The sequence below is a fragment of the Pelophylax lessonae genome, assembly GCF_965119305.1.
Source record: "Pelophylax lessonae genome assembly, chromosome: 4".
Lineage (NCBI taxonomy): Eukaryota > Metazoa > Chordata > Amphibia > Anura > Ranidae > Pelophylax > Pelophylax lessonae.
In genome coordinates, this window is record NC_138771.1 from 1 (window position 1) to 123,271 (window position 123,271).

At 47.1% G+C, this 123,271-nt stretch overlaps 1 protein-coding gene across 1 annotated transcript; it reads left to right on the plus strand.

Moving 5' to 3' along the window:
• Positions 1–5,690: 5,690 nt before the first annotated feature.
• DUSP11 (dual specificity phosphatase 11) lies at positions 5,691–88,311 on the plus strand (the record flags this gene model as incomplete). Its single annotated transcript, XM_082253450.1, has 9 exons — positions 5,691–5,824; positions 8,133–8,208; positions 8,327–8,458; positions 13,374–13,497; positions 21,537–21,597; positions 33,489–33,535; positions 33,640–33,715; positions 78,609–79,163; positions 88,191–88,311. Exons 1-9 carry the CDS (start codon positions 5,715–5,717, stop codon positions 88,309–88,311), a joined length of 1,302 nt encoding a protein of 433 aa, XP_082109576.1. The 5' UTR covers positions 5,691–5,714.
• Positions 88,312–123,271: the final 34,960 nt, after the last annotated feature.

Here is a 123,271-nt window from a genome sequence, read left to right on the forward strand (position 1 = left end):
TATATAGGAGGGTGTATATAGGAGTGTATATGGGAGTGTGTATATAGGAGTGTGTATATAGGAGGGTGTATATAGGAGGGTGTATATAGGAGGTGTATATGGAAGTGTGTATATAGGAGGGTGTATATAGCAGTGTGTATATAGGAGGGTGTATATAGGAGGGTGTATATAGGAGTGTATATGGAAGTGTGTATATAGGAGGGTGTATATAGCAGTGTGTATATAGGAGTGTGTATATAGGAGTGTGTATATGGGAGTGTGTATATAGGAGTGTGTATATAGGAGGGTGTATATAGGAGGGTGTATATAGCAGTGTGTATATAGGAGTGTGTATATAGGAGGGTGTATATAGGAGGGTGTATATAGGAGGTGTATATAGGAGTGTGTATATAGGAGGGTGTATATAGGAGTGTGTATATAGGAGTGTGTATATAGGAGGGTGTATATAGGAGTGTGTATATAGGAGTGTGTATATAGAGTTGTGTATATAGGAAGTGTGTATATAGGAGGGTGTATATAGGAGGGTGTATATAGGAGTGTGTATATAGGAGGGTGTATATAGAAGTGTATATGGGAGTGTGTATATAGGAGGGTGTATATAGGAGGGTGTATATAGGAGTGTTATATGGGAGTGTGTATATAGGAGTGTGTATATAGGAGTGTGTATATAGGAGGGTGTATATAGGAGTGTGTATATAGGAGTGTGTATATAGGAGGGTGTATATAGGAGTGTGTATATAGGAGTGTGTATATAGGAGGGTGTATATAGGAGTGTGTATATAGGAGGGTGTATATAGGAGTGTATACAGGAGGGTGTATATAGGAGTGTATATATAGGAGTGTGTATATAGGAGGGTGTATATAGGAGGGTGTATATAGGAGTGTGTATATAGGAGGGTGTATATAGGAGGGTGTATATAGCAGTGTGTATATAGAAGTGTGTATATAGAAGTTTGTATATAGGAGTGTGTATATAGGAGGGTGTATATAGGAGGGTGTATATAGGAGGGTGTATATAGGAGTGTGTATATAGGAGTGTGTATATGGGAGTGTGTATATGGGAGTGTGTATATAGGAGTGTGTATATAGGAGGGTGTATATAGGAGGGTGTATATAGGAGGGTGTATATAGGAGTGTGTATATAGCAGTGTGTATATGGGAGTGTGTATATGGGAGTGTGTATATAGGAGGGTGTATATAGGAGGGTGTATATAGGAGTGTGTATATAGGAGGGTGTATATAGCAGTGTATATATAGGAGTGTGTATATGGGAGTGTGTATATGGGAGGATGTATATAGGAGTGTGTATATAGGAGTGTGTATATAGGAGGGTGTATATAGGAGTGTGTATATAGGAGGGTGTATATAGCAGTGTGTATATAGGAGTGTGTATATAGGAGGGTGTATATAGGAGTGTGTATATAGGAGTGTGTATATAGGAGTGTGTATATAGGAGGGTGTATATAGAAGTGTGTATATAGGAGTGTGTATATAGGAGGGTGTATATAGAAGTGTGTATATAGGAGTGTGTATATAGGAGTGTGTATATAGAAGTGTGTATATAGAAGTGTGTATATAGGAGGGTGTATATAGGAGTGTGTATATAGGAGGGTGTATATTGGAGGGTGTATATAGGAGTGTGTATATAGGAGGGTGTATATAGGAGGGTGTATATAGCAGTGTGTATATAGGAGTGTGTATATAGGAGGGTGTATATAGGAGTGTGTATATAGGAGTGTGTATATAGGAGGGTGTATATAGGAGGGTGTATATAGCAGTGTGTATATAGGAGTGTGTATATAGGAGTGTGTATATAGGAGTGTGTATATGGGAGTGTGTATATAGCAGTGTGTATATAGGAGTGTGTATATAGGAGTGTGTATATGGAAGTGTGTATATAGGAGTGTGTATATAGGAGTGGGTATATAGGAGTGTGTATATAGGAGGGTGTATATAGGAGTGTGTATATAGGAGTGGGTATATAGGAGTGTGTATATAGGAGGGTGTATATAGGAGTGTGTATATAGGAGGGTGTATATAGGAGTGTGTATATAGGAGTGTATATGGGAGTGTGTATATAGGAGGGTGTATAAAGGAGTGTGTATATAGCAGTGTGTATATAGGAGTGTGTATATAGGAGTGTGTATATGGGAGTGTGTATATAGGAGTGTGTATATAGGAGGGTGTATATAGCAGTGTGTATATAGGAGTGTGTATATAGGAGGGTGTATATAGGAGGGTGTATATAGGAGTGTATATGGAAGTGTGTATATAGGAGGGTGTATATAGCAGTGTGTATATAGGAGGGTGTATATAGGAGGGTGTATATAGGAGTGTATATGGAAGTGTGTATATAGGAGGGTGTATATAGCAGTGTGTATATAGGAGTGTATATGGGAGTGTGTATATAGGAGTGTGTATATAGGAGGGTGTATATAGGAGGGTGTATATAGGAGTGTATATGGAAGTGTGTATATAGGAGGGTGTATATAGCAGTGTGTATATAGGAGGGTGTATATAGGAGGGTGTATATAGGAGTGTATATGGAAGTGTGTATATAGGAGGGTGTATATAGCAGTGTGTATATAGGAGTGTGTATATAGGAGTGTGTATATGGGAGTGTGTATATAGGAGTGTGTATATAGGAGGGTGTATATAGGAGGGTGTATATAGCAGTGTGTATATAGGAGTGTGTATATAGGAGGGTGTATATAGGAGGGTGTATATAGGAGTGTATATGGGAGTGTGTATATAGGAGGGTGTATATAGGAGTGTGTATATAGGAGTGTGTATATAGGAGGGTGTATATAGGAGTGTGTATATAGGAGTGTGTATATAGAAGTGTGTATATGGAAGTGTGTATATAGGAGGGTGTATATAGGAGGGTGTATATAGGAGTGTGTATATAGGAGGGTGTATATAGAAGTGTATATGGGAGTGTGTATATAGGAGGGTGTATATAGGAGGGTGTATATAGGAGTGTATATGGGAGTGTGTATATAGGAGTGTGTATATAGGAGGGTGTATATAGGAGGGTGTATATAGGAGTGTATATGGAAGTGTGTATATAGGAGGGTGTATATAGCAGTGTGTATATAGGAGTGTGTATATAGGAGTGTGTATATGGGAGTGTGTATATAGGAGTGTGTATATAGGAGGGTGTATATAGCAGTGTGTATATAGGAGTGTGTATATAGGAGGGTGTATATAGGAGGGTGTATATAGGAGTGTATATGGGAGTGTGTATATAGGAGGGTGTATATAGGAGTGTGTATATAGGAGGGTGTATATAGGAGTGTGTATATAGGAGTGTGTATATAGAAGTGTGTATATGGAAGTGTGTATATAGGAGGGTGTATATAGGAGGGTGTATATAGGAGTGTGTATATAGGAGGGTGTATATAGAAGTGTATATGGGAGTGTGTATATAGGAGGGTGTATATAGGAGGGTGTATATAGGAGTGTATATGGGAGTGTGTATATAGGAGTGTGTATATAGGAGTGTGTATATAGGAGTGTGTATATAGGAGGGTGTATATAGGAGTGTGTATATAGGAGGGTGTATATAGGAGTGTGTATATAGGAGTGTGTATATAGGAGGGTGTATATAGGAGTGTATACAGGAGGGTGTATATAGGAGTGTATATAGGAGTGTGTATATAGGAGTGTGTATATAGGAGGGTGTATATAGCAGTGTGTATATAGGAGCGTGTATATAGGAGGGTGTATATAGGAGTGTGTATATAGGAGTGTGTATATAGGAGGGTGTATATAGGAGTGTATACAGGAGGGTGTATATAGGAGTGTATATGGGAGTGTGTATATAGGAGTGTGTATATAGGAGTGTGTATATAGGAGGGTGTATATAGGAGTGTGTATATAGGAGGGTGTATATAGGAGTGTGTATATAGGAGTGTGTATATAGGAGTGTGTATATAGGAGGGTGTATATAGGAGTGTGTATATAGGAGTGTGTATATAGGAGTGTGTATATAGGAGGGTGTATATAGGAGTGTATACAGGAGGGTGTATATAGGAGTGTATATGGGAGTGTGTATATAGGAGTGTGTATATAGGAGTGTGTATATAGGAGGGTGTATATAGGAGTGTGTATATAGGAGGGTGTATATAGGAGTGTGTATATAGGAGTGTGTATATAGGAGGGTGTATATAGGAGTGTATATAGGAGGGTGTATATAGGAGGGTGTATATAGGAGGGTGTATATAGGAGTGTATATAGGAGGGTGTATATAGAAGTGTGTATATGGGATTTTATTCTCGGGTTTTCTTTCCTGGTTTTATTGATTTTTATTGGTTGCGATGGATTTGTGTCTTTTTTTAACCTGACGAACAACCAAATTTATAGAAATTAATAATTCGATTAATGAATAAAAAATAAATCTTTTCGTCATGCAGCGGTGTAGATACCACAGGCTCCGCCCACCGTCTTCATTGATTAGAATTATTGGTAATGATTGGAAGGCGGTTCTTTGTTTCCCGCTAATCCTTACATAAAATTTTACACAAACAATATACAAGCGGAATCAATGGACGGACGCAATAAAGGTGATTGGTGGGAGGAGCCTGTGGTATCCAGCGCAATTTATTCCAAAATTGTGTGTTTTCATGAAGCCATGAGTAAGGCCTTGTAGGCTGAAACGCGTCAGCTGACCTTATCTGCGGTTCTAGAATAGATCAGACGTTCAGGGCCGGATTAAGAGCATCATGGGCTTGGTGCTGAGGATTTTGAAGGGCCTTAAGGGCCGTGCCTTGCCATGCACCCAGAGGAGGAAGGGTGCAGCCATGCATGCCTAATTCAACATGGGATGCTGTCTCTGAAGCCCATAAACACATCCATGCATCGCCAACTGTCCCTCCTTGTCCGGCCTTCGCGCTGTGTGGGGAGGTTCTGAGGGTGCTGCCTGGGGAAGCGAGCATAGAAGCCAGACTTCTGTGTTTACAAGTGACAGAAGAGCGGTAACAGTGAATATGGCCAACCCGGGGCCTATATAAAGGTAGGGGCCTGGAGCTGCAGCTCCAATAGCCCCTACGTTAACCACTTGCCGACTGCCTAACGCCGATCTACGTCGGCGGTCAGCTCCTCACAGGCAAAGTAACGTAGGGCTACGTCACTAGCTTGTGAGGCTCTGGGGAGCGAGACCGCGCAATTGTCCGTTAAAGTCACGCAGTGCCGAATCGCAAAATACCCCCTGGTCGGAATGGGGGTAAAATCTTCCGGGGCTTAAGTGGTTAATCTGACCCTGCAGACGTTTGGAGCGATTATCTTCATGGAAGAGTTTGGTCTCCATATCAGAACATTATATGGAAGTATACGATCCGTATACCATACACCGCGGGGAAGACGTCTATCTCCGTTCATGAAATCACCTCACACCTCCATCATTACTGTGACCGATTCTGTGACATTCTTGACGCGTTTCAGGATGAGTTTCCATGGTGAATCTCTATGGACAGATCTGATTGGAGGGATTGAGGTTCTGTGATTACAGTACAGGACTCCATTGGAGAGATAACAAATCTGTCCTCACATCACAATATGGATTCCTCTACAATCTTCTCTCAGCGCCTCAGCCACAATACTTCATTTTCCCTCTCTTGCCCATAACCAATATGGCGCCCGTAGCGCCCGTCCCGTGACGTCATGGCTGTGCGCCCCGGAAGTGACGTGTCACGCTCAGGAATGGTACTCGTGTGATGTTGGGTGTGTTTGCCGGCTTCTGGCTTCGCTTCTCCCGGATTTCTCTCACCGCCCGCCGCCCTCTCCACCCGACCCCCGCCACCATGAAGAACCATCTACCGGACCGGTGAGGGCAGCCACACGGGGAGGGTATGGGCTTTATCCCGAGGACTTGTGTGGTGGGGGGGAGGGAGCTCATATGACGTCAAACAGGGGGTGCCCTACATGAGTATTTAGAGGAGGTATTACCCCCCCCCCCTTGTTGGCGTCTGTGGGGGGGTGGCGCCCCCCTTGTTGGCGTCTGTGGGGGAATGGCGCCCCCCTTGTTGGCGTCTGTGAGGGGGGAATGGCGCCCCCCTTGTTGGCGTCTGTGGGGGGGAATGGCGCCCCCCTTGTTGGCGTCTGTGAGGGGGGAATGGCGCCCCCCTTGTTGGCGTCTGTGGGGGGGAATGGCGCCCCCTTGTTGGCGTCTGTGGGGGGGAATGGCGCCCCCTTGTTGGCGTCTGTGGGGGGGAATGGCGCCCCCTTGTTGGCGTCTGTGGGGGGGAATGGCGCCCCCTTGTTGGTGTCTGTGGGGGGGAATGGCGCCCCCTTGTTGGCGTCTGTGGGGGGGTGGCGCCCCCTTGTTGGCGTCTGTGGGGGGGAATGGCGCCCCCTTGTTGGCGTCTGTGGGGGGGGAATGGCGCCCCCTTGTTGGCGTCTGTGGGGGGGGAATGGCGCCCCCCTTGTTGGCGTCTGTGAGGGGGGAATGGCGCCCCCCTTGTTGGCGTCTGTGGGGGGGAATGGCGCCCCCTTGTTGGCGTCTGTGGGGGGGAATGGCGCCCCCTTGTTGGCGTCTGTGGGGGGGTGGCGCCCCCTTGTTGGCGTCTGTGGGGGGGAATGGCGCCCCCTTGTTGGCGTCTGTGGGGGGGAATGGCGCCCCCTTGTTGGTGTCTGTGGGGGGGAATGGCGCCCCCTTGTTGGCGTCTGTGGGGGGGTGGCGCCCCCTTGTTGGCGTCTGTGGGGGGGGAATGGCGCCCCCTTGTTGGCGTCTGTGGGGGGGGAATGGCGCCCCCCTTGTTGGCGTCTGTGAGGGGGGAATGGCGCCCCCCTTGTTGGCGTCTGTGGGGGGGAATGGCGCCCCCTTGTTGGCGTCTGTGGGGGGGAATGGCGCCCCCTTGTTGGCGTCTGTGGGGGGGTGGCGCCCCCTTGTTGGCGTCTGTGGGGGGGAATGGCGCCCCCTTGTTGGCGTCTGTGGGGGGGAATGGCGCCCCCTTGTTGGCGTCTGTGGGGGGGTGGCGCCCCCTTGTTGGCGTCTGTGGGGGGGAATGGCGCCCCCTTGTTGGCGTCTGTGGGGGGGGAATGGCGCCCCCCTTGTTGGCGTCTGTGGGGGGGGAATGGCGCCCCCCTTGTTGGCGTCTGTGGGGGGGGAATGGCGCCCCCCTTGTTGGCGTCTGTGGGGGGGAATGGCGCCCCCCTTGTTGGCGTCTGTGGGGGGGAATGGCGCCCCCCTTGTTGGCGTCTGTGGGGGAGAATGGCGCCCCCCTTGTTGGCGTCTGTGGGGGGGGGGGGAATGGCGCCCCCTTGTTGGCGTCTGTGGGGGGGAATGGCGCCCCCTTGTTGGCGTCTGTGGGGGGGAATGGCGCCCCCCCTTGTTGGCGTCTGTGGGGGGGGTGGCGCCCCCTTGTTGGCGTCTGTGGGGGGGGAATGGCGCCCCCTTGTTGGCGTCTGTGGGGGGGAATGGCGCCCCCTTGTTGGCGTCTGTGGGGGGGAATGGCGCCCCCCTTGTTGGCGTCTGTGGGGGGAATGGCGCCCCCTTGTTGGCGTCTGTGAGGGGGGAATGGCACCCCCTTGTTGGCGTCTGTGGGGGGGGGAATGGCGCCCCCCTTGTTGGCGTCTGTGGGGGGGGGAATGGCGCCCCCCTTGTTGGCGTCTGTGGGGGGGGGAATGGCGCCCCCCTTGTTGGCGTCTGTGGGGGGGGGAATGGCGCCCCCCTTGTTGGCGTCTGTGGGGGGGGGAATGGCGCCCCCCTTGTTGGCGTCTGTGGGGGGGAATGGCGCCCCCCTTGTTGGCGTCTGTGGGGGGGTGGCGCCCCCTTGTTGGCGTCTGTGGGGGGGAATGGCGCCCCCCTTGTTGGCGTCTGTGGGGGGGTGGCGCCCCCCTTGTTGGCGTCTGTGGGGGGGTGGCGCCCCCCTTGTTGGCGTCTGTGGGGGGGTGGCGCCCCCCTTGTTGGCGTCTGTGGGGGGAATGGCGCCCCCCTGTTGGCGTCTGTGGGGGGGGAATGGCGCCCCCCTTGTTGGCAGAGTAGTGTCTTGTATCAGTGGGAGGAGTTAGGGGCGGTGAAAAGAAGAAATGGGCCGCAATTTGGAGACTCCTCCCACTATAATCTCTTCATTGTGACTTGGTAAGAAATTTCAGCCCCTCCCCCTGAATGTATTTCCCTCCTCCCCCTATAGGTGGACGGAGTACAGTGCGGTGGGCCGGCGAATTCCCGGAACTCGCTTCATTACCTTCAAAGTTCCCTTACAAAAGGTAAGACTGGAAGGCCGCCTTCCACCTGGACCTGACCCTGACTTCTCCATGACACTCTACCTGGAAGGCCGCCTTCCACCTGGACTTGTAATGTTTGATTCTTCCTTCCTCCTTCCAGGTATTTGATTCCAGGCTGGCGCCTTCCCAGAGATTCTCCCCCTCCACCCTCATCAGTGAGATAGAGAAACAGAATGAGGAGCTGGGATTGGTTGTGGATCTGACGTGTACAGAGCGCTACTACACCCCCCAGGTACTACTACTACACCCCCCAGGTACTACTACTACACCCCCCAGGTACTACTACTACACCCCCCCAGGTACTACTACTACACCCCCCCAGGTACTCCTACTACACCCCACAGCTACTACTACTACTACACCCCCCAGGTACTACTACTACACCCCACAGGTACTACTACTACACCCCCCAGGTACTACTACTACACCCCCCAGGTACTACTACTACACCCCCCAGGTACTACTACTACACCCCCCAGGTACTACTACTACACCCCCCAGGTACTACTACTACACCCCCCAGGTACTACTACTACTACACCCCACAGGTACTACTACTACTACACCCCACAGGTACTACTACTACTACACCCCACAGGTACTACTACTACTACACCCCACAGGTACTACTACTACACCCCACAGGTACTACTACTACACCCCACAGGTACTACTACTACACCCCCCAGGTACTACTACTACTACACCCCCCAGGTACTACTACTACACCCCCCAGGTACTACTACTACACCCCCCAGGTACTACTACTACTACACCCCACAGGTACTACTACTACACCCCCCAGGTACTACTACTACACCCCCCAGGTACTACTACTACTACACCCCAGGTACTACTACTACTACACCCCAGGTACTACTACTACACCCCACAGGTACTACTACTACACCCCACAGGTACTACTACTACACCCCACAGGTACTACTACTACACCCCACAGGTACTACTACTACTACACCCCCCAGGTACTACTACTACTACACCCCCCAGGTACTACTACTACACCCCCCAGGTACTACTACTACTACACCCCCCAGGTACTACTACTACACCCCCCAGGTACTACTACTACTACACCCCACAGGTACTACTACTACTACACCCCACAGGTACTACTACTACTACACCCCACAGGTACTACTACTACTACACCCCACAGGTACTACTACTACACCCCACAGGTACTACTACTACACCCCACAGGTACTACTACTACTACACCCCACAGGTACTACTACTACTACACCCCCCAGGTACTACTACTACTACACCCCCCAGGTACTACTACTACACCCCCCAGGTACTACTACTACACCCCACAGGTACTACTACTACTACACCCCACAGGTACTACTACTACACCCCCCAGGTACTACTACTACACCCCCCAGGTACTACTACTACTACACCCCAGGTACTACTACTACTACACCCCAGGTACTACTACTACACCCCACAGGTACTACTACACCCTAGGGCTGGGTGATTTTGCCTAAAAAAAAAAAAATCTTCGATTTTTAAAGAAAAATTTGAGTTTGGATTTTCCCAATGACTGCAGACATCGGAGGGTCAAAAGTGGGCGTCCCGTGGCGGACGGGTGGGCGTCCCGTGGCGGACGGGTGGGCGTCCCGTGGCGGACGGGTGGGCGTCCCGTGGCGGACGGGTGGGCGTCCCGTGGCGGACGGGTGGGCGTCCCGTGGCGGACGGGTGGGCGTCCCGTGGCGGACGGGTGGGCGTCCCGTGGCGGACGGGTGGGCGTCCCGTGGCGGACGGGTGGGCGTCCCGTGGCGGACGGGTGGGCGTCCCGTGGCAGACATGTAGCCTGTGGCGGACGGGCGTCCCGTGGCGGACGGGTGGGCGTCCTGTGGCAGACATGTTGCCTGTGGCGGACGGGCGTCCCGTGGCGGACGGGTGGGCGTCCCGTGGCAGACATGTTGCCTGTGGCAGACGGGCGTCCCGTGGCGGACGGGTGGGCGTCCCGTGGCGGACGGGTGGGCGTCCCGTGGCGGACGGGTGGGCGTCCCGTGGCGGACATGTAGCCTGTGGCGGACGGGCGTCCCGTGGCGGACGGGTGGGCGTCCTGTGGCAGACATGTTGCCTGTGGCGGACGGGCAGCCTGTGGCAGACGGGCGGCCTGCTGAAAGAGTGAAGAAATGTAAACTTTTATCTATAACAATAAAACACGCGCTTCTTACATCTCTGAAACATTCTGCATGCTCATTCTAAACATTCTTTGCAAGAAAGATGAGCCTGTCCACAACTATCCCCCCACCCACACTAAATACCCTCTCTGAGGGGCACTGAGGGGCAGTAGTGGCTGGAATAGAAAGAGATTTTTTAGCCTTGGAAAGTTGCGCTGATGCAGCTTCCACCATTCTAGAGGATCTGTGTCTGGAATAAGGAAGTCTCCGTTTTCTCAGATTGTGGGTGTGGCTTGGTCTGTGGGGCCACCCAGAGTCATTTTCTTTTTTGGTGTTCTTCTCTTGGACAGCGTCCTCTGTGGTAAAGTTGCAGAGATCTCAGACACCGCTCTTTTTTTGACAACTTCCAGTTTTCTAGCATCAATGTAGGTTGTACGGAACCTCGGGTCTAAAAGTGTGGCCATGTCCAAAAATTCCTCTTTCTCCAAATCAGAGTATTTACTTTGGAGGTAACGCATGATGTCAGCTCCAAATCTTCCTCCTCTGGCAGGAGGAGACTTGTTTTAACCAAATGCAGCCCTGGTTTGATGCATGACACACTGACATAGGATTCCCCTGACATCAGTGAAGTCCTGGAGAGGTTTCACTGCTTTGTTGGTGTCTTCCAATACTTCCAATCTTGCCACGTGGGAACAAGATGACGCGTTTTCTTGTCCCAGGACACGAGTTATTGCCTTCTTTTGCTCAATCATCCTTTGACGAGACCCCAAACGTGTTGGGGATTCTGAGATGAAAAGATGCTGGGGAAGTCCAAGCTCAGCCTGCAACTCCGTCACGTCTCTCCTTTTTTTCCAGCTGTAGGAAAAGGCTGATGCAGCTTTTTTGCAGACCCCTATGGCCCGATCGATCCTTGGATCCTTTACACCATTCTCTGTAATAAATGTGAAAAGATATTTAGTATAAATTATGAGCAAACAGTACTTTACAATGTGCAAGTATTGTGCACCTATTTATTCTTACACCAACTCTTACCTATAGCATTGTGGAGTCTGTGGCCAAAACACTGCAAGCTGGGCCAGTTGTTGTCTTTAAGGGCTTTTATGATGTTGGTGCCACTATCAGTTGTCATGCAGACGAGTCCCCAGGAGCTGAGAGCCATGGGCAATTATGTCACCAGTGTGGTTGTCGGGGAAATACGCTGTCTGAAGGCAGATGCTGCGCAGAGTCCAACTAGTGAAGATTTGGCTGCATCGTCCGGCTGGACCACAGGAAAACTGCATCTCCTCCATCTCACTGCGGATCTTTTCCCGAGTTGTATTGTACAGGTGAGGCAGCGCTACTTCGGTGAAATACTTGCGACTGGGGACAACGTACCTCGCATCTAATACTTTCATCATGTGATTAAAGCCTCGCTTTTCAACAGAATAAATTGGCAGCATGTCTGTGGCAATATAAAACGTGATCGCCTCTGTAATCGCTTTCCATCGCGCTCCGTTCTTCTCATAAGGCACACAGTTTGTAAAGGTGTCAGGAAGTGTAGTTTGCTTTTTAGGAGCAATAGTAGCCTTAGTAGGTGTGCTAGAGGAGCTATTTTCACTACAGAGCCGGCTGCACTTCTCCCATTCTTCGATGTTTATTCCTCAGGTGCTGGAAAAGATTTGTTGTACTGCTGCTTCCAGTAGCAACAGCCTTGAAACCTATTTTGCAGCAAGGCTTCGTCTGTGTATTGTCCGCTGCATCAAAACCAAACCAGTTCCAAATGACAGAATTTCCTGTGCCTTTCTTTGCTGGTGCTAGTAGTACTACACGCTGCCATGTTGTTAATTTTTTGACTGTGTTGTTCTTTTAATAGACTACTAGACATTAGAGAGTAAAAGAAGACGCGGGGAGGGAGGAGAGCTCACTGTGTTGAGGAAGGAGAAGCGCTGTAGATGTGTCTGACGGACCACCGCCGCGCCTGGATGTTGTGACGTCAGCTGGGGGCGGTGCGTCTATACAGGGGCTGCGCTGTGATAGGTACAGTCCAGAGAACGAGTCCACAGTAACCGGCCACCTTTTTTAGTTTGACTTTGAAACTATTTTTATTTTTTTCAAAAATTTGAGTTTTTTTCTACAATAGTTTTTTCTGCCTTGTGCAGCCAGCCCCCGCTTAACTACACACACCCCCGGGCCTGGGCTCCAGCCATCCGCACAGGAACTGAACTCCCCAGTAACGTTTCGTTTCGTTTGAAACGTTTTTTTGTTTTTTTTTATACTCGAGTTTTTTTGTACAATACTTTTTTCTCCCTTGTGCAGCCACCGAACTCCCCACCGCCGCGCCTGGATGTGACGTCAGCTGCGGGGCGGGCGGTGCGTCTGTACAGGCCAGGGCTGCGGCGCGCTGTGATAGGTACAGTCTCCCCGGCCTGGATGTGACGTCAGCTGCCGAGAGAGGAAGCGGGCGGTGCGCCTGTACAGACGCACCGCCTGCCCCGCAGCTGACATCACATCCAGGCGCGGCGGTGGGGAGTTCGGTGGCTGCACAAGGGAGAAAAAAGTATTGTACAAAAAACTCGAGTTTACAAAAAAAAACGTTTCAAACTAAAAAATCGATTAAATCGATTTATCGCCCAGCCCTACTACACCCCACACGTACTACTACACCCCACACGTACTACTACACCCCACACGTACTACTACACCCCACAGGTACTACTACATCTCACAGGTAGGTGTACTCAGAGAACCCCTGGACTGAGAGGACAGGTAAGTGTATCCAGAGAACATAATCTATATATAGATATTATACACGTGTGACATTATATAGAGATAGATATATAGATTATATATTTGTGGTCTCCCCTCCAGTGACCCCAGAATAGGAAATTTTCAGTGTAGAGAACAACAAGCTTAGAGGTTCTGTCCTCCTCCCCCTCCCCCTTATATATATATTCTATCTCTCTGCATATTGGGTTTCTTACAATGGATGTGGATTTCTCTTTCTAGGAGTTTCCTGCTTCAGTAAATTATGCAAAAATCTTCACAGCGGGGAAGAAAGTTCCTTCTGATGGCGTCATCAGCCAGTTTAATAGCATTGTAAAGCAGTTCCTGAGTGAGAACTCCGACAACGGTAAGTTCTTTTCCTTCATGTATCCAGCCATGCAGTGTGACCCCTCCCCCCCCCCCCCCCCCCAGTTCAACATCCCACAGCATGATGCTGCCACCACCATGTTTCACAGTGGGGATGGTGTTCTCTGGGTGATGTTGGGTTTGCGTCAGACATAGCGTTTTCTTTGATGGCCGAAAAGTTACATTTTAGTCTCATCAGACCAGAGCACCTTCCTCCATACGTTTCGGGAGTCTCCCACCTTCCGCCATACGTTTCGGAAGTCTCCCACCTTCCTCCATACGTTTCGGGAGTCTCCCACCTTCCTCCATACGTTTCGGGAGTCTCCCACCTTCCTCCATACGTTTCGGGAGTCTCCCACCTTCCTCCATACGTTTCGGGAGTCTCCCACCTTCCTCCAGGGTTACCTCAGGTCTCTGTGCCGCCTCTGATGCCCTCCTTGCCCCCTCCGTGTGTTTTGGTGAGCGGCTGTCTCTTGGCAGGTTTGCAGTTGTGCCATGTTCTTTCCATTTGGTTATGATAGATTTGATGGTTCTCCTGGGGATCATTAGAGACCGAACCCCGACTTCTACTTCTCACCAACATTGTCCCTTACTTGTATGAAGAGTTCCTTGGTCTTCATGGCGGCGTATGGTTAGTGGTGCCTCATGGCGGCGTATGGTTAGTGGTGCCTCATGGCGGCGTATGGTTAGTGGTGCCTCATGGCGGCGTATGGTTAGTGGTGCCTCATGGCGGCGTATGGTTAGTGGTGCCTCATGGCGGCGTATGGTTAGTGGTGCCTCATGGCGGCGTATGGTTAGCGGTGCCTCATGGCGGCGTATGGTTAGCGGTGCCTCATGGCGGCGTATGGTTAGCGGTGCCTCATGGCGGCGTATGGTTAGCGGTGCCTCATGGCGGCGTATGGTTAGCGGTGCCTCATGGCGGCGTATGGTTAGCGGTGCCTCATGGCGGCGTATGGTTAGCGGTGCCTCATGGCGGCGTATGGTTAGCGGTGCCTCATGGCGGCGTATGGTTAGCGGTGCCTCATGGCGGCGTATGGTTAGCGGTGCCTCTTGCTTAGGTGTTGCAGCCTCTGGGGCCTGTCAGAAAAGCTGTGTCTATGTAATGACCGATCATGTGACACTTAGATTGCACACAGGGACATCATTTCATTATGGGAATCCTGAAGGTAATTGGTTACACCTGAGCTTTTTATTGGCTTCATAACAAAGGGGGTGAAAACATACGCACATGCCAATTTCCTCTTTTATATGTCTAATAGTTTTATATATATTTTTTTTTTTCTCATTTCACTTCACCAACTTAGATAATTGTCTTCTGATCATCACATAAAATTCAGATTACCAAAACATTCAACTTAAGGCTTTAATGTAACAAAATTGGTAAAAAGTCAAGGGGGGTGAATACTTTTGCAAAGGACAGACCCTTTTATGGTGGTCAGCAGTCACTATATAACCGTAACGACAACCACTGGGGGGGGGGATGTGCGGACCAATCAGGAATAAATCATTGTCCACTCCTACAACCCTGAGAGGGGGTATAAGAGGGGTGTGAGAGGGGGTATAAGAGGGGTGTGAGAGGGGGTGTGAGAGGGGTATAAGAGGGGTGTGAGAGGGGGTATAAGAGGGGTGTGAGAGGGGGTATAAGAGGGGTGTAAGAGGGGTATATACAAATGCCAGGAGCCTAGCTAATAAAATGGATGAGTTGGAAATGTTAGTACATGAGGAAGACATAGACCTTGTGGAAATAACAGAGACTTGGTTCGACCCCTCACATGACTGGCTAGCCAATATCCAAGGGTATTCGGTGTACCGGAAGGAAAGAGGGGGAGGGGCATGTCTCTATGTCATGGATAATGTAAGGGTGATAGAGAGGAGTGACATTACGGATGGGATGAGTATGGAGTTAGAATCTGTGTGGGTTGAACTCCATAGGGAAGGAGAAAAGGGAAAAGTAGTTGTGGGGGTTTGCTATAGGCCACCTAACCAAGGGGAGGAGGTAGAGCTGGAATTTATATCACTGTTGGGTAAAGTGGCAAAATTGGGATCAGTCATCGTATTGGGGGACTTCAATTATCCCGACATTGACTGGGATGAGGGGACTACACACTCGCATAAGGCCCGGCTATTCACAGAAACCTTACAGGATAATTACATGTCACAGTTGGTGGATTCCCCTACCAGAGAAAACGCAGTCCTGGATCTATTGATCACTAATGACCCAGACCTAATCTCGGAGGTAGGAGTCCAGGACAATCTGGGCTCTAGCGATCACAGGATGATCACATTTAGTATAAATAACAATATAACAAGGCAAGTGGGGAACATAAGAACCCTAAACTTCAGAAGGGCAAACTTTCCAAAATTGTACTCATTGATGGAAAGGGTAAACTGGGACCAAACCCTGGGATCCCTGACCACAGAGGAAAAATGGGAATGCTTTAGGAACATATTAGGCAAAGGCATCTTGCAGTGCATTCCTATGGGAAATAAATTTAGAAGAGACGAAGCCAAACCTGGCTGGCTAAACCGTAATATAAAAAAACATGATAGAAAAAAAAAATGGCTTTTAAGAAATATAAATCAGAGGACACAGTATCGGCTTTCCACCAATACAAGAAATCTAATAAGAAATGTAAAAACTAAATCAAGAAGGCTAAAATCAACTTTGAGAGACAAATAGCAGAGGAAAGTAAAAAAAAAAACCTAAGAAATTCTTTAAATCTATCAACAACAAAAAACTAGGGCAGAGCATATTGCACACACTGACCATGACTGTATGGGGTACACTGACCATGACTGTATGGGGTACACTGACCATGACTGTATGGGGGTACACTGACCATGACTGTATGGGGTACACTGACCATGACTGTATGGGGTACACTGACCATGACTGTATGGGGTACACTGACCATGACTGTATGGAGTACACTGACCATGACTGTATGGGGTACACTGACCATGACTGTATGGGGGTACACTGACCATGACTGTATGGGGGTACACTGACCATGACTGTATGGGGTACACTGACCATGACTGTATGGGGGTACACTGACCATGACTGTATGGGGTACACTGACCATGACTGTATGGGGGTACACTGACCATGACTGTATGGGGGTACACTGACCATGACTGTATGGGGGTACACTGACCATGACTGTATGGGGTACACTGACCATGACTGTATGGGGTACACTGACCATGACTGTATGGAGTACACTGACCATGACTGTATGGAGTACACTGACCATGACTGTATGGGGTACACTGACCATGACTGTATGGGGGTACACTGACCATGACTGTATGGGGTACACTGACCATGACTGTATGGGGTACACTGACCATGACTGTATGGGGTACACTGACCATGACTGTATGGGGTACACTGACCATGACTGTATGGGGTACACTGACCATGACTGTATGGGGTACACTGACCATGACTGTATGGGGTACACTGACCATGACTGTATGGGGGTACACTGACCATGACTGTATGGGGTACACTGACCATGACTGTATGGGGTACACTGACCATGACTGTATGGGGGTACACTGACCATGACTGTATGGGGGTACACTGACCATGACTGTATGGGGGTACACTGACCATGACTGTATGGGGTACACTGACCATGACTGTATGGGGTACACTGACCATGACTGTATGGGGTACACTGACCATGACTGTATGGGGTACACTGACCATGACTGTATGGGGGTACACTGACCATGACTGTATGGGGTACACTGACCATGACTGTATGGGGTACACTGACCATGACTGTATGGGGTACACTGACCATGACTGTATGGGGTACACTGACTATGACTGTATGGGGTACACTGACTATGACTGTATAAAATTACCGTGTAATATAGGCCCTTACCCCTGTGAGGGATTTACAAAAACAAAATGACAGAAAAAGATGGGGCTTTGCGGGCCAGTGGGAGTAGAAGGATCAGACAGAGAACCGTTTATAAAACCAAAATTACATTTTATTTGTATAAAGAACAATAAAACTAAGCATGGACTACCATGCATATGTGATAACAGAGGACTGACATAACATACAATGATAAAATCAAACAATTAACGTCACTACTTATAGAGAAACATATCCCCAAAAGGGGTTGTAACCAAAATCTGTATGAGGTGGAAATTGGGTCTCAAGCTGGATTCGGTCACGGTAGGTCCCCAGCAAGCCGACGCGTTTCGCTCAAGGCTTCCTCAGGGCCTGAGAGACCATAACAGACCGATGTTTTCCTTCTTGATAGTGACTTGTGCTAGGCGACAAAGCTGTAGCGATACTAATGCTGCTTGGAGCTATATTGCTTCGGTATTTATCATAACAGACATCAAAAATGTATTTCTTGCATAGGATCCAATGTATTACGTCCCAGATTGTTTTGCCAGGGGCAAGGCTTTTTTGGCTATCCCCCCTATATGAACTTTTTGGGGTGGGTCCCAACTTCCAAGGTGAAGGTCCTCTCCTTGATATATTCGCCCTTATATATATATTCACTCCTAGATATAATAGATCTAGTATTGTGTTATATGGCTTGAATAGGATAGGCAGCACCTTTCTTTCTGTAGTTCAAAGATATAGTGTATATTTCCCCAGTTTCAGGGTCCTTGATGGCAACACAACTGACCTTTCCTCAGTCTAAGGTAGACTCCAGGCAGGAAAGGGAGACATGCATACAATTTCAGCTATATGGACAATATGGTCCTGGGCTGTATAAGCCCTCTATGTCTGGTTCACTTAGCAGCCTGCCTGTATGGGGTACACTGACCATGGCTGTATGGGGTACACTGACCATGGCTGTATGGGGTACACTGACCATGACTGTATGGGGTACACTGACCATGACTGTATGGGGTACACTGACCATGACTGTATGGGGGTACACTGACCATGGCTGTATGGGGGTACACTGACCATGGCTGTATGGGGGTACACTGACCATGGCTGTATGGGGGTACACTGACCATGACTGTATGGGGGTACACTGACCATGACTGTATGGCGTACACTGACCATGGCTGTATGGTTAGTAGTAATACACAGGACTTGCCGCTATGGCTAACAGAGGGTGAAATCAGGGAAAGGCTGGATAAACTTAACACAAACAAATCACCAGGCCCGGATGGCGTACATCCGAGAGTACTCAAAGAACTCAGTAAGGTTTTACAGTCAGGTCTATAAATTTTGGGACATTGACACAATTCTAATCTTTTTGGCTCTATACACCACCACAATGGATTTGAAATGAAACAAACAAGATGTGCTTTACCTGCAGACTTTCAGCTTTAATTTGAGGGAATTTACATCCAAATCAGGTGAAAGGTGTAGGAATTTAAACAGTTTGTATTTGTGCCTCACACTTTTTAAGGGACCAAAAGTAATGGGACAATTGGCTGCTCAGCTGTTCCATGGCCAGGTGTGTGTTATTCCTTCATTATCCCATTTACAAGGAGCAGATAAAAGGTCCAAAGCTCATTTCAAGTGTGCTATTTGCATTTGGAATCTGTTGCTGTCAACTCTCAATATGAGATCCAAAAAGCTGTCACTATCAGTGAAACAAGCCATCATTAGGCTGAAAAAAACAAACCAACCCATCAGAGAGATGGCAACAACATTAGGTGTGGCCAAATCAACTGTTTGGAACATCCTTAAAAAGAAAGAACGCACCGGTGAGCTCAGCAACACCAAAAGACCCGGAAGACCATGGAAAACAACTGTGGTTGATGACTGAGGAATTCTTTCCCTGGTGAAGAAAACACCCTTCACAACAGTTGACCAGATCAAGAACACTCTCCAGGAGGTAGGTGTATGTGTGCCAGATCAGGAACACTCTCCAGGAGGTAGGTGTATGTGTGTCAGGTCAGGAACACTCTCCAGGAGGTAGGTGTGTGTGTGTCAGGTCAGGAACACTCTCCAGGAGGTAGGTGTATGTGTGTCAGGTCAGGAACACTCTCCAGGAGGTAGGTGTATGTGTGTCAGATCAAGAACACTCTCCAGGAGGGAGGTGTATGTGTGTCAGGTCAGGAACACTCTCCAGGAGGTAGGTGTATGTGTGGCAGGTCAGGAACACTCTCCAGGAGGTAGGTGTATATGTGTCAGGTCAGGAACACTCTCCAGGAGGTAGGTGTATGTGTGTCAGATCAGGAACACTCTCCAGGAGGTAGGTGTATGTGTGGCAGGTCAGGAACACTCTCCAGGAGGTAGGTGTGTATGTGTTTTAAAGTCAACAATCAAGAGAAGACTTCACCAGAGTGATTACAGAGGGTTCACCACAAGATGTAAACCATTGGTGAGCCTCAAAAACAGGAAGGTCAGATTAGTTTGCCAAACATCATCTAAAAAAGCCTTCACAGTTCTGGAACATCCTATGGACAGATGAGACCAAGATCAACTTATAGCAGAGTGATGGGAAGAGAAGAGTATGGAGAAGGAAAGGAACTGCTCATGATCCAAAGCATACCACCTCATCAGTGAAGCATGGTGGTGGTAGTGTCATGGCGTGGGCATGTATGGCTGCCAATGGAACTGGTTCTCTTGTATTTATTGATGATGTGACTGCTGACAGAAGCAGCAGGATGAATTCTGAAGTGTTTCGGGGAATATTATCTTCTCATATTCAGCCAAATGCTTCAGAACTCATTGGACGGCGCTTCACAGTGCAGATGGACAATGACCCGAAGCATACTGCGAAAGCAACCAAAGCGTTTTCTAAGGGAAAGAAGTGGAATGTTATGCAATGGCCAAGTCAATCACCTGACCTGAATCCGATTGAGCATGCATTTCACTTGCCGAAGACAAAACTGAAGGGAAAATGCCCCAAGAACAAGCAGGAACTGAAGACAGTTGCAGTAGAGGCCTGGCAGAGCATCACCAGGGATGAAACCCAGCGTCTGGTGATGTCTATGCGTTCCAGACTTCAGGCTGTAATTGACTGCAAAGGATTTGCAACCAAGTATTAAAAAGTGAAAGTTTGATTTATGATTGTTAATCTGTCCCATTACTTTTGGTCCCTTAAAAAGTGGGAGGCACAAATACAAACTGTTGTAATTCCTACACCGTTCACCTGATTTGGATGTAAATTCCCTCAAATTAAAGCTGAAAGTCTGCAGGTAAAGCACATCTTGTTTGTTACATTTCAAATCCATTGTGGTGGTGTATAGAGCCAAAAAGATTAGAATTGTGTCCATGTCCCAATATTTATGGACCTGACTGTATCTAAACCACTGTTCCTGATCTTTGCAGATAGTATTTTGACAGGAACTGTACCAGGTGACTGGAGGAAAGCTAATGTAACACCAATATTCAAAAAAGGGCAGAGATCTCTCCCGGGCAATTATAAGCCTGTCAGCCTGACATCAATAGTATGTAAACTTCTGGAAGGGATGATAAGGGGAACTATATTCAACAATTTGCTAAAGTCAACAGTATCATAAGCAGTGATCAGCACGGGTTTACAAAAGGACTTTCTTGTCAAACCAATCTGTTAACATTCTACGAGGAGGTGAGCTAAAAAGAGGGGGAGACCAGTGGATGTGGTGTATCTGGATTTTGCCAAGGCATTGGATACAGTCCCCCACAAACTCTTAATTTACAAACTAAGGTCTGCAGGCATAGATCACAAGACTGGTCTGGGGTGTAAGTGGGGTCCTCCAAGGCTTAGTCCTGGGACCAATTTATTCATAAATAGCATTGAGGACGGGGTCAGTAGCTCAATCTCAGTTTTTGCAGATGACACAAAATTAAAGCGGTAGTATACTCTGATGAATAAAAAAAAAAAAAACCCTGCAAGACAAAGGCATAATGAGCTAGTATGCATCGCTCTTTGTGTAGTTGGGGGGTAAATCGCCCGGTAATGGTGGGTGACTATTCTGCCATTGGAGGCTGGATTTGGGGTGTCCTCCATGCAGGACCCGTTATTGGTTGGATAATTTCTGTATGGTGGGGGTAGCGGAATGATAAAATGATTGCTTTCAGTCATAGATTTCCCATTCTTTCCCTGCAGATAAACTCGTCGGGGTGCATTGTACACACGGACTGAACAGGACCGGATATTTGGTTTGCAGGTAAGTGGGCTGTTTATGGTTCTAACCGGAACACAGATTGGACCATGTGGGTTGGGGGATTGGACTAGGATTGGACCATGATGGGGGATTGGACCATGATGGGGGATTGGACCATGATGGGGGATTGGACCATGGGGGGGGGGGAGAAATTGGACCATGATGGGGGAGATTGAAACATGTGGGGGGGGGGGTGGAAGATTGGACCATGTGGGGGAGATTGGACCATATTGGGGGGGGAAGGATTGGACTATGATGGGGGAGATTGAACCATGTTGGGGGTGGAAGGGATTGGACCATGTGTGGGGGATTGGACCATATTGGGGGGGGGAGGATTGGACCACGATGGGGGATTGGACCATGTAGGTGGGGGGAGATAGGACCATGATGGGGGATTGGACCATGGGGGGTTGAAGATTGGACCATGTGGGGGAGATTGGACCATATTGGGGGGGGGGGGGGGAGGATTGGACCATGATGGGGGAGATTGGACCACGTTGGGGGTGGAAGGGATTGGACCATGTGGGGGGGGTTAAACCATGCAGGGGAGGGGAGATTGGACCATGTGGGGGAGATTGGACCATATTGGGGGGGGGGGGAAGGATTGAACCATGATGGGGGAGATTGGACCATGTGGGGGGATTAAACCATGCGGGGGAGGGGAGATTGGACCATGTGGGGAAACATTGATATTAAGCAGTGACGAAGGGAATTAAGTGATGGGCGAGTCTCTCTCTTCCGGGGCTCATGGATGTTTTGTAGGTTCCGTGATGTTTTCTGGCCTTTCAGGCCAAGGCTGTGAGAGCAATGGCAGAGGTAGCTGGGAATGTTTCAAGGGGGAGGGGCAGGAGGTTTGGGAGAAGGTTCAGCACAGTGGTTTAGTGGTTAGCACTGATGCTTTGCAGCACTGGGGTCAGTGATTTACATCCTGGTCAGGAAACTCTGCATTGAGGGAGAAATGGTTTTCCTGGAATCCCAACAATAGGACCATACAGAACTTTGTTGTAAAAAAACTTTTATGGGACTTTTAGAAGGCAACTAAATATAGCAGAAAACTAATCTAAAATGTAAATGTTTATTACTCACTTCTGGATCGGAAGATTTACCCCCTTAATGACCAGGCCATTTTTTGCGATCCGGCACTGCGTTATTTTAACGGACAATTGCGCGACGCTGTACCCAAATAAAATTTGACGTCCTTTTTCCCCCACAAACAGAGCTTTCTTTTGCTGGTATTTGATCACCTGTGTGATTTTTTTTTTTTTTTTTTAAAAACAGCAACAATTCTGAAAAAAATATATATTCTTTACTTTCTGCTATAAAACATTCCTAATAAAAAAAAAAAATGTAAAAATCAAATTATTTTTAATCTTTTAGGCCAATTTGTATTCTGCTACATATTTTTGGTAAAAAAAATTCCAATATGTGTATATTGATTGGTTTGTGCAAAAGTTATTGCGTCTAAAAACTAGGGGAAAGATTTGTCATTTTTATTGACTAGTAACTGCGGCGATCTGCGATTTTTAGCAGGACTGCGACGGACAGATCGGACATTTTTGGGGAGACCAGTGACGTCTAATCTCGGCGGTAGGAGTCCAGGACAACCTGGGCTCTAGCGATCACAGGATGATCACATTTAGTGTAAATAACAATATAACAAGGCAAGTGGGGAACATAAGAACCCTAAACTTCAGAAGGGCAAACTTTCCAAAATTGTACTCAATGATGGAAAGGGTAAACTGGGACCAAACCCTGGGATCCCTGACCACAGAGGAAAAATGGGAATGCTTTAGGAACATATTAAACAAAGGCATCTTGCAGTGCATTCCTATGGGAAATACATTTAGAAGAGCCAAAGCCAAACCAAAATGCAAAAAAAACTTAGAAGGAAAAAAAATGGCCTTCAAGAAATATAAATCAGAGGGCACAGTATTGGCTTTCCACCAATACAAGGAATCTAATAAGAAATGTAAATGCAAAATCAAGAAGGCTAAAATCAACTTCGAGAGACAAATAGCGGAGGATAGTAAAAAAAAAAAACAAAGAAATTCTTTAAATATATCAACAGCAAAAAACTAGGGCAGAGCATATTGCACACATAATTAACAATGATGGGAGGATGGTTACAGAGGACACTGAAAAAGCAACCGTGCTGAATGCTTTTTTCTCATCAGTCTTTACACAGGAAAAGGAGGGGTACACTGACCATGACTGTATGGGGTACACTGACCATGACTGTATGGGGTACACTGACCATGACTGTATGGGGTACACTGACCATGACTGTATGGGGTACACTGACCATGACTGTATGGGGTACACTGACCATGACTGTATGGGGTACACTGACCATGACTGTATGGGGTACACTGACCATGACTGTATGGGGTACACTGACCATGACTGTATGGGGTACACTGACCATGACTGTATGGGGTACACTGACCATGACTGTATGGGGTACACTGACCATGACTGTACGGGGTACACTGACCATGACTGTATGGGGTACACTGACCATGACTGTATGGTTAGTAGTAATACACAGGACTTGCCACTATGGCTAACAGAGGGTGAAATCAGGGAAAGGCTGGATAAACTGAACACAAACAAATCACCAGGCCCGGATGGCGTACATCCGAGAGTACTCAAGGAACTCAGTAAGATTATATCTGAACCACTGTTCCTGATCTTTGCTGACAGTATTAGGACAGGAGATGTACCAGGGGATTGGAGGAAAGCAAACGTGATTCCGATATTCAAAAAAGGGCAGAAGCATATGCCGGGAAATTATAGGCCGGTCAGTCTGACATCGATAGTATGTAAACTTCTGGAGGGGATGATAAGGGACTATATCGTAGAGTTTGCTAAAGACTACAACATCATCAGCAGTAATCAGCACGGGTTTACAAATGGGCGTTCTTGTCAAACCAATCTCTTAGCATTCTACGAGGAGGTGAGCTGTGAGCTAGATAGGGGCATGTGGTGTACCTAGATAGGGGAGACCAGTGGATGTGGTGTACCTGGATTTTGCAAAGGCGTTTGATACAGTTGCCCACAAGCGCTTAAATCACAAATTAAGGTCTGCAGACATTGACCGCAAGTTTTGCTCTTGGATAGAAAACTGGTTAAAGGGGCGTGTCCAAAGGGTGGTAATAGCGCATACCCAGACTGGTCTGAGGTGGTAAGTGGGGTCCCCCAAGGCTCAGCCCCGGTTCACATTTGTGCTAGTGCCTTGTTCGCATGTCATGTCAGAGCGCACTGCTCCGACATGACATGCGATCAGCTGTGCGGTGCGAGTTTAGCCATACAGTTTGTATGGCTAAATTCGCATCGCACCCGGAGCAAACACGCACAGGAGGCATTTTTGCAGCCGCATCAGGATCGGATCGCACAGCGGTTCACACTTGTGCGATCCGATCCTGTGCGAACTGCACGATCGCACTGCGATATGCGATCAAACTGGGTGTGTCGTTAAGATTACATTGACACCCCCAGCGTATTGCATATGGCAGTGTGAACTGCCGGGGGTGCGTGTGCGATGCGGGAACAGGCTGCGAATTCGCAGCCTTCCCGCATCTCATAAATGTGAACCGAGCCTCAGTCCTGAGACCAATTTTGTTTATTCATAAACAGCATTGAGGTCGGGATCAGGAGTTCGATATCAGTTTTTGCAGATGACACAAAATTGGGCAGGGCAATAACTGCACAGCATGAAGCAGATATCCTACAGAATGACCTGGACAAAATAACGGAGTGGGCAACGACATGGCAAATGAGGTTTAATGTGGAGAAGTGTAAGGTTTTGCACTTGGGGACTAAAAACATAAAAGCACAATACACGTTAGGAGGGGAACCCTTGGGGGAATCAAAAATGGAGAAAGATCTGGGAGTCTTGGTTGATGATAGACTAGGAAACAGCATGCAATGTCAAGCGGCAGCTGCCAAAGCCAGCAGAATATTAGCATGCATAAAGAAAGGGATGCATTCCAGAGATAAGACTATAATCCTTCCACTTTATAAAACTCTGGTCCGACCGCATCTGGAGTATTCCGTCCAGTTCTGGGCACCAATCTGCAGAAAGGAGGTGTTGGAGAGAGTCCAAAGAAGGGCAACTAAACTGATTAGGGAATTGGAGGACCTTAACTATGAAGAGCGTCTGCAATCGCTCGATTTATTCTCCCTGGAGAAGAGACGCCTGAGAGGGGACATGATAGCAATTTATAAATACCTCAACGGTGATCTCAGCATAGAAAAAAACTATTCAGTCGCAAGGAATGCAAGAAGACACGAGGGCATACAATGCGATTAGAAGAGAGTTAACCTCAGACTATGCAGGGCAAGAAGATTGTGGAATTCTCTTCCACAATTGGTGGTAACTGTGGGGAGTATGGCTACATTTAAAAGACTCTTAGACATATATCTCCAAGATCAGAACATTCAGGGGTATGAGAGATGATTACAGCCACACACACCTACACAGGGGGAACTCCGCCCACACACACCTACACAGGGGGAACTCCGCCCACACACACCTACACAGGGGAACTGGATGGACTATTGTCTTTATTCAACCTCACCTACTATGTACTACAGTAATCGGTGCTAAAAATATGCACTGTCGCTGTACTAATGACACTGGCGGGGAAGGGGTTAACACCAGGGGCAATCAAGGGGTTAAATAAGTCCCTATGGGGTGTTTTCTAACTGTGTGGGGAATGGGCGTCCGCAAAGAGACGTACAGGTACATAGTTTTGCGGAACAGAGCCAACCTGCCGCAGCAAATATATGTAATATACAAATAAGTGAAATAATCCGATGATTGCAATCAGTGGCAGCAAACGCAAGTCCAAATATCCTAAAAGAAAGGAGTAATCTTACTAATCCAGTGACATGAGGTGGCACTGATAAGCTTCACTGATGGGCACTAATACACTGCACTGATGAGGCTGCGCTGCAGTGTTAATTTTGGCAGCAAATTTCAATTTAGTTTTAGCCTTAGTCTTGGGACTAAAATGTCATTTTAGTTTTAGTCCCATTTTAGTCTTCTGCAAGTGTTTTAGTTTTAGTCGTATTTTAGTCTACTAAAATTGTGTTAATTTAGTCGACGAAAACATTTTGTTCGTTTTTAGTCGACGGCCACTGATTAGGCGACACTGCGCTGATGGCCACTGATTAGGCGACACTGAAAATCTGCACTGGTGGGGCTGCACTGATAGGCTGCACTAATTGGCACTGATGGCCGCTGATGAGATGGCACCGATAAGCTTCACTGATGGGGCTACACTAATAAGGCAGCACTGGTGTATGCTGCACTGATGGGCACTAATATGCTGCTCTGATTTCCACTGATGAGGTGGCAATGGTGGGTACTGATAAACTGCACTCATGGGCACTAATGAGGCTGCACTGATGGGCATGAGGCAGCACTGATGAGCTTCACTAATGGGGCTACACTAATATACTGCCCTGATATGTTGCACTGATGGGCACTAATATGCTGCACTGATTAGGCTGCACTGATGGCCACTAATTAGGCTGCACTGATAGGCTGCACTAATGGGCACTGATGAGACTGCACTGATAGGCTGCACTAATGGGCACTGATAGACTGCACTAATGGGCACTGATGAGGCTGCACTGATGAGCACAGATAAACTGTGGTTGTGGTCTTTGGTTTACAGATGACGGGTTTTTTACGACCAGTTCTAAAATGTAAGTTGTGAAGGCAACCCAAATCCAACACTGATGAAAATCAATGGTTAAACAATAAGACAGTATTGGCCTTGGAGTACCCCAGGGACGAGAGAGCACACATGAGAACCGGGAATCTTGGCATGTCTGCACCAGCGTAACATATTTTCATTGAATGTGTCTTAGAAATTTTATAGATAGGCAACTCATCGCTGGGTACGGGACGGGGACGGGGCTGTGTAAGGGATAACTCTGTGTAGGGGACAGGGCTGTGTAAGGGATAACTCTGTGTAGGGGACGGGGCTGTGTAAGGGATAACTCTGTGTAGGGGACGGGGCTGTGTAAGGGATAACTCTGTGTAGGGGACAGGGCTGTGTAAGGGATAACTCTGTGTAGGGGACGGGGCTGTGTAAGGGATAACTCTGTGTAGGGGAACGGGGCTGTGTAAGGGATAACTTTGTGTAGGGGACAGGGCTGTGTAAGGGATAACTGTGTAGGGGACAGGGCTGTGTAGGGGATAACTGTATAGGGGACGGGGCTGTGTAAGGGATAGGGCTGTGTAAGGGATAACTCTGTGTAGGGGACAGGGCTGTGTAAGGGATAACTCTGTGTAAGGGATAACTCTGTGTAGGGGACAGGGCTGTGTAAGGGATAACTCTGTGTAGGGGAACGGGGCTGTGTAAGGGATAACTCTGTGTAGGGGACAGGGCTGTGTAAGGGATAACTGTGTAGGGGACGGGGCTGTGTAAGGGATAACTCTGTGTAAGGGACAGGGCTGTGTAAGGGATAACTCTGTGTAGGGGACGGGGCTGTGTAAGGGATAACTCTGTGTAGGGGAACAGGGCTGTGTAAGGGATAACTCTGTGTAGGGGACGGGGCTGTGTAAGGGATAACTCTGTGTAGGGGACGGGGCTGTGTAAGTGATAACTCTGTGTAAGGGACAGGGCTGTGTAAGGGATAACTCTGTGTAGGGGATGGGGCTGTGTAAGGGATAACTCTGTGTAGGGGACAAGGCTGTGTAAGGGATAACTCTGTGTAGGGGACGGGGCTGTGTAAGGGATAACTCTGTGTAAGGGACGGGGCTGTGTAAGGGATAACTCTGTGTAAGGGACAGGGCTGTGTAAGGGATAACTCTGTGTAGGGGACGGGGCTGTGTAAGGGATAACTCTGTGTAGGGGAACGGGGCTGTGTAAGGGATAACTCTGTGTAAGGGACGGGGCTGTGTAAGGGATAACTCTGTGTAGGGGAACGGGGCTGTGTAAGGGATAACTTTGTGTAGGGGACAGGGCTGTGTAAGGGATAACTGTGTAGGGGACAGGGCTGTGTAGGGGATAACTGTATAGGGGACGGGGCTGTGTAAGGGATAACTCTGTGTAGGGGACAGGGCTGTGTAAGGGATAACTGTGTAGGGGAACAGGGCTGTGTAAGGGATAACTCTGTGTAGGGGACGGGGCTGTGTAAGGGATAACTCTGTGTAGGGGACGGGGCTGTGTAAGGGATAACTCTGTGTAGGGGACGGGGCTGTGTAAGGGATAACTCTGTGTAAGGGATAACTCTGTGTAGGGGACAGGGCTGTGTAAGGGATAACTCTGTGTAGGGGAACGGGGCTGTGTAAGGGATAACTCTGTGTAGGGGACAGGGCTGTGTAAGGGATAACTCTGTGTAGGGGACGGGGCTGTGTAAGGGATAACTCTGTGTAAGGGACAGGGCTGTGTAAGGGATAACTCTGTGTAGGGGACGGGGCTGTGTAAGGGATAACTCTGTGTAGGGGAACAGGGCTGTGTAAGGGATAACTCTGTGTAGGGGACGGGGCTGTGTAAGGGATAACTCTGTGTAGGGGACGGGGCTGTGTAAGGGATAACTCTGTGTAAGGGACGGGGCTGTGTAAGGGATAACTCTGTGTAGGGGATGGGGCTGTGTAAGGGATAACTCTGTGTAGGGGATGGGGCTGTGTAAGGGATAACTCTGTGTAGGGGAACGGGGCTGTGTAAGGGATAACTCTGTGTAGGGGACAGGGCTGTGTAGGGGATAACTCTGTGTAGGGGACAGGGCTGTGTAAGGGATAACTCTGTGTAGGGGACGGGGCTGTGTAAGGGATAACTCTGTGTAGGGGACGGGGCTGTTTAAGGGATAACTCTGTGTAGGGGACGGGGCTGTGTAAGGGATAACTCTGTGTAAGGGACAGGGCTGTGTAAGGGATAACTCTGTGTAAGGGATAACTCTGTGTAAGGGATGGGGCTGTGTAAGGGATAACTCTGTGTAAGGGATAACTCTGTGTAGGGGATGGGGCTGTGTAAGGGATAACTCTGTGTAGGGGACAGGGCTGTGTAGGGGACGGGGCTGTGTAAGGGATAACTTTGTGTAGGGGACGGGGCTGTGTAAGGGATAACTCTGTGTAGGGGACGGGGCTGTGTAAGGGATAACTCTGTGTAGGGGACGGGGCTGTGTAAGGGATAACTCTGTGTAGGGGACAGGGCTGTGTAAGGGATAACTCTGTGTAGGGGACGGGGCTGTGTAAGGGATAACTCTGTGTAAGGGATAACTCTGTGTAGGGGACGGGGCTGTGTAAGGGATAACTCTGTGTAGGGGAACTGGGCTGTGTAAGGGATAACTCTGTGTACGGGGACAGGGCTGTGTAAGGGATAACTCTGTGTAAGGGACAAGGATGTGTAAGGGATAACTCTGTGTAGGGGACGGGGCTGTGTAAGGGATAACTCTGTGTAGGGGACAAGGCTGTGTAAGGGATAACTCTGTGTAGGGGACGGGGCTGTGTAAGGGATAACTTTGTGTAGGGGACGGGGCTGTGTAAGGGATAACTCTGTGTAGGGGACGGGGCTATGTAAGGGATAACTCTGTGTAGGGGACGGGGCTGTGTAAGGGATAACTTTGTGTAGGGGACGGGGCTATGTAAGGGATAACTCTGTGTAGGGGACGGGGCTGTGTAAGGGATAACTCTGTGTAGGGGACGGGGCTGTGTAAGGGATAACTCTGTGTAGGGGACGGGGCTGTGTAAGGGATAACTCTGTGTAGGGGACGGGGCTGTGTAAGGGATAACTCTGTGTAGGGGACGGGGCTGTGTAAGGCATAACTCTGTGTAGGGGACGGGGCTGTGTAAGGGATAACTCTGTGTAGGGTACTGGGCTGTGTAAGGGATAACTCTGTGTAGGGGACGGGGCTGTGTAAGGGATAACTCTGTGTAGGGGACGGGGCTGTGTAAGGAATAACTCTGTGTAGGGGACGGGGCTGTGTAAGGGATAACTCTGTGTAGGGGACGGGGCTGTGTAAGGGATAACTCTGTGTAGGGGACGGGGCTGTGTAAGGAATAACTCTGTGTAGGGGACAGGGCTGTGTAGGGGACGGGGCTGTGTAAGGGATAACTCTGTGTAGGGGACGGCGCTATGTAAGGGATAACTTTGTGTAGGGGATGGGGCTATGTAAGGGATAACTCTGTGTAGGGGACGGGGCTGTGTAAGGGATAACTCTGTGTAGGGGACGGGGCTGTGTAAGGGATAACTCTGTGTAGGGGACGGGGCTGTGTAAGGGATAACTCTGTGTAGGGGACGGGGCTGTGTAAGGGATAACTCTGTGTAGGGGATGGGGCTGTGTAAGGGATAACTCTGTGTAGGGGACGGGGCTGTGTAAGGGATAACTCTGTGTAGGGGACGGGGCTGTGTAAGGGATAACTCTGTGTAGGGGACGGGGCTGTGTAAGTGATGACTCTGTAGGGGACGGGGCTGTGTAAGTGATAACTCTGTAGGGGACAGGGCTGTGTAAGGGATAACTCTGTGTAGGGGACAGGACTGGGTACAGGGTAGGGCTGTGTAGGGGACAGGGCTTTGTAAGGGATAACTCTGTGTAAGGGATAACTCTGTGTAGGGGACGGGGCTGTGTAAGGGATAACTCTGTGTAGGGGATAACTCTGTGTAGGGGACGGGGCTGTGTAATGGTTAACTCTGTGTAGCGGATGGGGCTGTGTAAGGGACGGGGCTGTGTAGGGGATAACTCTGTATAGGGGACGGGGCTGTGGACGGGGACGGGGCTGTGTTGGGGATAACTCTGTGTAAGGGATAACTCTGTGTAAGGGATAACTCTGTGTAAGGGATAACTCTGTGTAAGGGATAACTCTGTGTAAGGGATAACTCTGTGTAAGGGATAACTCTGTGTAAGGGATAACTCTGTGTAGGGGATGGGGCTGTGTAAGGGATAACTCTGTGTAGGGGAACGGGGCTGTGTAGGGGATAACTCTGTGTAGGGGACGGGGCTGTTTAAGGGATAACTCTGTGTAGGGGACGGGGCTGTGTAAGGGATAACTCTGTGTAAGGGACAGGGCTGTGTAAGGGATAACTCTGTGTAAGGGATAACTCTGTGTAAGGGATGGGGCTGTGTAAGGGATAACTCTGTGTAAGGGATAACTCTGTGTAGGGGACGGGGCTGTGTAAGTGATAACTTTGTGTAGGGGACGGGGCTGTGTAAGGGATAACTTTGTGTAGGGGATGGGGCTATGTAAGGGATAACTCTGTGTAGGGGACGGGCCTGTGTAAGGGATAACTCTGTGTAGGGGACGGGGCTGTGTAAGGGATAACTCTGTGTAGGGGATGGGGCTATGTAAGGGATAACTTTGTGTAGGGGATGGGGCTATGTAAGGGATAACTCTGTGTAGGGGACGGGGCTGTGTAAGGGATAACTCTGTGTAGGGGACGGGGCTGTGTAAGGGATAACTCTGTGTAGGGGACGGGGCTGTGTAAGGGATAACTCTGTGTAGGGGACGGGGCTGTGTAAGGGATAACTCTGTGTAGGGGACGGGGCTGTGTAAGGGATAACTCTGTGTAGGGGACGGGGCTGTGTAAGGGATAACTCTGTGTAGGGGACGGGGCTGTGTAAGTGATAACTCTGTAGGGGACAGGGCTGTGTAAGGGATAACTCTGTGTAGGGGACAGGACTGGGTACAGGGTAGGGCTGTGTAGGGGACAGGGCTTTGTAAGGGATAACTCTGTGTAAGGGATAACTCTGTGTAGGGGACGGGGCTGTGTAAGGGATAACTCTGTGTAGGGGATAACTCTGTGTAGGGGACGGGGCTGTGTAATGGTTAACTCTGTGTAGCGGATGGGGCTGTGTAAGGGACGGGGCTGTGTAGGGGATAACTCTGTATAGGGGACGGGGCTGTGGACGGGGACGGGGCTGTGTTGGGGATAACTCTGTGTAAGGGATAACTCTGTGTAAGGGATAACTCTGTGTAAGGGATGGGGCTGTGTAAGGGATAGGGCTGTGTAAGGGATGGGGCTGTGTAAGGGATGGGGCTGTGTAAGGGATGGGGCTGTGTAAGGGATGGGGCTGTGTAGGGGATAACTCTGTATAGGGGACGGGGCTGTGGACGGGGACGGGGCTGTGTTGGGGATAACTCTGTTTAAGGGATAACTCTGTGTAAGGGATGGGGCTGTGTAAGGGATGGGGCTGTGTAAGGGATGGGGCTGTGTAGGGGATAACTCTGTATAGGGGACGGGGCTGTGGACGGGGCTGTGGACGGGGACGGGGCTGTGGACGGGGACGGGGCTGTGGACGGGGACGGGGCTGTGTAAGGGATAACTCTGTGTAAGGGATAACTCTGTGTAAGGGATGGGGCTGTGTAAGGGATGGGGCCGTGTAAGGGATGGGGCCGTGTAAGGGATGGGGCCGTGTAAGGGATGGGGCCGTGTAAGGGATGGGGCCGTGTAAGGGATGGGGCCGTGTAAGGGATGGGGCCGTGTAAGGGATGGGGCCGTGTAAGGGATGGGGCTGGGGCTGCACTATTAGCACGCTCAGCAACATGTCAAGCAAACCCCTCGCCCCTAAAATGGACCCCCCTCTGAGGGAGTTCTTCTCCGCAGCAACTGTCAGAATTGGAATTGGCTGGAAGGTGTGTGAATGAACAATAGAAGACGTCACTGCAGCAAATGAGACTTGTAGTTCTGAGCGGAACACAGGACTGCGGATTACGGCACTTGTAGTCCATTGACCCTTCCTCCAGTTCTGGAAGGGAAAGTTTGTATCTCTGTATGAGATGTATGAGGAGTCCGGCATTCACCGGTCACTGTTGTAATGTCTTGCAGGCTGATTTATAAATAAATGGTTCTATATATATTTATGTGTATTTATTATTCTGTGTGGAAAGGATGGACTTTAATTTCAGAGGGAGTTTTATGAAATGTCGTCTCTCTTTGTAGGTATATGATTGATGTTCTCGGTGTGCAGCCATCTGAAGCTATAGAAAGTGAGTATCTTAGAGAGTATTCTATTCTCTACCAACCTTTGTTTATATCTGATAATTGACGGCAGAATTTTGTGTATTCATTTATTAATTTTGATACTTTTTAGGATTCAACAAAAGCCGTGGGCACTGCATAGAGCGGGAGAACTATCTCCATGACCTCTTACAGGGCAAACCTCGGAGGTAAGCCGCCATTTTATATTCTATAATGGAAGACTTGTAATGTGGAGTCAGCAGTGCCGGCAGAATCTGAGGCGTTTTTGGATTTTTTTTTTGGGGGGGGGGGGGGGTCAGTATCCTCGCAGCACGTCTTGCAGACACCCCACCCCCACTGTGGTGTGTTGTGTTTCTCTTTCCTCACCTGCAATGCTTTGTGACTTCCCTATCATGATAGATGGACGTCCCGTGTTCTGTGATCCCAGCTCTCCTCCTATGTCCATGGCTCGCTACAAAACAGAGGCTCTGCCTAGCTGGGATTGTAACCTAGGGCTCCAGCAGGCTAACGGGGCAATGGTGGGGGAGGGGGGGGTGCTATCAAGGCAACAGATGGCCTCAACCCTTCTTCCTAGGTTGTCAGCATTGTATAATTCACAGAGTCCTCACAGAGATCTGGCAGTGTATGTAGAGATTTCCTGTGGTATGAAGAGATGGGGGGGGGGGGGGGGGGGGGGGACCGCTCACTCTATAACATTGATAAACCTGGATTTTAATATAAAGCTGACATTTTATTTTTTTAACCCTCCTCTTATGTTGGGGTCAGAACCGACCCATTTTCAGGTTTTGAATGTCTAGAAGTATCACATAAATTTGTTTATTGCATCAAGATTTTTTTACTTTGTCAGGAACCTCTATTTAAACAATGTAAAAGAAAAATAATCCTTTTCAGTAAATGATAAAATACTGTGGTGAAAATGAAGACGTTTATGGTGTTCGGGTTATAATATAGGATTATAGGACACTATCATCCTAAACACTCTCTCTGCTTAGTAACACTGACAGCCAATCACCTCTCAGCCCTGTGAGCTGTAGTTAGGGAGGGGCCTATCTCTTTGTCTGCTTCTCTAAATAAAGTGAAGAAACATAGGAAGAATACATTTCAGAGTTGCTGACTTTATTTTACCAGTTTTTAAATTTGACAATGAGAGTTATGCTATCAAAAGAAAGGTCTAAGGGGTCACAGCAAAAATATTAAAACCAATCTTTTCAAGGATAAAGAAGCCTAACAAGGTAACCAAGAGGTAAGAAACCAATTGGATGATAAATAATTATTCAGAGGGTATTTATGGCTGATTTAAGACACGGGTCAAAACCGACCCTAAACATCATGGATAGTAACAGAAATCTAACATAAGAGGAGGGTTAAATCTGCAGCATTGACAGTAATTTTCTGTCTTCCGTTCCCCAGATACCCCCCCCCCCCCCACAGCTGTGATCTGCCACAGGGGTTGGTCCTAACGCCTCGCCCTTTACTTCCCCCCCCCCCCCCCCCACAGCTGTGATCTGCCACGGGGGTTGGTCCTAACGCTTCGCCCTTTACTCCCCCCCCCCCCCCCCCCCCCCCCACAGCTGTGACCTGCCACGGGGGTTGGTCCTAACGCCTCGCCCTTTACTCCCCCCCCCCCCCACAGCTGTGATCTGCCACGGGGGTTGGTCCTAACGCCTCGCCCTTTACTTCCCCCCCCCCCCCCCCACAGCTGTGATCTGCCACGGGGGTTGGTCCTAACGCCTCGCCCTTTACTCCCCCCCCCCCCCCCCCCACAGCTGTGATCTGCCACGGGGGTTGGTCCTAACGCCTCGCCCTTTACTCCCCCCCCCCCCCCCCCCACAGCTGTGATCTGCCACAGGGGTTGGTCCTAACGCCTCGCCCTTTACTTCCCCCCCCCCCCCCACAGCTGTGATCTGCCACGGGGGTTGGTCCTAATGCCTCGCCCTTTACTCCCCCCCCACCCCCCTCCCACAGCTGTGATCTGCCACGGGGGTTGGTCCTAACGCCTCGCCCTTTACTCCCCCCCCCCCCCCCCCCACAGCTGTGATCTGCCACAGGGGTTGGTCCTAACGCCTCGCCCTTTACTTCCCCCCCCCCCCCCACAGCTGTGATCTGCCACAGGGGTTGGTCCTAACGCCTCGCCCTTTACTCCCCCCCCCCCCCCCCTCCACAGCTGTGATCTGCCACAGGGGTTGGTCCTAACGCCTCGCCCTTTACCCCCCCCACAGCTGTTGATCTGCCACGGGGGTTGGTCCTAACGCCTCGCCCTTTACTTCCCCCCCCCCCCCCCCCCCACAGCTGTGATCTGCCACGGGGGTTGGTCCTAACGCCTCGCCCTTTACTCCCCCCCCCCCCAAAGCTGTGATCTGCCACAGGGGTTGGTCCTAACGCCTCGCCCTTTACTTCCCCCCCCCCCACAGCTGTGATCTGCCACGGGGGTTGGTCCTAACGCCTCGCCCTTTACTTCCCCCCCCCCCCCCACAGCTGTGATCTGCCACGGGGGTTGGTCCTAACGCCTCGCCCTTTACTCCCCCCCCCCCCCACAGCTGTGATCTGCCACAGGGGTTGGTCCTAACGCCTCGCCCTTTAACTTCCCCCCCCCCACAGCTGTGATCTGCCACAGGGGTTGGTCCTAACGCCTCGCCCTTTACTCCCCCCCACAGCTGTGATCTGCCACGGGGTTGGTCCTAACGCCTCGCCCTTTACTCCCCCCCCCCCCCCCCACAGCTGTGATCTGCCACAGGGGTTGGTCCTAACGCCTCGCCCTTTACTTCCCCCCCCCCCCCACAGCTGTGATCTGCCACGGGGGTTGGTCCTAACGCCTCGCCCTTTACTCCCCCCCCCCCCCCCCTCCACAGCTGTGATCTGCCACAGGGGTTGGTCCTAACGCCTCGCCCTTTACTCCCCCCCCCCCCCCCCACAGCTGTGATCTGCCACGGGGGTTGGTCCTAACGCCTCGCCCTTTACCCCCCCCCCTAATTAATAGAAGTCATATTATCACTTCCCGCAATGAAAACCGCTTTATGAATGGAGGAAAGTTCACCTCGACCATTCATAGGTTGCTTTTTATTGTGGAAAGTGTTAGTACGGCTTCTGTGAATGGATCAGGAGGTTGGAAAGGGGGAGTACCTGTGATAGGCGGAGCCACTTGTATAAACCCCTCCCTCTGCACCAGAAGATCACAGCTGTGAAGGTATCTGGGAGGACAGCAGCTACCGGCATACGGGATTCTTGTCATTCATGTACAGTCCCGTCCCTGGTGTAGATTTACAGCTCTATCAGTCTTTGCAGGCAATGAGAACGGAGCCGTACTTTGCCAGGGTGGCTTTTGTTGCTCTCATTGTCTTTTTTCTCTCTAGGATCAGAAAGTGAGTTCCCTATTAGCATACATGTAGTACAACCTTCTTCTGATAAAATATGGTGGGGATTACCATGAGAAAGTATAAAAACTACTGATAAAAGACAAAATTAATCGGACTATAAAAAATCGAGTAAATTCCGAATCCTAAAGACTGAGTATCCAGATCCTAAAACAAACGGTGTATTTATCTTCAATATAAATAGATCAATAGGGCCGTAGAAGATCTGAATCCTAAAAAATATGTATCCAACTCCTACAACAGAGATATTTCTAATATAAAAATGTCAATCAGAGTATCCAAATCCTAAAAACAAATGGTGTGTCCGTCTTCAATAAATAGATCGATAATAGTAAAATCCGAATCATACAACATATATATATAAATATCCTAGAACATGAACCTATCCAAATACTGTGCGGGTCTTCAGTGAGGAGAATCTGCAGCACCTCTCGCTCTGTTCTAGGAGTTGGATTCATATTTTTTAGAATTCAGATTTTTATTTGAGCTCTTCTGAGATTCTTACCCACCAGCGCCGACTCACTTTTGCGATTTGATATTGATTGGTATTTAGTGAATTTACCAATGCTGGCTGCAGGTGGGATAGGATTTTATCCTAATCTCATTATCATCATCAGCTGCAATACATTCTAGGAATTCCTCCTATGTGAATACCCAAGTGAGCGCACATATCACCCTCCAATGTGACTACCCAAGTGACAGCGCACATATCACCCTCCTATGTGAATACCCAAGTGAGCGCACATATCACCCTCCTATGTGACTACCCAAGTGACAGCGCACATATCGCCCTCCTATGTGAATACCCAAGTGAGCGCACATATCACCCTCCTATGGGAATACCCAAGTGACAGCGCACATATCACCCTCCAATGTGACTACCCAAGTGACAGCGCACATATCACCCTCCTATGTGAATACCCAAGTGAGCGCACATATCACCCTCCAATGTGACTACCCAAGTGACAGCGCACATATCACCCTCCTATGTGAATACCCAAGTGAGCGCACATATCACCCTCCTATGTGACTACCCAAGTGACAGCGCACATATCGCCCTCCTATGTGACTACCCAAGTGACAGCGCACATATCACCCTCCTATGGGAATACCCAAGTGACAGCGCACATATCGCCCTCCTATGTGACTACCCAAGTGACAGCGCACATATCACCCTCCTATGTGAATACCCAAGTGACAGCGCACATATCACCCCCCTATGGGAATACCCAAGTGACAGCGCACATATCACCCTCCTATGTGAATACCCAAGTGACAGCGCACATATCACCCTCCTATGTGACTACCCAAGTGACAGCGCACATATCGCCCTCCTATGTGACTACCCAAGTGACAGCACACATATCACCCTCCTATGTGACTACCCAAGTGACAGCGCACATATCACCCTCCTATGTGAATACCCAAGTGACAGCGCACATATCACCCTCCTATGTGACTACCCAAGTGACAGCGCACATATCGCCCTCCTATGTGAATACCCAAGTGACAGCGCACATATCACCCTCCTATGTGAATACCCAAGTGACAGCACACATATCACCCTCCTATGTGAATACCCAAGTGACAGCGCACATATCACCCCCCTATGGGAATACCCAAGTGACAGCGCACATATCACCCTCCTATGTGAATACCCAAGTGACAGCGCACATATCACCCCCCTATGGGAATACCCAAGTGACAGCGCACATATCACCCTCCTATGTGAATACCCAAGTGACAGCGCACATATCACCCTCCTATGTGACTACCCAAGTGACAGCGCACATATCACCCTCCTATGTGACTACCCAAGTGACAGCGCACATATCACCCTCCTATGTGACTACCCAAGTGACAGCGCACATATCACCCTCCTATGTGACTACCCAAGTGACAGCGCACATATCACCCCCCTATGTGAATACCCAAGTGACAGCGCACATATCACCCTCCTATTTTTAATCCAGGATCAGACCGCTCTGTGCCGCCAAAAGCCAGACACCAGCGACACATCCCGAGTGTGAATGTCAGACCCCCTCGTAATTTCTGAGTCCAGTATATACTGTATACCATAATAACGCACAGGTTTCTGAGTCCAGTATATACTGTATACCATAACACACTGGCTTTGGCTATGGGCACTGATTTATATAACAGAGCACATACAATGAACTGCACTGCATGTAGGGGACACGCTATAGACTGAACGTAGGCTTAGCAGACTGAAGAGGTTTTCCTATAACTTCTATTCAGAAATAAAAATCCAAGAGACTGAAGAACCGATTTTGCCCAAGAAATTAAAAAAAAAAAAAAAAATATATATATATATATATATATATATATATATATATATATATATATATATATATAGCAATTTTTAAATATCTCAATGGGGATCTCAGCTTAGAAAAACAGCTATTCAGTCGAAGGGATTGCATGAGGACTCGAGGACATACAATGCGATTAGAGGAGAAGCGTTTTAACCTCAGGCAATGTGGGGGATTCTTTACTGTTAGGGCTACAAGATTGTGGAATTCTCTACCACAAGAGGTGGTTTCTGCGGGTAGTATGGTGGCTTTCAAAAGACTCTTAGACTTACATCTCAAGGATCAGAACATTCAGGGGTATGAGAGATGATTACAGCCACACACACCTACACAGGGGGAACTCCGCCCACACACACCTACACAGGGGGAACTCCGCCCACACACACCTACACAGGGGGAACTCCGCCCACACACACCTACACAGGGGGAACTCCGCCCACACACACCTACACAGGGGGAACTCCGCCCACACACACCTACACAGGGGGAACTCCGCCCACACACACCTACACAGGGGGAACTCCGCCCACACACACCTACACAGGGGGAACTCCGCCCACACACCTACACAGGGGGAACTCCGCCCACACACACCTACACAGGGGGGAACTCCGCCCACACACACCTACACAGGGGGGAACTCCGCCCACACACACCTACACAGGGGGGAACTCCGCCCACACACACCTACACAGGGGGGAACTCCGCCCACACACACCTACACAGGGGGAACTGGATGGACTATTGTCTTTATTCAACCTCACCTACTATGTAACTATGTAACCCTAACCCCTTACCCTCACCTACTATGTAACTATATATATATTTAAGTTTTACTGTACAGTCCTGTGAAGAAGTTTTAGGCAGGTGTAAAATAAATATAACCCTATATATATAATTCCATTTTTATTTTTGTCAATTTACAAAATGCAAAGGGAGCAAACCGAGGAAGAATCTGAATCAATATTTGGTGTGACTCCCCTTTAGCATTAATTCTTAGGACCGGTTCTCACCTATGCCATTTGCTTTTGATCCGTTTCTGCTCTGCTTTTTGCGATTAGTTTTGCTTTCTTGCACACACATTTTTTGTGTGCTTTTGATGTGTTTTGCATTTTTATGCTTTTTTTTTTTTGGCCATTTTGTTGGGCAGATTGGGCACCATTTTGTGTTTAAAAAAAGTCCTTGACCTTTTCCAAAAACACAGCTGCTAGAAAAAGCATCAGTGTGAACGTGTCCTTTAGGAAACCACGTTCAATGGACTGCAGTGCGTTTCTGCAAAAAGCACTAAAAAAACGCATTGGTGTGAACCAGGCACAAGGTCAGATTTTGTGGGATTAGTCAGGTGTATTATTAACCAGTTATACCAAGCAGATGCCAATGATCATCAATTTCATATGTAGGTTGAAACTATCATAAAAAGAAACAGCTGTGTATGAGGCTTGAAACTGGGTGAGGAACAGCCAAACTCTGCTACTAAGGTGAGGTTGTGGAAGACGGTTTCATGTCAGAGGTCATACACCACAGCAGGACTGAGCACAGCAACAAGAAACAAGGGACTTATACCGCATCTGCAAGGTCTCTCCCAGGCAAAGATTTCAAAGCAGACTGAGGGTTCGAGATGTGCTGTTTAAGTTCTATGGAAGAAGCAAAAAGGAATGGGCAGCGTTGAGGAGTGTAGACGCAGTGGACGGCCAAGGAAACTTAATGCAGTAGATGGACACATCCTACTTCCTTCCCTTCCACATCGAGAGATGTCCAGTAGTGCCATCAGCACAGAATTGGTGGAATTCAGTGGGACCCAGGTTCACCCGTCTACTACGCCCGTCTACTACGCCCATCTGTTCATAGAAGTCTGGCCAGAAATGGTCTTCATGGAAGAATTGTGGCCAAAAAGCCTCTGACATGGAAACATGGCTAAGCGTCTCAACTATTCAGGAAAACCTAGGAACTGGGGTGCAGAAAAATGGCGGCTGGATTTTTGAGTGAAAATGTGAAATATTCTGGGGCTGCATTTCTGCGAATGGAGTTTGGTCCGGATCAATGGTGTCCTCCATTCTGAGAATACTTCTCCATCATGCCATACCATCAGGGAGGCCTGTGATTGGCCCCACAATTATTCTGCAGCAGGGCAATCAGCCCAAACATCCAGCCAATGTCATTGTGGACGATCTTCACTGTGAAGTTGATGAGGAGAGAGTTGTGTTTGTGAAATGGAGTGTGAAAAATGATCCCGATGACACCATAGAGGTTAGTAGAAGGCAGGTGAAAATTGTTTGAGACTTGGAGAATACCTATATGATCACTTGGTTTATCAAGGGATAGTGATAAAAAGTGTTTGCTATAAGTAAGAAAACCAAAGTAAACACAAAATCAAAATGGCTAAAATCAACTTTGAGAGACAAATAGCGGAGGATAGTAAAAAAAACCCAAAGAAATTCTTTAAATATATCAACAGCAAAAAAAACTAGGGCAGAGCAAATTGCACACATAATTAACGATGATGGGGGGATGGTTACAGAGGACACTGAAAAAGCAACCGTGCTGAATGCTTTTTTCTCCCCAGTATTTACACAGGAAATGGAGGGGTACACTGACCATGACTGTATGGAGTACACTGACCATGACTGTATGGGGTACACTGACCATGACTGTATGGGGTACACTGACCATGACTGTATGGAGTACACTGACCATGACTGTATGGAGTACACTGACCATGACTGTATGGAGTACACTGACCATGACTGTATGGGGTACACTGACCATGACTGTATGGGGGTACACTGACCATGACTGTATGGAGTACACTGACCATGACTGTATGGAGTACACTGACCATGACTGTATGGAGTACACTGACCATGACTGTATGGGGTACACTGACCATGACTGTATGGGGTACACTGACCATGACTGTATGGAGTACACTGACCATGACTGTATGGGGTACACTGACCATGACTGTATGGGGTACACTGACCATGACTGTATGGGGTACACTGACCATGACTGTATGGAGTACACTTACCATGACTGTATGGGGTACACTGACCATGACTGTTTGGTTAGTAGTAATACACAGGACTTGCCACTATGGTTAACAGAGGGTGAAATCAGGGAAAGGCTGGATAAACTTAACACAAACAAATCACCAGGCCCGGATGGCGTACATCCGAGAGTACTCAAAGAACTCAGTAAGATTATATCTAGACCACTGTTCCTGATCTTTGCTGACAGTATTAGGACAGGAGATGTACCGGGGGATTGGAGGAAGGCTAACATGATTCCGATATTTAAAAAGGCGCAGAGGCATATCCCGGGAAATTATAGGCCTGTCAGTCTGACATCAGTAGTATGTAAACTTCTGGAGGGGATGATAAGGGACTATATCGTAGAGTTTGCTAAAGACAACAACATCATCAGCAGTAATTAGCACGGGTTTACAAATGGGCGTTCTTGTCAAACCAATCTCCTAACATTCTACGAGGAGGTGAGCTGTGAGCTAGATAGGGGCAGACCAGTGGATGTGGTGTACTTGGATTTCGCCAAGGCGTTTGATACAGTTCCCTATAAGCGCTTAATTTATAAAATAAGGTCTGCAGGTATCGACAGCAGGGTTTGCTCTTGGATACGGAACTGGCTAAAAGGGCGTGTCCAAAGGGTGGTAATAAACAGCGCATACTCAGACTGGTCTGGGGTAGTAAGCGGGGTGCCCCAGGGCTCAGTCCTGGGACCAACCTTGTTCAATTTATTCATAAACAGCATTGAGGTCGGGATCATTAGTTCGATATCAGTTTTTGCAGATGACACAAAATTGGCCAGGGCAATAACTGCACAGCATGAAGCAGATATCCTACAGAATGACCTGGACAAAATAACGGAGGGGGCAACGACATGCCAAATGAGGTTTAATGTGGAGAAGTGTAAGGTTTTGCACTTGGGGACTAAAAACATAAAAGCACAATACACGTTAGGAGGGGAACCCTTGGGGGAATCAAAAATGGAGAAAGATCTGGGAGTCTTGGTTGATGATAGATTAGGCAATAGCATGCAATGTCAAGCGGCAGCTTCCAAAGCCAGCAGAATATTAGCATGCATAAAGAAAGGGATGTATTCCAGAGATAAGACTATAATCCTTCCACTTTATAAAACTCTGGTCCGACTGCATCTGGAGTATTCCGTCCAGTTCTGGTCACCAGTCCTCAGGAGGGATGTGTTGGAGCTGGAGAGAGTCCAAAGAAGGGCAACTAAACTGATTAGGGGATTGGAGGACCTTAATTATGAAGAGCGTCTACAATCACTCGATTTATTCTCCCTGGAGAAGAGACGCCTGAGGGGGGACATGATAGCAATTTATAAATATCTCCATGGTGATCTCAGCTTAGAAAAAAAGCTGTTCAGTCGGAAGGATTGCATGAGGACTCGAGGACATACAATGCGATTAGAGGAGAAGCGTTTTAACCTCAGGCAACGTGGGGGGTTCTTTACTGTTAGGGCTACAAGATTGTGGAATTCTCTACCACAAGAGGTGGTTTCTGCGGGAAGTATGGTGGCTTTCAGAAGACTCTTAGACTTACATCTCAAGGATCAGAACATTCAGGGGTATGAGAGATGATTACAGCCACACACACCTACACAGGGGGAACTCCGCCCACACACACCTACACAGGGGGAACTCCGCCCACACACACCTACACAGGGGGAACTCCGCCCACACACACCTACACAGGGGGAACTCCGCCCACACACACCTACACAGGGGGAACTGGATGGACTATTGTCTTTATTCGACCTCACCTACTATGTAACTCGCCCAGCGCCCAAATGTCACAATAAAAGATAAATAAAATTATAAATTAATTATAAAGCAGCTGCTGTTATTCTACAGAAGATATTTACAAAATGTAATTTACCGCCAAAAGCTAATAGCCATTTGGGTATTGGAGGTGAATTACATTTAGTGAAATATTTTCTGTAAAATTATCAAGGGATAGAATCAGAAATTATATAAAAAAAAAAAAACTAACTTTGAATTCATACAATGTTAAAAATTACATCTAGTGCGGTTTACCAAATACATTATAACAGTAGGTGCATTAAATATATATGTATATAAATCTTCTATTTATTTAATACGCCTACTGTTGTAATGTATTTGATAAACCGCACTAGATGTAATTTTTAACCGCTTGCCGACTGCTCACAGTATATTTACTGCGGCAGTCAGCCCCTCACAGACAGTGACGTAGGTCTACGTCGCTCGCCTGTGAGGCTCTGGGGAGCGAGCGCGCGCCCGCGGAGTCGCGCTCCCGCGCGGTCACGGACCCCCCCCCCCCCGCGCGTGTGACCAGCGGACCCGATGTCCGCCGGTCACTCGGCGATCGGCGGGGGAGAGGGAGAATGTCAGGCAGCTTGTGTAAACAAGCCACCTGTCATTCTCCTCGCTGTAAAGACACTGATCACATGGATCTACTATGTAGATCTGTTGATCAGTGTCCTTACAGCTCAAGCCACAGCCAATCACAGTAGAAAGCACGCCCCTAGGGACACACACAGCCCCTCCCTCCCAAATAAAGTTAACCCCTTCACTACCAGTGTATTTTTACAGTAACAGTGCATATGTATAGCACTGATTACTGTAGAAATGTCACTGGTAACCCCAAAAGTGTCAAAAATGTCAGTCAAGGGTCCGATCTGTCCGCCGCAATGTCGCAGTACCGCAAAAAAAATCGCAGATCGCCGCCATTACACGTTAAAAAAAAAACAACAAAAATGACAAAAATCTTTCCCTTTGTTAGTAAACGCGATAACTTTTGCGCAAACCAATCAAAATACGCTTTTTGCGATTTTTTTTTTTTTACCAAACATGGGTAGCATAAAACAAATTGGCCGAAAATGTTACAAAAATTTTGATTTTTACATTTTTTTTGGGGGGAATTTCATATAAAATGTGAAAAATATTGCTATTTTTGCAAAATGGTCGCTCTTTTTTTGTTTATAGCGCAAAAAGTAAAAATCGCACGGGTGATCAAATACCACCAAAAGAAAGCTCTGTTTGTGGGAAAAAAAGGACGCCAAATTCGTTTAGATACAGCGTCGCACGACCGCGCAATTGTCTGTTAAAGTCACGCAGTGCCGAATCGCAAAATACCCCCTGGTCGTTTAGCAGGAAAATCCTCCGGGGCTTAAGTGGTTAACATTGTATGAATTCAAAGTTAGTTTTTTTTTTAATATAATTTCTGATTCTATCCTTTGATTTTAAATAAAATGTACCTGCGCCCTTAAGAGCAGCGAACTCCTAAACTCCTGGAAAGTGAAGGTAAAATAACAAAAAAGGAGTTGCGCTTAAAATGTGTGGAGTGGGAAACAATAAAGATCGGGACAAGCCCATAGTGTGATTCCGCCAAAAATCAAGTTTATTGCCAACTTTGGTTATATCATCAGTTGAATATATACCTTGGGAGTGGACTGCATTTTCTTTTGATAGAGTTTAATTCTGGACACTTTATATGTTTAACCATTACAGCATTTGCTCAGTTAACCCTCACATATTTTAAGCGCGACTCCCTTTTTTGTTATTTTATCCTTTGATTAATCAAGTGATCATAGAGGTATACTCAAAGTCCAAACACAGTTTTCACCTGCCTCCTACTCTCTCCATTGTAAGTAAGGAGTCCTGGAAGTGATGGTTTGGCCCCCACAAAGTCCTGATCTCACCATCATGGATCTATCTGGGATAAAGGATTGGAGGCCGCCGACATCCTAAGATCTGTGTTTCGTCCTCTAAGATGTACATAGAACAACCTACCTGCCATAGAACAACCCACCTGCCATAGAACAACCCACCTGCCATAGAACAACCCACCTGCCATAGAACAACCCACCTGCCATAGAACAACCCACCTGCCATAGAACAACCCACCTGCCATAGAACAACCCACCTGCCATAGAACAACCCACCTGCCATAGAACAACCTACCTGCCATAGAACAACCCACCTGCCATAGAACAACCCACCTGCCGAGTTCCTTCACCCACTGTGTGCAAGCCTACCTAGAAGAAGGCAAAAAACCCCAAATATTGATTGGATTTCTCTTTATTAGTCATTTTGTTGATGAAAAAAATAAACTATTAACACTTCGATGTCTGGAAGCATTCTTCATTTTTGACATCACCTGCCTAAAAATTTTGCACAGTACTGCAGCTCTGTCTAAAATAAAACCCCAATTCCAAAACAGGGTGCTGTGTAAAATCTACATAAAAACAGAATGCAAATCTCATAAACCCAAATTTTATTCACAATAGAAAACATATCGAATGATTAAACTGAGAAAACAGGTTTTAGGGGGAAAAAAGGGCTTTTTAAATTGATGGCGGCAACACGACTCAAAGTTGGGTTAGGGCAACAAAAATCTGGCAAAGTGGTCCTAACCAGGGAGACCTGGAAGAAGGTTTTGAAACAAATTGAAACAAACACGATTGGGTATAAAAAAAAACATCTGGAAGAGTCAGAAGGGCAGTTGCTGGAGTTTTGGGGGAGAGGTTTGGTCCCTTTCTTCCCTGATATTGGATTCTAACTGCTCAGCAGTCCTGGGAAAGGTCTAGACTGCAGGCAGGCCGGTGAAGCCCCCCGGCCCTTCTTTTAGGAAGCCATGCTGGTGTCATAGACCCAGTATGCAGTTTATTAGTATTGTCCTGCTGAAATCGGCAAGGCCTTCCCTTCAAAAGACCTCTTCTGATTAGAAACCAACCCCCATAACCCCATATATACAACTTACTTTGCCAGCTTTTTGTTGGCTTGTCCCAACTTTTTTGAGACGTGTTGCTGCTCTCAATTTTGAAAGGATCTTAACCCTAGGGTAGCACTTCCCTCCCTTTATACAGGAATTTGCCATGTCCCATCATCTCAGCAATTTTACAGTGAAACTAAAGTCAGATCTTCCTCTTCTCAGATCCCCCGCTGGCTCTTCTAGCCCCTTCCTCCCACCAAGTGCCCTCACAGCAAGCAGCTTGTTATGGAGGCACCCGAGCCAAGCCGCCGCTCTGTGTGTCCATTCAGAAACAGAGCGGATTGACAGCAGCAGGAGCCAGTGGCACCCCCTGTGTGTCTCAGCCAATCAGGAGGGAGAGTCCAGGACAGCAGAGTCTTTCTTGCAACATCGCTGCATAGAGTGGGCTCAGGTAAGTATTGGGGGGGGAGGGGCAGAGGTTAAGTATTTGGGGGGTGAGGGTCACACAGAAGGTTTTTTTATCCTAATTCATAGAATGCACCTTTTGCCTTTACAATCACTTTAACACTTTAACTGCTTGCTGACCATATACTGTGTGTGTGTGTGTGTGTATATATATATATATATACACATGGCGGCTCTTCTGGTCTTGCTTTCCTAGCGACCCACTCCCGCTGTGATTGGACAAAGTGGGAGCCAATCAGCAGGTCCGGTGGATGTGAAGTCCAGTGGGACCCACTGATCATTCTGGACACGGGCAGTTCGCCGTTCTCTGAAAAGGGAAGGTAGCACCTCCCCCACACTTGGCAAGCACTTCCTTTGAACACATTTAACCCTTTGAGCGCCCCTAATGTTAACCCTTTCCCTGCCAGTGTCGTACAGTGACAGTGGATATTTTTAGCACTGATCACTGTATTTGTGTCACTGGTCCCCAAAAAAGTGTTAGTGTGACCAATTTGTCCACCACAATTTCGCAGTCCCGTTTTAAGTCGCCGCTATTACTAAATAAAAAGTAAAAAAATTCCATAAATCTATCCTATAGTTTGTAGACGCGATAAAGTTTGCACAGACCAATCAATACACACTTATTAGGATTTTTTAATACATATTGGTCTAGATTGATGAAGAAATTCGATTTTTTTTTTTCTATTTTATTTTATTGGATATATTTGAAAGCAGAAAGTAAGAAATATATAAAAAAAAATTTTCCCGCTCTTTTTTTCTTGTTTATAGAGCAAAAAATAAAAACCGCAGCGGTGATCAAATACCACCAAAAGAAATCTCTATTTGTAGGGAAAAAACTACATACATTTTATTTGGGTACAACATCGCAGGGCCGCACAATTGTCAGTTAAAATTACACAGTGCTGTATCGCAAAAAATGGCCTGGTCTTTAAGGGGGGTAAATCTTCTGGAGGTCAAGTGGTTAAAGTCAAGGCTCACGAGTCTATGGCACTTAAAGTGGTTGTAAAGCCATTTGGTAATTTTCCATGATGCTATGTGTTCTGTGTCTGTGCTTTATGTTCTATACCTTATTTCCTAGCGGCGCTCACGTGACCGCCTGCCCTTACCCCTCTGGATCTGACAGCCACAGTGGGAGGGACTGAGAATTCCCTGCCCCAGTTAGGAGGAGAGCGGCCGGTGATCACGTGAGCGGCGATCTGAAAAATAGTATAGAACGGCATTTTTATTTTTAATAAAGCACAGAGACATCCAGAGGGCGCATAGCAGTATGGAAGATGGGATTGCCTGATGATGTATTTTTGCAGGAGGTGATGGGAGGGACGGGCACTGGCATGAGCTGACAGGCAGGGAGGTGGAGGGGAGAGGAGAACAGGTGAGCTGCGGATGACAGAGGCACGTAAACTGACCACAGTGTTGGCTCAGCAGCTATGATAAATGTGGTCAGTTTACGGGGGGGGGCAGGATTAGCCAGGTATTTCATGTTACAAATGTGATGACATTCATACTTTAAGCACTTGCCAACCGCCGCACGACTATTTACGGCGGCGGTCAGCCCCTCACAGGCAAAGCGACATAGGACTACATCGCTAGCCTGTGAGGCTCTAGGGAGCGAGCGCTCCCGCACAGTCTCTGACCCCCCCCCGCGTGTGCCCGGCGTACCCGATGTCCGCCGCTCATTTGCGATTGTCCGTTACAGCGGGAGAAAGGCAGGCGGCTAATGTAAACAAGCCGCCTGTCATTCTCCCCTGTGTAAGAATTGACATCACACGGTTCTACTATGTAGGACCGTTGATCTCTGTTCTTACACCAGTAGCCACAGCCAATCACAGTTAGAATCACGCCCCTAGGGACACACTTAACCCCTCCCTCTCAAAAAAATTAACCCCTTCCCTGCCAGTGTCATTAGTACAGTGACAGTGCATATGTATAGCATAGCACTGATTACTGTAGTGATGTCACTGGTAACCCCAAAAGTGTCAAAAATGTCAGTCAGAGGTCCAATCTGTCCACCGCAATGTCGCAGTCCCACAAAAAAAATAGCAGATCGCCGCCATTATGCGTTAAAAAAAAAAAACAACAAAAATGACAAAAATCTTTCCCTTAGTTAACGCAATAACTTTTGCGCAAACCAATCAAAATACGCTTTTTGCTTTTTTTTTTTTTACCAAACTTATGTAGCAGAAAACAAATTGACCTAAAATGTTAAAAAATTTAGATTTTTATATATTTTTTTTTTGGGAATTTCATATAAAAAATGTGAAAAATATTATTTTTGCAAAATTGACGCTCTTTTTTTGTTTATAGCGCATGATCAAAAAATCGCACAGGAGATCAATTTGTTTAGGTACAGCGTTGCACGACCGCGCAATTGTCCGTTAAAGTCACGCAGTGCCGAATCGCAAAATACCCCCTGGTCAGGAAGGGGGTAAAATCTTCCGGGGCTTAAGTGGTTAAAGGAACCGGATCCATTTTTTTTTTTTGGGTAACAAATGCTTTTTACATTCTCTTATCTCAAGATGAGGTCTAGTCATTGCTCTTTCTGGGCTGCAAAGTCCATCCGCTTCCTTGGAGTTCAAATCCCAACAAATATACAGGATTTGAGCTCCATTTCCTTCCTCATTTGGGAACCTCCGTAGCCAGGCTCAAGGGAAGGTCCAAACTCCGGCATGTGTGGTTTGGCCAGGAAGCTTTATTCAAAATGGATCCGCTACCTTGCTTTCTCTACTGATTCCAAACTATCCCAATCTCTATCCCTCCCTCCTCCTTCCTTTGCCCCTATGAGATCTGCTCTTCTCCCATAGGTCTCTCTTGGGTGGACCCGATACAAGATGTTGTCACTCAGCCCTACACCGTTATAGACTTCAACCACTTACTATACTGACAATGAACCTACCTGACGCCCCCGGAGAGTGGTGGGAATACTTCCAGCTATGATTTTGTCACTTCTCTGCCCGAACAGCCACTCCAGACAGGGATTGGACCCTCCATACCGCTCTGATAATCATTCTCATTCAAGGCCCCCATACTACATTCAGGAATGGGAAAAGGAGGTAAAGAATTCTCAGGTGCCGACCTTGTCGAGATCTAGATGCAGCGGTGCGAGAAAAACCTATGAAATACATGGTGGAACCTTTTCCCCAACGATGCTCCACAAAAAAATGTAAAAAACTTTCATTGAATTGTTGGAGATGTGGTCATCCATGGGCAACCATGCTCCAAATCTGGTAGAGGGGGAGCCCATACATAGTTTTTGTCCCATATTTACGATGCTGTTGCAGATTCCCATATCCCTTTGTCCCCCTCAATTGCCTTCCTCTCTGTACTGCCGTTCTCCATATCTTCAGCTTCCTAACTGCAGGCAGGAATGTGATTTGCTAGGCAATGGAAATTGGTGGATGCCCCCCCATGATTGCTAAATGGATTGCCCAGCTCACTTGTATACAACATTGAGGAACTGGTAGCACAAAATCACCACAAATTCTCTGCTTTTATGGCCTTGTGATCCATCTAGATCCGGGATCTCCAAACTGCGGCCCTCCAGCTGTTGTGGAACTACATCTCCCATGTAAAATTCTGACATTCACAGACATGACGAGGCATGATGGGAATTGTAGATCCTGAACAGCTGGAGGGCCATAGTTTGGAGAGCCCTGAGTCTTTTCGGACTTTCCACACTTCCAAACTGTCTTCTCTTCATCGAGGATCCTTGAGATGTTGGGTTCGGAGGATACACCCCCCTACCTACACCTCTACTACACTTCCCCCTATTATCTTTCACTCTCCCCTCCCCTCTCTCGCCTCATAAGAATAGATAAAAATCCTGAAATCTGCCAATTCTCCTCTGGCCTGTTAGTCATCCATGGATCCTTCCACCTGAAGGAGATCACTCACTCCTGCTAATTGTGAGGCATTAGGGTGACATGATGCCAAACATACAAAAAATACCTAGATTTAGGGTTTACGTGTCGTTTAAAGGATAAGTGTCACCTTTGAGAGGCGGTTACACATCACGTCTGTATGTATGGTGTAATGTTTACCTTGTTTCTACAGTTCCAGCATACCCCCTCCAGGTCCTCTCCCTGTGACAGTGGGCAGGGGTTCCCCTCCTTGCATCCTCTGTCACAATTTCAACGTAGGGGGGCTCTGCCCACACAGCAATCTGTGAATGAATGGACTACAAGTACCATCTTCACCCCAGCTTGTAGTTCCCAATAAACTCCCAGGGCACTGGTGGGCGCTCTCATAGTTCATTGATCTTCCTGCTCTTCAGTAATTGCCCATACAGGAGGTACGGGCAGCAGCCTGACAATGTGACCTTCTGATCAACCATTTCCAGACTTCTGTTGGAAAAAAAATGCCTATTTTTTTTTCTGCAGAAATTTGTGCATTTAATATTTTTTCCCAGAAGCAGAACTTTAAATTTCAGTCTGGCTCAGCCGGTTTAATTCTAACACTCTGGTATATAGAAGGACTGTTGGCATTTTCTGTACAATATACGGCTGGATTGCTCTGTATGTAGACTGGAAGTGGCTTTATCCATCGATCGGTCAGCTGTGCTCTGCAGGGGAGGTCCACCTAGAACTCAATGAGAACACCTTTATTATAGGCAGGCTGAGTGTGTCATGCGGGTTCAGCACAGATGCCACCCTATTGCTTAGTGGATGTAATCCTCCGTACTGTATATACTCAGTGAAGTGACAACCTCCGATGATACACAGAGAGGAGACCAATCTCCCCACATACATTTTACTTCAGCTTTCTATACTCTTTTATTCCTGTTTCAGCAGTGGGTGTGAAGTCTGGGCATACACCGTGTGTGAGCTGATTGGAGGAAAGGTGCACACCCCCACTCCACATAGAGGAAAGAAGGAACACGCAGAGCTGTGCTGTGAATAGACCAGCTCTCTGCTTATCTATCTCACCCACCCTGACACACAAATTTTTCCAGCTGCTTTTATCTCCCATCTCAGAAAACTTGTCAGAAGTTATGCTGGTTATGGGAACAGAGCAGCAGAAAGACACGGCACTTAGGCTTTGGAGAGAGAGATGAGTAAACATTACAGATATATGGTCAGGTCAGATTTCATGAATCGGATTTATGTTCACTTTAATATGATTTAGGGCCCATTCACAGCAGAACTTGGATTTCTACACCGTGTTCAGAACACATTTCCCTTGCGATCTGCAGCAGATATTATTGTTAAGTTAATGACCCCCCAAACGCGGTTCACAGCGTGTCAGCCTGGACCGGATCACAGCGTGTCAGCCTGGACCGGATCACAGCGTGTCAGCCTGGACCGGATCACAGCGTGTCAGCCTGGACCGGATCACACGCTTCAGAAGGATGACATCTGCTTGCTGTGCGTTTTTTATAGCACTGCTTTTGCTGCAGTCCAGTGTGATTCAACTCATAAAATGAATGGGCACTGATCGGCACCGCACTGATCGGCACCGCACTGATCGCCCCGCACTGATCGCCCCGCACTGATCGGCCCCGCACTGATCGGCCCCGCACTGATCGGCCCCGCACTGATCGGCCCCGCACTGATCGCCCCGCACTGATCGGCACCGCACTGATCGCCCCGCTCTGATCGCCCCCGCTCTGATCGCCCCGCTCTGATCGCCCCGCACTGATCGGCACCGCTCTGATCACCCCGCACTGATCGCCCCGCACTGATCGCCCCGCTCTGATCGCCCCGCACTGATCGCACCGCACTGATCCGGCCCGCACTGATCGCACAGCATGTGAATCGCACCGCATGTGAATCGCACAGGAAGACTCAGTGCGAAGCGGCCCTGAAATCGGAGACCGATGACCCGTGATTTGTAATTGTAGAAATAAAAGCTATTTTTAGGGTCAGAGACGATCTTTACAATATCCTAGGAAGAGTCTCAGTCTGTAATTTCATCGATTGAAGTCAAAGTTCTGTTCTAGGGATTCTCTTCCAGCGTTCGTTCCTCACCGTTACATGTCTGTCCTCCATACACGGCTTCTTCACCGTTACATGTCTGTCCTCCATACACGGCTTCTTTACCATTACATGTCTGTCCTCCATACACGGCTTCTTCACCATTACATGTCTGTCCTCCATACACGGCTTCTTCACCGTTACATGTCTGTCCTCCATACACGGCTTCTTCACCATTACATGTCTGTCCTCCATACACGGCTTCTTCACCGTTACATGTCTGTCCTCCATACACGGCTTCTTCACCATTACATGTCTGTCCTCCATACACGGCTTCTTCACCATTACATGTCTGTCCTCCATACACGGCTTCTTCACCGTTACATGTCTGTCCTCCATACACGGCTTCTTCACCATTACATGTCTGTCCTCCATACACGGCTTCTTTACCATTACATGTCTGTCCTCCATACACGGCTTCTTCACCGTTACATGTCTGTCCTCCATACACGGCTTCTTCACCATTACATGTCTGTCCTCCATACACGGCTTCTTCACCGTTACATGTCTGTCCTCCATACACGGCTTCTTCACCGTTACATGTCTGTCCTCCATACACGGCTTCTTCACCATTACATGTCTGTCCTCCATACACGGCTTCTTTACCGTTACATGTCTGTCCTCCATACACGGCTTCTTCACCATTACATGTCTGTCCTCCATACACGGCTTCTTCACCGTTACATGTCTGTCCTCCATACACGGCTTCTTCACCGTTACATGTCTGTCCTCCATACACGGCTTCTTCACCGTTACATGTCTGTCCTCCATACACGGCTTCTTCACCGTTACATGTCTGTCCTCCATACACGGCTTCTTCACCGTTACATGTCTGTCCTCCATACACGGCTTCTTTACCATTACATGTCTGTCCTCCATACACGGCTTCTTCACCGTTACATGTCTGTCCTCCATACACGGCTTCTTCACCGTTACATGTCTGTCCTCCATACACGGCTTCTTCACCATTACATGTCTGTCCTCCATACACGGCTTCTTCACCGTTACATGTCTGTCCTCCATACACGGCTTCTTCACCGTTACATGTCTGTCCTCCATACACGGCTTCTTTACCATTACATGTCTGTCCTCCATACACGGCTTCTTCACCGTTACATGTCTGTCCTCCATACACGGCTTCTTCACCGTTACATGTCTGTCCTCCATACACGGCTTCTTCACCATTACATGTCTGTCCTCCATACACGGCTTCTTTACCGTTACATGTCTGTCCTCCATACACGGCTTCTTCACCGTTACATGTCTGTCCTCCATACACGGCTTCTTCACCATTACATGTCTGTCCTCCATACACGGCTTCTTCACCATTACATGTCTGTCCTCCATACACGGCTTCTTCACCGTTACATGTCTGTCCTCCATACACGGCTTCTTCACCATTACATGTCTGTCCTCCATACACGGCTTCTTCACCATTACATGTCTGTCCTCCATACACGGCTTCTTTACCATTACATGTCTGTCCTCCATACACGGCTTCTTCACCGTTACATGTCTGTCCTCCATACACGGCTTCTTCACCGTTACATGTCTGTCCTCCATACACGGCTTCTTCACCGTTACATGTCTGTCCTCCATACACGGCTTCTTCACCGTTACATGTCTGTCCTCCATACACGCCTTCTTCACCGTTACATGTCTGTCCTCCATACACGGCTTCTTCACCGTTACATGTCTGTCCTCCATACACGGCTTCTTCACCGTTACATGTCTGTCCTCCATACACGGCTTCTTCACCGTTACATGTCTGTCCTCCATACACGGCTTCTTTACCGTTACATGTCTGTCCTCCATACACGGCTTCTTCACCGTTACATGTCTGTCCTCCATACACGGCTTCTTCACCGTTACATGTTTGTCCTCCATACACGGCTTCTTCACCGTTACATGTCTGTCCTCCATACACGGCTTCTTTACCGTTACATGTCTGTCCTCCATACACGGCTTCTTCACCATTACATGTCTGTCCTCCATACACGGCTTCTTTACCGTTACATGTCTGTCCTCCATACACGGCTTCTTCACCGTTACATGTCTGTCCTCCATACACGGCTTCTTCACCATTACATGTCTGTCCTCCATACACGGCTTCTTCACCATTACATGTCTGTCCTCCATACACGGCTTCTTTACCGTTACATGTCTGTCCTCCATACACGGCTTCTTCACCGTTACATGTCTGTCCTCCATACACGGCTTCTTCACCGTTACATGTCTGTCCTCCATACACGGCTTCTTCACCGTTACATGTCTGTCCTCCATACACGGCTTCTTTACCGTTACATGTCTGTCCTCCATACACGGCTTCTTCACCGTTACATGTCTGTCCTCCATACACGGCTTCTTCACCGTTACATGTCTGTCCTCCATACACGGCTTCTTTACCGTTACATGTCTGTCCTCCATACACGGCTTCTTCACCGTTACATGTCTGTCCTCCATACACGGCTTCTTCACCGTTACATGTCTGTCCTCCATACACGGCTTCTTCACCGTTACATGTCTGTCCTCCATACACGGCTTCTTCACCGTTACATGTCTGTCCTCCATACACGGCTTCTTCACCGTTACATGTCTGTCCTCCATACACGGCTTCTTCACCATTACATGTCTGTCCTCCATACACGGCTTCTTCACCATTACATGTCTGTCCTCCATACACGGCTTCTTCACCATTACATGTCTGTCCTCCATACACGGCTTCTTCACATTTCTGGGTTTTCAGAATAATAAATCCTTTCTTCTATCAGAAGATTGAATGTCTTCCATTGGTTCGGTGTTGCGTGTTGCTGGTTTGGTATTTGCGCCCATTTTTAGGACTTTAGAACACTTTGTAGCGGGATTTTTGCTCCTCTATTTTGTGGATGTTTTTTTGTTGTACAATTTGTTTCCTAACGGCTCATTTCTTTATTTTCCCACCTTAAAGCCAACAAAGTGCTGATCCAAGCCGGGCACCCAGATTACCTGAACCCCTATATTCCCAGCCCCCCGGGCGGTATATGGCTGAGCCTGCATACAGCTTCCAGCAGACGGGAGGAAGACCCCCTGGGTGAGTGGCGCCACCTTTATTGCAGAACCTCTGAAACTCGGCTGATGCTCTTCAGTCTCTTCCTATCCGGCCAATCCGGACTCTTCCCTTTCCACTTTAGAACCCCCAAACATGATCTATTTTTTAGTAGAGGCCCTATAGAATAAAATGGTGGGTGTTGTCATTTTTTGTCACACTGTATTCGCACAGCAGTTTTTCAAATGCAATTTTTTTTTGGGCAAAAAAAAAAAAACACTTTCACCGCCTAAGGACCGCCCCACGTACATTTACTGCGGCAGGGCGGCCCTTAAGCGCAAAATCACATACCTGTATGTGATTTTGTAGATGGACTCTAGGGGGCGTGTGCGCGCCGCCGGAGCCACGCTCCTGTTGTGATTGGACACAGCAGGAGCCAATCGGGGGGTCCAGCAGCCACCATGGCTCCCCGCGATCGTTCAGGAGAAGGACAGAACGGTGGTCTGCCTATATAAAGAAGGTAGACGGCCGTTCTTTCAGACAGAGAGAGATTTATCAGGAACACCGATCTCTCTCTACCTGCAGTCAGTCCACTCCCCCACAGTTAGAAAGCACTCCCTAGGAACACACTTAACCCTTTGATTGCCCATGATGTTAACCCCTGTTATACAAATTGGCGTAAACTGATAAATGTGATTTTTTAAAAACAATTTTATTGGATGTTTTATAGCAGAAAATAAAAACGTTTTTTTTTTTTCAAAATTGTTGCTTTTTTTTTTTTTTTTTTGAAGTGCGAACCTCCCTCCCCCCCCCCCCCCCCCCACACAGGTGATCATATACTACCAAAAGAAAATCTATTTTTGGGGGAAAAAAAAGACATAAAATGTATTTGTGTACAGTGTCGCACGACTGCACAATTGTCAGTTAAAGCAACGCAGTGCCGTATCGCTAAAAATGGCCTGGTCATGAAAGGGGTAAAACCTTCCGGGGCTGAAGTGGTTAATGAATTTAAAAAAAAAAAAAGCACTAAAACTACCCCATTTTTTTTTATAATATATGAAAGCTGATGTTCTGCCGAGTAAATGGATACCCAACATGTTACACTGCGTCTGTCCCTGGAATTCTCCATAGGCGGCACTTTACCTTTACAGGTTACCAGTCTAGAGTGGCGCTAAAATTATCGCTTTCTTACATAGTTACATATAGTTACATAGTTACATATAGTTTCATAGTTTCATAGTTACATAGTTACACATAGTTACATAGTTACATATAGTTACATAGTTTCATAGTTACATATAGTTACATAGTTACATATAGTTTCATAGTTTCATAGTTACATAGTTACACATAGTTACATATAGTTACATAGTTTCATAGTTACATATAGTTACATAGTTACATATAGTTACATATAGTTACATAGTTACACATAGTTACATAGTTACACATAGTTACATAGTTACATATAGTTACATATAGTTACATAGTTACACATAGTTACATATAGTTACATAGTTACACATAGTTACATATAGTTACATAGTTACACATAGTTACATATAGTTACATAGTTACATATAGTTACATAGTTACATATAGTTACATAGTTACACATAGTTACATATAGTTACATAGTTACATATAGTTACATAGTTACACATAGTTACATATAGTTACATAGTTACACATAGTTACATATAGTTACATAGTTACACATAGTTACATATAGTTACATAGTTACATATAGTTACATAGTTACACATAGTTACATATAGTTACATAGTTACACATAGTTACACATAGTTACACATAGTTACATATAGTTACACATAGTTACATATAGTTACACATAGTTACATATAGTTACATAGTTACACATAGTTACATATAGTTACATAGTTACACATAGTTACATATAGTTACATATAGTTACATAGTTACACATAGTTACATATAGTTACATAGTTACACATAGTTACATATAGTTACATAGTTACATATAGTTACATAGTTACATATAGTTACATAGTTACACATAGTTACATATAGTTACATATAGTTACATAGTTACACATAGTTACATATAGTTACATATAGTTACATAGTTACACATAGTTACACATAGTTACATATAGTTACACATAGTTACATATAGTTACATAGTTACACATAGTTACATATAGTTACATAGTTACACATAGTTACATATAGTTACACATAGTTACATATAGTTACATAGTTACACATAGTTACATATAGTTACATAGTTACACATAGTTACATATAGTTACACATAGTTACATATAGTTACATAGTTACACATAGTTACATATAGTTACATAGTTACACATAGTTACATATAGTTACATAGTTACACATAGTTACATATAGTTACACATAGTTACATATAGTTACACATAGTTACATATAGTTACACATAGTTACACATAGTTACACATAGTTACATATAGTTACATATAGTTACATATAGTTACATATAGTTACATAGTTTCATAGTTACATAGTTACATATAGTTACATATCCAGGGTTCATATGGTCCTGGAAATCCTGGAAAAGTTTTGGAATTTTTAGATGACATTTTCCAGGCCTGGAAAGGTCATGGAAAATTAGGAAACGCACTAAGTTTTGGAAAAGTCATGGAATTAAATTACTGTGGAGGAGCGGCGGGGAGCGGATGCTTAATTATTTTATGATAATTATATTGCCACTTACTGTATTTACATTTCTCTGTATTAGCGTCCTTCCGGGTCCGCGGTATGCGCGTGCTGTCATTGGCCAGCAGCAGCCAAAGAGATGACCCAATCGGGCAGTGGGGAGGGCCGGCCGTGGTTTGCCTGGAGACACTGTGACTAGCAACAGCAGTAACAGCCAGGAGATTATCAACCAATGAGGCAGCGGAAGCGTTACTGGAGGGCGGGCCGGCCGCATGAACGTGATGATGACGCGGAAGGGGGCGGTAACCGTTTCGGTTACCGCACCCCCGCGTCATCACGTTACAGTAAGGGCAAACTGCGGACCCGGAAGGACACCTACCTGTACCAGTGCTATACGCTGAATGTAAAAATGCCCCCCCCCAGTGTTCTTTAGCCCCCCCCGTGTTCTTTAGCCCCCCCCCCCAGTGTTCTTTAGCCCCCCCCCCAGTGTTCTTTAGCCCCCCCAGTGTTCTTTAGCCCCCCCCAGTGTTCTTTAGCCCCCCCCAGTGTTCTTTAGCCCCCCCCAGTGTTCTTTAGCCCCCCCAGTGTTCTTAATCCCCTCAGTGCTCTTAGTCCCCCCAGTGCCCTTAAGCCCCCCCCTGGTGCTCTTCAGCTCCCCACAGTGCTTTTCATCTCTCCCCCCCCCCCATGCTTTCTGGCTCCCCCAGTGCTCTCCAGCTCCCTGGCTCCCCCCTCAGTGCTCTCCAGTCCCCCCCCTCTCCCCCTGTGCTCTCCATCCCCTTGGTTTTCCATGTGCCCCCCCCCCCCCACGCGTGCCTTCCAACCCCCCTGCAATGCTTTGCAAATCCCCCCTTAATTCTCTCCAGTCCCCCCCCTCTCCCCCTGTGCTCTCCATCCCCCTGGTTTTCCATGCCCCCCCCCCCCCGCGCGCCTTCCAACCCCCCTGCAATGCTTTGCAAATCCCCCCTTAATTCTCTCCAGTGTCCCCCCCCCCTGCCCTACAGCTCCTCCAGTGCTCTCTGCTACCCCTGTGCTCTTCTATCATGTCTGCAGTCTCTGACCTTCTCTTGTATTATGTCCGCAGCCTCTGACCACCTCCTGTATCATGTCCGCAGCCTCTGACCACCTCCTGTATCATGTCCGCAGCCTCTGACCACCTCCTGTATCATGTCCGCAGCCTCTGACCACCTCCTGTATCATGTCCGCAGCCTCTGACCACCTCCTGTATCATGTCCGCAGCCTCTGACCACCTCCTGTATCATGTCCGCAGCCTCTGACCACCTCCTGTATCATGTCCGCAGCCTCTGACCACCTCCTGTATCATGTCCGCAGCCTCTTACCACCTCCTGTATCATGTCCGCAGCCTCTGACCACCTCCTGTATCATGTCCGCAGCCTCTGACCACCTCCTGTATCATGTCCGCAGCCTCTGACCACCTCCTGTATCATGTCCGCAGCCTCTGACCACCTCCTGTATCATGTCCGCAGCCTCTGACCACCTCCTGTATCATGTCCGCAGCCTCTGACCACCTCCTGTATCATGTCTGCAGCCTCTGACCACCTCCTGTATCATGTCTGCAGCCTCTGACCACCTCCTGTATCATGTCCGCAGCCTCTGACCTTCTCCTGTATCATGTCCGCAGCCTCTGACCACCTCCCGTATCATGTCTGCTAAATGTACAGTGTGTCGTAAAACGTTTGACATTTCGAACATGGGAGAGGCAGCGCTGTCTAGCCACGCTAAAGGTGAAAAGCACCAGTCTGCAGCTGCGTGCTTGACAGCTTCCAATCCGATCGCTGGCTTTTTCACCCGTGCGCCTGAAGTGACACCGGCTCCCAGCTGCGGCAGCGGTGCTTCCATCTCATCCACTGTAAAACAAGGGACCATTTTGAGTCACGGTGTATCCAGAAACGAAACCCTAACTGCAGAGGTACTGTACACTACAAAGATTGTCATTTATTTTAGTAAAAATATGCTGGGTGTGACATGGATTTTCTTCTTATTTAACACGTATACATAGACATTTCATGAAACTTGTGGTCATGAATATTTACGTGAAGTCATGGAAAAGTCATGGAATTTTATTGGTGAAAATGTGTATGAACCCGGTTTATCCATCCATCCATCCATCCATCCATCCATCCATCCTTCCATTCCCCTATTCATCTATCCATGTCTCCATTCATCATTCCACTCCCGCATCCATCCATGTCTCGGTCCATTCATCTATCCATGTCTCCATTCATCCTTCTACACTCCCATTCATCCATATATGCATGTCTTCCGTCCATCCATCCTTCCACTCCCCTATTCATCTTTCCATGTCTCCATTCATCATTCTACTCCCGCATCCATCCATCCATGTCTACGTCCGTCCATTCATCTATCCATGTCTCCATTCATCTATGTCTACATTCGTCCTTCCTCTCTCCCATTCATCCTTCCACTCCCTCATTCATCCTTCCACTCCCTCATTCATCCTTCCACTCCCTCATTCATCCTTCCACTCCCTCATTCATCCTTCCACTCCCTCATTCATCCTTCCACTCCCTCATTCATCCTTCCACTCCCTCATTCATCCTTCCACTCCCCCATTCATCCTTCCACTCCCCCATTCATCCTTCCACTCCCCCATTCATCCTTTCACTCCCCCATTCATCCTTCCACTCCCCCATTCATCCTTCCACTCCCCCATTCATCCTTCCACTCCCCCATTCATCCTTCCACTCCCCCATTCATCCTTCCACTCCCCCATTCATTCTCTCACTCCCCCATTCATTCTCTCACTCCCCCATTCATTCCTCCACTCCCCCATTCATCCTTACACTCCCCCATTCATCCTTACACTCCCCCATTCATCCTTACACTCCCCCATTCATCCTTACACTTCCCCATTCATCCTTACACTTCCCCATTCATCCTTCCACTCCCCCATTCATCCTTCCACTCCCCCATTCATCCTTCCACTCCCCCATTCATCCTTCCACTCCCCCATTCATCCTTCCACTCCCCCATTCATCCTTCCACTTCCCCCATTCATCCTTACACTTCCCCCATTCATCCTTACACTTCCCCCATTCATCCTTCCACTCCCCATTCATCCTTCCACTCCCCATTCATCTTTCAATCCATTCACTCGCTCCCCTAATCAGTCATCCATTCATGTTCTATCCATGTCTCTGTCCATCCATTCATATATTCGTTTATCCATCCATGCCTCCATGCTTTATTTTGCAGAGAAATCATTTTAAAAATCACCCCCTTGCATTTCTAGCTATGGCAGTCTTGAGTAAGGGCAGATGTTTCATGTAGCATTTTCTTTCTGGAATCCATCTGCCCTTGGCTCAGGCATGCAGGCAGACGGGTGTGCTTAGCTGGGAGTGCCCCTCCTTCCCTCCATGGAGACTCCATTACATCATTGGCCTAGGCCAGAAACCAAAATAAGTATAAAACCCGCAAATCTCCTCTCCCTTCCTCTCTATGTACTAATGATGGCACCGACTTCCTGGTGATTGGAGGAGGAAAGTTCTACTTAACCAGCTGCTGACCTCGCTATAGTGGATGGATAGTTCTGGGAAGTTGTCCTATAACTGGCCGCGTAGGGGGATCAGTGCTGATCACAGATTGATGTAAAGAGCCAATCAGCAGCTCTTTACCACGTGATCAGCAATGTCCAATCACAGCTGATCACGGATGTAAATAGAAGCCGGTTATCGGCATTCCTTTCCTCACACTGACAGCAGGAGGAGAGGAGAGCCGATAACCCGCTTCACTGAAAGGGACATCTACACTGATAATCCGTGCAGTCCCAACAGTGCCCACCAGTGCTGCCAATCTGTGCCCACCAGTGCTGCCAATCTGTGCCCACCAGTGCTGCCAATCTGTGCCCACCAGTGCTACCCACCAGTGTTGCCAGCTGGTGCCCACCAGTGTTGCCAGCCGGTGCCCACCAGTGTTGCCAGCCGGTGCCCACCAGTGTTGCCAGCCGGTGCCCACCAGTGTTGCCAGCCGGTGCCCACCAGTGTTGCCAGCCGGTGCCCACCAGTGTTGCCAGCCGGTGCCCACCAGTGTTGCCAGCCGGTGCCCACCAGTGTTGCCAGCCGGTGCCCACCAGTGTTGCCAGCCGGTGCCCACCAGTGTTGCCAGCCGGCGCCCACCAGTGTTGCCAGCCGGCGCCCACCAGTGTTGCCAGTCGGCGCCCACCAGTGCTCCCAATCAGCGCTGCCAATCGGTGCCCACCAGTGCTGCCAATCGGTGCCCACCAATAAAGGAGAAAAATTACCAGTTTCCAAAATGTTTTAACAAAATTATGGAAGGTTTTTTTTTTTTTTCAACTTTTTTGGTCTTTAATAATTTATTTAGCAAAAAATATAAACCGGATCGGTGATGAAATACCAACAAAAGAAAGTTCTGTCTGTGGGAGAAATGATAAAACTTGCTTGCGCAATTGTCATTCAAAGTACTGAAAGCTGAACATTGGCCTGGGCAGGAAGGGGGTGAACGTGCCCAGTGTTGAAGGGGTTAAATACTTGTTTTCCATCCTATTTAAATCTTTTGTTCCATCTCAGTTCTGCTGATCTCATGCAGCCTTTTTGCAGGCACTTCTGCGATGGCTGCATGACATTTCTCAGGGCAGTCTGTAGCCCAGGAGATATCTGGAGAAAACCACAGAAAGAGCTCTGAGCCCCCCATAGCCCCAATGAGGGTCCTTAGCCCCCCCATAGCCGTAATGAGGGTCCTTAGCCCCAATGAGGGTCCTTAGCCCCCCCATAGCCCCAATGAGGGTCCTTAGCCCCCCATAGCCCCAATGAGGGTCCCGAGCCCCCCACCATAGCCCCAATGAGGGTCCCGAGTCCCCCCATAGCCCCAATGAGTGTCGTGAGCCCCCCCCCCCCATAGCCCCAATGAGGGTCCTAAACCCCCTCTCCCATAGCCCCAATGAGGGTCGTGAGCCCCCCCCCCATAGCCCCAATGGGGGTCCTGTGCCACCTCCCCCATGGCTCCAATGAGGGTCCTGGGCCACCCCCCCCCCCCCCCCCGATGGCCCCAATGACGGTTATGATTTTAGTATTTGTTCATGAAACTGATGATTTGTTCAATTCTGATGGGTTTTTCTGTTGGATATTGCGTGGAATATCATCAGAATATTATTGTGTTTTTTATATCATTTACAATAAAACGAAATAAAACAAAGAAAAACAGAATTGTGGAGAAAGTCATGAATGAAAAATAAGATCTTTGTGTGGTAATACCAAAGAAGTCCACAAGAGGGAGTGTTTTCCTCATTTTGAGAAATAGTATTTTCTCCCCCTGGTGGTTGGAATGTGTAGGACCATTGGTAATGATGTTTTTGAATGTTGGATGTGTATCCGCAGTGATGTAATTATAGCTGCATGATGATGTCATCATACAAATGACGCACGCACAAACCTGCATAATGACATTAAGGTTGCCGGCTTATTAATACACCTCCCCCACATGGTGGCTGCTGTTTTGCACATGTAGCCTATAAAGCACACACTTTGCACGATGTGACTCTTATACCCCCCGATGAAGCCTTTTAGGTGAAATATGTTGGGTTTTGTTTTTTCTTCTTTTGGCCGCAAGTATTTTCTTTAATATTTGGTTTATTTATCATCAAGTGCAATCTACTATAATTACATTGTTATACAGTTACATGGGAAAGATACCAGTCCACCCAGTTCAACCAATACAGAAAAAAATAAATACACGCTCCTATATACACGCTCCTATATACACGCTCCTATATACACGCTCCTATATACGCACTCCCATATACGCACTCCCATATACACACACTCCTATATACACACACTCCTATATACACACACTCCTATATACACACACTCCTATATACACACAATCCTATATACACAATCCTATATACACAATCCTATATACACAATCCTATATACGCACTCCCCTATATACCAGTCCACCCAGTTCAACCAATACAGAAAAAAATAAATACACGCTCCTATATACACACTCCTATATACACACTCCTATATACACACTCCTATATACACCCTCCTATATACACCCTCCTATATACACCCTCCTATATACACCCTCCTATATACACACTCCTATATACACAATCCTATATACACGCTCCTATATACACACTTCTATATACACACGCTCCTATATACACAATCCTATATACACAATCCTATATACGCACTCCCCTATATACCAGTCCACCCAGTTCAACCAATACAGAAAAAAATAAATACACGCTCCTATATACACGCTCCTATATACACGCTCCTATATACACGCTCCTATATACACGCTCCTATATACACGCTCCTATATACACGCTCCTATATACACGCTCCTATATACACGCTCCTATATACACCCTCCTATATACACCCTCCTATATACACCCTCCTATATACACCCTCCTATATACACCCTCCTATATACACGCTCCTATATACACGCTCCTATATACACGCTCCTATATACACGCTCCTATATACACGCTCCTATATACACAATCCTATATACACAATCCTATATAAGCACTCCCCTATATACCAGTCCACCCAGTTCAACCAATACAGAAAAAAAATAAATACACGCTCCTATATACACGCTCCTATATACACGCTCCTATATACACACTCCTATATACACGCTCCTATATACACCCTCCTATATACACACTCCTATATACACGCTCCTATATACACGCTCCTATATACACGCTCCTATATACACGCTCCTATATACGCGCTCCTATATACGCGCTCCTATATACGCGCTCCTATATACGCGCTCCTATATACACGCTCCTATATACGCGCTCCTATATACACAATCCTATATACACGCTCCTATATACACGCTCCTATATACACAATCCTATATACACGCTCCTATATAAGCACTCCCCTATATACCAGTCCACCCAGTTCAACCAATACAGAAAAAAAATAAATACACGCTCCTATATACACGCTCCTATATACACGCTCCTATATACACGCTCCTATATACACGCTCCTATATACACGCTCCTATATACACGCTCCTATATACACACTTCTATATACACACACTCCCATATACACACTCCTATACACACACTCCTATATACACACACTCCTATATATACACACTCCTATATACACACTCCTATATATACACTCCCATATACACACTCCCATATACACGCTCCCATATACACGCTCCCATATACACGCTCCCATATACACGCTCCTATATACACGCTCCTATATACACGCTCCCATATACACGCTCCCATATACACAATCCTATATACACAATCCTATATACGCACTCCCCTATATACCAGTCCACCCAGTTCAACCAATACAGAAAAAAATAAATACACGCTCCTATATACACACTCCCATATACACACTCCTATACACACACTCCTATATACACACACTCCTATATACACACACTCCTATATACACGCTCCTATATACACGCTCCTATATACACGCTCCTATATACACGCTCCCATATACGCACTCCTATATACACACTCCTATATACACGCTCCTATATACACGCTCCCATATACGCACTCCCGTATACGCACTCCTATATACACACACTCCTATATACGCACTCCCATACACGCACTCCCGTATACGCACTCCCCTATACGCACTCCTATATACACACACTCCTATATACGCACTCCCATACACGCACTCCCCGTATACACACTCCCGTACGCACACTCCTATATACACACTCCCCATTCGCACACTCCCCATTCGCACACTCCCCATTCGCACACAGTTCTTATTTTTCAGTGCTTAGTAGCACAGGCTAGTTATTCATTGCGGTGCATTGTTGTGGGAACTGCAGTTATCACCGATTTAAAGGGCCAGCGCCACTTAATCTCTAAGAATTTAGCGTCCAAACTGGATCTGTTGATATCTGAGCGGGCTTCTAAGAAAAGGCCCAGGCTTTCTCAGTCTTCTGATTTAGAGCCAGATATGGTTGCCACGGACAGTGTACCCCCTGAAGGGTCTCAGTCGGATGGGGAGGAGGTGGAGGATTCCCCCTCCGGGTCAGCCAGAGAACACGCTGCGATGTCTGCGCTCATTAGCTCTGTTAAAGACACGCTACATTTAGAAGATGAGCCCCACCTGCCGGGTAAGCAGTTTTCCTTTGGGACCCGCAAAGCCCAGAAGTCGGTTCAGGTATTTCCCTGTCCCGCCGAGTTTCACGAAACAGTGAATAAACAATGGCGCAATTTAAAGCGCAATTTTGTGGTTCCTAAGCGGTTTCAGTACCGTTATCCCTTTGCGTCTCCGCTGGATTCGCGTTGGACTGTGGTCCCTAAGGTGGTCCACTCTGTGTCCAGGTTAAATAAAGCCACTTTGATGCCTGCGGAGGATTCTCCGGTGTTTAGAGATCCGGCTGATAGGCGGGTGGAGTCTCTTACCCGCCACTCCTATCTGGTGGCAGGTTCCTTGATGAAACCCGTGTTCGCCTCAGTAATGGTCTCTCAGGCTGTGGAGTGGACTAAGGTGCTCAGACGCACCCTTGTGGCTGATTCCGCCCCTCCTGCTACTCTGGAGATGGTGGACCAAATTATTGAGGCTGTTTTATACCTGTGTGACGCGGCCTTGGATAATGCCCCTTTAGTGTCACGCTTATCTGCAGTCGCAGTAACGATCCGTCGCATCGTGTGGTTGAAAAGCTCGTCGGCCGACCAGTCTTCCAAGAAGATGGTGTCTGACATCCCTTATGCAGGGAATCGCCTTTTTGGGGACTCCCTGGACGAATTGGTGAAGGGCGTCACTGGTGGTAAAAGCACGCTGCTGCCCCAGGTGTCCGGGGGCAAGTCTTTCCGCGGTAAGCGTGGCCCTTCCTTTAAACCTAACCAGGGTCCTTTCGTGCCTTCAAGGCACAAGACAAGGGCAAATCCTTCAAGACCTCTGGTGGCCAGAAGAAGCCTTGGACGGGAAAATCAAAAGCCGCCCACTCTGGCACGGCGGCCCAGCCCGCCTCGACCTGAAGGCGCGTCCTCACCCGTCTCAGGGGTGGGGGGACGTCTGTGCTGTTTTCCCGAGCCCTGGCTGGCCAAGGTTCAGGACAGATGGGTTCAGGAACTCATTCGGTCAGGGTACAAGATGGTATTTTGATCACGCCCAACAGACAGATTCTTTCCCTCAAATCTTCATTTGACCCCAGATCGTTTCCAAGATCTCCAACGGGCGGTTCAGGATCTCCTCGCCACATCGGGACAAGTTTCGGGGTTTTCACTTGAATCTGTTCACGGTGCCCAGAAAGGAGGGCAAGGTGCGTCCAATTCTGGACTTGAAGTTTCTGAACCGCTTCTTGCGGGTTCAAAAATTCCGCATGGAGTCCCTCCGATCGGTGGTGGCCTCCCTGAGTGCGGGAGATTTCCTGGCTTCCATCGACCTCAAGGATGCGTATTTACACATCCCCATTTACGAAGGTCATCAGAGGTACCTCCGATTCGCACTCGCGGAGGAGCACTATCAGTTCGTGGCGTTGCCTTTCGGTCTCGCTTCGGCTCCAAGGGTGTTTACCAAAGTGTTGGTTTCTGTCCTGGCCCTGTTGCGGACGCAGGGGATTGCAATCCTTTGGTATCTGGACAATCTCCTATTAAGGTCGAGTTCCAGTGCCACTCTGTTGCGCGATCTGTCAACCACGGTTCGGATGCTTCAGGAGTTCGGGTGGACCATCAATGTTCGCCTCCCTTACTTGGGGATGGTTCTGAACTCCGCCCAGGCAAAAGTCTTCCTGCCGGAGGACAAACTCCGGACTCTGCAGAAGGAGGTCAGGTCCCTCAGGGACAACGAGTCCTCATCGCTCAGGACCTGCATGCAGTCCCTGGGATTGATGGTGTCAGCTTTGGAGGCGATACCATTTGCACAGTTCCACACACAATCTCTGCAAGCGGAGATTCTGGCCAGGTGGGACAGACGTCCTCATTCCTTGGAAAGGAGGATCTCTTTGAGCCACCAAGTCAGAGCGGATCTTCTGTGGTGGCTCCAGTCTCCAGCTCTGACGGAAGGGAAATCCTTCCGGCCATTGTCGTGGACAGTGGTCACAACGGACGCCAGCCTGTCGGGCTGGGGTGGCGTTCCAGGGCAGTTAGTCAGAGGTGGAATCCTCCCTGTCAATCAATATCTTGGAACTGCGAGCGATCAGACTATGTTTGCTCCGTTGGTCGGATCATCTTCGGGGCAGCCCTGTGCGTGTGCAGACGGACAACGCAACTGCGGTGGCTTCTGGCTTACATAAATCACCAAGGGCGCACCAGGGGTGGCCAAGGAAGTGGCCGAGATTCTGTCTTGGGCCGAGACGCAGGCCCCGGCGATTTCGGCAGTTCACATTCCAGGTGTGGAGAACTGGCAGGCAGACTATCTGAGCCGTCAGACCCTGGACCAGGGGGAATGGTCCCTACACCCGGAGGTGTTTCAGATGCTGTGTGCGCGGTGGGGATCCCCGGATGTGGATCTGTTTGCATCACGGCTAAACAACAAGGTGGGAAGGTTCGTGGGAAGAACGCGCGACCCTCTGGCAGACGCCTCTGACGCGTTGGTAGTGCCTTGGAATCGGTATCGCCTGATTTATGCCTTCCCCCCCCCCCGATTCAATTGCTGTCCAGGTTCCTTCGCAGGTTGGCCTCGGAACCGAGGGTGGTGATTCTAGTGGCCCCAGACTGGCCGCGCTGGTCTTGGTACGTGGACATCGTACAACTGTTCGTTGAGCCTGCCTGGTGGCTCCCATTTCGAGACGATCTGCTGTCTCAGGGGCCGATCTTCCATCCTGCTTTGCAGTCGCTGGCTTTAACGGCATGGCTGTTGAAAGCCAGGTCTTGAGAGATCGGGGTCTCTCGGCGGTCATTCCTACCTTACTCAAGGCTAGGAAGGCCTCGTCCGGTAAGATTTATTATCGTACCTGGAAGGCTTATTTCGCCTGGTGTGAGTCGCAGGGTTTCCATCCTCGCTCCTTTTTGGTGGCGAGGGTGTTCGCCTTCCTGCAATCTGGTGTGGACCAGCGTCTTGTGCTGACCACGATTAAGGGTCAGTTATCTGCGCTGGCCATTCTCTTCCAGCGCCCCTTGGCGTCTAATTTCTTGATTCGCACCTTTATTCAAGGGGTGCGTCATCTGGCTTCCCCTAGGAGGGCACCCTTGCCTCCTTGGGACTTGAATTTTGGTTCTGTCCTTTTTGCAACGTCCTCCCTTTGAGAACATCCGGGAGATTCCTCTGCCTGCGCTGTCACGGAAAGTCGCCTTTCTGGTGGCGATCACATCTGCTTGCAGAGTGTCGGAGTTGGCGGCCCTGTCTTGCCGCTCCCCCTATCTGGTTGTTCACAGGGATAAGGTGGTCTTGCGACCTCATCAATCTTTCCTTCCAAAGGTGGTGTCCGATTTTCATTTCAACGAGGACATTGTCTTGCCTTCACTGTGTGCGAAACCAAAGCATCCTAAGGAGTTTGCCTTGCATTCCTTGGATGTAGTTCGGGCGATCAGGGTTTACCTGTCGTCTACTGAATCCTTCAGGAAGTTGGATTCTCTTTTTGTCCTTCCTGAGGGACCTCGGAAGGGTATGACTGCGTCTGCAGCAACCATTTCTAAATGGATCAGACAGACGATTGTGCAGGCTTATTCGCTTAGGGAACAGGTTCCACCTTTCCCTGTCATGGCGCTCTCTACCAGAGCGGTGAGTGCGTCTTAGGCCTTCCGCCATCAGGCGTTGGTGTCCCAGGTGTGCAAAGCTGGCGACCTCGTCGTCCGTGCACACTTTTACAAAATTTTACAGACTTGATGTTTTGGCATCAGCAGATGCCTCCTTTGGCCGCAAAGTTCTGAGTGCGGCAGTGCCTTAGGGGAGACATGGCGTTTTTTTTAGCCTGTCCCCTCCTGTTGGGGTTTTTTCCCCTTGGTTATTTTGCTTTCCTGGGTTTGTTCGCTCCTCTTGAGCTTTCCTGTTACCCAGTGTTTTACCTTTCTGGTTCAAGATAAAGTTCTGTTCTCTGAACTTGGTGCTGCGTTGCCTTTTTAGATGGTTACGTTTCCCACCCCTCACATCTACACTGCTTTGGGACATCCCAGTAGTGAAGACTGTATGAGTGGGCGGCAACTGTCAGGACGTAAGAGAAAATAGAATTTTTGTAAGAACTTACCGTAAAATTCTTTTCTCTCCTCTCACAGTTGCTGTACCCCCCCCCCCCTCTTTTGGGGTTCATGGACCTATATACTGCTTCCTACCAAACTGAATTGGGAATGCTGCTAGCAGGGGGGTATTGGACCAGAGGGACAGCCCCCTGTAGGTGTGTCTATACAAGGTTTTGTGAATATTTTCTAACAAAATCTTCATCGTAGAAGGTTAATAGATTGGTTTGGCAAGAACGATTTTTCATGAATCCATGCTGATTACTACTAATACAGTTTTTGGTACTAAAGTCTTGTATATAGTCTCTTAACATCCCGTCCAAAATCTTGCAGACTACAGATGTTAGGCTGACCGGCCTATAGTTACCCGGGATATATCTCGGCCCTTTTTTAAATATTGGTACCACGTTGGCTTTTTTCCAATCAGCTGGCACCATACCCGTTCGTAAACTATCCTTAAAGATCAAGAATAATAATCTGGCAATCACCTGGCTGAGCTCTTTAAGAACCCTTCGGTGCAAGACATCCGGTCCCGATGATTTATTTATCTACAATCAACTGCCGCACTGTGCGATGGGCTGAATAATCTAGATACAGTGGTCACCCCAGTCTGGCTTGCGAGCACACGCAGGCCTCAGCTCCACACTAGGTCGGCGGCGACATAGCCCCACTGGACGGGGGCTGGCCTGCAAGTTAAATGCCTCGAGAGGTTGCATATGACTGAGTTGCAGCGTTCCTCCTGGCCAACAGCCCACTATTTCGATGGAGAGGGGTTTTGTCTGGAGCGGTGCCCACCCGGTGCCTGGTATGGTGAGTAGCTGTCCCCCCCTCTCCTCCTGGAGGGATTTAGGGTGGACGTGGGCCCCTCCTTAGAACATCTGGACCCCCAGAGTCCCCTCCTTCCTATCAGGCACACCCCCTTTCATCTGTCCCCCATGCGACAACCGCCCCCCCTTCCACCTATGCTGGGGCTGTTTGGGTGGTCTGGTCCATCTCCTGGGAATGCGAGCAGGGTGCTATATTGGCGATGGGGGCTGGGAGGGTGCACTGCTGGCGAATGGACGATCAACTGTGCGGGGAGGATTGTCCTTTCCTGGTGGGGGTTCCTGCCAGGGCCCCCTGTACTTACCTGGGTCTGTCCAAGGCCTAGGGATCCCTCCTGGATCCCTTGAAGCCTCGTACTGCCGCTTGCGGCCACCATTTTGTCGTAGCCTGTGTGTTTCTATGCACAGCGGCCATGTTTGTGGAACCCGGCAGCCGTTTTGCAGTGATTTGCCATTGAAGATAGCGGTGGCCATGACAGTGAAGCCCTGTGGGCAGCGATTTCGGTGGTGGGAACCCCTGCTCATCCCCTGGTGCTGACTCCAGGATCCTTTTACATCCTGATCGCTGCACGTGCAGTGCAGATTATCCTGGTGGTTGCAGGTGCCTTTTTCTGATGGGTGGTGTCTGGTGGGGTCCTCTTCCTCTCTGCTGAGGATCACTTGGTTCTTGTCCCTGGCGACTGGGTGGTGCTGCCAGCGCGGTGTGGGTGTCCCTTGCAGTGTTTTACACCTGTTTTGTGTGGTTCCCCTGGTGACTCATGGAGCACAACCCCCACCTGATCCCCTCTCTGAGGCTGCAGGGCCCTCCGGGTCTCAACCATCCATCGATGCACTGATGGCAGTCCTGGAGTCCTTTGGGTCCCAGGTGTAGGTGGCTTTTAGGCAACAGGCTAGCAAAAAGCTTCCTCCGCCTTCCCCTGCCTTATCTGTCTTATCAGATCCTAAATCTAACTCGGCCGCTCCGGACATGGGTCACCCTGCTGTGTCTGCAACCACGGGCCCGGAATTCTCTGATAGTGAGGATGATTCCGCCATGTCTGCACTGATTGTATCTGTGTGTGAGACCTTGAAGATGGAGGATGCAGCTGCGACTGAGATGCAGGTTCCCTTTGGCACTCACAAGCCATCCAGAGCGGCAAGTGTTTCCTTTCCCTGCCTATTTTCACAAGATTGTCACTAAAGAGTGGAGGTGACCAAAGCATCCCCTTGGGGATCCTTAATCGTTTTACCCCTATGAGGAGTCTCTTCTTAAGAAGTGGACTGTTCCAGAGTGCTCCTTTCTCTGGACAAACTCCAGAAATTGCAGGCTGCAATTCGTCTCCTGCTGTTCAGCAGATGGTCATCCCTCTCTGGACAATCAGATCCGGCTGGTTTGGGGAATGAAGGAGTCCCTGATATGGTGCCTTCGTTCTCTGGCACTTTGGCTGGGAAAATCCTTCTCCCCTTGTATTGGACAGTGGTCACCACGGATGCCAGCCTGTCAGGCTAAGGAGGTGTCCTCTGCAAGCATTCTGCTCAGGGGATCTGGACACTGGAAGATTCCGGACTACCGATCAATGTCATGGAACTCCGAGTGATCAGACTGTGCCTGGGCCATTAGATGGATCGTCTTCAGGGATGTCCAGTGCGCATTCAATCAGACAATGCCACGACTGTGGCTTATGTCACTCACTAAGGGGGCACGGCACAAGAAGTGTCTTGATGGCTCTGGAGGTAGCCGGCATTCTAAGTTGGGCAGAAATTTAGTTCCAGCCCTCTCTGCCATACACATTCCTGGGGTGGGAACCTGGCAGGCGGATTACCTCAGTCAGCAGGCGTTGGACCAAGGGGAGTGGTCCCTTCATCCGGAGGTGTTTCATCAGTTGTGTCTCTGGTGGGGCATCCCCGAGGTGGATGTGTTGGCATTTCGGCTCAACAGAAAGGTACAGAGGTTTGTGGCTCGGTCACGGGATCCTTGATGGTACTCAAAGCCAATTTCTGTTCAACCCCTCGAAGGTCAAGATCTGAGCCACCGAGAAGGAGCAAGAATGAACCCCAAGAGACTCAAACCTTGCAATGTACAGTATCTCACAAAAGTGAGTACACCCCTCACATTTTTGTAAATATTTTAGTCTATCTTTTCATGTAACACTGAAGAAATGAGACTTTGCTACAATGTAAAGTAGTGAGTGTACAGCTTGTATAACAGTGTAAATGTGCTGTACCCTCAAAATAACTCAACACACAGCCATTAATGTGTAAACCGCTGACGACAAAAGTGAGTACACCCCTAAGTGAAAATGTCCAAATTGGGCCCAAAGTGTCAATATTTTGTGTGCCCAACATTATTTTCCAGCACTGCCTTAACCCTCTTGGGTATGGAGTTCACTAGAGATTCACAGGTTCCCGCTGGAGTCCTCTTCCGCTCCTCCATGACGACATCACGGAGCTGGTGGATGTTAGAGATCTTACGCTCCTCCACCTTCCATTTGAGTATGCCCCACAGATGCTCAATAGGGTTTAGGTCTGGAGACATGCTTGGCCAGTCCTTCACCTTTACCCTCAGCTTCTTTAGCAAGGCATTGGTCATCTTGGAGGTGTGTTTTGGGGTCATTATGTTGGAATTTTGCCTTGCGGCCCAGTCTCTGAAGGGAGGGGATCATGCTCTGCTTCAGTATGTCACAGTACATGTTAGCATTCATGGTTCCCTCAATGAACTGTAGCTCCCCAGTGCCTGAAGCACTCCCACCACCATGCTTGACTGTAGGCAAGACGCATTTGTCTTTGTACTCCTCATCTGGTTGCCCCCACACAACCTTGACACCATCTGAACCAAATAAGTTTATCTTGGTCTCATCAGACCACAGGACACGGTTTCAGTAATCCATGTCCTTAGTCTGCTTGTCTTCAGCAAACTGTTTGCAGGCTTTCTTGTGCATCATCTTTAGAAGAGGCTTCCTTTTGGGACAACAGTCATGCAGACCAATTTGATGCAGTGTGCGGCATATGGTCTGAGCACTGACAGGCTGACCCCCCACCTCCCCCACCCCTTCAACGTCTGCAGCAATGCTGGCAGCACTCATACGTCTATTTCCCAAAGACAACCTCTGGATATGACTCTGAGCACATGCACTCAACTTCTTTGGTCAACTAGGGTGAGGCCTGTTCTGAGTGGAACCTGTCCTGTTAAACCACTATATGGTCTTAGCCTCTGTGCTGCAGCTCAGTTTCAGGGTCTTGGCAATCTTCTTATAGCCTAAAGGCCCGTACACACAATAAGAAAATTTGTAGGGAAAATTCGTCCGACGACCGATCTGTCGATTTTCGGATTGTTAGTATGGTGCTTTCGACAGACGACTCCGACATTTCGGCTGACAAAATCCTGATGTGCAGGCTATATAATTTGTCGTCCGTCAAAACAACGTCCGTTTTTCGTCTCATTAGTACAGGTTTCGACTGAAAAAAATCTTAAGAGCAAGACTAGGCATGCTCAGAGACGAAAGAACACATACAAAACAATCCAGCACATGACATCATTTCTGAAGTAGAATTCCGTCATACGGGAAAATTTGTATGAAAATAACCTCTTCACTTTCCACATCAGACTAGCATGCCACAAAAAACGGACGACAGATCGTTTGATAATCTGTGTGTACGGGGCTTAAGCCATCTTTATGTAGAGCAACAATTCTTTTTTTCAGATCCTCATAGATTTCTTTGCCATGAGGCGCCATGTTGAACTTCCAGTGAACAGTATGAGAGAGTGAGAGCGATGACACCAAATTTACCACACCTGCTCCCCATTCACACCTGAGACCTTGTAACACTAACGAGTCACATGACACCGGGGAGGAAAAATGGCTAATTGAGCCCATTTTGGACATTGTCACTTAGAGGTGTACTCACTTTTGTTGCCAGCGGTTTAGACATTAATGGCTGTGTGTTGAGTTATTTTGAGGGGACAGTAAATTTACACTGTTATACAAGCTGTACACTCACTACTTTACATTGTAGCAAAGTCTCATTTCTTCAGTGTTGTCACATGAAAAGATAGAATAAAATATTTACAAAAATGTGAGGGGTGTACTCACTATGTGAGATACTCTACTTATTAAAATGACTTCTCTTTGTCCCGTCACCCACTTCACATTATTTTGTAAAAGGCCTACATGCTCACACCTCACCTTTTTACTGTTATTATATTTGGAGAATTTTTGGGGTTTGTCAGTCTCTTTTGATATCTGGCATTCATTTAGAATTTTTGTGTCCTTGATTTTTTTGCATATTCTGTTATATCCTTTATAACATTTATACGATGATAGTGTTCCTTCATTTTTATATTTTTTTTAAAAGCTCTTATATTATTTATATTTTCTAACTTTGGCTATGATCCACATAGGTTTTAGTTTTTAGCCTTTTAAGCTTATTGCCTATAGGAATATACTTTGCAGTGAGCTCCCATACAGTTTTTAAGAAGAATTCCTATTTCTGTTCTGTGTTCATCGATGCCAATATTCCCTCCCAGTCTAAATCTTGGAGAGCAGCCCTCATCTTTGGAAAATGTGCTCTCTTAAAGTGAAGTGTTTTTATATTTCCTGTATGTGTTTGTAGCTTAGAGCTCTCAATAAATGAAATCTTGTTCTGGTCACTGCTACCCAGATCTTTTATCTGAATAATAAGCTCTGCGTGGTTTGAGATTACCATGTCCAGCAGAGCATCATTCCTAGTCGGGGCCTCAACAAACTGTACCATAAAATTTTCTTGTAATAGGTTTATACATTTATGCTCTTTAACTGTTCCAGCAGTGCTATTACTCCGGTCAATTTCGGGGTAGTTCGCACCCCCCAATATTATCACTGTCCCAGCCCTTGCAGCCCTTTCCATCTGTGCCAGGCGCTGAGTCTCCACCTCCTCATTTAACACCGGGTGGGGCCTATAACAAACTCCAATGATAACCTTTGTAGTGCGTACACCCATAATACTTCAGACTCGGCACACTCTCCATCAACTAGGTCCTCTTTCACACTCGCTCCGAGATCACTTCTCACATAGGGACAGACACCACCACCTTTACCTTTCACCCCATCTCTCCGAAAGAGAGCATAGCCGGGAATATTCGTATACAGAGCATAGCCGGGAATATTCGTATACAGAGCATAGCTGGAAATATTCGTATACAGAGCATAGCCGGGAATATTCGTATACAGAGCATAGCCGGGAATATTCATATATAGAGAGCATAGCCGGGAATATTCGTATACAGAGCATAGCCGGGAATATTCGTATACAGAGAGCATAGCCGGGAATATTCGTATACAGAGCATAGCCGGGAATATTCGTATACAGAGCATAGCCGGGAATATTCATATATAGAGAGCATAGCCGGGAATATTCGTATACAGAGCATAGCCGGGAATATTCGTATACAGAGAGCATAGCCGGGAATATTCGTATACAGAGCATAGCCGGGAATATTCGTATACAGAGCATAGCCGGGAATATTCATATATAGAGAGCATAGCCGGGAATATTCATGTACACAGAGCATAGCCGGGAATATTCGTATACAGAGCATAGCTGGGAATATTCGTATACAGAGCATAGCCGGGAATATTCATATATAGAGAGCATAGCCGGGAATATTCATGTACACAGAGCATAGCCGGGAATATTCATGTACACAGAGCATAGCCGGGAATATTCATATACAGAGAGCATAGCCGGGAATATTCATATACAGAGAGCATAGCCGGGAATATTTGTACACGGAGCATAGCCGGGAATATTAGAGGTTGTAAACCCATTAAAAAAGAAAACAGGAAAGCCCTATCATAGGATCACCTACAGGTACCAGTTTACTTCCTCTTCAATAGTCATATGAAGAATGGCAGACATCTGGCATTGGTGAACAAACACACTATGTCATTGTCCCATTTTGCACACTTATTTTGCATATTTTTTATTTTAGTACGAATCGTACAATTTCCAATGGTTGTTTGTAACATGGGAAAAGCCTTATCTTCTGCCATTGCTCTCCCCCATCTTTCCACATTCCACCCACCAATAGGGGCTGACCATAGTGAGAGGAGAAGAATCACCTTAGACTGAAACCATCACAAAGCTGTAGGTGGTCATCCTTTGTACTCATCTGATATGTTAGTCGTCTGCGGGGGAACAGTGCTCTAGTATACAGGGATCCAATGGGATAGATGCACCCTTACAGAGTACGTCACCCACCCAAGTCATTCCCTGATGGTGAGGGGGGTCGGGGGCCATTGTAGTCTCTTTTGGAATCTCAGGTGGGAGAGAAGCAGAGCTTTGTGACCCCAGAACACCTGAACAAGGACTTTCTTATGCTGGATCTCCAGTGATAAACATGGCAGATTTACAAAAACAATTTGAAATGCCAGGAACACAGAAGAGCTTATGTGAGATTTTAGTGGTTGAGTCCAGCAATATTCCTGACGTTTTACACTGAGTGAGTCCCAACTTCATCATTTAATGTGAATAATTACTTTGTTCTGTCTGCAGGTTTCCCCTCAACAATCACACTCCCTGGATTCCTCCATCGAGCTTTCCACATCCTCCTATCCCCGGACCAGGACATCCCCGCATCTCCCATTCTCCTGTCCCCGGACCAGAGCATCTCCACATCTCCCATCCTCCTGTTCCTGGACCAAGACATCCCCACATCTCCCATCCTCCTGTTCCCGAACCAGGACATCCCCGCATCTCCCATCCTCCTGTTCCCGGACCAGGACATCCCCACATCTCCTATCCTCCTGCCCCCGGACCAGGATATCTCCACATCTCCCATCCTCCTGTCCCCGGACCAGGACATCCCCGCATCTCCCATCCTCCTGTCCCCAGACGAGGACATCCCCGCATCTCCCATCCTCCTGTCCCCGGACCAGGACATCCCCGCATCTCCCATCCTTCTGTCCCCAGACAAGGACATCCCCACATCTCCCATCCTCCTGTCTCCGGCCCAGGACATCCCCGCATCTCCCATCCTCCTGTCTTCGGACTAGGACATCCCCGCATCTCACAGACAGAGGAAGAGGAAGAGATGCAGCAACATTTCAGGTATTGTGTTACTTGACGTAAAGGTAAAGCTGTTTTTAGTGTTGGATGGAGTAGAGAGGAATTAGACTCCCATCAGGTTTCTATTGCTGTCTGCAAGACAAAACCAGAAAAATTCCCAGCTCAACTCCCCAACCAGTTAGCACACATTTGCAAACGAATACGTAAGCACCCCGTATTACCTTCATGCCCTTCCATGTGTGCCTTGCTGTGAAGGCCAGTTATTGGTGGGGGCAGGGGCCATTTTATTTTATTGCGGTCTCCATGTTAGGCAGAGTCTCCCCCTCTCAAGTGAAATAAAATCCCAAATTTCAGGTTGTCATCAGAGCAGGAGGAGGGGAAATCTTCCAATGGGGACACAGAAGACAAAAAACTATCGGGTTATACCCTCCCTTACTCTATTCAAAATTGTAACAAAAGCTTTGCCTATAGGTCTACTTTATTATTACATTCCGTCCCCTCCACTAAACCCCTTAGAGTGAATCTGTCAATTTAAGAGAAAAATATTGTGTTTGTGTATATATGTATACATATATACACAAATCTACTGTATGGATAGAATAGAAACATATACAAAGCCTTGAAAAAGTATTCACACCCCTTGAAATTTCCCACATTTTCTCATGTTACAACCAAAAACGTAAATGTATTTTATGTGATAGACCAACACAAAGTGTCCCATAATTGTGAAGTGGAAGGAAAATGATAAATGATACAAATAAATCTGTGAAAAGTGTGGCTGCATTTGTATTCACCCCCCGGAGTCAATACTTTGTAGAACCGCCTTTCCCTCCAATTACAGCTGCAAGTCTTTTTGGGGATGTCTCTACCAGCTTTGCCCATCTAGAGAGGACATTTCTGCCCATTCTTCGTTGCAGAATATCTCAAGCTCTGTCAGATTGGATGGAGAGCGTCTGTGAACAGCAATTTTTAAGTCTTGCCACAGATTCTCAATGTGATTTAAGTCTGAACAATAAGTAACATATGCTAAAAAATTATTGCGCTAACTAAAACATATGTAAAGCAGCTGACACTAATCACCGAACAACAAAGTGATAAATACAAAAAAGAAAAAACAAATGTGCAGCGCTAATAATAATTAGAGTCCAAAAAAACTATGAAAAGTCCATATGTGAAAATTTCATATATATAAGAAATCCAAGTGGAAATAATCAGATCTAATAGTGCAGCAAATCCTGACACCAGTGAAGGTAAATAAGAATTGCTCTCACCAGATGGATGGGACCCCAATACCATATAGTAAGGGGGTCAAACAAGCTTGAAAGAGTATTAAGGATGTCCCGGCAGGATTCACCGACCTCGATGGATGGCATGTAGATCCTTGACAGGTATACACAATCAGAATCTCCACTCCCAAACGATAGAAGATGTATCAAAAAGAAGGGGGACATACATAGCGTAATATTGCTAAAACCAATTTATTTAAAAAAATAGCTGGTACACTTACAAACATCCGTGATAAACAGGCGTATCAAGTATATACAGCTGAGCTGACTGAGGTCCTCTTAACATGTTTCGGCAGAACTGCCTTTTTCAAAAGATCGTGGTCAGCGTTTGTACATCCTCTATATATGACATATGGAGTGGTTTGCTTCACCTGGGATTGAATTAACTGTGGACCGCAAGCAAGTGCTATGGAAGCGCACTGGCGTGCGCTCCAAGACTCATTTTGGAAGACCGCCAATAAGATGGCATCACTTCTGGGATTGACAGGGAAATGACGATGTTGAAGCGCAGAAGACCGGGACTATCAGGAAGTCCGCGGTCGCGCCCTCATGCGCCTCAAGCCTCCTAATAGGAGGATCGCGTAAACACCTAAGTCACATCTCGGACTCGACGGAAGTGACGTTAGGTGAAGCGCAACGTATCTCAAGTTTGCGGTTCAAGACACCATCTCCCTGTATATCGCTATCCCCGGCTCAAAAAGTAAGGTCATAGATCGGGACGAAGCATAACATTCGTACACAAACAGACCACTTCTCTGAAATCGGGGAAAGGAACATCAATCTGCAATGTCCAAACAAATTCTCTTCCAAGGGGAAACAAATACAGATATCCACATCCATATTGAATTATGTTATAACATGCATATAAGAATTGGTTAAAAATCATATACACATATATATAAAATAAATCATGATGTGAATAAATAAATATATCACAAAAAGATAAATATATATAAAAACAAAATGTTAAAATCTAAAAAAATTTGGAGGCAGGGAATTGAGTGGCTAAGGAAAGGAAAAATTGATAGAATAACAGATAAATTCATTAAGCTGTATTTATAAAGGCGTTAATATCCCACTCAATGTTGAGACCGTGGGGATAATAAGATTTTAGGGTGTAGATCCAGTAGGTCTCTCTCCTGGAGACGCCTCTAATTTTTGAACCACCCCTCCAGGGAGGCGTGTACTGGTCTATAACCTGAAACAAAGTACCTGTAGGATCTTTATGATTGACTGAGAAATAATGTTTAGAAACATTATGTTTATCCTTGCCAGTAATAATGCTAGTGATGTGTTCATTGACCCGTACATTAAATGATCTGATGGTACGCCCTACGTACTGTTTTTTGCATGGGCACGTCATCAGATAGACTACATGAGTAGTCACACACGTGGCAAAGAATTTGATCTGATAAAGAGTATTTGTGACAGTAGATTGAAAAGATATAAATTTTCTTCTCTTGTCACAATTATAATCACATACCCTACATCTCCGACAAGGGTAAAAACCGACAAGGTCTGCAAAAAACTTTTTTGGCTTAATGGGTTCATCTGGTATATTAGGGGCTAATTGTCCCCTCAATGCAGGGGTTCCCCTGAAGGTAACAGATGGTCGCACTGGTAAAACTGTATTTAAAACAGGATCATTTTTAAGCACTTCCCAGTGTTTTGAAATTATTTTCTTAATTGATCCATATTGTACAGAAAAATTAGTAAAAAAGGACCATTTGGCAAAATTAGACTGATCTTTATTCTTATTTTTTGACCCAGATAATAACTGTACTCTGTCAATCTGTGCTACCTCAGAAATAGTAGATTTGAGAACATCAGGGTTATAACCCTTGGTCAAGAATCTGCTTTTTAATAGCTGGGCTTGTTGGAGGAATTCAGATTCATGAGTACAATTCCGCCTAAGTCTGATGAATTGACTCTTAGGAATACCACCCAGCCATGCTCTGTGGTGACAGCTGTCGATTGGTAGATAAGAGTTACGGTCAGTCTCTTTGAAAAAAGTACTGGTAACAAATTGATTGCCAACCAGTGAAATATTTAAGTCCAAAAAATGAATAGTAGTAGGACTAAACTCATAAGATAACTGAATACCCCTAGTGTTGTTGTTGAGAAAGGCCATAAATAACTCGAGGGATGGTGAATCTCCCTTCCATAGGAGTAGGACGTCGTCTATGTAACGCATCCACAGCACCAGCTCAGGTGCGTCACAAGGGTAGACGACATCCTCCTCCCATTTGGCCATAAAGAGGTTGGCCAAACTGGGGGCGAATTTCGCCCCCATGGCCACCCCTCTTTGCTGTAAATAAAATTGGTGGTTGAACCAAAAATAATTACGTCCTGTTGCGAACATCAGTAAATCCAAAATGAAATCACGGTGGGAGGAAGAAATGGAATCATCTCTTTTTAAGTAATGGTCAACTGCCTCCAAACCCAAGTCATGTGGGATACAGGTATAGAGGGAGGCGACATCTGCGACATCACCAAAAGATGTTCACCTTCCAACCTAATATCCCTGAGTTTGTTAATGACATCCCCTGTATCTTTAATATAAGACGGGGTTTGAATAACTAAGGGCTGCAAATAAAAGTCAATATATTTGCCGATCCGAGATGTGATGGAATTGATGCCGCTAACAATAGGACGGCCAGGGGGACAAACAGAATTTTTATGTACTTTGGGTAAATAGTACATTATAGGGATACGAGGAGCTGTAGGAATCAAAAATGATTTTTCTTTCTTATTGAGAATGTTCCTCTCGTAACCCTTATCTACCAATTTTACCAATTCCCGCTTGAAAGAGGAAGTGGGATTGCTTTGTATTTTAATATAGGTATCTTGATCACTCAAAATCCTATTCATCTCATCATAATAATCCTGCTTATCAAGGACAACGATACCGCCGCCCTTGTCGGCAGGACGTATTATGAGTTCCTTCTGCTCACACAGAGATTTTAGTCCTTTTCTTAACTGTGGTTGTATATACGTTTTTTTTATTGGTAAATTTGCCAAATCTTTAAATACAAGATCTCTAAATACCGCCACTGATGGGGCAACCGGACCAGGAGGGTTAAACAGAGATGGATTAGATAATCCCGAATGTTTAATAGAAGAAATGTATTCACGGGGTGTATCGACTCTAGGTTTAGAGAGGATATACCTCTGTACATTTATTTTGCGCACAAATTTATGGACATCAATAAATGTGTTAAATTTATTGATGGGTTTAGGTGGGGCGAATTTCAATCCTCTATCCAAGGTGAACAGCTCGTCTGAGTTCAGTTCAACCTTGCTGAGGTTGAAAATGCCGGATCCAATTAAGTTTTTATTCTTTTTTCTTTGGATCCGCCACCCCCCTCTGGTACCTCGCTTGGCTCTGGGCCCCTTTTGCCTTTGCTGTACTGCCGGGGAAAATCCCAATTATGACTGGGTACCGGACGTGGTTGATTATAATTAAAGGGTGAACTATTTTGATGATCATATTCACCCTCATATGTTCGAGGATGGTCATCTCTACGAGGTTGCTGTCTCAGGGGGGAAAACCTATTATGCGTATTCACATTATAATGGTTAGAATAATGTGGAGGAGTACAAGTCTGATGGTGATAAGGTCTATAAGGGGGGGGGGGGGGGAGAAAAATTTCTCTGATTATCACTATTATACCAATATTCTCTTGGTGAACCAATTGGATGTGGTGGATGACCATTATCCCTCCCAGGACCTTTTCTATGTGGTGTATGGGGATGATGATTCCCTTTCCCATTTTGGGGTTTACCCTTTTTTGGGGGGGACCTTTATTCTTTGGTTTCCCTTGTATATTGGGTGGAAGGGAAGCCTGAATAGAGGTAACCGTGGTGGTGTTATCCCCATTTTCATTAATATGATCCATTTGGTTGCCACAATTGGTATCATTATTTAGTAGATTCTTTTGCCACTGAAAGACGGTATGATTATTATAATCGGACATGTCGCTCATATATTTTTTTTTGTTTTTTGATTTTTTGTTCCCTTTCCTCCTTTTCTAAATATTTTAGTAAGTTCTCCGATAAAGTTTTATATTCTGCTGAAGTGTTAAAAGGAGATACTTTTTCTTTCAACTCTTTGATCTCTTTGTCAAGAGAGATCAGTTTAGTACATTTAATATCAACTAGATGTTGTATTAATTTTAAACCAGCACTATTAAAATAATCAAACCAAGCCTCTATGGCGGTGTCACCTGATTGAGGAGAGACCTCCCATCTGAGGCTCCTTGGAACCATAGACTTTGAAATGCAATGTTCCAAAAAAGCAATATCCCATTCAGAATGTAATTCTGAAACCATCAGATTTTTTAATCTTAAAAATATGCCACCAACTTCAGTGTCGGATTTAGTGGAAATAAATACTCCATCTGAAGTCAGAGTTCTATTAGCTCTGTACTCAAAAATATCCATTACTGGTAACTTTTGAATAAGGAGCACCAATTCAAAAAAATGTTAAGTGAATGAACACATAGAAGAAAGGAGCAATAAAACAAGTCAAATCTAAACAATAAGTAACATATGCGAAAAAATGATTGCGCTAACTAAAACATATGTAAAGCAGCTGACACTAATCGCCGAACAACAAAGTGATAAATACAAAAAAGAAAAAACAAATGTGCAGCGCTAATAATAATTAGAGTCCAAAAAAACTATGAAAAGTCCATATGTGAAAATTTCATATATATAAGAAAGAGATACGTTGTGCTTCACCTAACGTCACTTCCGCCGAGTCCCGAATGTGACTTGGGTGTTAACGCGATCCTCCTATTAGGAGGCTTGAGGCACATGAGGGCGCGACCGCGGACTTCCTTATAGTCCCGGTCTTCTGCGCTTCAACATCGTCATTTCCCTGTCAATCCCGGAAGTGATGCCACCTTATTGGCGGTCTTCCAAAATGAGTCTTGGAGCGCACGCCAGTGCACTTCCATAGCACTTCCATGCGGTCCACAGTTAATTCAATCCCAGGTGAAGCAAACCACTCCATATGTCATATATAGAGGATGTACAAACGCTGACCACGATCTTTTGAAAAAGGCAGTTCTGCCGAAACATGTTAAGAGGACCTCAGTCAGCTCAGCTGTATATACTTGATACGCCTGTTTATCACGGATGTTTGTAAGTGTACCAGCTATTTTTTTAAATAAATTGGTTTTAGCAATATTACGCTATGTATGTCCCCCTTCTTTTTGATACATCTTCTATCGTTTGGGAGTGGAGATTCTGATTGAGTATACCTGTCAAGGATCTACATGCCATCCATCGAGGTCGGTGAATCCTGCCGGGACATCCTTAATACTCTTTCAAGCTTGTTTGACCCCCTTACTATATGGTATTGGGGTCCCATCCATCTGGTGAGCGCAATTCATATTTACCTTCACTGGTGTCGGGATTTGCTGCACTATTAGATCTGATTATTTCCACTTGGATTTCTTATATATATGAAATTTTCACATATGGACTTTTCATAGTTTTTTTGGACTCTAATTATTATTAGCGCTGCACATTTGGTTTTTCTTTTTCGATTTAAGTCTGGACTGTGACTGGGCCATTCTAACACATGAAACCATTCCATTGTAGCTCTGGCTGGATGTTTCGGGTCGTTGTCCTGCTGGAAGGTGAACCTCCGCCCCAGTCTCAAGTCTTTTCTTCTAAGATTGTCCTGTATTTGGCTCCATTCATCTTCCCATCAACTCTGACCAGCTTCCCTGTCCCTGCTGAAGAAAAGCATCCCCACACCATGATGCTGCCACCACCATGTTTCACAGTGGGGATGGTGTGTTCAGGGTGATGTGCGGTGTTCGTTTTCCCCCACACATAGTGTTTTGGGCCAAAAAGTTGAATTTTGGTCTCCTCTGAGCAGAGCTCCTTCTTCCACATGTTTGCTGTGTCCCCCACATGGCTTCTCCCAAACTGCAAACAGGACTTCTTATGGGTTTCTTCCACCAATGGCTTTCTTCTTCTCACTCTTCCATAAAGGGCAGATTTGTGGAGCGCACGACTAATAGTTGTCCTGTGGACAGATTCTCCCACCTGAGCTGTGGATCTGTGCAGCTCCTCCAGAGTTCCCATGAGCCTCTTAGCTGCTTCTCTGATTAATGCTCTCCTTGCCCTGCCGGACAGTTTAGGTGGATGGCCATGTCTTGGTAGGGGCCCGGTTGGTCAGTTTAGGTGGACGGCCATGTCTTGGTAGGGGCCCAGCCGGTCAGTTTAGGTGGACGGCCATGTCTTGGTAGGGTTGCAGTTGTGCCATACTCTTTCCATTTTCCCATGATGGATTGAACAGCGCTCTGTGAGATGGTCAAAGCTTGGGAGATTTTTTTATAGCCTAACCCTGCTTTACCCTTCTCCACAACTTTATTCCTGACCTGTCTGCTGTGTTCCTTGGCCTTCATGATGCTGTTTGTTCACTAAGGTTCTCTAACAAACCTCTGAGGACTTCACAGAACAGCTGTATTTATACTGAGATTAAATGACACACAGGTGGACTCTAATTACCAATTAGGTGACTTCTGAAGGAAATTGGTTCCACTAGATTTTAGTTTGGGGTATCAGAGTAAAGGGGGGTGAATACAAATGCAGCCACACTTTTCACAGATTTATTTGTATCATTTATCATTTTCCTTCTACTTCACAATTCTGTGCCACTTTGTGTCGGTCTATCACATAAAATCCCAATAAAATACATTTACGTGAATGCTTTGAAAGCAACTCTAAACTGGTCATTTCATCTAGGGATAAGTTGCTCCAAACTAAATTTCTTTATAGGGTAGACTGGTAGACTATACGCCTCAAAGATTACACCAAATCTACCCATCTAGATCTCCAGATTGTACCCGTTGTCTTTCTCCCACATGTTCTGGACTTGTCCAAGGGTGGCCCGGTTCTGGACGGATGTATTTGATCCCATCAGTGTCCGTCTACAGCTGTCCCTCCCGATGACTCCTGAACTGGCCTTACTAGGTATTAAATGAGGATGAGCAGCGGCCTAGATATACGAAACTCTTAATCTTATACCTATTGTTTTATGCTAAAAAAAAAAGAAATCCTTTGTAATTGGATTTGCCCCTCTCCCCCCCCCCCCTCCCTTGCCCCATGGGAATCTGCACTGGATAAGGCATTACCCATCTACAAATTACCCTTCCTGAGTAGGAATTGTCTGGGGATATTTGATAAGATATGGCAGCCGTGGTTGGCCCTATGATCATTACTGCAATATCCTGGATCCTTCCTACAATGATTGTACAATATATGGAATAATTCTCCCTTATGGCCAGTGATGGAACCATGGATGTACGGCGATTTACCTTCCCTTTGGTAAACACTGTACTGCATTTTATCTTTTCAATAAAAGCAAAAAAAAAAAAAAATACATTTCCGTTTTTGGCTGTAACACGAGAAAATGTGGAAAATTTCACAGGGTATGAATACTTTTTCCAGGGACTGTATATACTGTATAGATATATATTGGAGTGTGTTAAAAATGTGATTCTAATTTGAGACAAAAAGGGGACTTTTATTTCTAGGTTTTCATTGTAGGAAGATAAAATCGGTTTCCGGTGAATTTAGACAAATAGAAGAGATTTTTATCTCCCGAATTCAGGGATTTCCATTCAGAAGTTTGTTCTGTTACACATAAAAATGATTTTGTGGTAAATTGTTTATGGAAAGTAGAATTAATCATGGAAGATGAATTTTGGTAGCTGGGCCAGCATCTTCCTTTTTATAGTTTTGCACCAATAAATGTCTTTAGATTCTGGATCTCGTCTGTCGTTAACTCTTTGCCTTTCTGTGATTTTGTAGAGGAGGACCACAAAGACACCGACACCATCCCAAGAGATACTTCGCCCAGCAGCCGGATGACCGACCTGTAAATGGAGCTCCTGAGTGGCATCCGGCCCCACACGTACCACAAAAATATGGCAGCAGTGATGTGAATGGTACGGATAGTCGGGGTTCGGGCCCTCAGAGGCGTAATGGGCCCTACAGCAGATGGGCAGGGCAAGGCCACCAAGGAAGCCCTGGAGAACAGTGACAATGACAGCTTATTAGGAGATTGCTGGGGATGCGGCTTTTACTCTTTTACTGTATTGATTTTATTATTTTACTTACATTGTATTTTTAAATGAATTTGACGATTGGAGATGACAATAAATGGAGAGAAAGGTCAGATGGTTTAATGGTGGTAAAGTGGTAATCTGCAATAATTCTGTTCCCTCCAACCTATGTCGCACCACACAATGGTTTTATGGTGCAGATGACTCGTTGGCTACAATTGGTGACCGCCATCTTTGCTACACACCGATACATACACCTAATTCTACATCTGACGAGACAATGAGGAGAGTTCTATACCTGTGAGCAGATGCAGCCCATGTAGAGGAATCGGAGGTATGGGGGGGCCCTTTGTGTATCCATGTGGTCTGTTCGTGGTTTTATTTGATTGGTTGGCCTTTTCTAATGCAATATCCTTCTAGACGTTTTCTGTTGGGGCAAAATGCAATAACTCAGAGCAACAAATGAGATTCATTCTTTATCTGCTCTGACTACAATGTATCAATTCATCAAAAATGAATGTGAGATTGCTCGGTTCCTGCTCTATGAGCATTTTCTCTTATTGCCTTAATTAATGACGCCGTGCCGCTCCTTCACTTCATCCATTTGTGAGGCTTTGCAGTAGTCAGGATGGGCTGGATATGTAACTGACTGGGAAAGGGGCTCAGATCTGCCTGGAAGAAGAAATCGCTCTGACATCGCATGCCGCCATCACAGGAAGAGCGATCTTTTACGCTTGGATAGTATTCCCATCATTTTTGTTAAGCTGGTTAGTGTGCCAAAGCTGAGCCTCCCCTTTACAGTTGGTGTCCCTGAACAGCCGGCCTATCCGTTTAGGGTTTGGTGATGTCATCATTCCAAGATATTTTATTTGAATATTTAGTTCAGCTCCTAGTATAGCCGCATGCATTGTGGGGGAGGGGTAAATGTTGGCCATTCTTCATTCCAGATACTTGGACCAGCCAAAGATTCTGAGATTTGATAGAGAACGTTCTGCCACGGTAATGCGCTCTCATTGCGTGGAATCTGTGCCTTCTATCGGAGTTCTGTAGCCGTGTGAATGAAGACCGCAGCCCTGAAAATGGTTTCAGTGACTTTTATATCTCGTTTGACTTACTGACAATGAGAAAAGATCTGCCGCAGATCAGACAATGAAATGATGGCTGTGATTGGTGAAGACGTTTCACTTCCTCCAATGTTAATCCTGGGGATATTGTACGGAGATCTTCCCTGTCTGCTGCACACGATGGGAGTTATTGTCTGAGCCAAGATCACACCATTCACTACCTCAGATCTCCGCCTGATCAACCATTTTTATCCTGGAAGTAGTAAAACATGTCAAACTTTTCTGTCTGATTCCCTTGGGGAGATTTCCCCTCACGACCTGTCCCATTGATCACTACGAGAGGAAATCCCCCCAATAGAAAATGAGGTTCTCCCCTTTTAAGCTGAAAAATCATTGCTTGTACTTGGGGGTGAGGGGTAAGACGGCGAGGATGAAATCCCTTTTCCAATGGGACTTGTCCATCAGCAGGCTTCCGAACACTGCCAGTCAGTAGATACCTCTCCATGCCCATGGATATCCGAAGTGTGGCCTCTTGTCTGATGCAATGCAGCTCCATTCCTGGAATCCCATTGAATTCAGCGCATTGAGGAGGATGACGTTACATTGGGAAATTCTCAGCCACTTCTGTACTCTGGCATTATGTAGCAGCAGAACTGAGGGGTCTATGAGGTAATTGGGGGTCTATGTGGTGACGGGTCTATGGGGTGATTGGAGTCTGAGGTGATTGGGGTCTATGGGGTGAGCCTTGGGGTGATTGGGGTCTATGGGGTAACTGGGGGTCTATGGAGTGATTGGGGTCTATGGGGTGAGCCTTGGGGTGACTGGGGTCTATTGGGGGAGCTTTGGGGTGACTAGGGCCTATGGGGTGAGCTTTGGGGTGACTGGGGTCTATGGGGTGAGCCTTGGGGTGACTAAGATCTATGGGGTGACTGGGGTCTATGGGGTGAGCCTTGGGGTGACTGGGGTCTATGGGGTGAGCTTTGGGGTGACTGGGGTCTATGGTGTGAGCGGGGTCTATGGCGTGAGTGGGGTCTATGGGGTGACTGGGATCTCTGGGGTGAGCCTTGGGTTGATTGGAGTCTATGGGGTGAGCCTTGGGGTGACTAGGGTCTATGGGGGGAGCTTTGGGGTTACTAGGGTCTATGGGGTGACGGGTCTATGGCATGAGCGGGGTCTATGGGGTGAGCCTTGGGGTGACTAGGATCTAAGGGGTGACTGGGCTCGATGGTGGGAGCTTTGGAGTGACTAGGGTCTATGGGGTGAGCCTTGGGGTGACTGGGGTCTATGGCGTGAGCGGGGTCTAATGGGCGACTGGGATCTGTGGGGTAATTGGGGTCTATGGGGTGAGCCTTGGGGTGACTAGGGTCTATGGGGTGACTGGGATCTCTGGGGTGAGCCTTGGGGTGACTGGGATCTCTGGGGTGAGCCTTGGGTTGACTAGTATCTATGGGGTGAGCCTTGGGGTGACTGGGTGTCTATGGGGTGAGCCTTGGGGTGACTGGGGTCTATGGGGGGAGCTTTGGGGTGACTAGGGTCTATGGGGTGACTGGGGTCTATGGCGTGAGCGGGGTCTATGGGGTGACCCTTGGGGTGACTAGGATCTATGGGGTGACTGGGGTCTATGGGGTGAGCCTTGGGTCGATGGTGGGAGCTTTGGGGTGACTAGGATCTATGGGGTGACTAGGGTCTATGGGGTGAGCCTTGGGGTGACTGGGGTCTATGGTGGGAGTGGGGTCTTTGGGGTGACTGGGATCTCTGGGGTGAGCCTTGGGGTCGATGGCGGGAGCTTTGGGGTGACTAGGGTCTATGGGGTGAGCCTTGGGGTGACTAGGGTCTATGGGGTGAGCCTTGGGTCGATGGTGGGAGCTTTGGGGTGACTAGGATCTATGGGGTGACTAGGGTCTATGGGGTGAGCCTTGAGGTGACTGGGGTCTATGGTGGGAGTGGGGTCTATGGGGTGACTGGGATCTCTGGGGTGAGCCTTGGGGTCGATGGCGGGAGCTTTGGGGTGACTAGGGTCTATGGGGTGAGCCTTGGGGTGACTAGGATCTATGGAGTGACTGGGGTCTATGGGGTGAGCCTTGGGTCGATGGTGGGAGCTTTGGGGTGACTAGGATCTATGGGGTGAGCCTTGGGGTGACTGGGGTCTATGGTGGAAGCTTTGGGGTGACTAGGGTCTATGGGGTGAGCTTTGGGGTGACTGGGGTCTATGTCGTGAGTGGGGTCTATGGGGTGACTGGGATCTCTGGGGTGAGCCTTGGGGTCGATGGCGGGAGCTTTGGGGTGACTAGGGTCTATGGGGTGAGCCTTGGGGTGACTAGGATCTATGGGGTGACTGGGATCTCTGGGGTGAGCCTTGGGGTCGATGGTGGGAGCTTTGGGGTGACTGGGGTCTATGGTGGGAGCTTTGGGGTGACTGGGGTCTATGGCGTGAGTGGGGTCTATGGGGTGACTGGGATCTCTGGGGTGAGCCTTGGGGTGATTGGGGTCTATGGGGTGAGCCTTGGGGTGACTAGGGTCTATGGGGTGACTGGGATCTCTGGGGTGAGCCTTGGGGTGACTGGGGTCTATGGTGGAAGCTTTGGGGTGACTAGGGTCTATGGGGTGAGCTTTGGGGTGACTGGGGTCTATGTCGTGAGTGGGGTCTATGGGGTGAGCCTTGGGGTCGATGGCGGGAGCTTTGGGGTGACTAGGGTCTATGGGGTGAGCCTTGGGGTGACTAGGATCTATGGGGTGACTGGGATCTCTGGGGTGAGCCTTGGGGTCGATGGTGGGAGCTTTGGGGTGACTGGGGTCTATGGGGTGACTGGGGTCTATGGTGGGAGCTTTGGGGTGACTGGGGTCTATGGCGTGAGTGGGGTCTATGGGGTGACTGGGATCTCTGGGGTGAGCCTTGGGGTGATTGGGGTCTATGGGGTGAGCCTTGGGGTGACTAGGGTCTATGGGGTGACTGGGATCTCTGGGGTGAGCCTTGGGGTCGATGGTGGGAGCTTTGGGGTGACTGGGGTCTATGGGGTGACTGGGGTCTATGGTGGGAGCTTTGGGGTGACTGGGGTCTATGGCGTGAGTGGGGTCTATGGGGTGACTGGGATCTCGGGGGTGAGCCTTGGGGTGATTGGGGTCTATGGGGTGAGCCTTGGGGTGACTAGGGTCTATGGGGTGACTGGGATCTCTGGGGTGAGCCTTGGGGTGACTGGGGTCTATGGGGTGAGCCTTGCTGCCATTAGTCACGAAGTTATCGTGGATTTTCCACCCCACAACTTTTCAATGAATCTTTTTAATGCTCCTTTAAAGCCGATCCCCAGAAATACCGGTTTGTGATTTTATTTCTAGGAGTTCTTCCTGGAGGTGAATGCTGCGCCGGCTCCCTGCAATGTTCTTATAAATCGCGTTTTACCAGATAGTGAGGGTTCCGCACACAGGAGCGCCTCTTCCAGTCATCATCCACAGAACACATTGGGGGGAATTCTTGTTTCTGTATTCATTAAACATTTGCAACATTTTTGTTTCTGACTGCGCCACTTTTATATTGTGACCGATGAATGCGCCAAATTCAGATAATGACACTTTGTATCTGATGAAAGTGGGGCCAATTAAGACCAACTCTCTTTTGGGGTACAGAGAGAAAGTGTCATATTTTGGGGTACAGAGTCAGATTTTGGGGTGGGTTCTAGAAGTGTCAGATTTTGGGGTACAAAGTGTCAGATTTTGGGGTACAAAGTGTCAGATTTTGTGGTGGGTTCTAGAAGTGTCAGATTTTGGGGTACAAAGTGTCAGATTTTGGGGTACAAAGTGTCAGATTTTGGGGTGGTTTCTAGAAGTGTCAGATTTTGGGGTACAGAGTCAGATTTTGGGGTGGGTTCTAGAAGTGTCAGATATTGGGGTACAGAGTCAGATTTTGGGGTGGGTTCTAGAAGTGTCAGATTTTGGGGTACAGAGTCAGATTTTGGGGTGGGTTCTAGAAGTGTCAGATTTTGGGGTACAAAGTGTCAGATTTTGGGGTACAAAGTGTCAGATTTTGTGGTGGGTTCTAGAAGTGTCAGATTTTGGGGTACAAAGTGTCAGATTTTGGGGTACAAAGTGTCAGATTTTGGGGTGGGTTCTAGAAGTGTCAGATTTTGGGGTACAGAGTCAGATTTTGGGGTGGGTTCTAGAGGTGTCGCAGTGTGAGTCACACATGTATGAAACTGACGCATTTCGCACCACTTGTAGGTTGTATGAGACACATTGTTGCATAATCTGTGTGCGGCCGTCTCTCAGAATTGCAGGGATTGGTTACAGACTACGAAGCCCTCAGTGATTGGCCAATGGGAGAGGAGCTCGGATAAACAATACCGGCACTTCTGTGTATGGGAGGGGCAGCGGGACCGGAATCCGGCCGCAGCAAACCCCTCAGGAGAGGAAACATTTGTATACATCTAAGACATGAACAAAAAACTTTCCTAATGTTCTGTTTAAAGAGTAACTCCACTTTTGTTGAGAAGAGAACCTTCCCCTCCCCCTCTGGGTGATCTCTGCACATTGCAGGGAATGTAACAAACTTTGTTGCAGATTCCTTCCTTTTGTTATTCTGAAGAAATCATTGTTTGTTTCTCTGTGTCCATGTGCAGAGTGAATGGGAGTGACTTTATAATTGTCAATCAGCTGCTGCACCTGCAGGGCTCTGATGCAGAAAGTGGCCGGGCCTTCATCCCTATAGATGGGATTTCCTATTGGGAGGATCACCCCACAAATTGCATTTCTCTTACGTCCTCCCGACAGTCGCCGCCCATTCACACAGTCTTCACTTATGGGTATTGACTTCATCTCCACAGGAGTTTCTAGGCATAAGACTTGTAAAAGAACAATAAATCTACATAGTCACACCCATGGGGGCTGTCCTAGTCCAATACCCCCCTGCAATAGCCAACCCAATTCAGTTTGTCTTCGGAGTGGATAGGCTTCCCTGTGCTGGGGCTACTGTCTCAGCCTTCCTCTTTTTTTCATTATGATTTATTTTCTGGAAATGTCTTTTTCTTTACATTACTAGCTGTTTCTTTTGTCAGCGCTAGTTTAGTTGGATCTTCGGTTGAAGACGGCGTTGCGGAGCTGGGAATCGGACTGACCATCCTGGTTCTCCAGGACAGAGGGTCAGATGGAATCCCAGCCCGCCATCGAGCGTTTCACAGGCTATGTGTTCGCCCTGGCCTCATAAACGACCCATCCCTGTCTCTCAGGGATGCAGCCATGTGAGGTGGCTACCTCACTGGACACGGCATAGGTTTGTCCGTGCATTCCTAGTGTCCTGCGTTTTTGGCTGGCGGTACTCCCCTGCCATCTGAGGGTGGGTGGTTTCCCGCTTGATCTGAGGCACCCCACGCCATCGGTACAGGTAAGTACACTCTATGTGGGGCCTCAGTTTGGCGTCGGCAATCCATGTGTTTCTGTGGTGTCCCCTATGTCTGTGCGTTTTTGGGCTCCCTGTTCCGGTCCTTGCGGGGGCACTTTTCTCTCACGGCTGCGCTGTGTGGGGTGTTTGGGGGGTCCCTATCCTACATGTCACTTAGGGTGCTTGTGGATGCAGACATTTGCAGCGACCGCTGCGTGATAACACACCGTGGGTCCGCCATTTTTAATGTGGGCAGCATGTCTGGCTTCGCTGTGGGCACTCTGGCAGCATGCTATGTAGTGTATTTTCGCGCCATCCAGCGCCATCTTGTGTGTGGCGATGCGATCGTCCCGAGCACATGTCGGCGGCCATCTTGCCGAAGCCTCCCATTAGTTTACATTGGCATCCATTTTCCCTTGGCCTGCAGCCTGGCTCAGCCTCCAGCGGTGACATCACTTCCTCCTTTTTCACAGGAGAGTCCGAAGGCGCTGGTAACACTTTGTGGGGTTCTGTCCTGCTGTTCCTTTTCCTGCCTTGCCTTGTGTGTCTTTCCTGGTCAGTTTTGTCCCTGTGGGGGTTCTGTATATTAGTCTTATAGGGGTGTGCTGGGGAGGGCTCCGCAGTGCACTTAAAGGGCCAGGTTCTAAAAAAAAAAAAATTATTTTCTGCTATGGAATCCCAGGACAGCAAATTCCCGCCAGCCTTGGTGGGGGATTCAGAGTCATCTGCATCCTCTAACCAGACTGATTTGACTGCTATTGTGGCAACTTTGGTGTCCAAAATGGATGTGCTGATGTCTGAACGTGCTGCTAGGAAAAGGCCCAGGATTTCCTTTTCTTCTGATTCTGAGTGTGACATGGCTGCTGTAGGTAGCGTGGCTCTTTCAGGGTCTCGCTCTTCTCAGGACCCGCAAGAGTTTGAGGGGGAGGCGGAGGTCGCAGGGGTGGATGACTCCCCCCCCCTCACCCAAGGAACGCGCAGCTATGGATGAGTTGATCCTAGCATTGAAGGAAACACTACATTTGGAGGATGAGCCCACTCCTCCGGGCGTTGTGTCCTCTTTTGGAACACACAGGACCCACTAGACAGCGCAGGTTTTTCCTTGCCCTGCAGAATTTCACCATAAGGTGACTGAGCTATGGCGTAATTTGAAGCACACCTTCGTGGTGCCTAAGAAGTTTCAGCTTCTCTACCCTTTTGCGGCTACTACGGCTGCGCTTGGGTATGTCTTCTCAAGTGGACCACACGGTGGCCAGGTTGAACAAGTCTACCCTGTTGCCCGCTGAGGACTCCCCGGTGTTTCGGGATCCTACTGATAGGAGACTGGAGTCTCTTGCCCGTCATGCCTATACGGTGGCGGGTTCCATGCTCAAGCCGATTTTTGCCTCTGTGATGGTGGGTCAGGCGGTGGCGGATTGGACCACGGTGCTCAAACGCACTCTCGTGGCCGACTCTACCCCTGCCACTACTGTGGCCATGGTGGAGCAGATTCATCGTGGGGTCATGTATTTGTGCAATTCGGCTCTGAATGAGGCCCCATTGGCAATACGCCTGTCTATTGTCGCTGTGGTTAACCGTCGATTGATCTGGTTGAAGTGCTGGTCGGCTGACTAGAAGTCCAGGAAGACGGTGGCTGACATCCCCTATGCGGGATCTCGCCTTTTTGGGGAATCCTTGGACGAATTGGTTAAGGGTGTCACGGGGGGTAAGAGCACTCTGCTCCCCCAGACTCCCAAGGGCAAGTCTTTCCGCGGTAAGCGGGGCCCATCCTTTAAACCTACTGAGGGGTCCTTTCGTGCTTTCAGGGCGCAGGACAAGGGGAAACCCTTCAAGGGCCAAGGTAATCCGAAAAAGCCCTGGTTTGGAAAACAAAAATCCGGCCAGGCCGGTGCGGCAGCTCAGTCCGCCTCTGCCTGAAGGGGCGCCCTCACCCGTTACAGGGGTGGGGGGACGTTTGCGTGGTTTCCTACAACCTTGGCTGCTCCAAATCCCGGACAGGTGGGTTCAGGAAATCATTCGGTCAGGGTACAAGATCGAATTTCTTTCGAGACCGGCAAACAGATTATTTCCCTCAAATCTTCATTTGACATCAGGCGGTGCAGGATCTTCTCGCTCAGGGGGTGATTGTCCCAGTTCCTCATCGGGACAGGTTTCGGGGTTTCTATTCAAATCTGTTCACTGTGCCCTGAAAGGAGGGCAAAATGCGTCTTATTCTGGACTTAAAAGCACTCATCCGCTTTGTGCGTGTTCAAATATTTTGCATGGAGTCACTCCGTTCAGTGGTGGCCTCCCTGAATCCGGAAGAGTTCCTGACTTCCATAGACCTGAAGGAAGCGTATCTGCACATCCCCATTTTCAAGGGTCATCAGAGGTACCTCCGTTTTGCGATCGCGGAGGATCATTACCAGTTTGTGGCGTTGCCTTTCTGTCTCGCTTCGGCTCCAAGGGTCTTTACCAGGTTCTGGGCCTTTTGCGGGCACAGGGCATCGCAGTCTTGGGATACCTGGACGATCTTCTGTTAAGATCGAGTGCCAGTCAGGACCTGCTGCGCGATCTGTCCACTACGGTCCAGACGCTTCAGGAGTTGGGTTGGACGATCAACGTTCAGAAGTCGACCTTGTCGCCTTCGGTTCGTCTCCAGTATCTGGGGATGGTTCTGGACCCTGCTCAAGCAAAGGTGTTCTTGCCGGAGGACAAGCTCCGGACTCTGCAGAACGAGGTCAGGTCCCTCAGGGACAACTAATCCTCGTCACTCAGGACCTGTATGCGGTCCCTGGGGTTGATGGTCTCAGCCTTCGAGGCGATACCATTTGCCCAGTTTCACACGAGATCTCTCCAGGCGGAGATCCTCGCCAGGTGGGACAGACTGCCTCAGTCCTTGGACCTGAGGGTGTCTCTGAGTCCCCAGACCAGAATGGATCTCTTGTGGTGGCTTCAGTCCCCGGCAGTGTCGGACGGAAAATCCTTCCGGCCAATTCTGTGGACGGTAGTGACCACGGATGCCAGCCTGTTGGGCTGGGGTGGCGTCTTGGGCAACCTGTCTGCCCAGGGCACCTGGTCGAAGGAGGAATCCTCCCTTCCGATAAACATTTTGGAATTGAGGGCAGTCAGGCTGTGCCTGCTCCACTGGTCGAAAAGTCTCGAGGGCCGTCCTCTGCGGGTGCAGACGGACAATGCCACTGCGGTGGCTTACATCAACCACCAAGGGGGCACCAGGAGTGCCCGGGCGGCCCAGGAGGTAACCGGTATTCTGTCTTGGGCTGAGACTCATGTCCCGGCGTTGTCGGCAGTTCACATTCCGGGTGTGGAGAACTGGCAGGCCGACTATCTGAGCCGCCAGACCTTGGACCAGGGGGAATGGTCCCTACACCCCGAGGTGTTTCAAATGCTGTGTGCGAAGTGGGGATCCCCGTATGTGGATCTGTTTGCGTCTCGGCTGAACCACAAGGTGGAAAGATTTGTGGCAAGAACGCGCAATCCTCTGGCAGACGCCTCGGATGCGCTGGTGGTGACCTGGCGTCAGTATCGTCTGATATATGCCTTTCCTCCGCTTCAGCTGTTGTCCAGGTTCCTTCGCAGGTTGGCGACGGACCCATCACTGGTGATTCTGGTGGCACCAGACTGGCCTCGCCGGTCTTGGTACGCGGACATCGTTCACCTGGCCGTAGAGCCTCCATGGCGGCTGCCAATGCGAGAAGATCTGCTGTCTCAGGGACCGATCTTCCATCCTGCTTTACAGTCGCTGGCTTTAACGGCCTGGCTGTTGAAAGCCAGGTCCTGAGAGACAGGGGTCTCTCCTCAGAGGTTATTCCTACTTTGATCAAGGCTAGAAAAGCCTCCTCTGGTAAGATTTATTACCGTACTTGGAAAGCTTATTTTGCCTGGTGTGAGTCAAGGGGTTTCTCTCCTCGTTCTTACTCGAGAGTGTTAGGTTTCCTCCAAACTGGGGTGGACCAGCGCCTTGCGCTGGCCACGATTAAAGGTCAGGTCTCTGCCCTGGCTGTTCTTTTCCAACGCCCTGTGGCATCTCATTCCTTAATTCGCACCTTTATTCAAGGTGTGCGGCACTTGGCCCCTCCTAGGAAGGAGCCTTTGCCTCCATGGGACTTGAACTTGGTTCTGTCCGTGTTACAGAGTTCCCCCGTTTGAAAACATCAGGAAAATCTCGTTGCCTAGGTTATCAAAAAAGGTGGCTTTTTTGGTGGCGATCACCTCTGCGCGCAGGGTGTCAGAGTTGGTGGCCTTGTCTTGCCGCTCACCTTACCTGGTGGTTTATAGGGATAAGGTGGTCTTGCGACCTAATCAGTCCTTCCTGCCGAAGGTGGTTTCGGAATTTCACCTAAATGAGGACATTGTTTTGCCTTTGCTTTGCGCGAATCCCAAGCATCCAAAGGAGGTTGCTTTACATGCCTTGGATGTTGTCCGGGCGATCAGGGTCTACCTGTCGTCGACTGAATCCTTTCAGAAATCGGATTCTTTGTTTGTCCTTCCTGAGGGACCTCGGAAGGGTATGGCTGCGTCTGCAGCAACCATTGCCAAATGGATCAGACAGACCATTGTACAGGCCTATTCGTTGCGGGATCGGGTTCCTCCCTTCCCTGTCAAGGCGCACTCTACAAGGTCGATGAGTACGTCCTGGACCTATCGGCATCAGCCCTCGGTGGCCCAAGTGTGCAAGGCTGCGCCTTGGTCGTCGGCGCACACTTTCTCAAAATTCTACAAAATTGATGTTCTGCCATCAGCTGATGCCTCTTTTGGCCGCAAAGTGCTCTGTGCGGCTGTTCCTTCGGAAACCCTGGTTTTATCCGGGTTCCTGGCTATTGGGGTATTTTCCTCTTTGGTTATTTGTTTTCCTGGGTTGTTGCTCATGTTGAGCCTTTGTTTTTTGTTACCCAGAAGGTTACCTTCTTGTACATGTAAGGTTCCTTTCTCTGACGTGGGTACTAAGTTGCCTTTCTGGCGGTTGTGTTCCCCACCCCTCATGTCTACACTGCTTTGGGACATCCCCATAAGTGAAGACTGTGAATGGGCGGCGACTGTCGGAGGACGTAAGAGAAAACTGAATTTTTTAAAAATCTTACCTGTAAAATTCCTTTCTCTGAGTCCTCCGACAGTCGCCGCCCCCGCCCCTCTTTTTGGGGTCTTTTTTTATACACTTTCACTGCTTGCGACCAAACTGAATTGGGTTGGCTATTGCAGGGGGGTATTGGACTAGTAGGACAGCCCCCATGGGTGTGACTATGTAGATTTATTGTTCTTTTACAAGTCTTATACCTAGAAACTCCTGTGGAGATGAAGTCAATACACATAAGTGAAGACTGTGTGAATGGGCGGCGACTGTCGGAGGACTCAGAGAAAGGAATTTTACGGTAAGATTTTACAAAAATTCAGTTTTTTGTTGCAGGGGATGCTGGAAATCTGACTTGTATCTCAGTGCAGACTTCTGGGAAAATCCGTGAGCCAATCACACAAGCAGGAAATTACATTTCTGGGGGGCGGGGCTCTGTATACATCCTCCTGGCAGCCATATTGCATTTTACAGGAAATTACAGCAGCTGCAGATTGATAAGGAAAGGGAATTTTTAATAACATTCAATTGCGAATCGGACTTGTGTAGCAATTGTACACACTATAATATTACTATTATTTTCCCATAAGAGTGGAGTTACCCTTTAACTTATTCTGAAAATAACCCTAAATTCTCAGGTATTGCTGTTTTTTTTTTTTTTTTCAATATTTGTATTTTATGTAAATGTCAATCCATTGGCCCGGGGGGCGGGGGGGTGTATAGATAATTTGTGGTCCCGCCTCCTCTGTATACAATGTCTGTCATTGTCACTGTAATAAAGTTACGGAAGTTTGACATCGCAGTTCAAAGTGCCTGCAAATCCCCTTTGCTGGGGCCCCTGCGTGTGGCGTCTCTCCATTGGTCGCCATGTTTGATGTCCTCCCCCTCCCCCCTCCATCCGCAATGTGATGAGAAGACACCTGGGCAGGTGGGGTTTGCTGTGTGCTGCAGGTGTTTTCCCCCCTGTGTGGTCTTTTGCTTTTACAGCCGTTCACTTACTACCGAATCTTTATTATGGTGACGGTTCCCCAATTTATAGTGTTAGATCTGAAACAAATACTTTCTGTGCTTCCCGAGGGAAATCTGTGAAAAGTGGCATGTTTAATAAAAGGAATTTACAAGTTCAGCCGTGTTTTTCCTTTTATATTTTACTCAACTAGCATTCCATCCTAAAGATCGAATAATCCGGAGTCTGAATGATAACAGTCCGAGCCTTACAGACCTTCTGCACATCAGCTCTCCCCTCCCCTGACTGTTAAAACATAACCGATCTGTGTGGGACCGAACAACAGTTCACAAATATCAGCACCGCACTTCTCATCCAACCAGTGTTGGAAAACCGAGACAAAGTCATCGTATTCCAACTTCTTACAGCCCTCATCGGATTCCCTGGAAAAGTAATTTCTGAACGTCTATAAATTAAATGCCCCCGGAAATGTTGTGGCCGCATTACACGAGCGTTTATAGAACGTTCGGAGTGTGAGATCAATGTTCCTGCTAAGTCTGAAATCTGATGGGAATGTGTTACTGAAATTTTCATCTGCGTAATGAACACTGGGACTGGAGACTAAAAATACGACTAAAACTAAAATGGTATTTTAGTCCAAAGGCTACGACTAAAACGAAATCCAAATTTGACATCAAAATGAACACGGCTCTGCCGGCCTTCTCCAAGGCTGGGACGTGGCTCACAAGCAGGGGTCCGGCGCGTCCCTGTACTCCGTTTCAGGGATGAATCAGGCCTGAATTTTTGCCTGAAATGGAGCCAAAGACACACAGGACCGCTGTGCAATCTGCTCCGCAGTCGCCCAGCAGATGTGTGAACCATTGGGGGCCCGGCACACTCACCTGTTATGTGAATTGAATGTGGGGAAACCCTCGTCCAATCCACACCAGTGTGAACCCGGCCTAAATCAGCAACGCCATTCTATCCCCCGCCTATAATAACATATCAGCGTTTAAACATTTATTGCACTTCCACGTAGGGGGCGTCTACTAAGCTGCCACAGGTTTGTTTTATATTTTAAAGTTGTTCTTCTGTTTGTCAAAAAACATTTTTGTTTACGAATTTTATTTAAAAAGACGTTCGATATCACAACGGCTAAATCTGTGTGTGGTGCGAGTTCAACCCTTCATACCAGAAATAATCTTGTTACGTTGTTACTCCCGGAGGATGGAATGAGATCGGAAATTCTGGAGAAATTCTTTAACCTCCCTGGTGGTCTGATTATGTCCGGATTTCTGTGCTAAAAGCGGTACATTGTTTTGTATAGAAATCTGTTGTTTTATATTTTAAAACTCACCTTCCCCTCCGATCCCCCGCTGTCCTCCCTCCGCCATCCTCCCGCTGTGTGCTCGGAAGATGCCGGCACCTGTCTTCCGGTTCCCTTCCCCTGCGATCCCCCGCTGTCCTCCCCCCCCCCGCCGTCCTCCCACTGTGTGCTCGGCATATGCCGGCACCTGTCTTCCGGTTCCCTTCCCCTGCGATCCCCCGCCGTCCTCCCGCTGTCCTCCCCCACCATCCACTCTCCGTCCTCCCGCCATCCTCCCCCACCATCCTCTCGCTGTGTACTCGGCTGATTGCCGGCACCTGCCTTCTGGTTCCCTCCTGCGAGCGTTGCGACGCAGGGGGGTGGAACCGGCGGCAATTTCAAAAATGTAAATCCACCAAATGAGATGATAGAAAGCTGTGATTGGATTACACTGTATCATCCCATTTCACCACAGGATTTCACCTGGTGACTTTTCCAGTGCCCTGCCTATGCTTTTCCAGTTCTTTGTGCCTGGATAATAGAGAACGACCATGGCATCCAAAAAGCGTTCTTTTTGTGCAAAAAAAAAAGCGCTTTTAGACGAACTGGAAAACAGCGACAGTGAAACAGAGTTACTTGAAGAACTGAGCAATAGCGATTGGTGGGAAAATTGGTCATCAGGTACGGAAAGTGAGGACAGCGACGATTCTGATGTCTCTTTCTGGCACATAGATGTGGAATTTGGGAAGTTTATCAAACGATTCTTCAGAATTTCCAACAGAGCGATGTGCCAGAAAGAGACATCAGAATCATCGCTGCCCTCACTTTCCGTACCCGATGACCAATTTTCCCACCAATCACTCAGTTCTTCAAGTAACTCCGTTTCTCTGTCGCTGTTTTCCAGTTCGTCTAAAAGCGATTTTGCGCAAAAAGAACGCTTTTTGGACGCCATGGTCGTTCTCTATTTTCCAGGCACAAAGAACTGGAAAAGCACAGGCAGGGCACTGGAAAATTCACCAGGTGAAATCCTGTGGTGAAATGGGATGATACAGTGTAATCCAATCACAGCTTTCTATCATCTCATTTGGTGGATTTACATTTTTGAAATTGCCGCCGGTTCCACCCCCCTGCGTCTCAACGCTCGCAGGAGGGAACCGGAAGGCAGGTGCCGGCATCGGCCGAGTACACAGCGGGACAGAGTGTGAGGATGGTAGGAGGGGACTGCAGGGAATTACACAGAAAGGTGAGTGGAATTCTGGGGTAATCCTGAGTGTGGCTCGGGGGTTACCACTTTTGGCACCACCAGGGAGGTTAATACTGCATTACAATGTAACTAAACCTGATAGGTTTTAGTAGACTAAAATACGACTAAAACCATTTAGATTACTAAAATACAACACAAACTAAAATGGCATTTTTGTTAAGACTAAATCCAAATTTGACATTGAAATTGTCACGGCTCTGCACAATCCCTGTCACACTCATTGGATAGAGTTCTCCTCTCCAGTACATGAACATTGGAGGATCTCTGCTTCCTATGAGAAATGATTGAGCAGGCGAAGGGTTTTTTTTTTTTTTGGCCGTGCATTATGGGGTAGTCAGATGATTTTTTTTTTTTTCAATATCTGTCAAGAACCTATTCCTCCATCCAGACAGGTGACTCCGCTGCTGTCAGAATACACTGATCAGTGCTGCAGCCACCGATCGAATGAACTCTCCAACATTCCCGTTCAACAGAAGTCTAACCGCTACAGATAGAGATCAAAGTTTGTCTTGTCCCTGCTAAACTGACCAAATTTCAATCTATTTTTATTTTGCTTCTCGGACCTTGAAGGGGGGGGGGGGGTACATCCCAAAAGCTTGTCCTGAAAATGTGGATGTTAGTGCAAATTAAAAAAAAGTATCAGGGACAGAACTCCATTGGTTTTGGTCCTTCTAAGGCCAACTTAAGAGTTCTTGCCTTGCAGGGAACTCGGGGGAGGTTTTTAGATACTGGCCGGGTCTCTGTAAACTCCGAGGTGTTTTACTTACTGATGTTGTGTTACTTTATCAAGTTCTATTTTCAATATAATTTCCAATGTTCCCATCAACTCTTCAGCCCCGTTCCCATATTGCGCATACGCTAACACATTGCAGCATAAAGCATGTTAAGGCGTCTCATGCATTTTGAGTTTGACACAATACACAGCATGAATACTCAGTGAAAGAAACTGCTATAAATATTCTGTACCACCCAATCCACAATGAATTGAAAATAGTGATCAAACACTCACTGGATATCTAAAATGTGAATACTTTATTGAAAAATGATCACACAAAAACCATATCAAAAGATCCATGCACGATGACGTGAAACTAAAATGGTACCAAGGACAAGAACAAACATTCAACCAGCCCCTCACCTTCCACTAAACAGTACAAATAAGACCCATAATGTCATTAATTGCTAGTATATATATATATATATTAGTATTAGATGCGAACAGATGCATAGACTAAAATGGTCATGGGACCAAGTGCTGATATTGGTGACTTTTGTTGGTGATGAAATCCTGTATAGGAATAATGACTGTTGGATCAATCTCTCAAGGACTAGTTCATAAACTGAAACTCCTTGTCTTTAGAAAAGGGGCTGGTATTTCCTCCTGATATTGTACTGGTATACCCCCCCCCCCCCTCCTTTACTGTGGCAAATTTTTGACGCCCTTTACATTTATTAATTATATATTTAATGAGGGAAATGTCTTGGAGTGCCTATTATTAGTTTATCTCACAATACACAGCATGCTGTGTAAATTGGATGCTACTGTTCCCTGTATTAGGGTGCTGTGGGCAAGGAATACCACCCCACCATGGCACACATATTGACTCTGATCGGGTTCATTATTGGGTGAAATGCGTTGGTAGTTCAGGTCCATCTGACTTTGCACCATATGGATGAACACAAATTTAGTGCGGCTCCATTTCATCTTCTGATTTGATGCCTGTGAAGCAGATTGCGGGGTGCTGATAGGTCAGTACCCAAGGTTGGAGGTGCAGGAACGTAGTAACTGTATAGAAGCGGTGGACTGTGACGGCACATGAATAGCCACATGTGGGAGGTAAGGTTAAGTTATGGGGCTTTGTTAGAGGGACCTGTTCTGCGCCATATTATTTTCAGCCTTTCTTAGCTCTAGGCCCCAGGATAGAAGAAACTCAGTGCAGTGTAAGCAGCAGGGACATTTGTTAAAGGCCAGTAGGGTCATTTTATGTTTATTGTATAGTTTTGTTTACTGTGCAGTAATTGCCAAAATGCCATCAGAGCTTCACAGCTGATGCCACCAACCTTGCCAAATCTTAGACTAGCTATACATGAGCAGATGTATTTGAGAAATGAAAGTAAAGCAGATCCATGTCTACAACCTGAGATGCACTATGATGGCATTGACATGTTTTCTGTACTTCTGCACTTTATTGTTCTTCAGAGAGCAAAAAGTCTGAAAATCTCCCAGTTCTGTACCTGGTATGGCGTCTGGCAGTATAGAAGCACCTCGATAATCAATCCTCGGTTTTGTTAAACAATCCATGGCCATGCTACACTCTCCAGCCATGTAAAAAGACATAGAACCGTCTAAAGCCCCGTACACACGCACCGATTGTTGGCCGTGAATTTTCGGCAAACGTCCGATCGGCCGATTGTCGGCTTGTTAGTATGATGCTTCCGACAACCGACTGCGACTTTTCGGCCGAACAAAATCTGGTGTGCATGCTATAAAATTTTTGTTCGCCGTCAACAGAACGGCCGATTGTTCATCAGTCAGTACAGATTTCGGCAGACAAAAATGTGATGAGCAAGACTGGGCATGCTCAGAGAAGAAAAAACACGGAAAGTAAACCATCACATGACATCACTTCTGAAGTTGGTTTCTGTCAGCCAACAAAAGTCCAGTGCAAGTCTAGAGCACATTTCAACCAACACTACAATACTGGACAAAAGACGGCCGATCGGTCGGCCAACAATCGGTGCGTGTGTACAAGGCTTAAATGTTTCCTCCTAGTCTTGGAGAGAAGACGACAGGTCCTCCATGTGTTTGATCTCATTTATCATAGAAAACCATAAGCTGAGAGTTGGGGTGGTTCTTGTCTCTAGGGGGTGGGGATGCATCTAGAGAGGGTGAAGAGATGGAGAATGAAGGCCACTGGTTCTTCACCAATCTCAGCATCTGTAAGTTTACAGATGAGGTTTTCGGACCATTTGTCAAAACTCTCTAAACTTTGCAAAAGATGCAACAAGGTCCCTTCGGCATCTCCACATCTTCAACAGGAACTAGAAGCATGTGGGCAGATTTTATAAAGCACTGTGGGGGTTCTTTACAACCTCATTAGGATTTTGCTGAAATCTGGTGATGGGCGATTGAGGAAATAAAGTCATCTCTTTGTTCTAGAGAGAGGGAGACGTTAAGGTCTCTCTGATTTCGAGAGAAATGTTGGTGTAGAGTAGTCTGGAGGTGCAATTAGAGATTAGTATGCAAGAGAGATGGAGAGTTGTCCTGTACTGTAAGAGTAAACTCTTTCAAACATTGTATGGGGGGGGAGAACTGAAGACAGAAGGTGTGGCAGTTGAACAAGTCTCCACACATCTAGCGGAGGATCTAATGTTCTCTTCTCTGAATTTGTTTGACATTTGCATTGATTAAAAAGTCCTTAAGGCTGAGTTTGTTAGCTACATGCATGTTGGCAGGTGGAGTTAGCTTGCTTGCCACTAGATGGCTCTGTTCCTATTGTGGCATGGTAAAGAGAAAGTTATGTTCGCTCCCATTTTAGGGACATCCTTCCACTAGTGCAGTAATTGGTGGAGTCAGTGCACATATAAATGCCTGGGCTGGTAGATGGGACATTGGCGTGAGGAACTACAGAGCTGCTAAGATGTAGTCCCCTGCAGTATTGATCTAAAGGGCCCTTTTGCAGTCCCAGGCGCGGTGGTACAGAAGATAGTTGGAATAGCAGTAGTCACCCTGTCTCCCCAGGTCCTGCAACTGGGTGCATAAGGCCTTGGACAGAGTCATCTGTCTAATATGAGTAAGTGTGGAAGCCTGGAAATGATTGTGCCATCTCTGAGTGTGCCCCGCTGGGCAGAGCTATGGAAAGGACATTGTTGGCTAGAGACCGGTATACTAATGAGAGCACCTTGACCCCCCAGACTCTCAGCCGCGGGTCCTGTGATGTGATGGAAGATAAATGTTGTAAGCTTAGTATGATAGGGAAATGGTCCCAACTTTGGTGCTCCTCAGGAGAGGAGATGTAGAGGGGAGATGGCTTCAAAGGGGTGTATTTGAGCTCTGCGCTGAAATTAGTGCTATAGAATATCCAATCTCACATGTGGCGTTCTGCGCCAAGGACTCTGCTAGTATGTGTGATATGTCAAGGAAGATTTATTATTATTATTATTATACAGGATTTATATAGCGCCAACAGTTTGCTCAGCGCTTTACAATGTGAGGGAAGACAATACAGTTACAGTACAATTCAAAACAGGAGGAACTAGAGGGCCCTGCTCATTGGAGCTTACAATCTAGAAGGGAGGGTCAAGTGAAACAAAAGGCAATAACCGTGGGGGATGGGTTGATGGAGAAAATGGAGGTATATTAGTTAGGTGTGGGTAGGATAGGCTTCTCTGAAGAGGAGGGTTTTCAGAGATCGCCTAAAAGCTAATAGAGTGGGAGATAATCGGACAGATAAGGGTAAGGAGTTCCATAGGATTGGAGAGGCTCTGGAAAAGTCCTGGAGGCGAGCATGGGAGGAGGTGACGAGGGGGCTAGAGAGCAGGAGGTATTGAGAGGAACGAAGAGAGCGATTAGGTTGGTATTTTGAGACGAGGCTAGTGATGTAGTTGGGGGCTAAGCTGTGGATGGCTTTGTAAGATGTTGTAAGTATTTTGAATTTGATTCGTTTGGTGAGCGGAAGCCAGTGGAGGGATGACAGAGAGGAGCGGCGGACACTGAGCGATTGGTAAGGTGGATGAGTCTGGCGGCAGCATTCATGATGGATTGAAGGGGGGAGGAGCCTATGTAGAGGTAAGCCAATGAGAAGGGAATTGCAGTAGTCGAGGCGGAGATGACCAGAGAGTGAACTAGGAGCTTTGTTGTGTCTTTGGTTAGGAAGGGGCGTATTTTGGAGATGTTGCGGAGGTTGAGGCGGCAAGATTTGGACAGCAATTGGATGTGGGGTGAAGGAGAGTTCAGAGTCCAGGACAACACCTAAGACCTTGGCATGTGGGGATGGGCTGATAGTAATGCCATCGATATTGACGGAGAAATCGGGGGAAGGGGCACGTGGTGGAGGAAAAATTATAAGCTCGGTTTTGGGTGGATTGGTTTTGAGAAGATTTACAGTAAAGTGCAGAAAATGCATTTGAGGACATTCCTTTATTCTCAGATATTAAAGTGGAACTATAGGCAAAACTTTTTTTTTTCTTTTTTGGATGGAGTAATGAAGGGTTAGAACCCATCCGCCATCTATGTCCCATTGCAGAGATTTCTCTATACTTCCTATCCCATAGCTAAACAAGAAGTGAGAGGAAATTTGTGCAAGTGAATAAAATTCTTTAGGGCCCCCCCTAACTAGTATTGGAAGATTTCTCCTCTGTTACTTTTCTGGGGACAACCCAATATTTGGGATTTTCTTTTACTTTTAAGGATAATGGTAAATGTGACAAATAGAGAGGGTGAATCTCCCCTAACGGGGATACAGACAGCGATAAAATCTGACGGGGCCTCATCCCTTATCTGTCTGATTATATCATACTCTATTACCTTTCGGTGATCTCTGAAAACCGTCCTCTTCAGAGAAGCCTATCCTACCCACACCTAACTAATATACCTCCATTTTCTCCATCAACCCATCCCCCACGGTTATTCCCTTTTGTTTCACTTGACCCTCCCTTCTAGATTGTAAGCTCTAACGAGCCGGGCCCTCTAATTCCTCCTGTATTGAATTGTATTGTCTTCCCTCACATTGTAAAGTGCTGAGCAAACTGTTGGCGCTATATAAATCCTGTATAATAATAATAATCCCTCTCCACTCCATCCAACACTAAACAAAAAGTTTTGCCTTTAGTTATACTTTGTCTCTGACCCGGGATGTTGAGAGCAGTGTTTACCTCAACAACAGTTGATCCCTATCTGAGAGCAAGTGACAGTTTGGCTCCAAAACTTTCCTAATTGTAGTTCTCCTTACATGCAGCCCCATGAAAACTTTTGTCGGTTTCCCAAGACCGAGGTCATGAGATCTGGCCAGCAGGAGGTGTGAAGATCTAGGCTGTGGAGGAAGCAGGGTCAATAATGGGGTGGGAGAGTAGTGGTTTGCTAGCCTTTATTTATATCCATGGGAGGCAAGAAGGGTATAATTACAGTTTAGGGCACAGGTGTCAAACTCAAGGCCCGCGGGCCGAATGCGGCCCCCCAGGGCCATTTCATGTGGCCCTCACACCTCTCCTGCAGCACCCTTCTTGTCTCTGCCCCCACCGTGTCTCAGTAGTCAGCAGCAGAGAGGACATAATTCCTTAGCCAGATCCTGCACTCCCCTGTGCAGCTGCAGAAAGGCTTGTCTGCCCCTTTCCCATTCTCAGCCGTCCGCAGCAGAGAGGAGGGCAGAACTCCTACAGATCCTGCCCCGCTCTGTGCAGCCGCAACACCATTTTGCCTCTGACTCCAGCCCTCCTCTGGTTCTCCTTCAGACCCTGGACTTCTTCCCAGATCCACCCACATCTTCCTGACAGCAGCACAAGATAAGGGGGTGCATTGTGATGTAAGGAAGGGTGGGTGACTCTTGACTTTTGAATGTGGTTGGGCTCTTGACCTCTCATATACAGAGTTGTATAAAGTACTCGAGACCCATACTTGAGTAGAAGTGGAAGTGCTCGATCAAAAAGTGACTTGAGTAGAAGTGGAAGCGCTTGATCAAAAAGTGACTTGAGTAGAAGTACTAAAGTATTCAACATTTTTTGTACTTAAGTATTGCAAGTAGTTTTTTTTTAAATTTTGCTACTCAAGTACTGACAGTAAAAGTACAAGTACTGTGCTATGTAGTTATTAAATAAAGAAGTCAAAAGTTTGAACATCATATTGTTTTTTATTATTTCAAATGCAGCTTTTATTTATACATACAGTAGCATTTATTTTCCTATGCGCTGATAATACACAATGTTTTCAGCTTCATGAAACTTCCATCTACTGTTCTGGCAGTGGTAATTTTTATAATTGTAACGAGTAACTATGCAGCACAAAAAAAAAATATCGGAGTAGAAGTATTAAAATCATTGAAAAAATGTAGTGAAGTAAAAGTGGAAGTAGGAGAAAAAAATTCTACTCCAGGAAAGTACAGATACCGCCTTTCCGTACTTAGTACAGTAGTGAAGTAGTTCTACTTAGTTACTATACATCTCTGCTCATATAAGAGTGTAAGGGGGTGCATTGTGATGTAAGGAAGGGTGGGTGACTCGACTTTTGATGGTGGTTGGGCTCATGACATCTCATGTAAGGGGGGTGGGGTGCTCTGGACATCTAATCTTACAGATATAATTGGCCCTTTGAGGGCAACCATAATGCTGATGCGGCCCGCAATGAAATTGAGTTTGACACCCCTGGTTTAGGGGATATTTCGAAACCTTGACTAGATGGGCCCCTTGATAATTTCACCAGGATGGTTTAGAGATAGAAGCCGCAATTTGAGGGATCCCCTTGGACTGGATTAAACTTAAACCAGGAACACAGAAGTTCCAAGAGATCACAGAAATAGAATTAGTATCAAAACTGGAAACGTTTGAAATATGTAGAATAGCCGAGGCAATACGTTCATTTTCAAAATCTCATTTCTACCAAAGCAGGTTTATGAGGATTTACTCCAATTTCGGAGATCTTGTTTGATATCACAAAGGATAGATGGAAAGTTTGCAGTGATAATCTGGACTATTGTTTGGGTAATTTGTGCTCCTAGATAAGTGATATTGTCGGGTGCCCACTTGGTGATGGCAGCTCGGTGGGCGGGAGAAAGCGTGATATTAAGGACTTGTGATTTATGGTAGTTGATTGGGAAATTAGACTGGGTCCCATAAGTCTTCCGTTCCACAAGTAGATTGGGAAGGTTAGTTTGTGGGGCAGTGACAAGAATGAATAAATCTGCAAATGCTGCGACTTGTGAGCAATGGATGGAGAAGTCCACTATGTAGACATTCGGACATGCGTCTTAGAAAGGGTTCCAAGGCGTGAATGAACATGAGTGGTGACAAAGGACGCCCTTGTCTCGTTTAAAGGGGAAGAAGTGGAAGATGGCTTAGTTGACCCCCACTGCTGTGGTTGGGGTTGAATATATTCGTTCTAGACTAAGTTGTATAGCATATAGAACCTTTATCGTATTGTCTGATAGGTTAGAAATTAGATGTGCAATTTATGCCCTAGACCAGTGGTCCTCAACTCCGGTCCTCAGGGCCCACTAACAGGCCAGATTTTAAGTATTACCTTGGGGAGATGCAGACTAGAGTACTGCAATCACTGAGCAGCAAATTATATCACCTGTGATGTATTTCAGTTATCTTTCAAACCTGGCCTGTTAGTGGGCCCTGAGGACCAGGGTTGAGGACCATTGCCCTAGACAACCTAAATGTGCTCTTTGAATTTTTGGCCCTTCTATCCATCTAGGCTCTGAAAGTCTCACATGTGGTCAGGGCCGGGATAAGGGGTGGGCTGGAGAGGCAGCGGCCCTGGGCATTGTAGTATCATGTGAGGTTGGGGCGCCACAAAGAGATTGGAGGGTGACAGTTTTTTATTGGGAGGGGGAATTTGGGGATGGCAGGGGGTAAATATTGTTCTAGGACAGGAAATTTGGGGGGTTGTTAGGAAAAAGTGGGATTTATATTGGAAAGGTGGAGGGGAGGAGAGGATTTGTGCCAGGAGGTATTTGGGAGGTTTGTGCTAGAAGAGGTCAGATGGTGGAGGGATTTTTTATTTTAGGAGTGGAGGGGAGAAATTGTGCTAGTGGGGATGATTGTGTGTGGGGGGGGGGGGGTGTTTGAGATAGGAGGGGAAATTTGAGGTGGAAGATTTGTGCTAGGAGGAATTCTGTTTTTTGGGTGGGGGGGCTGGCATTGGGGAGTGAGAGAATTTGAAGTGGGATGGGGGGATTTCAGCAGGGCAGTGCGAGGAGGGGGAGGTTATGCTCAGGGGTAAACCTGCAGGTTCGTGCTTGATTTTTTTTTTTTTTTGGGGGGGGGGGGTGGGGGAGGTATTTTTTCAGACACAAAGTACTCATACATCTTGTGGGGGGGGGGGGGGGTTGGCATGTTCACCCTGGGCTCTCTTTGATTTTTTCCCATGAAGGGATGTCGGGTGGGACGGTCACTGAGCAAGCGGCTTCTTCGGGAAAGGCTGAAATTCGTTCCCTGGATGTCCAGCTGAAATCTCTGTAGCAGTGCTGTGGACATATAAAAGGTGAAGAATCTAGTGGTATGGTCCATATGGGCCGGTCCTGTTCTCTCTGAATTCTATCCCAGCTGTGGAACAGATTCTGTCCCACAGCGAGGTGAAAATAAACCGGAGCCATGAGCGCAATTTACCACAAGGTTACAGAATTCCTTCCTCAGAATGACCCCCCCCCCCCCCCCCACATGGTGAGTCTGTTCAGAGGTGAAAATCTGTTGCCTTTCTATGACACGTTGTGGACGTTTGCAGTTGGCTTTCTGGGATTCCAGGCACAGGGGTCCCCGATCTACGATGAACCCAATGCAGAGACTGAAGGAGATGCGGCCTGATTGATCAATGTCCCCATTGTGCTTATGATGTCGGCCATTTTTGTCTTGGCTCGGCGTTGGGGTTAGTTAGGCCCTTTGTTGGGCCCCAGGCTTGTGTTTTGGATCCTCTGATTGGAGGAGGCAGTGATCAGAGCGGATCACTGGAGGACAGGTGTGAGATCTTCTATACATAGGGAATCTCTCCTACATCGTAATATTAAGGAGAGGCGACCCCACTAATGGGCATCTTCACCGTGACTTCTGGTTTTGGGTGGAGTGGGGAAGGGTTATGATTTTTTTGTTCCTGCTGGGGATATTTCTCATTGTTATTATACAGGATTTATATGGTCCCAGTCTATACAGCACTGTATAATATACAGTTACAATATTTTAGGAGGGTCCTATTCACAAGAGCTTACAATCATTTCTAGTCTAGGTGACAGCAGGCACTGAAAGTGGAATAAATTTGAGATATTAGTATTGACTCCAGAAGAAGGATGGGGAAATCTCAAACATATAAAACGCGTAGATCCAGTGCTAATCCTGCCGGCAGTGAGGATATAAAATGTAGATGAAGTCTTGTTTGGCCGGTCCGGTTCTCTGGCTCAGCCATGTTCTGTGTCGCCATTTATAGACAATTCCTGGAACTCATGAGAACGAAAAGTGGGGCAGGGCATGCCAAATTCATGGACCGACCTAGAACCTGGACCTCATATTTTGTGGCACTTTTAGAACGTGAGACACTTTATCTGTGCACCAAAAGAGTCTCTGAGCTCCACTTTCCTCCAATACAAAGTGTTTGAATTTGGGGCGTCACAATGTAGCAGAGGAGCAAATCAGAACTGCCTGCACCTGGTTCACAAGTCGCTGTCACAACCAAAAGTGTCGCAGATGTTTTTATTAAGTTGGCGCAAAATGATTAACACCAGAAAAACGGTGCAGAGGCTTTATTGGTTTTATTTAATTCCCTCCAATGTTCTGACATTTCTGCTTTAGAATATAGTAGGAGGAGTTGAAACAGGATGTGGGAGGAGTTGTAGCAGGAAGTGGGAGGAGTTGGAACAGTAAATGGGAAGAGTTGGAGCAGGGAGTGGGAGGGTTTGAGCAGGAAGTGGGAGGAGTTTGAGCAGGAAGTGGGAGGAGTTGGAGCAGAAAATGGGATGAGTTGAATTAAGTAGGGGTTGGAGCAGGGAGTGGGAGGAGTTGGATCAGGGAGTGGGAGGAGTTGGATCAGGAAGTGGGAGGAGTTGGAGCAGGAAGTGGCAAGAGTTTGAGCAGGAAGTGGGAGGAGTTGGAGCAGGAAGTGGGAGAAGTTGGAGCAGGAAGTGGCAAGAGTTTGAGCAGAAAGTGGGATGAGTTGAACGAAGTAGGAGTTGGAGCAGGGAGTGGGAGGAGTTGGAGCAGGGAGTGGGAGGAGTTGGAGCAGGGAGTGGGAGGGGTTGGAGCGGGATTTAGGAGGAGTTGGAGCAGGAAGTGGGAGGAGTTGGAGCAGGATGTAGGAGTAGTTGGAGCAGGAAGTGGGAGGAGTTGGAGCAGGATGTAGGAATAGTTGGAGCAGGAAGTGGGAGGAGTTGGAGCAGAATGTAGGAGTAGTTGGAGCAGGGAGTGGGAGCAATTAGAGCAGGAAGTGGGAGGGAGTTGAAGCAGAATGTAGGAATAGTTGGAGCAGGAAGTGGGAGGAGTTGGAGCAGGATGTAGGAGTAGTTGGAGCAGGAAGTGGGAGGAGTTGGAGCAGGATGTAGGAGTAGTTGGAGCAGGAAGTGGGAGGAGTTGGAGCGGGATGTAGGAGTAGTTGGAGCAGGAAGTGGGAGGAGTTGGAGCAGGATGTAGGAGTAGTTGGAGCAGGAAGTGGGAGGAGTTGAAGCAGAATGTAGGAATAGTTGGAGCAGGAAGTGGGAGGAGTTGGAGCGGGATGTAGGAGTAGTTGGAGCAGGAAGTGGGAGGAGTTGGAGCAGGATGTAGGAGTAGTTGGAGCAGGAAGTGGGAGGAGTTGAAGCAGAATGTAGGAATAGTTGGAGCAGGAAGTGGGAGCCACTTCTGTCATCTGATTTCAGTCTCACCTGTGGGAAGGTGAACTTTGTGTGGTTGCCGCAGGCAAAAGTCCTTTAAGGAAAATTTGCTCCGAAGTTACAGATGTGTATCTCTTTGAGATCTTTCTTCATTTGTACTTAGGCCTCATTCACACCGCGCGCCGGGTATGACACGGCACCCTTTGCCCCACATGCAATTGCCACCTCATCCCTTTAATTCAGGACACACATGAATTACCCGGGTTCTGGGGCTGATGAAGGTGGTAATTAAACTCACTTGGTGCCTTATCTCAGAACCGGTGTCTATCATATGTGTCCTGCGCATTACTGTGCCCTGAGTGTGTGGATGGAGCGCCCTTTGTCTCCCTTATGTATTTATACATGGAGATCATATCCCTCCTTATGTATTTATACATGGAGATCATATCCCCCCCTTATGTATTTATACATGGAGATCATATCCCCCTTATGTATTTATACATGGAGATCATATCCCCCCCTTATGTATTTATACATGGAGAACATATTCCCCCCCTTATGTATTTATACATGGAGATCATATCCCCCCTTATGTATTTATACATGGAGATCGTATCCCCCCCTTATGTATTTATACATGGTGATCATATCCCCCCTTATGTATTTATACATGGAGACCATATCCCCCCCTTATGTATTTATACATGGAGATCATATCCCTCCTTATGTATTTATACATGGTGATCATATCCCCCCTTATGTATTTATACATGGTGATCATATCCCCCCTTATGTATTTATACATGGAGATCATATCCCTCCTTATGTATTTATACATGGAGATCATATCCCCCCTTATGTATTTATACATGGAGATCATATCCCCCCTTATGTATTTATACATGGAGATCATATCCCCCCTTATGTATTTATACATGATCATATCCCCCCTTATGTATTTATACATGATCATATCCCCCCCTTATGTATTTATACATGGTGATCATATCCCCCCTTATGTATTTATACATGGAGATCATATCCCTCCTTATGTATTTATACATGGAGATCATATCCCCCCTTATGTATTTATACATGGAGATCATATCCCCCCTTATGTATTTTTACATGGAGATCATATCCCCCCTTATGTATTTATACATGGAGATCATATCCCCCCTTATGTATTTATACACGGAGATCATATCCCCCCCTTATGTATTTATACATGGTGATCATATCCCCCCTTATGTATTTATACATGGAGATCATATCCCTCCTTATGTATTTATACATGGAGATCATATCCCCCCTTATGTATTTTTACATGGAGATCATATCCCCCCTTATGTATTTATACATGGAGATCATATCCCTCCTTATGTATTTATACATAGAGATCATATCCCCCCTTATGTATTTATACATGGAGATCATATCCCCCTTATGTATTTTTACATGGAGATCATATCCCCCCTTATGTATTTATACACGGAGATCATATCCCCCCTTATGTATTTATTCATGGAGATCATATCCCCCTTATGTATTTTTACATGGAGATCATATCCCCTCTTATGTATTTATACATGGTGATCATATCCCCCCTTATGTATTTATACATGGTGATCATATCCCCCCTTATGTATTTATACATGGAGATCATATCCCCCCTTATGTATTTATACATGGAGATCAAATCCCCCCTTATGTATTTATACATGGAGATCATATCCCCCTTATGTATTTATACATGTTGATCATATCCCCCCCTTATGTATTTATACATGGAGATCATATCCCCCCTTATGTATTTATACATGGAGATCATATCCCCCCTTATGTATTTATACATGGAGATCATATCCCCCCCTTATGTATTTATACATGGTGATCATATCCCCCCTTATGTATTTATACATGGAGATCATATCCCCCCTTATGTATTTATACATGGAGATCATATCCCCCCCTTATGTATTTATACATGGAGATCATATCCCCCCTTATGTATTTATACATGGAGATCATATCCCCCCTTATGTATTTATACATGGAGATCATATCCCCCCCTTATGTATTTATACATGGTGATCATATCCCCCCTTATGTATTTATACATGGAGATCATATCCCCCCCCTTATGTATTTATACATGGAGATCATATCCCCCCTTATGTATTTATACATGGAGATCATACCCCCCCTTATGTATTTATACATGGAGATCATATCCCCCCTTATGTATTTTTACATGGAGATCATATCCCCCCTTATGTATTTATACATGGAGATCATATCCCCCCTTATGTATTTATACATGGTGATCATATCCCCCCTTATGTATTTATACATGGAGATCATATCCCTCCTTATGTATTTATACACGGAGATCATATCCCCCCCTTATGTATTACATGGTGATCATATCCCCCCTTATGTATTTATACATGGAGATCATATCCCTCCTTATGTATTTATACATGGAGATCATATCCCCCCTTATGTATTTTTACATGGAGATCATATCCCCCCTTATGTATTTATACATGGAGATCATATCCCCCTTATGTATTTTTACATGGAGATCATATCCCCCCTTATGTATTTATACATGGAGATCATATCCCCCCTTATGTATTTATACACGGAGATCATATCCCCCCTTATGTATTTATACATGGAGATCATATCCCCCCTTATGTATTTATACACGGAGATCATATCCCCCCCTTATGTATTTATACATGGTGATCATATCCCCCCTTATGTATTTATATATGGAGATCATATCCCCCTTATGTATTTATACATGGAGATCATATCCCCCCTTATGTATTTTTACATGGAGATCATATCCCCCCTTATGTATTTATACATGGTGATCATATTCCCCCTTATGTATTTATACATGGAGATCATATCCCCCTTATGTATTTATACATGGAGATCATATCCCCCCCTTATGTATTTATACATGGAGATCATATCCCTTCTTATGTATTTATACATGGAGATCATATCCCCCCTTATGTATTTATACATGGAGATAATATCCCCCCCCCCTTATGTATTTATACATGGAGATCATATCCCTCCTTATGTATTTATACATGGAGATCATATCCCCCCCTTATGTATTTATACATGGTGATCATATCCCCCCCTTATGTATTTATACATGGAGATCATATCCCTTCTTATGTATTTATTCATGGAGATCATATCCCCCTTATGTATTTATACATGGAGATCATATCCCCCCTTATGTATTTATACATGGTGATCATATCCCCCCTTATGTATTTATACATGGAGATCATATCCCCTCTTATGTATTTATACATGGTGATCATATCCCCCCTTATGTATTTATACATGGTGATCATATCCCCCCTTATGTATTTGTACATGGAGATCATATCCCCCCTTATGTATTTATACATGGAGATCATATCCCCCTTATGTATTTATACATGTTGATCATATCCCCCCTTATGTATTTGTACATGGAGATTATATCCCTCCTTATGTATTTATACATGGTGATCATATCCCCCCTTATGTATTTATACGTGGAGATCATATCCCCCCCTTATGTATTTATACGTGGAGATCATATCCCCCCCTTATGTATTTATACGTGGAGATCATATCCCCCCTTATGTATTTATACATGGTGATCATATCCCCCCTTATGTATTTATACATGGAGATCATATCCCCCCTTATGTATTTATACATGGAGATCATATCCCCCCTTATGTATTTATACATGGAGATCATATCCCCCCCTTATGTATTTATACGTGGAGATCATATCACCCCTTATGTATTTATACATGGTGATCATATCTCCCCCTTATGTATTTATACATGGTGATCATATCTCCCCCTTATGTATTTATACATGGTGATCATATCCCCCCCTTATGTATTTATACACGGAGATCATATTCCCCCCTTATGTATTTATACATGGAGATCATATCCCCCCCTTATGTATTTATACATGGAGATCATATCCCCCCTTATGTATTTATACATGGAGATCATATCCCCCCTTATGTATTTATACATGGAGATCATATCCCCCTTATATATTTATACATGGAGATCATATCCCCCCTTATGTATTTATACATGGAGATCATATCCCCCTTATATATTTATACATGGTGATCATATCCCCCCCTTATGTATTTATACATGGAGATCATATCCCCCCTTATGTATTTATACATGGAGATCAAATCCCCCCCTTATGTATTCATACATGGTGATCATATCCCCCTTATGTATTTATACATGGAGATCATATCCCCCCTTATGTATTTATACATGGAGATCATATCCCCCCTAATGTATTTATACATGGAGATCATATCCCCCCTAATGTATTTATACATGGAGATCATATCCCCCCCTTATGTATTTATACATGGAGATCATATCCCCCCTTATGTATTTATACATGGAGATCATATCCCCCCTTATGTATTTATACATGGAGATCATATCCCCCCCTTATGTATTTATACATGGAGATCATATCCCCCCCTTATGTATTTATACATGGAGATCATATCCCCCCTTATGTATTTATACATGGAGATCATATCCCCCTTATATATTTATACATGGAGATCATATCCCCCCTTATGTATTTATACATGGAGATCATATCCCCCTTATATATTTATACATGGTGATCATATCCCCCCCTTATGTATTTATACATGGAGATCATATCCCCCCTTATGTATTTATACATGGAGATCATATCCCCCCCTTATGTATTCATACATGGTGATCATATTCCCCTTATGTATTTATACATGGAGATCATATCCCCCCCTTATGTATTTATACATGGAGATCATATCCCCCCCCTTATGTATTTATACATGGAGATCATATCCCCCCCTTATGTATTTATACATGGAGATCATATCCCCCCTTATGTATTTATACATGGAGATAATATCCCCCCTCATGTATTTATATATAGAGATCATATCCCCCCTTAATCTCCTCTTCTCATGTCTGAGGGACGTATTTCCCCGGCGGTGGAGGGACAGAGAAGTTGCGCTCTATTTGTTTTGTTGGTTTTACTGACGGGTTCAGAATGGAGCCGCCCTTCCTATCGGCCTTCCCATGAGAGCGCCCCCTTCATGCCTCTGTGCGCCCTCCAGGGACCCCTGAATGGTCAATGATGCCGCTAAGCCCCTCTGTCTGCTGTAGAAGATCTTCATAATTCTATTCCTCTGAATGACCCCCGATCTGTGGAATGTGAGTTGTGATAGTGAATGTGGGTTATTGCGCTCAGCAGTATACTCACAATAAAGTGCTAATGCATAAATAACATAAACATATGAACCAATTATTTGCAAGTGAATATTCCAATGAATATAGCAATAAAAAAATTAATAAACATAGTCCTTGAAAAGTGCTCGGTGCAAACTTTAAGTTCCAGCAGCAAATACAATTGGACTTGATGTGAAATGCCTTCACCAATCACCATACACCCAGTGCTCGGATAAAATACTTCTTACCAAAAGAAGTTGACCCCTTAGTTATAGGGGGTCATGATCGCAATGTATCTCCACAAGAGCTCCAAAATCTCCTATTACAGTCTTCACATCCAGTGTGTGATAAGCCAGAAGTAAACAGATGACTCCGAGACTCCGGACTTGGACTGGACAGTACAGTGCCACCCTCCTTTCGCTCTATGCTCCACGATAAGGTTGCCACCTCATTCCTTTAATCCAGGACTAACTATCGTGGAGCATAGAGCGAAAGGAGGGTGGCACTGTACTGTCCAGTCCAAGTCCGGAGTCTCGGAGTCATCTGTTTACTTCTGGTTTATCACACACTGGATGTGAAGACTGTAATAGGAGATTTTGGAGCTCTTGTGGAGATACATTGCGATCATGACCCCCTATAACTAAGGGGTCAACTTCTTTTGGTAAGAAGTATTTTATCCGAGCACTGGGTGTATGGTGATTGGTGAAGGCATTTCACATCAAGTCCAATTGTATTTGCTGCTGGAACTTAAAGTTTGCACCGAGCACTTTTCAAGGACTATGTTTATTAATTTTTTTATTGCTATATTCATTGGAATATTCACTTGCAAATAATTGGTTCATATGTTTATGTTATTTATGCATTAGCACTTTATTGTGAGTATACTGCTGAGCGCAATAACCCACATTCACTATCACATATTGCGTTTTCACGTTTTTATTGCTGCTCGCTAGAGGAAGAAATTCCCTAATTTTTCACATTTATTTATTCATTGTTAAATATCACTCCATTTGCGCAGCCCTTTTTTCGGTTACACCGAATTTTGTTTTTCTAATGTGAGTTGTGACCCCGGGATTGGAGGAAGGGTCTCCTATGTATAGAGAAGACGATCGGGCAGCTTCAAAAATCGTCTCCAGTTACCAAAGAATACTTTATCCCGGTCTGTATTCTTTACTCAGAAAGATCCCTTCTATTGCCCTCGGGGGGGGGGGGGGGGGATCTGACTCCCCGTTGGGGGTGCCTACGTTCGTTCTCCATGGTCCCCCTGTATGTACCACCCTCCTTTTCTCTCTCCTGAGGTGGACTTTGTAGGTGAGGTGTGTATAGAACAATGCGATGCCTCCTCTTCTTATCACTTCAGCTGAGCCAGGCCATGTAAGGGTGGTAAATCAATGGCCCACAGATAAGGTGTTCAGGATTACAATGGGGGTCCAATAAAGTGACAGCGGTCATAGTGGGTGGTCAGTTCTGGCTTCACCATGGAGGTGTGGAGATGAACGGGGAGCAGAATCCCTATAAATTACGACCCTTCGACTCCCATTGACCTCTGCACTGCCTTATCTCTGGTGTGATTATCTGCTGTCCTCCCCCATCGGAGATCCATCACATCCCCTCCCCCACCCACCATGCATGGCCCCCAGGCTGCTATGTGCTAAGGCTGGACCGGCCACACACTGGGAGATTTCTGGGTTTGTAAATCCAATGAAGATTTGATGGATGCCATGGAAGAGTATGTAGATGTGTGGGGTATCCTGTAGTGTATGGGTGTGGGGGGTATGTAGGGTATGGATGTGCGGGGGGGGGTATGTAGATGTGTGGGGTATCCTGTAGTGTATGGGTGTGGGGGGTATGTAGGGTATGGATGTGCGGGGGGGGGGGTATGTAGGTGTGTGGGGTATCCTGTAGTGTATGGGTGTGGGGGGTATGTAGGGTATGGATGTGCGGGGGGGGGGGTATGTAGGTGTGTGGGGTATCCTGTAGTGTATGGGTGTGGGGGGTATGTAGGGTATGGATGTGCGGGGGGGGGGGTATGTAGGTGTGTGGGGTATCCTGTAGTGTATGGGTGTGGGGGGTATGTAGGGTATGGATGTGCGGGGGGGGGGGTATGTAGGTGTGTGGGGTATCCTGTAGTGTATGGGTGTGGGGGGTATGTAGGGTATGGATGTGCGGTGGGGGGGGGTATGTAGGTGTGTGGGGTATCCTGTAGTGTATGGGTGTGGGGGGTATGTAGGGTATGGATGTGCGGTGGGGGGGGGGGGGGGTATGTAGGTGTGTGGGGTATCCTGTAGTGTATGGGTGTGGGGGGTATGTAGGGTATGGATGTGCGGGGGGGGTATGTAGGGTATGGATGTGCGGGGGGGGTATGTAGGTGTGTGGGGTATCCTGTAGTGTATGGGTGTGGGGGGTATGTAGGGTATGGATGTGCGGGGGGGGGGGGTATGTAGGTGTGTGGGGTATCCTGTAGTGTATGGATGTGGGGGGTATGTAGGGTATGGATGTGCGGGGGGGGGGGTATGTAGGTGTGTGGGGTATCCTGTAGTGTATGGATGTGGGGGGTATGTAGGGTATGGATGTGCGGGGGGGGGGTATGTAGGTGTGTGGGGTATCCTGTAGTGTATGGGTGTGGCGGGTATGTAGGGTATGGATGTGCGGGGGGGGGGGGTATGTAGGTGTGTGGGGTATCCTGTAGTGTATGGGTGTGGGGGGTATGTAGGGTATGGATGTGCGGGGGGGGGGGTATGTAGGTGTGTGGGGTATCCTGTAGTGTATGGGTGTGGGGGGTATGTAGGGTATGACGATGTGCGGGGGGGGGGTATGTAGGTGTGTGGGGTATCCTGTAGTGTATGGGTGTGGGGGGTATGTAGGGTATGATACTCGATGTGCGGGGGGGGTATGTAGGTGTGTGGGGTATCCTGTAGTGTATGGGTGTGGGGGTATGTAGGGTATG